This window comes from Cyclopterus lumpus, chromosome 6 (genome assembly GCF_009769545.1).
Source record: "Cyclopterus lumpus isolate fCycLum1 chromosome 6, fCycLum1.pri, whole genome shotgun sequence".
Lineage (NCBI taxonomy): Eukaryota > Metazoa > Chordata > Actinopteri > Perciformes > Cyclopteridae > Cyclopterus > Cyclopterus lumpus.
Window position 1 is genome coordinate 26354015 of NC_046971.1, and position 144179 is coordinate 26498193.

Below are 144179 nucleotides of genomic sequence, written 5' to 3' on the forward strand. Positions count from 1 at the left end.
AGATATTTTGCTTTTACAAAGCTTTTCTTGATTATAATAATATAAACAACCATGTTAATCAGTAAACAGTGCAATAACAGTAAGAATAGAGGGAGAACCATTTCATATAATCATTTTATACAAAAAACAAGATTTGATAAACAGTCAAGTTAATGCATTGCGTTACCTATACTGTCAATGTTATGCATTTTGTATGATCCCCAAAAGGGCAGTATAAAATAAAGAACTGTTTCAGGATATCTAGCAAAAGAAAAACATATGCCATTATGAATATGATTTTTCTTCATTGGAGGACTTCAGAAATGTTTATGACCAGCAGGGGGTGCTGTCTGGTTAACATACGCCCTGAGTCCCTGGAGGAGACGCTTTCATATGCAGATCTGCTTTTTCTTTTCTAAATTATTCAATTAAGGTTTGACCAATATGACATACATTTACTCTCAATGTAAGAAAAGTAAACGTGACAGACTTTTTCACAATTGAGAAGCTTAAACAAGAGAATGTTAAAAACTAAAAACGTAAAGGACTTGAGCCAGTTATTGATCATCAGAAGCTGCAGACACACACTTATTATGTCAAAGACAGTCCTGAAGATATCAGCAAACATGAACATCTCTCTCTAAATGTGTGATGTCATCAAGTGTAACCGATCTGCTCCATCGACACGTGAGACGACACTGAGCGTCCAGGGAAGTGTTCTGACTATATGGACTTTTGACAATAGAATAAAGATCATTTGGGTATAAAAAGACAAGAAAGAAAGAAATGTACACTTTTATTGATCCCTGTGGGGAAATTCTTCTCTCTATTGTACGCATCCTTAGTTATTAAGGAGCAGTGGGCTGCAGTGAAGCGCCCGGGAAACAACTGGGGGTTCAGTGCCTTGCTCAAGGGCACAGAAAATAAACATTCCGTGGTTTCACAAAGTCAGTCTCACGTTCACTATTTCACGTTCACGCAATTTTTCCATCGCCATCTTGGATTACGGTCGTCCCCTAATTGTGCAACCAATGAACGGAAGTGACCATATTTGGGCATACAGTGATATCGAGACACCGTATACGGCTCTGGTAGTGGCAACCGATCTGTCAATCACAGTAAGACCGCCCTAAAGCATACTCCTCTTTATGGTCTACTGTAAAATGCAGGTTATAAGGCAATAAGGGTGCGGTTAATTTTGGGAATTATTTCAGCCATCACTCAAAAATAAACATGTCGAATACAAAACGTAACGCGCACAACGCAGCTTTTAAACTGAAGGCTATCGACGTGGCCGTTGAAAAGGGAAACCGAGCCGCGGTACTCGAACGTGGGATCACCTAGACGACGAACCAGAGCACTGGGTCAAAGGACATGGAGGATCTCAGAGGTGGACCATCGTGGTGTCGACGGTTCTTAAAACGAAAAGCACGACTCTCTGCCAACAGCTACATGCAGACTTTGATAAAAACACTGTCCAACTTCAGAGACTTCACAAAAGCATGTTATTGCCCGCAGGATGTGATTACTATGGCTGAGGTTCCACTGACCTTCGCTCTTCCTCTCACTGTGAATAAGAAGGGTGAGTCGTCAGTAGCTGTGAACACTACTTCACCTGTAAGCTGCTCAGCAGCAGCTGCTTTGTTCCGTTCATTACTGGTGGTCGTTTGGAGTTTGTCAGGTACAGCTAAATTATAACCCGCGGCGGCTTGTTCAAGATGTAATACTACTTGCGGCGTATAAAAGGGTTATAGCTTTATAGCCCGCATTTTACGGTATTTGACTCTAAATGACCATCATTTACTAGATGAACATCACGCTGTATTGAAGAAGACTTGAAACTAGAGATTGAGACCAAAAACTAATGTTTACAATGTTTACTGAGGGAATACATCAAGAGAAGTAGAGTCATTTATATAGACTTCTATACAACCAGAGGAGTCGCCCCCTGGTGGTCAGGAGAGAGAATGCAGCTTTAACACATGAAGCATAGACTTCTATACAACCAGAGGAGTCGCCCCCTGGTGGTCAGGAGAGAGAATGCAGCTTTAACACATGAAGCATAGACTTCTATACAACCAGAGGAGTCGCCCCCTGGTGGTCAGGAGAGAGAATGCAGCTTTAACACATGAAGCATAGACTTCTATACAACCAGAGGAGTCACCCCCTCCCAGGAGAGAGAATGCTGGAAAAGGAAGAAAATGAGCGCGTCCATCCGGGCGTCGAAATAAAGTTGGTAAAAACCTGCGACGACTGCAGAGTCATATGTCCTTTGCCTCGATAGACAAAAAGACAGATCTTAGTCGATGTTAGCAGGGTTTCTTTGTCCAGTACTAAAGTATGAACATGTGCATGCAGGAAATGTGTGAGATGTTGATATAAGCAGCGAGCATAAAAGGGATGCGTATTAGATAAATGATGGGATAATGAGTCTGTTAAGCTGGAACAAATCAAGGACACCTTGAATGAGACAAGGTCACTGATACACACACAGCATCCTCATTTCAGTGTGTGTGTGTGTGTGTGTGTGTGCATATGAGTCATCTAATGAATGCTGTTGGTTGTCATACAGGACTAAATGACTTGTCGTGATCAGTCCAGAGCAAAAAAAACGATGGAAAAAAAAGATAGAGGGGGTTAAAAAAGGAATACCACTAAATGAATCATTACATCTGCACAGTCCCACGTGAGATCTACATTTTTGCAACAGTATGTAGTCAACAAACAAGTATGGGATATTTGTTGAGTAAATAAGTTTGAGTTCAACTCTTTCGAAATCAAAGTTGCCCATTTTGTTTTTGAAGGAAGAACACAGACGGAGTATTAATAGACAGTAAAGATCATAAAGAAGCGGAGAGAGATGCACAAAGAGGGACGGCCATTATTCCCAAATAACCCATAATTGCTGTGTCACGATGTAATGTGTGTTTAGGTGGCTGCGGCTCCATTTGAAGATTACCTGAATGACGAGTGATTAAGTGTAATTTTCACATATTATTAACAGGGGGGGGGGACAGAGTGGTGCTCGTTGAGTGGCGAGGCCAATTAGCTGCATGATCAAATAGTCTACAAAAACCAAGTAAACTGACAGCATGGTGTTGACTTTAGTTTTTGATTGTCCCGACCACGAGCTAAAAGGGACAGGATCCAAACCCCACACTGGTTTCCTCCCAACAATATTATACAACAATGTGAGGTTGTTTTTCATTTTTAATTAAAACAAAAATAATGAATACAATTGATTCATTTCACACCTTTCATAAACACAAATGCACCTCAAGGGGCTGCGCATTTAGAGTAATGACAAAAGAAAAAGAACATTTAAAGCATTTTTCTAAGGAGGGGAGTAAAAACAATACTGAACTAATAGTAAGGAAATGTTTTTGTATTTTTCGGAAATGTAAGTGCTCAAAAATGAACAGAGAAAAACATCCAACGTGAGGGCGATTAAAACCTGTTGGGCATCGCGTTCTTTCAATTTGAGGTATGCATTGTTATTTCTGTGAATTTGAGTTCAGTTGGTGTGTGAATGTTCAGCAGCAACTTTTCTTCATGAACTAGTTACAAGCAGGATACATTTACACTAACTGGTTCTCCGTAGTTCTGCGTCTTGGTTCTGCGTCTTGGTTCTCCTCTATACACGGTTTGTAGCACAGAAGTCTCTACATCTTCCACCGGAAACTAAAAACACATCTTTTACGACTATACCTTGAATAAAAACAGATCAGAATTTCAGTTGCTCTTGAATGGCACTTACTTATGGTATTACTTATGGCATTACTTATGGTATTACTTATGGTATTACTCATGGTATTACTTATGGTATTACTTATGGTATTACTTATGGTATTACTTATGGTATTACTTATGGTATTACTAGGTATTACTTATGGTATTACTTATGGTATTACTTATGGTATTACTTGTGGTATTACTTGTGGTATTACTTATGGTATTACCTATGGTATTACTTATGGTATTACTTATGGCATTACTTATGGCATTACTTATGGTATTACCTATGGTATTACTTATGGCATTACTTATAGTATTACTTATGGTATTACTTATGGCATTACTTATAGTATTACTTATGGTATTACTTATGGTATTACTTGTGGTATTACTTATGGCATTACTTATAGTATTACTTATGGTATTACTTATGGTATTACTTGTGGTATTACTTGTGGTATTACTTATGGTATTACTTATAGTATTACTTGTGGTATTACTTGTGGTATTACTTATAGTATTACTTGTGGTATTACTTGTGGTATTACTTATGGTATTACTTATGGCATTACTTGTGGTATTACTTGTGGTATTACTTATGGTATTACTTATGGCATTACTTATGGTATTACTTATGGTATTACCTATGGTATTACTTATGGTATTACTTATAGTATTACTTGTGGTATTACTTGTGGTATTACTTATGGTATTACTTATGGCATTACTTATGGTATTACTTGTGGTATTACTTATGGTATTACTTATGGCATTACTTATGGTATTACTTATGGTATTACCTATGGTATTACTTATGGTATTACTTATAGTATTACTTGTGGTATTACTTGTGGTATTACTTATGGTATTACTTATGGCATTACTTATGGTATTACTTATGGTATTACTAGGTATTACTTATGGTATTACTTATGGTATTACTTATAGTATTACTTGTGGTATTACTTGTGGTATTACTTATGGTATTACTTATGGCATTACTTATGGTATTACTTATGGTATTACTAGGTATTACTTATGGTATTACTTATGGTATTACTTATAGTATTACTTATGGTATTACTTATGGTATTACTAATGGTACTACCTGTGGTATTACCTGTGGTATTACTTGTGGTATTACTTATGGTATTACTTATGGCATTACTTATGGTATTACTTGTGGTATTACTTATGGTATTACTTATGGTATTACTTATGGTATTATTTATGGTATTACTTATGGCATTACTTATGGCATTACTTATAGTATTACTTATGGTATTACTTATGGCATTACTTATGGCATTACTTATGGTATTACTTATGGTATTACTTATGGTATTACTTATGGTATTACCTGTGGTATTACTTATGGTATTACTTATGGTATTACTTATGGTATTACCTGTGGTATTACCTGTGGTATTACTTGTGGTATTACTTGTGGTATTACTTGTGGTATTACTTGTGGTATTACTTGTGGTATTACTTGTGGTATTACTTATGGTATTACCTATGGTATTACTTGTGGTATTACTTATGGTATTACCTATGGTATTACTTGTGGTATTACTTGTGGTATTACTTATGGTATTACTTATGGTATTACCTATGGTATTACTTGTGGTATTACTTGTGGTATTGCCTGTGGTATTACTTGTGGTATTACTTGTGGTATTACTTGTGGTATTACTTGTGGTATTACTTATGTTATTACTTGTGGTATTACTTGTGGTATTACTTATGGTATTACTTATAGTATTACTTGTGGTATTACTTGTGGTATTACTTGTGGTATTACTTGTGGTATTACTTGTGGTATTACTTGTGGTATTACTGGTGGTATTACTTGTGGTATTACTTGTGGTATTACTTGTGGTATTACTTATAGTATTACTTGTGGTATTACTTGTGGTATTACTTGTGGTATTACTTGTGGTACTACTTATGGTATTACTTGTGGTATTGCCTGTGGTATTACTTGTGGTATTACTTGTGGTATTACTTATGGTATTACCTATGGTATTACTTGTGGTATTACTTATGGTATTACCTATGGTATTACTTGTGGTATTACTTATGGTATTACTTGTGGTATTACTAGTGGTATTACTTATGGTATTACTTGTGGTATTACTTGTGGTATTACTTGTGGTATTACTTGTGGTATTACTTATGGTATTACCTATGGTATTACTTGTGGTATTACTTGTGGTATTACTTATGGTATTACTTGTGGTATTACTTGTGGTATTACTTGTGGTATTACTTGTGGTATTACTTGTGGTATTACTTATGGTATTACTTGTGGTATTACTTGTGGTATTACTTATGGTATTACTTGTGGTATTACTTGTGGTATTACTTATGGTATTACTTGTGGTATTACTTGTGGTATTACTTGTGGTATTACTTATGGTATTACTTGTGGTATTACTTGTGGTATTACTTATGGTATTACTTGTGGTATTACTTGTGGTATTACTTGTGGTATTACTTGTGGTATTACTTATGGTATTACTTGTGGTATTACTTGTGGTATTACTTGTGGTATTACTTGTGGTATTACTTATGGTATTACCTATGGTATTACTTGTGGTATTACTTATGGTATTACCTATGGTATTACTTGTGGTATTACTTGTGGTATTACTTGTGGTATTACTTGTGGTATTACTTATGGTATTACTTGTGGTATTACTTGTGGTATTACTTATGGTATTACTTGTGGTATTACTTGTGGTATTACTTATGGTATTACTTGTGGTATTACTTGTGGTATTACTTATGGTATTACTTGTGGTATTACTTGTGGTATTACTTATGGTATTACTTTGGTATTACTTGTGGTATTACTTGTGGTATTACTTGTGGTATTACTTGTGGTATTACTTATGGTATTACTTGTGGTATTACTTGTGGTATTACTTGTGGTATTACTTATGGTATTACTTGTGGTATTACTTATGGTATTACTTGTGGTATTACTTATGGTATTACTTGTGGTATTGCTTGTGGTATTACTTATGGTATTACTTGTGGTATTACTTGTGGTATTACTTGTGGTATTACTTATGGTATTACTTGTGGTATTACTTGTGGTATTACTTATGGTATTACTTGTGGTATTACTTGTGGTATTACTTATGGTATTACTTGTGGTATTACTTGTGGTATTACTTGTGGTATTACTTATGGTATTACTTGTGGTATTACTTGTGGTATTACTTGTGGTATTACTTGTGGTATTATCAGGACAAAGGCGAATATCGTTACACGCGTAACTGGGAACGAGCTGTCTGGCTTGCTATCATGGGGGAGAAGTGAAAACAGAGCCTGGTTTAAAAACACAGGAAACATCATGGAAGAAAGAACGGCCCCCACTATTGGGAATGTAATTCAAATATGATATGGCCTGATGTTACAGTGGCGATATCGACATTCCAGTATAAATCAAAACCTACAGCGTAGATTCATCCAGACCTTTCATAAGCAAATTATTTCTCTTTCTGTAGACACAAAATATATCTTTATGACTTCATTACTGTACCAGGACACCTTTTTGCTCTTGTTCCACATTCAATGCAGTGAAAGGAAGATAAGTTTGGTTTTGAGTTGAAGATGAATGAAGAACTTATAATCACTCCGTCCTGATCTCGCCTCACGCCGAGGACGAAACCGCGTGCTGGCGGATGCTCGTCACCCAACAGAAATAGAATTCTAATCCAAAATTTCTGCCGTTTCCTTTTTCTGCTTTTGTGTGCGACTGTGAGAGTCTGAAGACCTCTGATGGATTCCATGTGTGTGTGTGTGTGTGTGTTGGTGCGGATCCCAAGATGATCCCAGCCTCTCTAAATGCTAATGATGTGTGCAGGTGAGCGATCGAGAGAGCCCTGCTTCGGACCAGCAGGGGAGCACATGGAATATAATCAACCTCTACTCAGGCTCCCTCATTCACTGCAAAGAAAAGAGTCACAGTGACGGAGCAAGGGGTTGTTTGTTAGCTGTATTACCCGAGGTGCCTTGTGTGTCATCTATTTCACCAATGATATCATTTATAGACACGCTCAGCTCAGAGAAGCCCGAGAGACAAATACATGCATTGGATTTACCTTATGTATACAATTAATATCTCTGAATCTTATTTGTGTTAATGTTCATACTACCGTTCATATTTTGTTGCTGTGTACTTTCCAGATATTTGGACAATTTGTATTTTGATGCTGGGGCAACATTGTTGCTGAAACATTTATGCCAAAAAGTAACGGCGTGAACATTACTGATCTGACCCCCCCTGCCCATATTTGAAATCCACACAGTTGATTTCTCGCGTCATTAATTAAATAGCATATGAAAATTGTTCGGCCCAGTTAACCTACCTTTGGACTAAGGGAATACAAACTCTCTTCCTGGGCCAGTCTAGTCCATTGTGTGTGATTAGCATTATAACTGGGCTAACAGTAGCGTTTAGCGATGACCTGGAAAGGCATAGCCAATCATACGTAGAGTGGGTGCGAGTCATAGGCTAGCTGAGCGTGTCAGTTCAGTCTCTTTCACAAAGAGACAACCGTAATGGGTGACGCTATCTGTAACGGTAGGACCTCAGTCCACCTGGCAGACCGAGCAACGCGCCTTGCTTTGGAGTTTAGCTAACCGCTAACTGAAGGTCCGTCTCCCTGAGTTGCTGCCGCTCTTCTCCCAGCAGAGTAGTCTCCTGGTGGGCTTGGAGGACGAAACTAAAATACGAGCTATTTTCACGTTTCAGCCACTTTGGATTGAACCCAATATACAAGCTATGAAACGTTGCACGGACCCTGTGTTCTGATGGTAATGTTAGTTCACTTTTTGAATGTAGTGTTTAAACTAAACTGATGCACCTTTAAACTGCTATAAAACATTTAGAATCCGTGTACGGAGATGTTTCTCATTCTAGCGTACCTCTCGGTCAGTGCTGTAGTGTCATTTTCTTTTGGATAACTTGAGAACTCTGAATGCAGGATGAGAGCCCATTTCCAGAATGACATGCCCTGTGGTGGATGCCTTTGTGTCCTGCTGAGGCTGTACTATTGTGGCCGACTCTCCAGCTACCTTTTTCCTGTATCCGTCAATGATGCTGAAATAGCTCACTGGTCGCATCCTTTTCTTATTCTGCTCAGCAAGACCTCTGTTCCTTCTTAAAGAACAGAGGTCTGTTGTGCTCCGCTGCTGCTGGGCCTCCTTTGATGCTGAGGACAGCACAGACAGAAAGGAAAGCAGATGAAACTGAGGCCCTGATGCCTAAAAACTACTAAATATTATTAGTTAAAATATATATATTTTCTATTGAGGTTTGGAGATTCGGAGGCCCAAACAAGCTTTTGGCTGGGGGTCCAGGATGTTAGGGGGATTTACATGCGCATCAGTACATTTTTAAAAACTGCAGCAAACTTCCTCTCACCCTCGACAAAGGCAGCAGTACGCTTATCGTGCTAGCGGTTCCCGTTCCCGCTGATAGCGCCATCCCGACCCCCGGCGTTGCCTCGGAAGCGTAGTGCCCACCCTCCAATTCACCCCCAGGCCAACACTGTAATCTCAGTAAGCACTGTTGCCGTTGTTTGTACTGTTTGCACCTTGAGCTGCAAGCTGCCGGCTCAGCCGGCGCCATGTGGACGCTTCTTCTGAATAACCAATTGTGTGAGTTTTTGGAAGTGTGACACACATGCAAAGGACATAAACTACTCTAATTGTGAGCAATTACTTAGTTATGGCTGCATGCTCAAGAACCTCTCTCATGGTTGAAATGACTGACTTTTTAAAAACACGTTTTACTTCCTGTTTTGTACGTCCATTGACTGCCTACTGCACAGTTATTTGTACTCTATTGTGTATATATATTTTATATATATATATTATTTTTTATTTTGTATATATCTGTCATCCCTGTTCTTATATTGTATTTTATTTTGTGTGTTTAGTTTATTTAGTCTATTCCATTTGGTGTCTATAAAGTGTTGGGCACTACTATGACAACAAATTTCCCCTTGGTGATTAATAAAGTATATATATATATATATATATATATATATATATATATATATATATATATATCCATCTATCTACTGACTCCTCACTAAATACTCTTCATCCTACTTTGTGTCAAGGTTGTATGTCCTGTCTTAGACAACAACCTTGAGCCGATTGTTTGGGGGTTTTAATGAAGGGTTTTGCGATGCCTTACAGTCCATTGGTGTGTACATGGAGGGGGGTTAGCCAGTTGTTGGTTGTATTCATTTAGTCACACAATACAGCAGACACACCTGCCGGTGATCTGCACTCTGAGTGCACCTTTTTTTATTTATGTAGATGTGTTTTTTATTTTGAGGGTTTATTTTTTTTATTATATATATTACGAATGTGGGAGAGTTCTTTTATGTACCTATAGGTCCTCTGAATACTTGTTACTAGAAAGCTTTAACAGATGTTACCAGGACCTGGAGGTCATGATCCTTTGGAGGAAACTCTTCCTCATGTGGAAGATTGATTTCTCACACACTAAGTAACAACCAAACCTTATTTGAAGACATGGATCCATACAGGTCAATAGTTTACAGTGCACAAGATCTATTCATAACTGTCACTCTAACCAAATTCAGACCTCCACGGTGGGCTGCACTGACCGCAGGAGAAGGAGATTGAGGCAAAGCAGAGCAGGATGATCTAGTTCAGAGCGCGGACGCAACACTCCGACCGATTGTAACTCAATCCACGCAGCTCCGCAATGATGTGGCATCCAGGCCAACAGACATGCATGTGTGCTAGTGTCTGCTTGTATTTTCTCTTTTACATCAGCAAAGAGCCTTTGGGCCCCTCAGTGGTGTGTAGCACCCGGCCAATGACCTGCCGGAGCACAGGTTTGTAGCCCGTGCTACGGCAGGAGGGGATAACTTTGAATGCTGTGTGCTAACAAACAGCAACCAAACAATGCCACATGGCACACTTTCAAAGCAAGACTACGGACCATACGAGGACGTTTCCTAATGCAGCTACGATATAAACTCCGTAGCCTCTTAACAGGCAGCTCCTTCAAACTGTGAATCATGCCGCCGCCGGCTCAACATTATATCAATCATGCAGACAGAGCCAAGAGGTTCCCTTAAGTGTTTGACTTAACATTAGAGCTGGCACGACACATGGCGTGAGTGATGTTAGGTTTGGTCGAATGGTCGGTGCCAGACGTGAGGGCAAAACAAAACTAACGAGCCTTCCTTCGACCACAAAATAAATATTTTTGACCAGCAAAACCAAGGAGCTGATTGGGGATTTTAGGAAATAAGGAGGCAAAGACACACACATCTGTCTACATCAATGGACCGAGGTGAAGCAACAGTTTCATGGGCATCAGCATCACCAAGAACCTGACCTGGTCCCCACACATCTCCATCCTGGTGAAGAAAGTTAAGAAACGGCTTTATTTCTAAAGCAAAATTAACTTTTACAAAGGAACAATAGAAATCCTCCAAACTGGAAACATTACACATTGGCATGGTTTATGCAAGGTCCAGGACCGGAGGGCTCCTCAGCAGGTGATTAAAACCAACAAGAACATCATTGGTACCCATCTATAGAGCGTCAGGGATACCGGTGAGGTGAGGTGCTGGGCAGAGCCCAGAGCTCGGCTTGTTCACCCTGCTGCCGTCCCACCAGACTACAGAGCAGTCTCTTTCCTCTTCCTCTGCATTCCACCCGAAATAAGGGCCTCCCCTCAGGTTAGCGAGGGCCATTGGTCTAGATAGAAATGGCCCTAAATTTGAGATTAAGACATTTCAATTACTGATTTTCAATTTAAAGAAAGCCCTAATTATGTGTTGAAATACATGGTGAAGCAATGGTTGCGTAATTTAGGCTTCCCAACCAAATTCAGCTCGAATTGAGCCAAATTGAAAAGAAGAAATACATGATCTGGTATAACAACTTCTGATTTCTCTTGGGACAAGTCGTCAATGGGGTCAGTTTGGTGACTCCATGGAGTGGTACAGCAGCAGCTTGCTGACTGTAATGGAGTTGGAGAGTAGCTTCTTGGCACACACTCAGCACTTCAACGGAGCATCAGTCAACGGCCACAGTGTACCTTGGCATTGTGTCTGAACAGGTGCGTCCCAGAGCACTCGCCGTCTCAAAATGCTTCCAGGAACATGATGGAGTATTCAGTTTACTTCAATGACCTGCACAGTCTCAACCAAAATGCTCTGATGAGGAGTTTACCTTGTACATACAATAATACAAAAATACAGTAAACAGCAAACGCAATTTGCTCCTTTACCCCCAGACTCCCTTAGGTAACCATCACGCCCTTTTGTGAGTTGTTGAGTTAGGAGAAACGTTATAAACTTGAACAGAAGAAATAGATAATAATAATCTTTTTTTTTAATAATAATATAATTTTTGTTAAAATATTTGTTATAATATAATAAGAATATAATAATATTTGTAAAATATTTTTTTGATGATTGAACATATTATAACAATAACCAATTACCTCTTCCTGCGGCAGTTCCATTTGTTGCCGTCTTGATTACGAATGGGGATGTTGTCTTCCTGTGCCAGAGCCACAGTAATAGCAACAGAAAAATTGCAGTAACATGCAGGAATTAGATAAATGCAGGACTGGTTGTTCTAAGTCAATTTACAAATCAGAAATCGGCATACTCCTTTGATCAATGTGAACAATATTTCCTGCCCTGGGCAACCTTGGCTGGCAGAGCTGTTTTGTCAACTGCTGATGACATCAACGGAGAAGTTACTCACCGCCGACTGGTTAGGCCAAATGAACAAACACATTTCATCCTATTGGACCTTGACCTGTCTGCCATAACCAGTCACCATCAAAGCAGAAGAAGAATACATGTAAAGTGTACCAGCATTGATTCAACTTTATAAAGCTACACAAAGCAATATTTCAGATCAACAATGGATGAAATCACCAAGGGGCGTGTTACATGCATACAGTGTCTTTGTCTAAATAAACTTCTATGTAATTTTACTTTGTTTTGGGGTTTACTATAACAGAGTTTCTTGGTTCAGCTCAGGAAAAGATCGGGGTTGGGCTAGAATACATATGTTTGTTACGTGCAGTACGATGTACTCACCTAACGCTACGTACATGACTTACGTAGCAGAGCTAAGTTAAATAAGTCAACATTGACTTGGTTTCACACGGGATATGAACAGTGGTTTCCTTGGATGAAAGTGTGTTTGTATGTTTGTTTACTTGTACCTAACTAACCCCACAATCGTAATATGTAACAAAAGCGAGGTGAAATAAGTCAAAGTGGACACGAACCACAGTTTCCTGTTTGTTTAACACAACTATCCACTCCGACCTCCTCAAGTAGACTTTCTCGCTCTGACCATCTAATAATGACGCGGATGGGTTTCCATTGGAGTTGGTGAAGCCCGGTACGTCTCAGGCCAACACCAAAGGGGGCCTCGGCGAGTCGGCATCAGACGGCGAGGGGCCACTGACCGAGCGTCAGGGAGAACGGGTTGTTTTCTCATGACCTGCTGGAGACTATAATCAGCTAAAAGAGAGTGAATGTTGGACTGTCATTTGCCAGGTGGACATAAATGCAAATGTCGCTGGAAGTGGAAGTGTCTTGCCTTCCACATGCTGTGCATGACAACCACACGATGGTAAGGACCCGGGGAAGGGTAGACAAATGGGAAAACAGTAGTCTGTAGACCTGGTCTCCGGGACACACTACTTGGTCCCCGACATCATTGTTTCCTCTGATGCTCTTCCTTTTGTTAGCCCGCTCCACTCTCTTTCACCTACTGTGGCCTCTCCTCTTTGTTCTCATTTCATTCTCCTTTTTTTAATTTTACAGGTAACATTCCCCCCCTATTTTCACAATGTATCATGTCTCACTGTGTCTGTTCTCCTCCATCATCATCATCATCATCATCATCATCATCATCATCATCATCATCATCAGGTGCCCTGACTCCGTAGTAATGCCCACTATCATGTCTGATGCCAGTGACCATCATTAACAGTAAATCCTCATGCGGGTTAGGGCCCCTCCACAGGTCAGTGTGTGATGTTGTCATGGAGGGAAGGTGGAGAGTAGGAAGAGAGAGAGCATGAAATGGTTTTCCACCTCTCTTCTGTTCTTTGCACCTGGCTGTTAAAATATCACCACATGTATTTGGACAACTGCAGGGAAGATGTAAAATACGTCTAATATATTCTTCCCCTCACAAACCTTTTGGATGAATTTCATTATTTCGTTTTTCTTGCTTTGGGCTTCTGAATGGAGTCTAATGACCTTCAACTATAACTCTGATTATATTAAAACAAAAATAATATTACTGTAAGGCTCTCAGATCCACCCACCCTGCATAATATCCCTGTGTACAAGGACCAGCCTGGATACATAGAGCAGCAGCATTTGGCACAGTGACCGCAACACATATTACACATGTTACATTCATACAGTGACTTTTCAAAAATAATCTTCCAACAAAGTGTTAGGTTTACCTGGTGAGGTTAATTAAGGTCACACAAGTACTTGGTTGAGTTTGGCAAAAGATTGTTGTTTGTGTAAAGTATGTTACATAAGAAAAGTTAGCTTGTACTTATCGCAACTTCTTTTCAAAATAAACTTCCGTGGTTACAAGAAATGTACAGTTTGTGTTGTATGCAAACTGTCTCTTTTCAAAATAAACAATAGGGTTACTTAATTGTTGGGTTTACTTATGCAACAAAAGATCTTAATTTGTGTTAAAATAAAGAAGTAGGCATTGTGTATTTCAGGTTACTGGCATTAGTTAGATAGGCGACACAAGTTAGGGAATAAAACTAAGGTCAAATATGTCAATATGGACTATGTTTAACATGGGACACGAACAGCAGTCTTCTGGGTGAAAGTCTTGTGTTTGCTTGACCATATGCAGAATAAAATATGTTTACCAAAATGTTACAATTATCTGAAAACACACTGTGAAAGAGTTAAAGTTGTGAGACAAAACAAGGTCAACTCCCAGGCCCCATGTTCCAACAACTGTCCAGGAATCTGGGTTTGGGGTAAAATATGGAAGTGGAAGTACGCAAGTTATGTCAAATAGGTCAAAGTTAACTTCTGGTTCCTGTTTATCCTGTTGATTGTGCGTATTGACCCTTTGCTAGGTTCCAATGACGCATCATGTGATTTTGCCTCATTTCAAGAGCGTGTGAAGATGTGCCAGAGGACCAAAATAGCCAAATGTTATTATAATTGATTATTAGTGTAATTAGCTCCCAGCTTTGTGTCCAGGCAATCTTGAACATGTGCCACACTGTAATCTTGATGATGTTCTTCAGTCCCGGTACAAGGAAGAGACAGCTGTACTTCTGCACACTGCAAATATGAAGGCTGTATTTAATTGAGCCAAATTAAAATCCCAACTGAAATCTTGTCACAAGTACGGAGAATCGAATCAAATAGCAGTTACAGGGGCTGTGAACCCGAAGCAACAAGGGTTATTTGGGGTTCACAAAAGCTCTTTTATTGCGTATCGCACACAAACACGGTACTTCCGCACTCTTGTCGCGCTGCCTTCCTCTTCCCCGTCACTACTGCTCCTTTTGAGGGAAAAACAGACACCCCCCCACACACACACACACACTCATTAACCTCAGCTCGGCTGATTAACCCTCACCCCAGCTGAGGTTGATTAGACCTGTCACGACACCGTTCCCTGAACCACACCCCGCTCCACCCACTCTGCAGCCGAGCCTAACCACCCCCCACTGCCACAAACACAATTATTCTTGATAGTTTCATTTTTATAATAATGCATTTTACGTACATTGAGGTGACCAGATGTTGGGATCTCTGGGGGAAATCTCTGGATGTGTTAACCCTTTAGAGGCAGCGTTAGTATTAGTATTACTTAATTGGTGATTTTGACCAGAAGCATTATTCTCATATTGCACTGCACTGCAGCATAGCGTAATATTAAAGCTTTATGTAATCTGGGTTATTGGATGCTTGTCTTTTGTGATTTTTGCTGCATGTGGCGGGTTTCAAACGGATGGGGGTTCACAAAAAGGACACTGTTCGCACACCACGTCTCGTTACAGGGTACCCTCAAATCAATAATGTGGCTAGAGTGCAAACCAATGCTGCATCTCCCTTGCACTCAAATTCAATTGTCACATCCACTGACTGTATATAAGAAGTAGAGTCAGCTGGGGCGAAGTACCGTTTGCAGCTGGCGCGTGCTATAGCTATAGCTAACTATAGCTATAGCTATAGCTAACTATACTTAACTAGCTTGGTGCATCTGTAATTTACATAAAGTGTGAAAATCTAGATGCCCCTTCTTTGGCTAGCAAAAACAAAACGGCCAACTCCTGAGAGTGTCTTTTAGTACAATCAACGCTGAACAATTGTGTGGTAGCAACGCCGTGGTAGCGACCTGTCAATCACCTTGTAGCCCCGCCCTAAAGCATCCCCTGTATTATGGTCTGTTTGACTCTAAATGACCATAATGTACTAAATGAACATCACGCTGTATTGAAGAAGACTTGAAACTAGAGATTGAGACCAAAAACTAATGTTTACAATGTTTACTGAGGGAATACATCAAGAGAAGTAGAGTCATTTTGCTGCTGTATTACTGGTCATCTAATTGTTTGTATGATTTGGATGCCTGCTCTGTATTGCTCTCTTACCAGGTAGTACGTTCCAGTTAGGTGAGAGTGAGACAGTAAAATCCTTCTTTCACCTGAGTAAGAGAAGAAAAAGGAGTCGGAAACTTTCTTTTCTTGTGTTCCTCTTCCTTATTCTATTGAAAGGTGTTATTCATAATCTTCACAGCTTCACCAATGCTTGCAGACATGTTCACATCCCTTTATTTTTAGGTGGACTTTATAAACTGGCAAACTGAGTTTACGTACAATGGTGTTTAATCTATATTTCCTTGTCATAAAAACATATAATCCTTATTTATTCCAAAGACTATACATTACACTGTGGAGCAAGCCTTGTTGGCCTGTTCAATTCATACTCTTCATACTGTCCTCAAAAACTCCTACGATGGAACAAAAAATGTAGCGTCCATGAGACGCTAACAATCCCATGAAAACACCAATGGTATTTATAGATGAAAGATTAGAGGTGAACATGAACGTTATGAGACATGACTCAAACACACACAAACAAACTGATGACGATTGATGAACTGTTCACTGAGTACAATAAGGTGCACTTAGCTTGGTCTCTGTCTGGAGTGGCCTCCCTCCACGGACCATCAAACCCAACATACTGATCCTTTTACTGGGCTCACGTGGGCTCTTTTGATACCTTGATGACCACATGGATCGCCTCAATGTTGAATTCGGGATTGCATCCACGCGGGTCCTGACATGGCAACAGCTGAGTTGGCGTCTGCAATAGTTGTTTGCTTCTAATTTAATGATCTGAATTTAACAGCGACTGCCTTGATATTCTTTCTTAAATTGGCTTCAACCTGCCTGAGACATCACACTTTATAAAGCACATAACTTGGCTATACGATATGTCCCAGCCACAGTACAGGCTTTACTATTATTTCCCACCATAATCGCAAAAGCTGTAATGTTCTGCTGCAAAAAAAACTGGCAAACTGTAAAAAGAAAAGAAAAAGAAAAAAAAGAATGTATTTCCAAAATTTGATATAAAATGCTCAATAAATTCTGCTCCATTGACAATGAGAACGACAGCAAGAAATGAAGTCAAACATGAATAAAAAGTCATACAATCTGCACGATTATTGACATGACACGTGTTATTGACCACCTGCTCCGGGAGAGGACCGTTACAATGGCACATGTCAGATAAGGACAGAAGAATGACGTTTGGGTTTTTTCTAGCCCCATCTTTAAAAAAACAAATCCAATTCCATGTCTCCGAGGGCGAAATATAAGAAAACAAATCATGATATTATTGAATTTCATTATGAGCTGTGTTCGTGACCTGCCCATCGGGAGGGGGTGGGGCTGCTGACGCGTCGGGGCCGGGGCTGGAGTGGCATAAAAAGGTGGACGGAGTCCCCCTCAGTTTCATCCGAGCCTCCGACTGTCAACGCTTCTTCTGCCGCAGGCTTCAGTGTACCGGACGGGGAAGTCACATCAAAGGTAAGCGGCTCCTTTGGCTTCTTTTTGATCTCCCGAAAAGTTGCCGTCTCGAAAGGAGAAAGTTGCTCAGAAAGACGTTGCTGAATGCTTTCCTGTTGATGTTGTCATACATTCATATGGATGTTGATATACATTCATATGGATGTTGATATACATTCATATGGATGTTGATATACATTCATATGGATCTTGTCATACATTCATATGGATCTTGACATACATTCATATGGATCTTGTCATACATTCATATGGATCTTGACATACATTCATATGGGTCTTGTCATACATTCATATGGATCTTGACATACATTCATATGGGTCTTGTCATACATTCATATGGATCTTGATATACATTCATATGGATGTTGATATACATTCATATGGATGTTGATATACATTCATATGGATCTTGACATACATTCATATGGATCTTGACATACATTCATATGGGTCTTGTCATACATTCATATGGATCTTGATATACATTCATATGGATGTTGATATACATTCATATGGATCTTGACATACATTCATATGGGTCTTGACATACATTCATATGGATCTTGACATACATTCATATGGATCTTGACATACATTCATATGGATCTTGACATACATTCATATGGATCTTGACATACATTCATATGGGTCTTGATATACATTCATATGGATCTTGATATACATTCATATGGATCTTGATATACATTCATATGGGTCTTGATATACATTCATATGGGTCTTGATATACATTCATATGGGTCTTGATATACATTCATATGGATCTTGATATACATTCATATGGATCTTGATATACATTCATATGGGTCTTGACATACATTCATATGGATCTTGATATACATTCATATGGGTCTTGATATACATTCATATGGATCTTGATATACATTCATATGGGTCTTGATATACATTCATATGGGTCTTGACATACATTCATATGGATCTTGATATACATTCATATGGGTCTTGATATACATTCATATGGGTCTTGATATACATTCATATGGATCTTGATATACATTCATATGGATCTTGATATACATTCATATGGGTCTTGATATACATTCATATGGGTCTTGACATACATTCATATGGATCTTGATATACATTCATATGGGTCTTGATATACATTCATATGGGTCTTGTTTCTTTCTCAGATGCAGAGGTGCTTTGGGATTTTCTGCGTGTCGCTCATTTTCTGTGCAACTCTCTCTGAGACCATCGGGTTGGTCATTGCGGTAAGTGAGCTGTTCAGAGCCAACCTCTAGACGGCTTGGGTGGTGTGTGTGTGTGTGTGTGTGTGTGTGTGTGTGTGTGTGTGTGTGTCAAATTATTTGGAGATACACAAATATAATACAAAATATCAACATGAGTAGACGCAATAGAATAACAATGTAAAACACCTAAATTAATAATATAAAAGTTTGACAATTTAAATTAAGAAATTTGACAAGGGAGACAGAGAGAAATACCGTGAGCTATATACGTAGGTCTACATATCACAATACAGTTGGATGTCTGAAATAGATTTGAGTGTTTAATAAACTTTAATATCTGTGCTCAATATATATATAGAGAGGTAAAGCCACTTTCCACGGGGCTCAGTTTGTCACAGAATTGGGCCCAGAAATTAATGTATAATAACGATAACGATATATATCACGTTTTCTAGTGGTTCAATAAATGAATTGTCTATTTAACATAAATCCATAGTTTTGTTTATAGTCCTGTGGCAATTACATTCTTGATAAATGAAAAATGTTTGAAGGCAAAATTAACCGAAATATATATATTTACAGCTATACACTTTGTTTGTATGCACACAAATACAGAGTAATCACATCAAACATTAAATACAAGTTTGATAGAATTGAGGAGTTTCAGTGTGTGCTCGTTACTATCAATTTGGACGAGCACATTGCGTAATCGGAGCTTTGTGGAGTTTCTTTTGGCTGACTGGTGCCGAGATGTCAGAAGTAGACAAAAGAATACACCGCAGCCTAAGACGATGAAAGCAGCTCCAATGTAAACCTGTTTGTTAGTGGGTGGAGTTAATATAGCAGTTTGAATTGATATGATAATACACACAATGTGGGAAAGAGGTACAAGCGTTAATGTATTCACCAGTTCATCATCAAATGTGTGCATGAATATGAACACATTTCATATTTTAAGAAGCACCTGATGATCTGATCATTGTGTTTCTGTGGACGCTGCAGGCGAAGGAGAAACGGGGCTGGACACTGAACAGTGCTGGCTACCTGCTAGGTCCCCGTAAGTACCGACTGCACACACACACACACACACACACACACACACACACACACAGCCTGCTGTCACACTGCATCAGTAACAGGCTGTTCCCTCTGTTTCTGTCCCGTGTGAAACCAAATCAACATTGACTTATTTAACCGTGGTCACGCCAGTTACGCAAAATAACGTCATTATTTTAACCCAAAGCACAATGTTTTTCTGAATCCCAACAAAGTGCTTTTGTTGCCTTAACCATTTAATTATATTACTGTACTTTTGCTGCATAACTTCCACACGTTATTGACCCAGTTACATAACAAGCAGAATTATTTCAGGTAGCATATTTATTTTTAAGAAAGTACTTTTGTTGCCTAAAACCATTGAATTATTTTACTGTACTTCTCTTATTTTAAACCCCAATTGTGATCTAATCCTGACCAAGTGCTTTTGTTGTGTAAGTAAACCTAAATTCAGAGACTGTTCATGTAACGAGCGGAATCTGTGCATTTCCTGTGAACAGGGAAGTTTATTTTGAAAGGTCGTAATGCATGTATTGAGCGGAAACTTGTCATATTTTGAAGCGTGGGGCCACTGACCACTACTTGCTCAGTACTTGATGAGTTGGGAGTGAGAACGTGTTGTTTGAACAGTGTTTTGTACTAAACTAAACTTACAGAAATGTGAACATTTTAACTACGTGTTCTTGCTTCAAACAAACAACTAACCCCATCCCACTCACTTCCATGCCTATGCTGCTGTTAGACTGTGATCTTTGTATCTCTGCATCATTTCACCTCTGCTTGCTTATACGCCATTTGTATTGTCGAGTCTTTTTCAAACACAAAATCAATCACAACTTAAAAGTTTAAAAACAACATGATTAAACAACTTAGGTATAAACTAACGCTTTAAGCTTCAGAGGTGCTGGGAGGTCGGACAAAGCTGTTTCCACTCTTTATGCTAAGCTAACCCACCGCTGGCTGTAGCTTCATATTTAATGGACGGATGTGAGGGTGGTATCAGCCTTCTTATCTAGCTCTAACTCTCAGCAGGAATGTTTTCTCAATATGGCACACCTTGTTTTTGATATAGGCTAATGTATTAGCTTCAAACAAAAGTGGAGGGGTGGAGAAGAGTTATTGTTCCAGACCGTGACTAAAATGCTTTATTGTTAAAAGAGTAATGTGTAAGATCTGTCGGTAATTGTATTAAAAAAGTGAACAAACATGATCAACAGAACACTAAGTGGTGACGGTGGTGATGTCGTGTCCGAGCCGTCTACTCATTGTGGTGCAGAGATATCTACGGAAATTAGTATGCTAACCAGCTAGCCCCGTCACGTCGGGTTTTGCAATGCTTCTCCTGCCTGGAGAGGCCATAGCGAGTCACTGTGGCGTCCCTGTCTGTCCTCACTGTCCAAACATGAGAAGAAGAAGAAGGAGAGACGCTACCGGTTCCTTGTACGTATTGGTGCTCTGCTTATCGGATTGAATTCAGAAACGAGGAAGCACTCATTTTTCCGACGGGTATACATTTAGAACTTACGAACCCCGTAGTAGTGGTGAAATGCTGCCCCCTACGTGTTGAGAGTGCGTCGCCAGAACTTACACATTGCACCTTTTTAAATTACGACCTTGAATAAACGGTGAACATAGTGATCTCCTTAAAATGCTTTCTGCAGAGCCCTGAGCTCACCGGTGCTGTTTGAAAATGTCGCCCATGCAGCACGGCTCGCGACACTAAAAAGGGCCGAGCCCATCTTCTGTGAATCAATGCTGTTCTGTGTCTTTGTCCCTGTCCATTGACTCCACCGTGTCAGCTGATTTAAATATAGTATAATTCAAAGATGGCCTCATTACTGTGAACGCTGGCTATATCCACATGTTTGTTGTGGGCTCCAAATAACTCCACCCCAGGAAATCTGGAAATTGTTGTCCCTGTGTGTGTGTGTGTGTGTGTGTGTGTGTGTGTGTGTGTGTGTGTGTGTGAAGCCCAGGTAAAGGTTGCTCCTGCCTCATCCTGTGTTTCAGGTCGTATTGATCACCTAATTCAGATAAAGGATTCTCCCAGTGTCCGAAGCAGAGACGAGCTGGTCACTCAATGTAAGATAGAAAACGTACGGCCGCTGCAGGGCCTTGGCGTCGTGCCGGGAATTGCTCCGTCCGAACATGCCGCCTCCTTATCGTTTGCCACTGTCACTCATCCGGGGAGGGTCGTCTGTCTCCCAACGCATCCAAACATTGCATTTCTCTCTGTGCTCGAAGCGAAGGAATTCAAGTTGAGTTTGTGTCGCGATGTCGACAGGAAGAGCTTCTTGTGAGCATTGTTCTAAAACGGTCCAGACTCCAGTACCAGCCAAGACGAGTATGAATGCCTTTATGAGTTGTCGTGGTTAGTTACTAAATACAAACAGACTTCTGTTAGCTGAGGCCACTGTATCCATGCTGCCAATGGATTTCATTTTCATGAAGCTGCCAGTGCAGGCCACATTGTGGCCATTTCCAACAGATTGTGGACATGCCGTAGTCCTTTTTCCCAAGTCGCAAAAGAACTACAGAATTCTGGCGACTGTGAGCGGTTTGGGGCCATTGGGTTGCTTTTAATGTTATGCACTGTAAGATATGACATCAACACAGATACATCCGATCTTGCTGTGTTTTGAAAACGTCTCGGAAAAAGTACCAGAAATTGACCTGCAAGTTATTTCAAAGAACTCCTATTTAAAAGTAACAGTTCATTTTTACTGTTTTTACCAAGTGTAAGATTAGATTAGCAATATTAGTCTCACCTTTGTGTGTCCAGCACAAGGATAATGTCTGTAGGATAGCGTAGCTTAGCACAAGACGTGAGCCACAGTCCCAAACAAGAAAATGTCATTACGCCTCTAGACTGTGACAAAGTTAGTGCAGACCAGACCCACCATTTTCTTTTTTACCTTTCAAAATAAAAGCCCCAGACATAAACACTGAGTAACTGTTTACCGGAGGGAACTTAAAATCATTCGGAGCATTTTTTGCTAAAAAGTAAACTCAATAAAATAGCTGACAGTAGCTTAGGCTGTTCAGACAGACTGACCGATGCTGCTCTGGGTCAACAGGATCCGGTTCCAAATTTGCATTGCTGCTGTTATGAATAGTTTTAATGTGAATTATTCGCTTGTGAGTGTTTCACATTTTCATGTTGATTATTCGCCGCGACCTCAGTGTGTAAAGGCCTCGACAACGCCTTTAAATTACCATACTTGAAATAAGAGAAGTTTGAATTTTTAAGGTAAATACATTACATAATAAAACACACAGCATTTAACATTGCAGGACATATAGTAGTAAATGTAACGATCGAAACACCAAGGGCCCACAGAGACAAGAGGAGCACACACAACCATTAAAGTACATTATTTCCCCTCCTTCTGGTCACTCCAATGGCATGTATTTTAATTGGACAAGCAGCTCGAGCACTACTTAAGCGAACGAGTAAGCTCAGTTGAGTCAAACAGCTCCAGCCACTTACGTCCCTCCTCTTCAAGCACACCATGGCCGCTCTTAACGGATCCCAGTGTGTGAACTTAATATGTGATAAGGACCCATACTTGAAAATAGATAAAGGTAGATCATTTTGTGTAGTTTAGTCATCATCGGCGTAATCAAGGTTCTATATGAGGCCCAGTTTTTACATCTTGTGTATTATTATCAAACAGAACTCTTTTTCATCACCCACATAGTAAGAAGAGTCTTTAAGGATTCTAATCAGACCTTGAGAACTGCATTCACAACAAAACCTCCAGTTCTCCCATTCATTTTACTGAACAAACCCAGGCACGAGAGAACAAAAAGGCGCTTATCGCCGCGCAGTCGCTTGGCGTCAACAGACCAATGTGCAACAAATCCATCACACGACGCTGCGCTAACCGCTTTTGGTGTGAAGGAAGGCTAAGGCTACATCCACACTGCTACGTTACTTTTTTCGTTTGAAACGAAAGCGGTCTCCGTTTTGTTGCCATTATGGAAACACTCCCGGCCCATACTACCACGCCTGAAAGCGCACATCACATGACCAGGGCTGAGAACGCCACTGGACATGGCAGTTGTGGATGAAGCGCTCGTATAATTGCTTCCCTCCACATACGAGCATAGACAGCAACACCTGTAATCTATTGTCCATGATGAATTGACCACTGATTTGAGGCTGATGCCGTTTGTCACGTGTTTGGCCGCGACGAGTCAGGGGAGGACACAACGTGACTGAGACCCAATCAAGAAGCTAACGTGGGTGTCTGCGCCACCGTCTCCAAAGGTCTCCGTTTCTGCCCGTCCAGACTAAAAAACACAACCCAGCAGTGTTCAAACTAAAATGGCTTCCCAAATGTTTCTGTCCTAAGGGATTCCAAAATGAATGTATGTAGCGTGAATGTAGCAAACGTTAGGCTTTTTTTAAAAGGAAAGCGTCACCTTCGTGACCTTTTTTATACCGTCCCTTTCAGGACCGTCTACAAGCAGGATACACACAAGCCTATCTCTGTTCTGAGCACTCGAGCCCTTCCAGTACCACCATATCTTTAGGACCCAACTCAACAGCACCCTACTGGCACTGCTAATCTGAGACCTGAACCCCACCTGAGACCCGCAGCTATAATTTAGCATCTATTCCTGACTCGCCAGGCTAAAGTAACGCATCGACTACACACTGTCTTCCTACGGGCATTGTGTATCTAACTGCAACACATTACACACAGACATTTTTAGAAATAACCTCAATGCAACAAAGCTGACTGTCTAGGTAGCAGACCTCTAAACACACAGAGATGAGCGTGAGCAAGCGTTCTAAACTTATGCTCCACTCTTTTACAAATGTGGTGTTTGTAAAATGTGTAAGTTATTGATGATTGATGAGGACTTTTATCTCACTATGATCTGTGGGCCCATAGGAATACACTGAGAGCGACCGATGCACCCATCACCATGGCTACGCAAACCACTTTGCCTATTATATTATTTCTCATTTCATCATCATCATCATAATTATTCTTATGCATTTCCTTGTGTGTTAACACGGCTGTCCATCCGATTTTAGACGCGTGCTTCGTTTGGTTCCTTCTGTTCATCAAAATCTTTTTTTCTTTTTCTTATACCGCAATTCCATGAGCCAAGCCCTGCAGGTGGTCCGTAGAAGTTTGGAAATTGAACCAAACAATTACAAAACCAAATACCATACTGAAATAACCAACTGTACAACAATGTCCTTTAGATCTTCTTTCAAGAGCAGCTGGAAATGAAACATTAAACAAATAATTTCAATATAAAACTGCTTTAACTGAATAGCTGCAATACTTAAATCAAGTTGAACTGCAGTTTACCTCATTTGAGCTAAGTGCATCTGTTTTGTGATCACTCCTCATTGTCCAGATGGAATAGATGGACACAGGACTCTGGGAGACAAGTCGGGTCTGGCTGGCAAGAGGGACATGGGCCAGGAGGAGGACTTCAGAACAGGTCTGTCTGTCTCTCACGCACAGCATGGTCTTCCTTTATCGACTGATAGAGATCAACTCTGTGGTTTTGTCCTGCAACCCCTTACTGACACTCTCGCAACCTTCGCTTTGATGGCCTTCACTTTTCATTCTATTTAAAGGAATACCTCACCACGTTACCTTTTATTCTTCAAGAAAACCTTTGTTTTTCTTGCATGCTTTCACGGTGAGGGAAGAGCACTGAAGCTAACACAGTAGCACCAAGGCTAACGCAATAGCACAAAGGCTAACCCAGGTCACCAAGGCTAACACAGTAGCACCAAAGCTAACACAGGGCACTAAGGCTAACACAGTAGCAGAAAGGCTCACACAGGGCACTAAGGCTAACATAGTAACACCAAAGCTAACACAGTAGCACAAAGGCTAACACAGTAGCACAAAGGCTAACACAGTAGCATAAAGGCTAACACAGTAGCACAATGGCTAACAAAGTAGCACAATGGCTAACACAGTAGCACAAAGGCTAACACAGTAGCACAAAGGCTAACACAGTAGGACAAAGGCTAATACATTAGCATGAAAGCGAACACAGTAGCACCAAAGCTAACACAGGGCACTAAGGCTAACACAGTAACACCAAAGCTAACACAGTAGCACAAAGGCTAACACAGTAGCACAAAGGCTAACATAGTAGGACAAAGGCTAATACAGTAGCATGAAAGCGAACACAGTAGCACACAAGCTAACCCAGTGCACTAAGGCTAAATCCGTTTTTTCTATAATTCACATCTATCATGTTAAAACAAAATGAAAGGATAGTTCAATATTCCTCCCTGTATCAAGATATCTTCGTATCTGATTGTCAGTGTGCTCCCGGCTTCAGATGGCGTGACAGTGGGCTGCACTTTGCTGCTTTACCTCCACAGGTTCCCTGAGACTAGCAGATGGAGATATCATCCACACTATCATTGACTTTCTGTCGTACCTGAAGCTGAAAGGTATGTCTGTCATTTCTATTTGACGTAACCTCAAAGTGAGGATTGATGTCAGAAGAAGAGTGTGCTGCATAAAAATACAGCATGTTGATAGAAAATCAAACTCAAAATAAAGACAACAAGCAGAGCTGGATGTTGTGGGACTAATGAGTAAAAACATTTTACTTTTCATTATGTAGGGGCCTTCATGGTTACAAGGTTCATTTATTGTCATTTTATCGCAGGGTTGATATGAAATGTAGTCACGAAACTTATTTTTGGTCCAGAAGCGTCGACATTCAACGTGTCACCATGCCGACTTCTTTTTTTTCTTCTTCTGCCGACTGGATTGACTTCTTTTTAAAGTTGACTCTGGTTAAGATGAGAATCCCTAAATGAGGGATGTACGTGAGCCCATACACATGAAGCAGACCTAAACCAAGCGATATACTGATACCAACACAATGTTCACAATACTGAAGTGCTGGATGGAACAACATGCTGACACGTACAGTGATGTTCCCCATCCATGTTTGTGTGCTTCCAGAGATGGGAGCCTTGGACAGCCTGCCTTCCTCTGTGACATCAGACGAACTGGCCAATCGCTGACGTGTCCTCTTCACTTCATCTCCATCTAAGTCGATGTTTTGTTGTCTGAAGCCCCACCGCCCTAAATGTCCCCTTACTGTAGCTCCATTCACACTCTGATGCCGGATGTATTCTGATTATTTTACTCTTTGAGACCGATTGCTCCCCTCCCCTCATACAAAATCTGCTCTTGTGTAAATTGTTTGGGGTACCTCTGTTTAAGAACCATTACTGTGTTACCATCTTAATATACTATCATCTGATTTAGTGGAATTGGGTGAAATAAATAAACAAATGGCACTGGAGTTTGCAACTTGAATTTCTTTCATTTCCGTCATAGATATATATATTTGTTTTTTAAATCAAAGATTTTAAAAAAGTAAAGAAAAAGTAATACATGCCTACACTTTGATGGTTTGTTAAGAGCTCTTAACTTAACTTATCTTTGCAATGTGCTTGACGTTACATTCTCTCCACACGTTGGGTTCACCATCAGGTTCCTGAGGGATATTATCTGGTTACCACCAAGAACGAGATATCTTTGCAAAATCAGGGGCAAGTCATTGATAATAGATCCTTGTGGCTCACCTCGAAGAGCCTTCAACCTTCTTCACATGTAACCAGTTGAAGACCGATTTCAGACTGAAAGTCAGACGAAGCCCCCAGACCCCGACCCGACCTCCAGACCCCAGACGGCCCTCAGTCAACATCAACAAGCTGAAGCAGCTGTATGAGCACTTCTGTCGTACTCGTGTCTCATTAAATCCGTCATATGCATAAAGTACTAACTTTCATGATTATCCATGTGCAGGCATGTAAATATTGGCTTTTTAACGATGACTTCTGAACAAATGTATCGCAGACTTTACAACACGCTGGCTTTTATTTCTCCAATATGAGACTAAAGCTGTTAAAAGCAGAGGTGTTTTATTTGAACAGCTGTTGTAAGCTTCTCTCAGCCAACCCTAATTAAAAGCACAGACATGTTTGGAGCGTTGAGGTTGTAGCAACGAAAGGAGTCAGCTGAGGTGGTTCGGGCATCTAGTCAGGATGCATCCTGGACGCCTCCCATTAGAGGTTTTCCGGGCACGTCCAACTGGTAGGAGGCCCCGGGGAAGACCGAGGACACGCTGGAGGGATTATATCTCCCGGCTGGCCTTGGAACGCCTCGGGATCCCCCAGAATGAGCTGGAAAGTGTTGCTGGTGAGAGGGAAGCCTGGGTCGGCCTGCTGAACCTGCTGCCACCGCGACCCGACCCGGATAAGAGCTGATAATGGATGGATGGGTTGTAGCAACATTATTTATTGGATTATTTTTGATTTAAATCACATGAGCTGATCGATTTAAATAAGTTATTTTGTTATCAGTAATTACTTCATTAGATTCTAGAAATGAGTACAATGGAGACATCTGATTGGCTGGCTGTACATCTGAAACGTTCCAGCTCTTTCGATGCCAGAAGGTTTGTTGGTCTCATGCGGAGCAGCAGGTCAGCGGTTCGATCCCCGGCCGGTTCAGACGGTGACGGCAGGTAAAATACAGAACAATGGTGATTAATCTAGTACAGTAAAAGCAAATATGTATTGTGATCGTATTACATTAAATATGTGTACTTACACAAAAATGATCAGACTGAAAGAAAAAAAATGCAGAAACTTTCACATGAGCTGATGAATCCATTAAACCTTTAAAATGTGTCGTCATGCAGCAGCACGAGTCATCACGTTGTGTTGTATTGACTAGTGTTTCACTTCAATGACATGTTTACATGTCGGAGGTTGAAATTAATTATTAATAATCAGAAATAATAACGACTCCAAACAAAAAGCAGTTTGTAGAAACTTTTATTTTGAAAAAAAAAAAAAGCTGTAAAAATGGTAATAATATAAAAAAATGTAAATATAATATAACATTCGCTATACAATATAGTACAAGGTGAAATGTAGGAATGCAGTAATAATAATTAATAAAAGTAGAGCAACAAGAGAACATATTTATATACATAATAATATGTCAGTCTTCATGACATGAGGACTGTATCATTATGGAAGTGATGTGTCCTCTTTTTCTGCACAGATCATTTATATACGTTCACAAGTTAGCACAAATCTTACAGAAACACTTCCGGTAAAGTCCTTCAAAATCAACCTTTAAAAAAACTAAAATCCCCTTCCTGGACTGTCAATGTAGTTTCTGAAATTGCATCAGTGGCTGCATCCCAAGCCTCTTAATTGCAGCCTTGCGTCTTAGTCCCTCCCACCAGGGATGCATGGAGACTCAAGGAAACCTTGCGAGGAGAGGAAACAAGGAAATATGTTTTAAGAGAAATGAGACGTTGTTTCCTCGGAAGCGTCACGTGAAGGATGTTGGTTTCTGATGACTGACAGCTGATCACATCTGGATCCGCTGTCAGTCGGCCTTAACAGCTGGAGAGACTTATGACGGATCTTGAGTCTGAACACATGATCAGTGGAACTGATTTCTGGTCCCGACAGTTTTTAGCGAACATTCTCATAAAAATCCACTTACAATATTGATTGAAATGATAGTTGTTTTCAGTTTAATGGTGTACAACTATTACATATAATAATAAAGAAAATGTTATCATCCCTGTCAGAGTGGAGATGTTTTCGCTCTCCAGCTCTCTCTGACTTTGATCTGTCTTCACACTCTGGTATGAAACTCCAGCTATCAGTCGGATCAGCTGCAGCGTCCAATCAAATCACTGATGAACAACGAGGGGGCGGGTCGAGCGTTAAAAACACTTCCTGGAAACCTGCGCTCGTGCCTCCTTGATCATGGCTCCTCCGAGATCCCTCCTCCCTCCTCGCTCCTCCCTCCTCCTCCTCCCTCCCTGCTCCTCCCTCCTCCTCCTCCCTCCCTGCTCCTCGTTCCCCCTCCCCCTCCTCCTCCCTCCTCTCTCCTCGCTCCTCCTCCCTCCTCGCTCCTTGTTCCTCCTCTCTCCTCGTTCCCCCTCCTCGCTCCTCGTTCCTCGTTCCTCCTCCCTCCTCTCTCCTCGCTCCTCCCTCCTCAGAGCAGAACAACTTCCGGTTCAAGCGAGGATCGATAAGATGCTCCATTGTAAATATTGACCATCACTTCAACAGAATATAGTTATGACAATGAATAACCGTATATAACACTTATGCACCCTTTTGTAAGGTAATGAATAGCACATTGGGCATTATAATACAGTAGGCTACTACAGAGACACATGATACAGCAAAGAATATTATATTGGTCACAGTAAACATTTCCTGATGAGCTAAATGTTTATATAATCCAGCTCAGTCTACCAAAATAAAATGGTTCTTTCACTAGTTGCTGCAAGAGGAAACAGACGTTTAAGGGTCAGTTTAGAAAGCAGCAGGACAAATAACGGACGTCTCTCTAGTAAACACCGGAGGTTGTCTCGTCCATATTCCATTAAGGAGAGACGGTGAACAAGACCTTTTCGGAACACGGTTTGCCGAAACAACAACAACAACAACAACAACACCACATGGTTTGGCTCCTCTTCACTGCTCAACCGGAAGATTTTAAACACATGATTTTGCTACAAGTCACAAAACACGAAGGTTTGAGTTCTTCTTAAGGCTCTTCTTTTACAGTCAGAGTGGGCCATGCCAATCTTCTCTGTATCGTTCCAATTTTAGTGTGTGTGTTAGATGAACTAACACAACAGCACAAAGATCCTGGGGGGTATTTAAAGGGGTCTTATACAGAAAATGTCCTGTACATGGTAGGAGAAAAGGCTGGAAGGGAGGGCAAAAACTAGCTATAACTAGCTTCATCTGGACAAAAAACAACAGTTAACAGAGGTCTGAGTGCTGAGCTGTGAGCCCTGTATGTATTGTGACCCACCAGTACCCGGTCTGACCCACTTCAGGTCCCGCCTGCCTCGCCGAGGAACTCACCATCGTGCACAGATCCTTTACGTCAGACGGCTAGGATCCGTGCGCTGAGGAGCGAGAGAACAAAAGATCTCCTCGCGGCTCCTTCCCCTGCATCATTCCTCCCAGAGGCACTCTGACCCCTCCACAGAAAGCCCCGGCTGGGCTCCAGGAGCTGCAGCCCCCCAGTGACATACAGATAGACAGTGAGGGAGACGCTCCAAAACATATATAATGCAGTATCGCAAACTCACCAGCAGGTGTCAGCCGTTGACCAATCTATGGAGAGAGCTGCGCTGTAGTCACTGGAGTCTGGCCAAGAACATGTGGGAAAACATAGTTTATGAGTCACGACAACTGGATTTAATTTATACAATTGTCTTTATCCTCGAGGCGAAGTGTTGCATTGTTGAACAATAATCCAGCCACAAAACACGCCCCCATTACCGGGGAGTCGTCCAACCATAGTGTGGTCGTAGCCGCGGACGGACAGCGTTGTTACACGTTGTTACTATACTGAAATAAAGTGTCTATTGTGTTATTCATTACACTGCCGTAGACACGGGCCTCGTGTGGCTCCAGCGTGCCACACGAGGCCACATCGACCATGACTTTACCGGAGCGTGTTGAGGCCGTTGCATTGTGGGTCGTGAGCGCCATGTTTCAGCAGGGTTGTTTACGTGCTTTATTTGTGCATTTTCAACCAGCAGCAATACTGCGACAGCAAACACGAAACAACACACGAAAGAGCTGCTCCCACGGTGCTCTCGGCGCCGGTAACTCACGAGGCACTTCGGACACTAGCCATGAAATGATAACACACATCATGTTGAACTTTTCTTTTTAAAAAGCATTTCCCATCCCTATTTCCTGTCTCCACTGCAGCTTCCTACCTGGGCCATGACACCACACAGCGCGTCCCTCGGCACTCTGCACTCTTACAGGCGCTGTCTCGGCTCTGCCATCCAGTCCTGCCTCCTGCCTCCTGCCTCCTGCCTCCTGCCTCCTGCCTCCTGCCTCCTGCCTCCTGCCTCCTGCCTCCTGCCTCCTGCCTCCTGCCTCCTGCCTCCTGCCTCCTGCCTCCTGCCTCCTGCCTCCTGCCTCCTGCCTCCTGCCTCCTGCCTCCTGCCTCCTGCCTCACCTTGGATGTTGACCTGTGGCCACCGGTGCGAAGAAGCTTCTCGAGGGGGGGACTCCTCGCGTGTCTTCAGGCCGAAGATGAGGCGGCTCGAGCGGGACTGTTGGGTGAGTTACCTCGTTCGTTCCTGCAGACGCCTCAGCAGTTCAGGAAGTTGTTGAACACAGCCCCCAATTAAGAGTTTAAGCACTTTGAGACGCATGAGGTGATATTCGTTATATTTTTCCCAAAGGTTTCTGCCACAGATGCGTAAAAAAAAGAAAGAAAGACTAACGCATATTCACCAAAACAAAGTTAAAATTAAAAAAAATGCACATTAACTATTGTTTGTAATTAAGTCGCAATATGTATTTATTTATAGTAATTTGCCAAGTTCATTATTTGAGGAGACGTGTAAAGGATCTGGCGGACACTCATTTCACACACGGCGGCAATTCTATCAGACAAATGCGTTAAAAGTAAAGTACAGACAAGAAATACAAAAGATAAAAGAACAACAACTGGCATAGACTTACCTGATATACTGTAGCTGGGAAAGCACGGGTAGCCTATACACGTACCTGTCGTACGTAAATGTAGATTATTCGCTGGTTAAATAACAACAAACTGACTACATGTCATCAACTTTTCACACACACTGCTGACTTCATAATGATTATTATTATTATTATTATATTATAATCACCCTTATCAAAAACAACAACTATAACAATAATATAGTTTGGTGACTCGTAACGGAATTCACACGTATACTTGTCGATGTACGACCTCCATAGCTTGTGTATTGGCTTCACTCGCATCGTCTTTTCTTTTTCCCCCTGTTTTTTTTAAGTAAGTTCTGTAATATCGGACCGTCTGATAGTCCTTGAAGGCACCAGTTTGTTCGTAACAACCGTTGCTGGGCTCCACCTATTCCTCCATAAAGGGATGCGCGTAGAAGTAAGCAGGTCCAGCGAAGCGTTAGCTAGCTACATGTTTTAGTTGTGCGTCCCGTTATTGTACATGCGCACTGAATAGCGCGCGGCATAGCTAAACACACTAATAATAGACACTGCCCGTCAGTTAACCAGTAGCGGTACGTGGGTAACGTTCTCCTTCACGTTAGCTAGCGTCATTAACGCAATTAAACTAACGCTAGCTAGATAGCGACATGCGAACTAGTTAACTAGCTAGCTAGCTAATGTAGCGGCGCTCCAAAAGTTGACACGAAGACCAATATCACAATATTTGGAAAACAAATAACTCCCTAAGTATTGCAGGTCTAATTATAGACAGCGTTAGTTAAGTTAGCAGGCGAGAGCAGTCTGACAGGGATGTGGAGGAATCTGAAAGTACAGTATGACGTAACGTTATAGGTTTCATTTTTTATAGAGCAACGTTGGTATTTGTATTATTTGATAATATTTAATTGGTATTATTTAATAACGTTTAATTATTTTCCGAACCAAGAAAGTCAATACAAGACTAACATCTTTGTATTTCACTCGTGCAGTTAAACAGGCCGACGCGATGAATCGCGCCGTGGCAGGGCCGGACAGAGCACACAACAACCGGGGTTATATGCTCACTGATGACCACTCTTCTCTAGACTGCGGCTCTGAGAAGGACGGCCATGTCCTTGCTGTTGCTGCAGGGACCCGTCCTGTGTGGGCGGCGTCCACTTCAGACGTCAATGTGCCCGGGATACTTCCTTATGCTCACCAGCATACTATTCAGCCCGCAACGGTGGACCCTCTCACCTTAAGGTCAACTTTACTCAACAGTTGTTGAATGCATAACCCAAATGACACGCAGGCCATGTTGTACTCATCTTCTGACCTCACCATAAGTTTGTAAAAACAAACAAACAAAAACCTTGAAGAGTACTGTATTGTATGTACTGTTTCACAGGCTCTGACAGTGTGAACACAAATATAAACAGTGGATGTTATTTTTAGTTTTTACGTGGACTAAGTTTAAGGACTTGATTGCAGGTTCCAATGTTCCTGTCAGTCCACTCAGTGTCAGCTGACTTACTCAGACTACCTCCTGGAGTCCCAATCAAGTCAGTACAACCTCCTCACTGGGTAAGTCCACATTTACTCTACATTACCTTAACTGAATATCTCACCAAATGGCAGGTCCTAGCCAGCACATCGTCTATCTTAACCTTTGCACCCTCTGGTGGCGGTATGAAGCATGACACAGGCACGGAAATGACGGGGTTGAAACGCACAACTTTTTACTGGGATTCTTTCATAGTCCCTTTTTTAATTTGAATACCTTCTAGAAAATAGAATGATACCAGTGTTGAAGGGGCAGCCACAATGCCAGATGTTATGACATAGAGGTGCCTGAGGATGTAGAGTGACTTGAGGCAGTCTTGGTCTCCTCAGCCTTGTGCCCGGTCCACCTGAAAGCAGCCAACACGGCTCCGTTTCTGCTCCTTGGTTCCCTAATGAACCCATTCTCTGCAGCATGATGCCGGTGAGTATTAAAACGTCTTCATGGATTAAAACAGAATTTGTACATGGGTCATTTGTTTTTTATTGTGTGTGTGTTATAGGGAGACTTGCATGACCCTTTTGCCAGCATCTGTTTACCACCAGTGGACCACCAGCAGTTTCATGAGGGACTGACTGAATTGACATCCCACATCACGCAGCCTGTGAGTTCTACCATCAGCATGGATTTTCATTTATATCTATTGAACGTGAAAAATAGTTGATTTTATGAACACACACACACACTTAAAAATCTATAAACGGTAGATCTATTATCAAAAATAGCTGCCGGCCCATTTTCCCGGTTAACTTGTCAACTAATTGACGGTTGCCCTTCTCGCCTCCCCTCCCTCACCTGTGTAGGTGGTGTGTGATGGGGATGGAGAGGCTATCCTGGTTAACCCCTGTGAGCAGGAACCTGTGTTCCTCACCCTGACATCTGCTCAAGGGAACGGTGAGGACAAGTTTAGGCAGGTGACGTGTTGATGTCCATTTAGTTGTGTGCTAGGGATACGCATCAACGAGCAGGTAACAAAAGCAACCTTTACGGAGCGCATGCCTAACATGAACTAAATCAGCCACAACGCACTCCACCTGGTGGCCAAAATGAACTCTGAATAAACATAAACTTATTCAATTATTCAATTATTTGTCACCTATTTACATTAGACAGCAACAGAGTCAAAGCCGACAAGCAACAACAAAACATTCAGCTTTTTATTAGGCCAAAGATACTGAACCATAGTTCTGGTATGCTCACATTCCAAGCTTATTAAGTAGTGATGTGTTTTTTGTTGTTGTACCCACACCCACCTGATCAAGATCAATAAGATGATCAGAAAGGCTGGCTCAGTGATTGGCCTTACCCCAGACTCACTAGAGGTCAATGTAGAAAAGAGAACAAGGGCCAAGTTAAAACGATTGTTTCTTTTGAAGACCACCCATCACACTCAGTGTTCTACTGAACCACTCAGGTCCTTCGTTCCAGCAGCAGTTTGATTTTTCAATGAACACCTTTAAACATGTTTTTTTAGTTTGAGCATCTTTCTGATGTCAATCATGTCTCATATGGCATTTTCTGATGTTATTTATTCTTTGTAATGTGTTTCTTGTATGTTGTTGTCTGTGTCTTTGGTGGCAAATGAGTTTATTAAAGTTTTCTAATCTAATTTATGAGAACTAATCTGCTCTGGCCAACCCGCTAAAAACACGTGTTAATCAACCACCCAAACCAACTTCGTGAATTAAAGTAGCACAATAGGAGAGCTAGCTATACTGAGAGCTAGTCAACGAGCTAACCGACCAAGAGCCCAGAGGAGGTATGCCCTGATATTCATGTGTTATGACAAAATAGCTGTAACCCATGATTGGTCACCCAAATTGCATCCCTTCTTGAAGTTTGTTAGTTGAATTGGGGTTCCATAGTAATCCTCTTTTCCTTTGTCTTTAACAGATGGGAATGTGTTGGGGACTCTCAGCCAGGTAGGAAAACAAAGTGTGCTCTATTTTCATAGTCGGATGTCATCTGTCTCTGAGGAACATTCGTAGTCTTCATTTCTTTGACGCCATCTCTATATTTACCATCACCGAGTGATAGATTGCTATTCATGTATTCAATCATTCGTTCGTACATAGCTTCCCCAGTACCACCAGACAACATGTCCCATGTATGAGTCCAGAGACATGCAGCCTCAAGCCCCTCCAGCACGGTAAGAACTGTAAGCAGGTCGCAAACATAAAGTCAACTTTGAAAGAAATCACACAAACACAAGTATAGGATTCAACGGATTACTGTACATTTTTTATCAATACATTATAATTAGTTTCCATCGTCTCATCTGTTATTTCATTTATTTTCCTGATGTCTTATGCTGCGTTCACACCAAAAGCTTTACTCGCGTCAGTTTACTCGCCCGAGTTGTGTTCATTTACAACCATTCACGAAAAGGGGGCGTGGCTTATCTCCGTGGCTTGTCTCTGTAAAAACGGTTATCATTTCCGCCATCCACCACGGAATAAATAAGTTCTGCTTTAAACTTGTTGTTGACATCCCATAAACGTCGGAACATCTAACGCCCTGGTGTTTGGGTTCATAACATCACCCCTAGGCTCACACAGCTCGGGGAGTTTCACTGACTACATCTGGATAACTTCCGCTTCCAGCGCTGCTAGAGCAGCAGCAGCCAGGGGGCGGAGCATCTCGACGCTGATTGGCAGCGTCGGGTGATGTTCAGTAGTATCAACATGTCAGAAGCAGAGCCCTTTTCAAAGTTAGTAAACATATTTTTGTGGGTGGGGGTTAGCAAGTTTGGTTATCTTTTTTTTTTTTTTTTTTCAATACCACCTGAAGAAGTTTCTCACAACATGTACATTCTCTCACTCTCAGGTCCACAAGTGTTAGGAAGTTAACATTTACTAAAGGGAACATAGCTGATTGTTACACCGCTGGCAGACTACTTAGCCGAGAGAAAAGCAGACGGGAGCACCAGACATGATGGCTAGCTAGCTTGTTAGCTAGCTTATCCATCTCCAGTTAGCTAGCATGCTAGTCTCTTGGAGCTCCCGCCCGCTTTCCTCCCGCTGAGGCTGGTGTCTTAGCAGCGAGGAGTGAGGCAGAAGGACCGTTGGACCCAGTGGACGATAGCTACAAGCCCGCTGTTGGGCTCATTTCCTGTTGTCAGTGGAACATTTGCATGGTGAAATACGGAAGGTAGCTAGCTAACTAGCCGTTGTCACAGTGTAAGAAAGCACACATCGCCAGTGCCAGATTAATGCCAACTTAGTTTGGATTGTTTTCTGTGACCACAGTTGTGTGGAAGCATGGTGGGATAAGTAGGCAGCCGTCTACTGGTTGGTGCTACACTGGTTGCAGAGGATAAGCCCAACAGTGGGCCATCTCTTTCTCTAAAAGTTCATCCTGTTGGCAACCTTTCCCTCCTTCTCTCTAATAGTTAACGAGGCTGTGACTGCTGAGGAGGTTAGCAGAAGGCTAAACTATTAGCAACATTTTCTCTGCTTCTCTCAAAACGCCTAGACGATGTTGTAGCTCGCTAGAGCCTCGACTAACAGTTCATCATCTCAGATGGATGCGATATTGATTCTGGCCCCTAACAACAGTATAATATTTTCGATGTGCAACTTTAGCCCGTTGATCTGAGGGGATTTCTCTTTGCCCCCGGTCTTTCCTTGTTTTGCCTCTTAACTATCACTGTGAGGTAATCATGACGTTGACTTTAAAAGGGTCGAATACACTGAGCTTTCATTATTGTATAGTCTCTTCTTTCGTCCCTGTAGAACTGCTGGAACTTTGTGTGATGCAAAGTCCAGGAAACCCTGCCACTGCACCAGATCCCAGTGCCTCAAACTGTGAGTAGGTGACCGCATTATAGTGGGATGCATTGTCTTTTGAGATGTCATGCTAATTTTCTGTGATGTCTGCACTTCATTTGTATTTACCACTGTAAAAGATGGTCATAGCACAGCTACACAACCAGAAACTATCAGCTCAGGATTTGCAACCCGTAGCCACTAAACAGTCAAACGTATTTAACCTTGTTGTTAACTGACCACACCAAGATTTTGCGGCTCTAAAATAGAACAAAAGTGCTAATAATTGTGTAATTTGTTTGATGCATATTTAACATCTCTGGAAAACAGGTGCAAATATTTGTGGAGGCTATAGTCAGATCTTATTCATGCAAATCAGGTGTATCATGACTGATTTCCGTGACTAGCCACTCGGCTAGGTGCGGGAGAAGATCCCGTTCCTTACTCGCTTTTACAAAGAGATTCCTGGCCGTTGGTGTCTTTGGGTGAGGTTCCCGTTTAATTATAGTTCACAACTGACAATGCAACTGGATATCTTCTAGTTTCCTGGTGTCCCTCTGGTGTGTCTTGTTTTGGGATCTCCCCGTCACCCATGCATCATTACACCTGTCAGGTGCACCTGTGCCCCATATATAAGCCAGCCTAGCCAGGTCGGCTAACGTTAGCTTCACCAACCAACACTCCGACGTCAAGTTTGGATTATTTAACATCCGTTCCCTCTCAGGCAAGGGACAGCTACTACAAGACCTCCTCCTCGACCACAAGTTGGACTTTCTCTGCCTGACTGAGACGTGGCAAACCCCTGACGACTTCTCTCATCTGAACGAGTCTGTTCCACCTGGGTTTGTTTACACCGCACACCCCCGTCTCACCGGAAGAGGAGGAGGTCTCGCGATACTTCACCGCGAGACTTGGAAGGTCTCGTCATTATCTTTGCCAGTATCCCAGACATTCGAATCTGTGGCTCTACAGCTGAATGGTCCTACTCCAACCGTTTTACTCAACATCTACCGCCCACCCAAACCAAACAAGGACTTCATCAATGAATTCACCACACTTCTCACACACATCTGCTCACTGTCTCCCAACATCATTCTGTTGGGCGATCTGAATATTCACATGGACAACACTAATCATCCCCTCACTAAGGACTTCACTTTTTGCTTGGACAGTTTTGGTCTCCTTCAACATATTCACTTCCCCACCCACTCTAAAGGTCACATTTTGGACTTGGTCATTTGCTCTGGTGTCACTCCCCTCAACTGCTCTGCTGTCGATCTCCCTATCTCAGACCACATGCTCATTTTATTTAATTTAAGTTTAACATTATCCAAATACAAACAGTTACGTGTCATATCCTTCCGCAACATCACAAACATTAATCTGGCTGACCTCACAACAGGCATTGACAGTTTCCCCATCATCACCCCCCCACACGCCCTGGATCATCTGGTTAATCTTTACAATGATAGTCTCTGTACTCTGCTGAACTCACTTGCTCCCCTCAAAACCCGGACTGTCTCATTCCCCCACTCTGCCCCCTGGTTCTCCCCTCAGCTCCGCCAGTTGAAAGCCAAGGGTCGTCAGTTGGAGAGGCTTTTCACCAAAACCGGACTCACGATCCATAAACAGATGCACCATGCCCACATCCTCCTCTACAAAGATGCCCTCTCCTCAGCCAAATCACAATTCTTTACTGACAAAATCACTGCTGGTGCTGGGAACACCAGGACCCTTTTCTCTGTGGTCAACAATTCATTCCGCCCCCCAGATTCCCTTCCCCCTCACTTCTACTCCACGGAAAACTGTAACTCCTTAATGTCATTTTTTAACACTAAAATAACTACCATCCATCAGCAACTGACCCCTCATACGTCCAGCTGTCCTTCTACTTTTGTTCCCCCCCCCGTCTCTGTACCTCTCTCCTGCTTCCAACTCCCCTCTGCCATCGTTTTATCAAACCTCATCCAGACTTCCAAGCCATCCACCTGCCAACTCGACCCCCTCCCATCCTCCCTGGTTATAGCCTCCCTCCCCTCTCCGCTACCCCTGATAACGGCCATCATCCATTCCTCTGTTCTGTCCCATCACCTCTCAAATCCGCTGCTGTTACTCCAATACTCAAGAAACCTGGTTTAGACCCCAACATTTTCAATAACCTCCGTCCCATTTCCAACCTACCATTTCTCTCTAAAATCTTAGAAAAAACAGTGTCATCTCAGATTCAGGCTCACCTCTCAAACAACAATCTCTATGAACAGTTTCAGTCCGGTTTTCGCCCCCGTCACAGCACAGAAACCGCCCTCATCAAGATCTCAAATGACCTCCTCATGGCAGCTGACTCTGGACTACTATCAATCCTCATCCTCCTCGATCTGAGCGCCGCCTTCGACACCATCTCCCACACCATCCTCCTCGACCGTCTAGCCTCCATTGGAATTTCAGATACACCCCTTTCATGGTTTCACTCATATCTCTCTGGCCGTACTCAGTTCATTCAGTTAAAATCATTCACATCACATCCCTCCCTCCTCTCCTCCGGTGTTCCCCAGGGATCTGTCCTTGGTCCTATCCTGTTTATTTTCTACCTCCTCCCACTTGGACTCATTTTCCGCAAACATAATATTCAATTCCACTGTTACGCGGACGACACCCAGCTCTATGTTTCCTCCAAACCCTCTTCCACTTCCCCGCCCCCCTCCCTCTGTGCCTGTTTACAGGAAATAAAAAACTGGTTCACCTCAAACTTCCTCAAATTGAACAGCAATAAAACCGAGGTTGTCCTCATCGGCTCCAAGTCCACTCTCACCAAGCATCCCAGTTTCGCCCTCACAATAGACAACTCCTCGGTCTCCCCCTCCCCTCAGGCTAAGAGTCTGGGTGTCGTCCTCGACAGCACACCGTCATTCCACACTCACATCAACACCACCATCCGGTCTGCCTACTTCCACCTCCGAAATATCAACCGCCTCCGCCCTTCACTCACACCCAACAGCGCCGCAATCCTGGTCCACTCTCTTGTCACCTCCCGCTTGGATTATTGTAATTCCCTCCTCTTTGGTCTCCCCCACAAACTCCTCCATAAACTCCAACTGGTCCAGAACGCTGCTGCCCGCATCATCACCAAGACCCCTTCCATCTCTCACATCACCCCTGTTCTACGACAACTCCACTGGCTCCCCATCAAACACGGCATTGACTTTAAGATCCTCCTCCATGCATTCAAGGCCATCCACAACCTCGCCCCTCCATATCTGTCTCACCTCCTCCAAATCAACATCCCCACCCGGTCTCTCAGGTCTGCCTCCTCCATCAACCTGACTGTCCCCCCAGCTCGTCTGTCCACCATGGGGTCAAGAGCCTTCAGCCCTCTGGAACTCCCTCCCCCCTGACATCAGAAACATTGACTCTATCATTTTATTCAAAACCCACCTTTTCAGGCAGGCCTATGCCTGACGTGTTCCCTCTGGGTTGCTCTGCTGCAGACTGTTCTGCTTTTAACTGCGCTGCTTTTTAAATTGTGTCCGATTTTTAAATATGTTGTACGGCGACCTTGAGTGCCTTGAAAGGCGCCTTATAAAACAAATGTATTATTATTATTATTATTATTATAAACTAATGCACACTGCCACCCGTGGTCAACCTGAGAGAGGCTCCACCCTCAAACATATAAAACACAGACATAGCTAATGACTCCTTCACATTGTTAGTCTTTGTCAACACTGTGTTAAATGTGGAATGAACCGTAACACATACGCTCTGATGTAGTTTAACGTGTGTTTATTGTTGTTGATCTCTTTCAGCTACTGCGAGTGTTTTGCCAACGGAGTGATGTGCAGCAACTGTGACTGCTCGCACTGCCACAACAATGCAGAGCATGAAGTGAAGCGGCACAAGGCAATTAAGGTTTGTTAAACACGTTTGCATCACAAGGTTAACAAATGGATTCGTATGTCAGTTTACTTAAATGCTTCAATACGATTCTTTGAAATGTCATAACCTATCTAAATAGAATAAATTAAGCCTCCTAATGAAAGCAAATATGAATGAAACCGCAAGTGGAAAACATAATATATAAGATGACCAGTCATAACATTAGAGATTAGGGCAGTTTTAGACCCCTTTATGACCCTTAATCCGATGCAAAGTTTGACATGTAGAGTGTGTCCTAGGCGTGGGAATGTCAGGTCACCTCAAGATTCGGATTCAGAGAGCTAGGATGCAATTATAAAACGATTATCCATTAATTACACATTAACATTTTTCTATGAGAACCAACAAGACAATAAATAAAATGGCGCCTGTAGCACCATCCTTGTAGTAGAAACATAGAATTCAGCATTTGACATAACAAGCTGCTCTTATTCTCAAATAAATAATAAAGACTTCTCTTCAAACAAACTCCTTGTTATAGGCAATCAGCATTCAGCTCTCATAAAATACCGCTTTCTAGAACATGTGGTTAAACTATACATACTGTGATAAAGTGGCGACCCATGATTCTGTAGCGTGTTATAGCATCCTCCCCTCCTTTCCTCACTAGACCCACCTCTTCAGCTTTGGTTTGGTTGTAGAGTCTCTGTCAGTAACAAACAGGAAATGAATGTTGTATCTCGGATCCAAACTGTGCAAAATAGAGCGAAAGCTCTGATTCTCAATGACTGAGTAGGAACGCAAGTTGCAATTTGCTTTGCCGTTTTCAATTTAGGGGAAATGCTTTCATACGGTAGCTTTTAAACCAGGAGGTGTCGGTCCGATTGTATTCATATTCAGCCGCCCTCACCAGAACTTTGATATCATTTAGCCTAGTTTATAAAGTAAACAAGACTCAGGTGTATTCTGTCTGTTGCGTTCTTGACTTTGTAAGGTGAACCAACGTTTCTCATTGTAGTGAATGACATTCTATTAAAGTCTTTTCATGTATTGTAGTGTCACAGTTAAGGCAGGCTTGTGTTAAGTTGCCTTTTCTGTATTGTTTTTCTTTTACACAAGTTTACATTTTAATTCGAAAATGTACTTTAAGGAGATTGGTGGGGCCGTGGGTTAAACATATTAGTTTCTATCCCTGCCTCTGTGTTGTTTTGTTATGTTAATATCTGTCAGTCTTTCCATATTTTGTCTTTTGGTCACCCAATATGTATCCGATATAAAGACAAGAGGAAACAGCCCATTAAATTCCTGACGGTGAGCGATATCAATGTGGGCTGGTACCGGACGAGGGCTTGCTAGCTGCCGGTGTTTGGCCGCAGTAAACAGCATCCATGGAGGCTAATTGGTGTTTCAGCCAGGACCGGTGTGTCCCTCGATCAGCGGATCTGATTCATTAGCGCAGTAACTGGAGACACTGGAGACACTCTCGCTCTCCGCTGGGCCTCGAACACACGCGTGGACTTTTTTTCCACTTGTAGAGACGCTGTGTCCTCTCATGCCACGGCTCGCACATATAAAGAAAGCTTGAGGGTTAGTGGGGGACGCCCTGCAGAGGAAGTTCATTTTACCCACTGCCCTCACTACGAAGACCTCATAAACCACACAACATGAACTCCATCCTACTTGCCCTTTCTATAACATTATATAACAGTGCAGATCAGATATCTGGTTGAGAGCTGTTATCTACATTTTCAAGTACAACAACATGACAAACTATGGGATTCAAAAAGTGAATTACTATAAAACAAGAGACCTCTTTGTCACTTCTTCCACAGATCATTGTGGGTTTCACTCAGGATTTAGTATTGGCTCTTACATATGTTTATTTTTCTTTATATTGCTGTTTATGTCTTCATAGTCAAAGGAGGGATCCAGCCTTTATTTTGGTGAACATCAGGTAGACTGGTCACTATGTCACAGAGCAATGGATTGGGTTCAGTTTAGAGTTGGGACCGTTAAGTGCCAATAAAACCACAATGTTTTCTCTGATTTGTTTCACCTGAAACGTCCACTGGACGTAGCTGAGTTGTGTCAATGCTTATTAGAAGCAGAACGTAAAGGAAATGTCCTGCTGGAAGCTAATGTCCAATACAGCAAACCTTCCGTAAAACCGTGGTTGTTCGTATGGTTGGAAAATCCATCCATCCATCCATTTTCAATACCGCTTATCCTCATTAGGGTCGCGGGGGCGCTGGAGCCTATCCCAGCTGACATAGGGCGAAGGCAGGGGACACCCTGGACAGGCCGCCAGTCCATCGAGGGCTGGTTGGAAAATGATATGAATATTCAAGGTGGAAACTACCCATTGGGAATGAACAGGAAGTTCTAACGTGAATGAAAAGGGAGCATCAGGGTTGTCTGATCAGCCGATATGTTCCATGTCAAATACAGACGTAAACTAACCTTTTACCATTTCATAAGTAATCAAAATCCATTCATTTGCCAAATAAATAAATATATTTGTCAAATTCATACAGTGTGAAATAGCGGAAAAGGCACTTAGACAATTAGAGGCGGGATGTGGGCCGTGTGCAAAGCATGAATTGAGTTAGCATGCTCCATCAAGCTCCATGGTAACACTATGGACATTTGAATGCCACGCTGTCTCTTCTCTTCCTATACATGGCATGTAGGGGTTTCAATGCGTTCATTTGTATTCAGCCGTTTTGGTACAGGACGCCCCGTTTCTGTATCCCACATTCTTTTCCTTCCAGCTGTTCATGTTGACGAGCCTCTTGACTTCTGCAGCCTGAGTTTTACCCCGAGAGTTTCTGACGGGCCTGCTGCTCGGCTCGGCTCAGCGAGCTCAATGACCACGATTTTAGTCGAACCGTATGCAGATACTGTCAGACTGAAGTTGAGTAGATGTGTGGATACACTTCAAACATTTAATTCATGACGGCATCGCCAGAATGTGTCGATGAGCGGACCGGAACCAGAACGGACTGGACAGAGTCCTTCAGGTCAAAGCCCAGTTCAGGAATTATCAGCATTACTTAATATTTACATTACAGATATCTGCCATTTATTTGTTATTGACAACATGCCACTATTATAGCAGTATATATCTGTTAAAGTAAGAATTACTCTTGAATGTTGATCATTTTCTAAATAAATGAACAAAAGAAAGGGTTTTTTTTTCATCGTTTTCCCCATTGTACCAAAAACATTGAATGTGTGTACCGTTACACCCCTACAAGACTGTTAAAAACAATTGTAGTGTCCTCAGTACTGGTATTGTCATCCTGCAGTTGTGTTTAGGTCGTAACCCCGATGCCTTCAAGTCCAAGTTTGCTGGTGGGAAGACTGGAGAGGTCAAAGGTTGGCACAGCAAAGGCTGCAACTGCAAACGCTCCGGCTGCCTTAAGAACTACTGCGAGTGCTATGAGGTGTGTGTACACACACACACACACACACACACACACACACACACACACACACACACCAAGTGATCTAATGTTCTAGAAACCATGAGGAAACTAAAGGGGCTGAGTGCTATGTGTGAATGTAGCTCAGGGCACAATCAGGCAGAATGCAACACACTGGCATTATTTGTGTGTGTGTGTGTGTGTGTGGGGGGGGGGGGGTAGATAAATAAAAGCCTGTAAGTCCAGGTTGAACCACGATGAGCTTGAGGCTGCATATTTTATTACAATGCTGCTGTTGATTTGAATGGCTGCATGCTTCTCACCTTCTAATGTCCCTCTTAGCTCAAACTTCATTGAAGCTTCTTACTAAGAACACAATCACTACATTTCCCTTGAGCTGAGGTCTGAATCGCTAACTTCACCGCGAGCAGAACATGTATGCACAATTTTTAATACAAATGGACTAACATGAAAACACATACAGGCATATCTGTACTATTATACCCTCCCTGTTCTCGGACCAGGTGCTCTGCATCAGGTAATCTGCTCTCTAGGGACACGAGCATACATGGTGGTTAGACGGGCCGTCACATTCATCATATCCATTTATTCTGTTTGATATCTCCTGGTAATGCGACGAGGTGTTTAGTTACTGCACATAAAGACACATTATTGTATTTACACATATGAGGTCAAAAGAGAATGTTATTTGCTAAATACATTTCTTTCTTTCAATCATTTTATTTTAAGTTTACATAAGTTACACATGACCTCAAACAAGACAATAATAATAATACGTAACAGCATAACGACAAACTATACGAACACTCAGACAAGGACAGAAGACACGGCATCCTCCATATTGAACCTACTATAAAAATGATATATTAATGAATATTGTGCACTTAGGTCCTCGGGGGTCCCTTAGATCCCAAAGTTGCAACCTCTCATTCTTACCACCATTTTATACAGGCCACCCGCCAAATGTCCCCCCCAAGAAAGATGATGCACAACATGACCGCTAGCTCCACAGGAAGTCAGACACATCGACAACCAATGCTAAAAAGAAAAGGGTACAGCAGAAATGCAGATCACGAAACTCAATATTATATCTGTCACAACAATGAAATCCTAATAAATATTGTGGACCATCCCTTCACCGGGTCACTTGGGTTCCAGGGTAAGCCTCTTCGTATGGCTTCAGCAGAGTCCTCGCCTATAAAATCCATAAAAGGGTTCCAAACGGAGAACGACCCGCTCGTGTCTCCTTGGAGAACACGTGTGAGTCGTTGCAGAAGGAAGAAGTTGTAGAACATTGTGAAGCCAACTAGCAACAGATGGTTTGGTGCTTTCTATGTATGATTGATAATCCAGCATAGTAGCATAGAAGACTAATAATGAGTGAGTTATACGTTGTGTCTGTGCGCAGGCCAACATCATGTGCACCTCCAGCTGTAAGTGTGTTGGCTGCAGAAACTACGACGACGGCTCCGATAGGGGCCCCAAAGAGAAGACCACCGAGGTCATCAGCAAGTGAGTCGGTGCAGATGAATGTCATAGCTGAGGCCGACACAGTGAACCACATCTAAGTGTCTGCCACCCTTAAGTTGTCGAGACGTAACCCGGAGGAGCCGTACGAGAACGCAGACCTCCTTCTAGGCCATTGTTCATAGGAGAAAATGAAGTGTGTGTGTGTGTGTGTGTGTGTGTGTGTGTGTGTGTGTGTGTGTGTGTGTGTGTGTGTGTGTGTGTGTGTGTGTGTGTGTGTGTGTGTGTGTGTGTGTGTGTGTGTGTGTGTGTGTGTGTGTGTGTGTGTGTGTGTGTGTGTGTGTGTGTGTGTGTGTGTGTGTGTGTGTGTGTGTGTGTGTGTGTGTGTGTGTGTGTGTGTGTGTGTGTGTGTGTGTGTGTGTGTGTGTGTGTGTGTTCATTCAGATGGCCTGTATCGGTGGTAACTCCCGCTGTGGTGGAGGCTGTGTGCGGCTGTCTGCTGGCCAAAGCAGAGGAGGCGGAGGCCCAGAGCGGCGCCCGGGCTGAGCACGCGGTCCTGGACGAGTTCGGCCACTGTCTCTCACAGATCGTCAAGGCCATGTTCAAGTACAACACGTACTGAAGCCAGGGGGGGTCTCAGGGGGGGTCTCGGGGCCAAGACTTCCAAACCTCACCTGGTTAGGATCCAAGACAAACAGCTGGACCAACGTGGATATTTAATATGAATACTTTTTATCCTGTACGGCTGTCATGACAACAGCAATACACAAAACGAGTTTAGTTTATTTATAGTAATAAATAATATTCTCTATATAATATTCTTTGAAAGCTTGTCTGGTTTCTCACACTCGGCTTCATTTTGGTGTGTGATTTTCCAATACTATTGTTTTTTTATATATATATATTTATGTATGTATATATATATATATATATATATATATATATATATATATATATTTGTTGTTGTTACACTTCTAAATATATTTATATATATGTATGTACATGTACATGTTCTGGTTGTGATTTAAAATGCAGTTTCACTGGTTTTTACTACAAACATTGTTACAAGTCGCTGCCTTTTTGTAGCACATTTATGTTCTTAAGAAATAACAAGATATGAATTCCCCAATCTTTAACTTTTCTCTAAATTATTTTATTTATTTATTCCTCTGGATTCATATTTGTTGTTGTTGTTGTTACACTTCTAAATTATATATGAATGGGAATAACTTCCAAAATAAACATGACTATAAAAGACATTTGGTGTGTCACTGGCTTGAAGGGAGGTTGAGAGTCTTAATTGGACTTGAGGTGGGAAGAATAAGTAGTAATCAATAAATGTGTGTGTGTTTTGGACACTTGCCTGAACTTATAACTGGAAAGATACATTATATATGATATATGTATCTGATATGAACACAGGACTGCAATCCTAAGGTCATATTCTGCTTCCAGAAAACAACTGACCACGAGAATATTATAATCGTATGGATGTTCTATATTTTATTCTTTCACTTATAATTTGTGTACTTTCCCCCTCCAACATGAAAGTCTAATGTTATTTTGTTTAAGTACTTCTCCACACTGGGAAGAAAAACACTAAATCCCTTTTTTCTCCGCTATTGGCCAAAAAGCTGTCAAATGTTGAGCTATTATGTCTAGAATATGGTGCACTCTGCGTATTAAAGGACCAGTGTGTCCAGTGTAAAGGACCAGAAATGGAATATAATAGTCACAACCATGTATTCATTAGTGTAAAATCACCTAGCAGCAAGAGCTTGGGTGTTTTTGGTAGTTTAAAATTGGCCGTCTACTAATTGGAAGATCGCTAGTTTGATCCCTGATCTTTGGACAAGATCCTGAGCCCCAGAATGCTCCTGAAGGCCACGCCATCGGTGTGGCCTTCATGGACATGAATATTAGATTACAGCCTGCTGGGTAGAACCGTGCATGGCAGCCTCTGCCGTCTGTATGAAAGTGTCTGTCAATGAGAAGTGGGCGGAGTCGCTGTGACGTCACCCATTGGTTTGTGGACTACAACTGATTTTGGCATTTTTGCCTTCGCTATCTTGTTTTTTTTAAACTAGAAGTGACACGAGAGTGGAGGTGATTTCACACAAGCTACTCGACTTCTGTTGAATCCTGGTGGGCTGTTGGTCACTGGAAACTACAACCAATCAATCAAACTACAACCAATCAAACTACAATCAATCAAACTACAACCAATCAAACTACAATCAATCAAACTACAACCAATCAAACTACAATCAATCAAACTACAACCAACAAACTACAATCAATCAAACTACAACCAACAAACTACAACCAATCAAACTACAACCAATCAATCAAACTACAATCAATCAAACTACAATCAATCAAACTACAAACAATTAAACAAACTACAATCAATCAAACTACAACCAATCAAACTACAACCAATCAATCAAACTACAATCAATCAAACTACAAACAATTAATCAAACTACAATCAATCAAACTACAATCAAGTCGATAACCCATTACCACTGAAAGGAGAAAGGTAGGACACAATCTTATACGTGTTTATTGTTAACATGGAAAGTGACGGCATGTTTATATTTACATATATTCCAAATCTTAAAATTCTACACTCCATATCACCACTAGCAGGTGGTTACTGTTCACTCTGATGACGCTACCACCTGGTGGTGGGGTTTTCCATAAACATTTTATATATATATATATATATATATATATATATATATATATATATATATATATATATATATATATATATATATATATATATATATATATATATATATTTAAAGACCATACCCCTTTAATTGGTGCCCAGCTCCAAATGTTTGCCAACTAACAGGTTATTCCAGCCATGTGAAGTCGTTCCAATATGTTTGTTTCCTTTCACATCTATATATAGTCCCGTTTATGAAGATGTGTGGAGTGGACGATGACGACGGTGGACTGTTTGTGAAGATAATCAGTGAGCTTATAGAACCGAGGTCCTGATACTGGGAAACCTCTAATGGAAATACAAACAGCAGCAATGAGGAATATTTCTGTGTTACTCATCAGGACAAACACAAACCCCAGCACCATACTATTAATGTTCCTCGCTGCAGATCACGGTCGTGACGTCAGCCTGTGTTGTTGTGCTGTTTTCTTTTAACCTGCAGTAAACAGGCCTCGCAGGGAGCCGGATCGAAGCTGCTGCTGCCGGGGATATAAGCAGCCGGCCGTCGGTGGACCACACACACACGCTCCGCTGCAGCAGACATGGTGAGTGGAGACAACTTGTTACATTCACTTGGTTGGGTTTCTTCTTGAAACACACATGTGTTGCTTTTTATTGTTAAAGTGTCTTTGATGGGATTGTATAACAATTTGAAATGTATTTGGTTTAATCTGTTAAATGTAGTTAGTAAAATTGCTTTGCTGTAGAAAATAATGAATTTCTTTCTTTCATTATTGATTCATATTCTAATAACTACTCACGACAGTCATTACAGATAAGATCATTTATTTGTACTACTCAGTATTTAATAGTCATACTAATACTTACTAATACATACTAATACTGACCCCTCCTTAGTCATTAAGGAGGGGTGGTCTGACTAGTGACCCCTCCTTAGTCATTAAGGAGCGGTGGTCTGACTAGTGACCCCTCCTTAGTCATTAAGGAGCGGTGGTCTGACTAGTGACCCCTCCTTAGTCATTAAGGAGCGGTGGTCTGACTAGTGACCCCTCCTTAGTCATTAAGGAGGGGTGGTCTGACTAGTGACCCCTCCTTAGTCATTAAGGAGCGGTGGTCTGACTAGTGACCCCTCCTTAGTCATTAAGGAGGGGTGGGCATGTTGCTGTGACTCTTCATATGTAGTTAACATTTAATAACAACTGACCAATTACTTCGACATTTTAAAATATATTTAATTCGGGGCAGACAGTAAAATAATAAACAGTTAAACAACAGAAAAGATCCAATAGAAAGGACCAGTTGATTTGAGCTTACCTCTTGACACGCGCCATGTTCAGGACGTGCATGTTGTCGACATCCACCTGTACTGTACCTTTTTCTCTACATGTCTGTTAATGCAGCGTATTCATTCAATTGCATGAATACACTTCCAATAACATGAAAGTCCCTTTGTAAACAAATAACTACACGTGTTGTTCACTGCTACAGTATAGGTGCTTGAAGGCTTTTCTTCTTAATTATGACAACAAAATTCAGTTCAATGCAAAAAAGGTTGAGGCTCGCTCCTCTCTTTCCACTTGTGTTTCTACAGTAAAGTCACGGGGATGGACCCTTAGGGAGGGTTCTCAGTCAAGTGTGATTGACTCACTGCTGTATTCGTGGACACCAAGCAGCCTGCTATCAGATTGCATCATAAAGGTTGTATTTCCGTGTGTAGTTTGGAGAGCTCAGAGTCTAACCCAGCTCTGTGTTGTTTGCATGTCCTTGTTCCAGAAGATAAAAGTCCCGGTTGTCTGGACATGTACTTTAGTCGTCTCCCTGTTGGTCGAGTCGTGTCATGCTCAGAAGGTAAAGCTCAGCAGCTGCTCTTGTGGTCCTTTGGGTTCCTGTGTCACACCGTGTTACCAAAGCAAGCTCTCGCCATCTCTCTCCCCTCAGCTGAACATCCACTGGGGTCCTCAGTCCATGATGTACTTGAAGGGCAAACGTGAGTTCCACCACCAGTCAGAGTCTCACTTCACACTTGACAAATCCACACTGAATGTTAACTCCACATATGCAAACAAATCTATGATTTACAATGTCAGAGAATATATAATACGTTTTTACTCTTGCTCTGTAATTATAATAATGATGTTTGATCTTTTATTAATACACTGTTGTGTATAACTGTTGATTCTACCCAGACGCACACTGTGCCCACAACGCAGATGCACAGAGGTTTTATGACAAGTACACAAATGTAAATATTTGGACAGTAATTACAGCATCCCCATCTGGCCAGTTGAGGCTATATTTCTTTCTTTCTTTCTTTCTTATTAATTTAGAATTACGCAACAATAACCGTTTGTCCTCTCTGGAACAGAGCAGTGTGAAGGAATTAGTGGCATCTAGTGGTGAGGGTGCAGATTGCATCCAACTGAACACCCCTCCCTTTCCAAGCTTCTCAGAGAACGCTGGTGCCTTCAGGTAACATGATAAAGTGTGTGGTTTTGTCCATTCTGGGCTTCTGTAGAAACATGGCAGACTCTCTAAAGAGGACCCGCTCCATTTGTAAATATGAACGGCTCATTCTGAGGTAACAGAGACAACGGTTCTCAGTTTCAGGTGATTATACACAAATTAAATCAATAACATTTTTATAAATGTGCAACATTTAACAATTTGTCGTTAAAACCAGAATGATCGATCAGTTGTACCATAGTTCTGTAATCACCAGTCCCATGGTAACCAATCTTTATAGTGTGGTAATTGAATGGGCCACCCAACCGAATTACTGGACATAAATCCTATCGCTCCAATATCGTCATGTCGGTGTGACCATGTTCTCTGCTGTTGATGCCTTCAGATGGCAGGAGGTCTGTGTCGGAGGAGGACAACAGTGTTCTGACCCGGGGTCTGCAGGGCTGGTACGCAGTGCTCAGAGGTACGTCACGACCCCTTCAGCTTCACTCACTGCAGTCTTCATCTGTGACACATGCAGGCACAAAGCCGCGGGGACTTCCTTTCTAATCTGCAGCTCCATTTGGGCTTTTTCCGCCTCCTGTATCTCGCTGTCTGACAGCGGAGTGAGATAAACCAGCTGGTGGACAAGAGCATTTAGCAGCTAGAGAGAGACCGATGTTTCACGACCACAACAACTCCAAATGAATTGGATAAACACTCCATGGTGTTCAAAGCTGTGGCGCCTCCTACTGGACAAAGATCTAACTGAGGTCTCGTGTGTCAAGATGTCTTCGTTCTTCACTCTCCTCAGTGGGATGTGTCTGGGTAAACTGACCTTGTACCAAACCGGCTCTGTTCACTCCAAACTCAATAGTTCTGAGGATCTTTTTAGTGGGAAAAGGAATTGTAGCAAGACACCATACAATGTGCCCTCAGAGAGATGCTCTGGCTTCTTCCCCACCAGACAGGGTACGTTTCTACTGATATGCACTGCTATACATTTCAAGTCCCAGGTTATGTGTCTACTGGGATGCTAACTATCCATTTGGTGAGGCCTGAGAGCACACTGGAGACTGACATCTCAGTTAAATATCTTTTTCTTAGAACTCCGTCAGGAAAGCGGTGACGGTGGCTCCAGGCAGCAGTGGCTCCTAAAGAGGTTAGCGTAGCCGCTGCAGTAGCATCAGTTCTCATTCGCTCTTCTCCCGACCGGCTCATCCGATTCTGAGATTGCCGCCAGTTCTCTAAACAGTTTCCAATGACCGCTTCTCAGATAGAAAACGGACCATTCTCATTTCCATGTGTCGCTTTGTCAGGCACCTCGGCGTCTGATACCAAAGCACACGGCTCCCTGAAGCTCAGTTTGTACTCAAATGGTTGGTAACACTGGAGAAAGATTGGAAAGGATGGATACAAACCGGAGAAACCTTTACAAATAGACACAAAACTACGACTAAGGAGTCATTGTGAGTCTCTTTGTCTACTTGCAGCTGTTTTGCATCTATTTATAGTTGTTTCAGTCTCTTTTTGTTTCGTTGTAGTCTTTTTGAGTCTCTTTCTGGTTAGTATTGTCTCTTTGAGTGACATTTTGTACGTGTGTGTGTGTGTGTGTGTGTGTGTAGGCATCCAAAAGCTGCAGTCACGGGACTTCAGGAAACCCAGTCACATCCTGAGCTCTGAAAAAGTCCTCATCCGCTACCTCCAGGAGAGATGAGACACGCCCACTGCCTACCACTTCACTGAGAACATGTCCACCACCACAGTGTGTCTCACAGAGTCCGGTTCACATCGAGTGTGACGGGCAGAGATGCCAGTGGTGCTACAACCCGGCCAGACCATCGGCAGGTTTTCACAAGCTCTGGTTTTGTTGTTGCAGTATATTAATATGTCCTCAGAGAACAGTCATGTTTGTATTTTTGTGTACATATTTCTGCTTGCTGTATGTAAAGCAACAGAAAACTGCTAAATGCTCTGAATAAATAATGGAAGATGGTCTGTACATCTTTTCTGTCTCGATCTTTCTGGCTGCAGTGTTTCCTCGTGACCACCAGAGGGAGGCACGTGATCGTAGGAACCGTGATGGTCACACACACAGAGGCTTTTTACTCTGATGACAGGCTTTTATTCCTGTATGGGACGACCTCATATCTTCTTTCTACTTCCCTACTTCTGGTCAGTGTACTAAACCATCAGATAAAGTACTCAACCAGATTGTATATATGTATGCATGTCAAATGAAAACTAGAGTTGGAAGTATACATCTGAAGATTATATTCTGCTTGTGAATCCTAATTCATACCGTCCTCTGTGTTTGTGGAGCCTGTGGTGATGATGAGTGGAGCCTCATTACAGCCTCCAGTTAAGCTGTCTGACTTAATTGAACAGGCTCTAATAACAGTAAACCCTAACATTGCACAAAAATATATATTTTCACATCTCTCGTGTCCATTGTGTGAAATGTTTGGTGGCACTACACCACGTGCCCTCGGAGCTGGGATGGATTCCATCTCTGTTTAAAAAAATAATAAGAAAAAAAGAAGGGACTTGAGCCCTCAGAACAAGTCAATATGTCAATAACCACAAAGTGGCCCACTCAGGGCCTCCCTTCCCTCTGGTGGAGCCCAGCAATACGGCCCGGGTCTCCAGGCGGAGGGGCGACGAGGAGCTCCGCTCCTGGCCAGGAGGAGGAGGAGGAGCCACGGCTGCCGGCCACTGGAACTTCCGACTGCAGGTGGAAGGCTGTCTGTCCACGGCGGTCTGGCTGCTAGAGTCTGAGCTGGTTTTCTGATGGTATGGTTTATACGGGTCATACAGAGGCGTCAGTATTTAACGGAGGAGGTTTCATAACCTCACAGTAACTTGACCGGAGCAAGAGAAGCTCCATCTGAACACTGACCTCCCTGTTCCTCTGTCCTCTCCACCACCTCCTCCACGCTGAGCTGCGGTTCCTCCAGCCATATAAACAGCCTCTATTAGCCTTCAGTTAAACAAACAGCAGCGGTGCTTGGTTTGGCCTCCTCGGCTCAGACCGATCACGTTTCTGGGACGGCCCAATGCTGCTCGTTCCATCACGCTGCTGCTGTAATCAGTTTAGACATTTCTTCCTTTTTTCCTTTTAGAAGGAAGGAACGCTGTGAGAGAGCCAGGTGACAACTTAACCCTACGTTCACCTCGAAGGAGGTCTGAGATGGACTGGAGGCCAGGAGGCAACCTCCACTTCTGCTGAGTGAGGCCAAGTGTCTTAAAACCTGCATTCTCTTTAGTGTCCATCAGGGGGCGACTCCTCTGGTTCTAAAGAAGTCTATGCTTCATGTGTTAAAGCTGCAGGGGTTCGTACTACAAGAGTTTTAGAGTTGTAAAATTAACAGCTGCATCCAGAATGTTTTTCCTCGGCATAACGAACGCACATCAAACCCACGGGACTGCACCGCCCCGGACCAACAACACTGTTCCACTGAAACGGGTTCTTTACTTTTAGTTATTGGCTTTTACTTGTAATTCATATTGGTTCACACAAACACTCTCCATCAGGGGCGTCGTTAGGCCTATTTTAGGGGGCTACAGAATGTGTCTGTCGGTAGTTACCTGTTTACATTCAGGTGTACCTGTAAGTCCAGGTAGTTACAGAATGTGTCTGTCTGTAGTTGTTAACGAGTGTTACCTGTTTACATTCAGGTTTACCTGTAAGTCCAGGTAGTTACAGAATATGTCTGTCTGTAGTTAACGAGTGTTACCTGTTTACATTCAGGTTTACCTGTAAGTCCAGGTAGTTACAGAATGTGTCTGTCTGTAGTTAACGAGTGTTACCTGCTTACATTCAGGTTTACCTGTAAGTCCAGGTAGTTACAGAATGTGTCTGTCTGTAGTTAACGAGTGTTACCTGTTTACATTCAGGTTTACCTGTAAGTCCAGGTAGTTACAGAATATGTCTGTCTGTAGTTAACGAGTGTTACCTGTTTACATTCAGGTTTACCTGTAAGTCCAGGTAGTTACAGAATGTGTCTGTCTGTAGTTAACGAGTGTTACCTGCTTACATTGAGGTTTACCTGTAAGTCCAGGTAGTTACAGAATGTGTCTGTCTGTAGTTAACGAGTGTTACCTGTTTACATTCAGGTTTACCTGTAAGTCCAGGTAGTTACAGAATGTGTCTGTCTGTAGTTGTTAACGAGTGTTACCTGCTTACATTCAGGTTTACCTGTAAGTCCAGGTAGTTACAGAATGTGTCTGTCTGTAGTTGTTAACGAGTGTTACCTGCTTACATTCAGGTTTACCTGTAAGTCCAGATAGTTACAGAATGTGTCTGTCTGTAGTTAACAAGTGTTACCTGCTTACATTCAGGTTTACCTGTAAGTCCAGGTAGTTACAGAATGTGTCTGTCTGTAGTTAACGAGTGTTACCTGGTTACATTCAGGTTTACCTGTAAGTCCAGGTAGTTACAGAATGTGTCTGTCTGTAGTTGTTAACGAGTGTTACCTGTTTACATTCAGGTTTACCTGTAAGTCCAGGTAGTTACAGAATGTGTCTGTCTGTAGTTGTTAACGAGTGTTACCTGTTTACATTCAGGTTTACCTGTAAGTCCAGGTAGTTACAGAATGTGTCTGTCTGTAGTTAACGAGTGTTACCTGTTTACATTGAGGTTTACCTGTAAGTCCAGGTAGTTACAGAATGTGTCTGTCTGTAGTTGTTAACGAGTGTTACCTGCTTACATTCAGGTTTACCTGTAAGTCCAGGTAGTTACAGAATGTGTCTGTCTGTTGTTGTTAACAAGTGTTACCTGCTTACATTCAGGTTTACCTGTAAGTCCAGATAGTTACAGAATGTGTCTGTCTGTAGTTAACAAGTGTTACCTGCTTACATTCAGGTTTACCTGTAAGTCCAGGTAGTTACAGAATGTGTCTGTCTGTAGTTAACGAGTGTTACCTGGTTACATTCAGGTTTACCTGTAAGTCCAGGTAGTTACAGAATGTGTCTGTCTGTAGTTAACAAGTGTTACCTGCTTACATTCAGGTTTACCTGTAAGTCCAGGTAGTTACAGAATGTGTCTCTCTATTCTTTGCATTAATATAGATTATTATCATATTTTTTTCTATTGAATGGTATATTTGACACTGAACTAGTTCATCTTTATCTCAGTGATAGTGTCCAAATGAGCATAAAATGTCACTATGACCCTGAAATTAGAGCAAAATCACACTCTTTCTGATTGAACCAATCTATGAACTGTCAGAAACAATGGATATCAGGGGCCCCAAGACATTCACACGTTCACCAGGGTGACACTCCCCTTGGGGCTTAGCCCCCCCTTTCTTGGAATCCTACAAACGGCCCTGCTCTCCATCCAGTTTTTTTTTTCCCTGTGAAAGATTATTTTTGGGGAGTTTTTCCTGTACAGATTGTAAAGCCCTCTGAGGAGAGTTTGTGATTTTGGGCTATGCAAAATAAACTGAATTGAATTGAAATAGACTATAAAGCAGGGTATGCTTCAGGGCGGGGCTACTGTGATTGACAGGTCTCTACTGCTACCAGAGGCGTATACAACGTCTCTACGTCACTCCACATTCCAAACATGATAACTTCTGTTCAAAACAAGATGGCGACGAACTCGAGGCTTCATAACATCAGTCCACAAATCAACAGGTGACGTCACCATGACTCCGCCCACTTCTTAGACGCGGTCTGCGCTGTAGACCCAAAGAGGCGAGGATGATGTCAATGAGCATGTTGTGTCTGCAACATGTGCTGCTGGAGCCACCGCACAGGAAGTTTTACCAGCTGTTTATATTTCTAGTTTTTGTAAAACAAAAAAAGATGGCAGGAAAGAAAAAGAAAAAGGAGAAGAAAGAAAGGAAAAAAATACAAATGACACATAAGGCCTTTTAATAATACAGGTACTTTATTTTTCGATAATCTGATCGTCAAATGACATTGTTCATGTCCATCATCATCATCCTTTCTCAGAAAGGCACTTCCTTGGTTTGATAAAAGCTTGGACTGGACCCATTTTGCATCCCCCCGTAAAGGCTTTCACAACTATCACGCCTCGTAGGTCAGCCTGGTGTCCTCAAAATGACGTTCCTATACAACAACAACAACAACAACAACAACAACATCAACAACAACACAGGACTTTCACCCAGAAGACCACAGTTCATGTGGAACCGAACATGTTCATGTCGATTTATTTGAACTTATCTCCGTAACTTAAATAACATAACCAATGTACTTATTTGAAGCAAAAGTTGGACGTTTCACTAGATAACCACGTCGTACTATTGTTGCATAAACATAACCAAGTCGTTTTATTGTTGCATAAACATAACCAAGTCGTTTTATTGCGTATTTGTTGTGTTCGTTTCAATTTACAACGTATGTGTACAGATTGTAAAGCCCTCTGAGGCAAATTTGTAATTTGTGATATTGGGCTATACAAAATAAACTGAATTGAATTGATAGTTTACGACTTATTTAAAACTGCGACCGGAGAATATATTTCTTCCTCAAATTGTAATTGAGAAAAGAGTTTGGTTTCATAGGAATCTTTTAGGAGACGTGATCACACGTTGTTGCATGAGCTCGGGGTCCTTTATGACCGTTATTTAAGAAGGGACAGTCGGATGTTCTGATGAGTCTCAGCTTGTCCAGTAAAGAGGTCCAGGTCCAGGACATGTGTAGCCTAGCTTAGCACGGAGACCTCGCTCTGATTTAGGGCCAACACCATGTCAATAGTAGCTTGGTAGCTACTTCCCAAGCCAGACTGACGTTGTATAAAGAGCGAGAAAGTAAGCGTAAGACGAGCAGGAGGGGAGGTCTGACACGTCAAACAAACACACGACTTTCACCCAGGAGAGCGCCGCTTGTTTCACGTGTGAAACCAAGTCAACGTTGACTTGTTTTAACGCAACAAACCGAAATCGGAGTAGCTTTGTTGCGTAAGTAAACCTACATTGGAAGTTTATTTTGAAGACACCATATGCACGGTTCATTTCCTGTGAACAGAGAAGTTCAATTGAGCCAATCAGAAATCAGGCTGAAAGGTTGTCATGATGCTGGTACAAACATCAACTATTGTGCAACTGGCAACACGTGACTGTGGTGCGTTCAGCAAACTGGGGTCGGCGCTAAGCTAGTTAGCTATGCTCCCATTTGTTGTGCTAAGCTAAACACGTCCTGATACTCACCAGACTGGGTAACTGCTTCATTGATGCTGGGGTGTACTCGGGAACAAATTAACCCTCCCCCTCCCCCCTCCCCAAGTGAGCTTGAGATCATTTTACTACACACAGCGTATTATGAAGAAGAAACCACAATATCAACTGGAATATGACAGGTAAAGAAGGCCTTTTCAGTTTATTTTGTCCATTCATGTTGCACATTACCAAACAAATTGGTTGGGTCCAGATTGCCCAGGTTATCCATTCATTATTAGATTTGCTTTCAGAAGCTCGGCTCCATCTTTACAAACCCGCTGCTCGTTGAAAGGGACACAAGGATAAATGATGCATACAATTATGGTTAAAGTTAGAAGCCATGGTACGCACACGTGAACCTCGGAACGACTGTGCAGACATGCTCACCAATAGCACTTCATGTCGGGTAATAAATACTCCAGAAGATCCATCGGAACATTGAAGCATGCATTCATTACAAATCGACTTGAACGCGGGAATACCGTTCGGCAAAAAGAGACATCCTTCATCTTATATTATTCTACTGGAACACACGCGCTCACACACACACACACACACACACACACACACACACACACACACACACACACACACACACACACACACACACACACACACACACACACACACACACACACACACCCTCTCGTATACAATTTAAAAGTACACGAATAAGAAAAATACTCTCCATATTTTACACATATTATAAAATGTTCTCATACATTAAAAATGTCTCCCAGGTACTGAAAAGCTTCATAATCTCACATTTACAGTTTACAGTAAATTATTATTAAATGAACAAAATAAAAAAGGTGTGTGTGTATGTAGTGGTTGACATCAAAACCTATCCGGGTCATCATCAGTGGAATTGGGACTTTCTTCAAAGGCTGTTTGCGAGCTGCATTTTAATAAGCCGTGTTCAGCAGTTCATATCTACTGATCCAAGTGGCTTCATGCTGCATTCACACGTAATCGGGCAAACGACACCTTCTGCATGGCACGGGAAAGGGTTGGGTTGGGGACGCTGCGTGGAAGAGGGCTCTACGTTCTACCTGCAGACACTTTGCCACACAGAGGAGTTCAGGTGTAATGACGTCAAAGGACATCTTCAACGTGTCCTTTGACGGTCCTCCAGAGGTCATCCTGAACGCCGCGCGATGACCTTTCATTTCTGACCGATCATCGTTTGCACATCTTCTGTTGCGCTTCATGAAGCCGATATTATTTTGTAAACAATAATCGTGACATTGATTGAGAGAGAGACAGAGAGAGAGAGAGGGAGAGAGAGAGAGAGACAGAGAGAGAGAGAGAGAGAGACAGAGAGAGAGACAGAGAGAGAGAGAGAGAGACAGAGAGAGAGAGAGAGAGAGAGAGAGACAGAGAGAGAGAGAGAGAGAGAGAGACAGAGAGAGAGAGAGAGATACAGAGAGAGAGAGACACACACACACACACACACACACACACACACACACCCTCAGACACACGCTCGCACACACACACACACACACCCTCAGACACACGCTTGCACACACACACACTTCCTCAGACACAGGCTCACACACACACACACACACACACCAGATAAGAGTGACAGGCTGATGGTGTGTGTTTGTTGCCTCTTTAAACTCGTACTTTTTGTGTGAAAATATTGAAACAGTCGCCACGTCACCCATTTCCTCCCCATTCTATTCTCACAGTAAATGTTGGTGAAATTATCAAATATGACATATATATATATATATATATATATGGTTCACTTATTTCCATATTTGCAATGCCAGAAGGTATATCTTATATCTTAGCCTGACAATAGCAGAGAACTGACCACCCCTTTTTGAAGTAATGTGTGTTATGCAACATTATTTATTTGTATTTATATACACACACACACACACACACAAAAAGAAAATCAAACCAACAAGATGAATCCTGATTATTGTTCGACAGCTGATTTAGAGAATAGAAAAATCTGATCTATTAATTTTGAACTGGTTTCAACCAGTTTCATGTCTTATATATTTTTATACATTGTGATTTCAAAAACATTTTGGGCAATATTCAAATGTTGCAACACGGCTGAAGTGGAATAGATAGATTAGAGGGTGTAGGGATTAATACATACACTCTCAGCCAATCACATGCTCTCGTAAATCTGAACACTTCTGATTGGCCAAAACCTGAATCATCCACCTGTGTGTGTCCCGATGCCTTCAGGCGTCGGCAGGGATCTGAACTTTCCGTACCGTAAACAGCAGCTGTGAAGAACCACTCATATTCCTTTCTAGATGAATGCAGACATATTTCATTTTGCAATTGAATTTAAATGCACAAAAAAGTATTCACTTTGTTGATTAAAATCCCCATAATGCACTGGGAGTAGAGCCCTTCGTACGGTTCTTTCAGTGTCTTGTTGTGGTGAACCAGTCGGCTATCCTCCGGTCAATGGGGAGGTTTCTGATTGATGATACCGTGTTGACATCAAACTGACTTATGGCTTTGTAATAATAATCTCTCCGCGGATCGGCTAATACGTTATGGCATTTAAATCATTTCCTTCGGTTGACTATAAATTATTGTTCTGTACATTACCTCAGTGTCAGTGTTGTAATGCCGGTAGCTTGTGGAACCTGTGATCCACGAGACTAGCTAGTGCTGACAAGCTCGCAGGAGCACAGCCATCTGTCGTTGTCCTGGTAACCGCACTGTGCGGATGCAACATCCCATAGTTTCGACTGTCAGTGTCGTCGTGGCTACAGTGTGATTATGTTGCCGTCCTCTCTCATGCTCTCTTGACTGCTACTAGACATGTGGGCGGGGTTTCCGTTGTGATTGGACAGCGCCGTCGAGCTGTCACTCAGGGACGCTCCGACGCTATTGGGCAACGAGACGCTCTGTGGGAGGGGCCGAGCCGCACCCGGGTTGTGCGACCTCCCGCCGGGCGAGTCTCTGTTGAGGTTAGTGTTGTTGCTGTTGGTTACCAGGTGGGAGTCGTAGGGCGCCAGGCAGTCGTTCTCCAGGATGAGGTCGCCGTCGTCGTCCTCGTCATCATCATCATCATCACTGTCGCCCTCGGCAATGCTGTTGCTGTGGTTGACAGGGCAAATAATGATTATGTTTGTTTTGTACAAAAGAATCCTACATCTGAATATTATAAATCCAATATTCTCCCTCTTTTAGCTCAGTCTTTGGTCCCCACCTTCTCCTGAGGGAAATATGTGTGTGTGTGTGTGTGTGTGTGTGTGTTCAGTGGGTTTAGCAGAGCTTTTAAACTGAAAGCAGCTGACCAGGTTGGTGAAAACAGGTCTGCAGACCTTCAGCCACCGTTTTATCATGTCTCAAAAATGTTCAAAAGAGTTGTTTTGCACAAAATGTCAAAAGAAATTAGCGCACTCAATACATACCAAATGAGTTAATATTTCTGTTCTGATCAACCATTTCATTAACAATATTAAAACGTCATTTAATCAGACAACTCTTGCAGCAAATGAACGCTGGAATAGAACAGTAGCAGTAGCTCGGTCTGTAGTTCACGGAGCGCATATTAATAATCATTAGCAGCTACGTTCATAAAGAACACAGTACAAACAGGTGAGCCACAGGGTTGCAATTACAGTTATGCTTTTAATTTGTTGAAATGACAAGACGACAAGCAGACCCTCCGACATGACCCCGTCTTACCTTGCAGTGATGGGGTTGCTCTGAGAGGCGGGGCTTGGCGAGTCATGTGACAGGGCGGAGTTGTTGGATCCGGCTGAGCCCACAGAACCAGAGTTGCCCATTGAGGTTTTGGTCCCGCGATGCACCACGTTGTTCCTCTGGTTAGCCGGCTTGACGGTCACAATGAGGTTGTGACTGTTTGCAACCATCATGTCTGTAACCTACAATGACAGTTAGGCATTGGACTTCACTATGATGTGAGGAAAAGCACAGCATTTTACAATAAGATATCAGCTTTTGGTAACCCTGCATACCAGCAACAAAAAGAACCCTCTTTAACCCGTGGCAGGTCTCCACAGAGACACCGACTTTACCTGATCCAACGATTTCCCTGCTACATCGATGCCGTTGACTTCGAGGATCTCGTCATTAACTCCCAGCAGCCCCGTGCTTTCTGCTAGCCCACCGCGTACCAGGCGAGATATGAACACCCCTGGGACCTACAGGATGAGAGGAAGAACATTGCATGTTACACCAAATCTACGACGCAGGCAGACAACATGTACAAATATTTGACTCGGTTATTATATCGTTTACCTTCTTTTTATGTACGAGTCTGGCATTGGTTTAATAAACAACTGCAGAAACCTTTGTTGTCCTCACATTAAAAATAATAACGATAACTGATAACATCACTGGAATGAGCCACGCTCACAATCCTCACTGTTAGTTTAGTTTAGTTTATTAATGGGATCCCGGTTGGGAGGAGCTAAGGTTCCACCTGTCCATCAGCAGTAACTAACATTCACACACGTTCACACACTGATGGGAGGGGCTAAGGTTCCACCTGTCCATCAGCAGTAACTAACATTCACACACTGATGGGAGGAGCTAAGGTTCCACCTGTCCATCAGCAGTAACTAACATTCACACACTGATGGGAGGAGCTAAGGTTCCACCTGTCCATCAGCAGCAACTAACATTCACACACTGATGGGAGGGGCTAAGGTTCCACCTGTCCATCAGCAGTAACTAACATTCACACACATTCATACACCGTTGGCATAGACATGGACTAGCAGGGCCGGGGATCGAACCACCGATCCTCTGATTGAAGGAAGACCCTGCTCTTTTTTAAATGACAGATTTACCTGTATGAGTTATATGAGGAGGTAATAGCAGGAACAACTGTCACTGTTAGTGTGATGACTTTTACTCCCATTAAAGCAATAATGGTAAAGTGCCCTCAAAAGTAAAATCCTCCCTATTAAAATGTCATGTAATATTTCCAGAGATGAATGAAATGAAAACAGCTGATCTCACCTTCTCCACTCCCTGTGACGTCACGCGCACGCTCACGCCGTCACGGATGTAGAAGCCCAGTGGCTTGTGGGTGCCGTGCTTGTGGAGCCGCACGCGCCGGTGCGTCTCGGGTAAGATGTCCACGTCGATGATGGAGGAGATCTGCCGGAAGTTCTGCGGCATGCCAATCATGAGCCCCGGTCTGCTCCTTGAGTGGGTGGAGCCTGTGACGGAGGTGCGCAGTCCGGTTAAGCCCAGCCCCTTTTTACGTCTCTGGAGGGAGTTGGTGGCAAAAACGACAGGTTCGCCCTCTAAAGGAAGACACACAGAAGGATGGAGGGAGCAGTTATTAATCTGAAGTGTGGCGCAACAGAAAGACACGTGAAGTTAGGTAAGTCTATGATGAGATAGAGCTACGATAATGTATCCATTTCTTCTGGAGCAATTAGCAGTAAAGTTGTAAAGTTAAATGTACAGTTTAGGTTTCGGTTTGTGCATAAACAAATACTGCAGCTCCTCAAGACCCAAGTCAACTTACCGTGTCTTGCTCCAAAACGTTATATATATATATATATATATATATATATATATATATATATATATATATATATATATATATATATATATATATACACACCTTTGTAATCATTAAAACCTAGGCTAAATAATATCTGTACAAAACTAAATATATTTTGTGCACATAGGCGGTTATAGCCAAATTTGTACTATTGAATTTCCAATGCATGTCATGTTTTTCGTGTACATATATCGAAGATTAAATAACAACGTATTTTATGATAAATATTATTCCTTCATTTGAAAAGCAGCACAGACATTGTGACTCAGTGGTTGAAACGTGCCGATATCACAGTAATACTCAAAGAAACACTGGCAGGCCAGCTTTGACACGCATGGTAAATGGACCTGTTAATCTCTTTTCAAATCCATCCATCCATCCATCCATCCATCCATCATCCATCCATTTTCAATACCGCTTATCCTCATTAGGGTCGCGGGGGCGCTGGAGCCTATCCCAGCTGACATAGGGCGAAGGCAGGGGACACCCTGGACAGGCCGCCAGTCCATCGAGGGCACATGTAGGGACATACAACCATTCACTCTCACATTCACACCTATGGGACATTTAGAGATCAATTAACCTGCAGCATGTCTTTGGACTGTGGGAGGAAGCCGGAGAGCCCGGAGAGAACCCATGCTGCCACGGGGAGAACATGCAAACTCCACACAGAAGGACCGCTCCGACCGGGAATCGAACCCACGGCCCTCTTGCTGTGAGGCGACAGTGCTAGCCACTACACCACCGTGCAGCTCTTTTCAATTCAATTCACTTTATTTGGTATAGCCCAATATCACAAATTACAAATTTGCCTCAGATGGCTTTACAATCTGTACACATACGACATCTTTTCTAGTCTTCCGACCACTCAAAGCGCTTTAAAACAACATGACATCATTGACTCATTCATACACTGATGGGAGGGGCTAAGGTTCCACCTGTCCATCAGCAGTAACTAACATTCAGACACATTCATACACTGATGGGAGGAGCTAAGGTTCCACCTGTCCATCAGCAGTAACTAACATTCACACACATGCATACACTGATGGGAGGAGCTAAGGTTCCACCTGTCCATCAGCAGTAACTAACATTCAGACACATTCATACACTGATGGGAGGAGCTAAGGTTCCACCTGTCCATCAGCAGTAACTAACATTCACACACATGCATACACTGATGGGAGGAGCTAAGGTTCCACCTGTCCATCAGCAGTAACTAACATTCAGACACATTCATACACTGATGGGAGGAGCTAAGGTTCCACCTGTCCATCAGCAGTAACTAACATTCACACACATGCATACACTGATGGGAGGAGCTAAGGTTCCACCTGTCCATCAGCAGTAACTAACATTCAGACACATTCATACACTGATGGGAGGAGCTAAGGTTCCACCTGTCCATCAGCAGTAACTAACATTCAGACACATTCATACACTGATGGGAGGAGCTAAGGTTCCACCTGTCCATCAGCAGTAACTAACATTCACACACATGCATACACTGATGGGAGGAGCTAAGGTTCCACCTGTCCATCAGCAGTAACTAACATTCAGACACATTCATACACTGATGGGAGGGGCTAAGGTTCCACCTGTTCATCAGCAGTAACTAACATTCAGACACATTCATACACTGATGGGAGGAGCTAAGGTTCCACCTGTCCATCAGCAGTAACTAACATTCAGACACATTCATACACTGATGGGAGGAGCTAAGGTTCCACCTGTCCATCAGCAGTAACTAACATTCAGACACATTCATACACTGATGGGAGGGGCTAAGGTTCCACCTGTCCATCAGCAGTAAATGACATTCACACACTGATGGGAGGAGCTAAGGTTCCACCTGTCCATCAGCAGTAACTAACATTCACACCCTGATGGGAGGAGCTAAGGTTCCACCTGTCCATCAGCAGTAACTAACATTCACACCCTGATGGGAGGAGCTAAGGTTCCACCTGTCCATCAGCAGTAACTAACATTCACACACTGATGGGAGGAGCTAAGGTTCCACCTGTCCATCAGCAGTAATATTACATTCACACACTGATGGGAGGGGCTAAGGTTCCACCTGTCCATCAGCAGTAAATGACATTCACACACTGATGGGAGGAGCTAAGGTTCCACCTGTCCATCAGCAGTAATATTACATTCACACACTGATGAGAGGGGCTAAGGTTCCACCTGTCCATCAGCAGTAAATGACATTCACACACTGATGGGAGGGGCTAAGGTTCCACCTGTCCATCAGCAGTAAATGACATTCACACACTGATGGGAGGAGCTAAGGTTCCACCTGTCCATCAGCAGTAAATGACATTCACACACTGATAGGAGGGGCTAAGGTTCCACCTGTCCATCAGCAGTAAATGACATTCACACACTGATGGGAGGGGCTAAGGTTCCACCTGTCCATCAGCAGTAAATGACATTCACACACTGATGGGAGGGGCTAAGGTTCCACCTGTCCATCAGCAGTAAATGACATTCACACACTGATGGGAGGGGCTAAGGTTCCACCTGTCCATCAACAGTAACTAACATTCACACACTGATGGGAGGAGCTAAGGTTCCACCTGTCCATCAGCAGTAACTAACATTCATACACTGATGGGAGGAGCTAAGGTTCCACCTGTCCATCAACAGTAACTAACATTCACACACTGATGGGAGGAGCTAAGGTTCCACCTGTCCATCAGCAGTAACTAACATTCACACACTGATGGGAGGAGCTAAGGTTCCACCTGTCCATCAGCAGTAACTAACATTCACCGTAGACACAGCTTGGGGAGCAATTTTGGCATTAAGTATCTTGCTCAAGGACACATTAACACGGGCTAGCAGAGCTGGGAATCGAACCGCTCTGATTGAAGGACCCTGCTCACCTCTGAGGTGGAGGAGTACAGAAGGGATCCACATACTTCGGAGCAGAGCGTTATCTATAATCAAATTAAGTGGAACAGTACATTTGAGCGGTTTTCCTCACGTTTGTTTGGAGGACCATTAATACAATTCGGTGCAAAAATATTATCCTCAGAGTCAAATTTCATATCTGTTTGGGAGGGGGGGTATTTCTACATTCATCATTTTCTAATTTCACACTTTTTTCTCATGCACACATCCCTTCCCTCTTTCTTTCTGTTAATTTTTCCATACGCAGCCTCCTCGACGACGCGCTGTCACCAAGCACTTATCAGATGACCAGTAGGATCTGATGTTTAATAATAATATTCCTCTACTACTCCTGAAAAAACACATCCCGCTCAAATGTCCCCAGTGAAGCTACAATCAGCACTACAACAACTACTAACACGTATATGAACTACAACTTTAAACTAATAATACCAAGTCACATCTTACTCTTGTATGTTGGTTATTGATGCTCGTTAAACCATGAACTCATGTTCTCCCACCACTATTAGAACATGATTGTTGTATTGTGTGGTTCCTTCAGCTCAGACTGCAGCCCTCACCAACCTGCCTGACTGATCCAAGATTAATACCAAAGACCTTTGGTTCAGAAGCAGATTAAACCCCAACAGATTCCATCTCAATCTCTAATCCCATCCTTGTTGTTCTGCAGCAGATGACCTTTGGTCTCCTCCGATGACACACTGGGGTTTTTACTGGCAGGGAACCGTGTGAGCGACGGCCTCGGGAGCATCTGGAAGTACCTCTGTGTGCTGTATTGACAGGGATGATCGGGTCCGATTGAATTGAACTTTATTCCATTCCAGATGTGACTCGGACAACCAATCAACCAACCGTTGGCTGTACATTGTGTACATCTGTTTCACTTGATACACGTAAGGTTGTTGGAGTCACAGAACAAACCAGGCGGCGAGCTTTCCTAATCCAGAGGGTTTCTTTTTGGGCCCGGCACAGCGCTGTGAAACGGTTTCTTTCACAGAATTTGTATAATTTGCGTAACTTAACGTTTACAAACTCCAGTAGGTTTTTTTATGGGAATGTTACCAATTAAACGTCACTACTGGAAGAACAAAGCAGACAGAAACCAGATTACCAATACGCTCATTACAACCACAGGAGACTTGATTTAGACTTGGGACTTGGACTCAAGCTCAAATACTTGATACTTGACTTGCATAAAATGACTTGTGAGCATCTGCCGCATTCTTTCTCAATACAGGACCTATTCCAAAAATAGGGCCCTGGTTCTCCTTGGCTCGGGATAAACCTGAAGACTGGCAGAAACCTACAAAGAGTGGACAAACCACACGAAAAGATACTTTCTTTTCTCGTCAGAAAGCAGCATGCACTGATTCCTTTTCTATCCATTATTTCAATAATTAGTTTTTATTGTACTAATAAACTGTCAAAACCCAGCCCCTGTTTTAGAACATCTCACTGGGCATCAAAGGCAGCACAGACCGACATGTGTCTCTTGTTTTGCCGTGTTGCTATGAATCCAGAGCCAAACAAACCAACCTGTCAGTCATTAGCCTCCGCATAACTATTTGAATAATATCTGCCTGTGCCAGCTGAGGGTAAACCCCCTGCTGTGATGTCATTGATCGGGGTGTGACCAAAAGCGGAGCAGGCTTAGTTGGAGCACGTGAAGAGCACGGAAGGAGCTGTTTGCTGCCTGTTTAAATGGAACGGGTCCCTCCAGACAGGCTGTTTCTGACCTGTTGGCATTAGGAAACAACCTGGAGACAATAAAACTAAACTAAACCACCAGAGATGAAAAAGTTTAACAAAATGTTTAACAAAGAATGTTCATCCAAAAATAAAGAATTGGCCACAATGAGCCAACGATGTAAGAATCCCAGAGCAGCTTGGAGTCAGAATCTATTTTTCAATTCAGTTTATTTTGTATAGCCCAATATCACAAATCACAAACTCTCCTCAGAGGGCTTTACAATCTGTACACATACGACATCCCTGACCTTTGACCTCACATCGAATCAAGAAAAACTCCCCAAAAATAACCTTTGACAGGGAAAAAAGGGAAGAAACCTTCAGGAGAGGAAGCAGAGTTAGTAAGGTGCAATGGAGAGATGTAAATTCATCCATAAGGAGAGAGAGAAGAGGAGATAGGTGCTCAGTGTATCCTAAAACATCCCCCAGCAGCCTATAAGCCTATAGCAGCATATCAAGGGGCTGGACCAGGGCAAACCTGATTCAGCCCTAACTATAAGCACTATTAAAGAGGAAAGTCTTAAGTGTATTCTTAAATGAGGTGACTGTGTCTGCCTCCCAGACTGAAAGTGGAAGCTGGTTCCATAAAAGAGGAGCTTGATCTAAATGTTTTGCTCTTTGACCCCCGCCTCAAAGAGTTTCTGCTGGGTCTTCATGAACGCCTCACTAACCAACAGCCTGTTGTGTGCGACATGCATGACGCCTGAACAGAGGGCTCTTAACTTCACAATGTCAGCTATGTGGCAAGCAGGACTACATTAGCATGGCAGGGAATGTAGTCCTTCTCTCTCTCCTTATGGATGAATTCACATCTCTCCATTGCACCTTATTAACTCTGCTTCCTCCCCGGAGTCGTTGTGACTTCACGTCTCATAGGGTCCATTGGACCTGGAGGTGTCTGATGTTTGGTGAACCGGCCTCCCATTGGCCCTGCTGATGCCCCCCCCCCTCCTCTCTACCTCCTTCTGTTTCATGGATTGGAGTTCCATTCATACATTGTCATATTCATGTAATGTGTTTATGTAACTCTAACTCTGTTCATCTGGTCACATGACATCTATTCATCTGTCCATCCGGGGAGAGGGATCCTCCTCTGTTGCTCTCCTGAAGGTTTCTTCCCTTTTTTCCCTGTCAAAGGTTATTTTTGGGGAGTTTTTCCTGATCCGATGTGAGGTCAAAGGTCAGGGATGTCGTATGTGTACAGATTGTAAAGCCCTCTGAGGGGAGTTTGTAATTTGTGATATTGGGCTATACAAAATAAACTGAATTGAATTGAAAGGAACATGACTAACATGTCATTACATCCTCTACCGAGTAATGAGCGCGTTTAGTTGATATCACAACTTATTTGCGATTGCAATTATGCTGATTTAAGGTCCATTTGAATGCTTTTGTGTGCTGAGCTTTATTGTTTTTATTCATTCTCCTTTGGTTCTTCATGCACTTTGTATTCTATCTGAGAGCTACTTTGTAAACCCTCTTTTGATGCCAGTACTACAAACTCATTACTGTTCTGACGTTTGATAAACTATATCCCCATAATAGCTTACAGGCGCAGATCAGTGTTAGTCCCCTCTTACACGGGGAGGTAAGAAACCAAACTATACGAGTTGTTTCCTCGTCCCTAAATCCAATAAACAGACTCTCCTATAGCTTCAGGCCTCCAGTTAGCACAACTAATCAACAACTAACTAGTCTGAGCTTCATCAGACTTATTTTGCACATGGTTGCCCTGTTAATGGACCCAGTGGAAGAGGTGAAATGGGGCCTGGACTCGCGATCGTGTATGTGCGCACAAAGATTGAGATTCACGATGCAGAACCATGCGTACAGTAAATGTCTTTGTGCGTCCCCGGGGTTCAGTCTGTGATGTCAGTGGAGTCACACAGATTAACTAACGGTAGATAATGAGAGCGCTTAGGCAAAGGCAACTGTAAACTATTCGTGCTTCAGGTACAAACACTGGTTATAAAAACCGTCGTCACTCAGACCAGGCAGCAACGCTCCAATGAAACTACCTTTACTTTACTTGTGACAAGGCATGAAAACACATGTCACACACACACTTCATACCGGGGCTTTTAGTTGGACAAGAAGAGCAAACAAAGTGAAGGCTGGAGACAAATACCTGACCTGCTGCATTCCTCTCAAAGCATTTGACACACACACACACACACACACACACACACACAAACACACACACACTTCATTAGGAGAAATGGTATCGAGCAACAGGGAGTGACGGTAACGCTAGAGCCAACGCACCCGGCTCGCGCACATCACATGAAATGTGTGTGTGTTTTCTGACAAGGCAGACAGAAGCGCAGCAGAGAAGGACCAGACTGAAGCCCCGGAGGCACAGACGCTGCTAAGCCCCCTCTCTCTCTCTCTCTCACACACACACATACACACACACTACTAGAGCGATATTCTAGGCCTCCTCATTTCAACCCGGACCCTCAGTACGGAGAGACCCCCACAGTCGGATTCACGTGATAACCCCGTGTAAACCGACAGCCTCGTTCTGATGTCTATGTTCCTAGATTTCTGATCTAATCTTGACGGCGTCATCGTAAACAAAAGGCGAACGGCAGTCCAAACCCAAAATATTCTGTAAAGTGTCCCGGTACAGCAGCGTTTCACCACGTGAATGTGGGTTCATCTCCGTGTGCCCCGTTGGGATGTGGCACTGCCATGTGCATCGGGTGACCCGGTCCTCAAGTGGGCAGCTCTGAGGCCGCTTTGAAGACCAGGTCTGGACAAATAGTCTCCATCATTAGTCACCCCCAACAGAACTTGAGCTGGATTCATGTGATGTGACTGATAAGAGAATTAGTTTTGTATTAATGTTCAAAATGAAAGCTTTTAAATTGACAAAATAACGGGGGGCTTTTATTGTGACGGATTTACAAGAAAATGTGTAGATCCATAAACGTACAGAAATCTACTAATATATAGGACATTACTCCAGACGCTCTTGTAACCCTGCAGCGCTGCATCTGCCTGTGTTTACTCGGCCGCGTGTGCATTCGCATATTGAGCGTCAAAATGAAAACACAATATGACATTATGTAACGATACGATATTTACTGACATGGTAAACGACTCCATTCAGCTGCCTATTTAACACCATCATCACATTCACATAAACTGATGTGCTTTGAGAACTTTATTACCGGGCTCTGTAGCAAGGAGTTGGACGTAAACACAGACGTGCATTGGGAATGTCAAAGACATGACATGTTTATTACTCTGCAATGGACCAATCACGAGTCTTCACCTTTTACCCGGTCTTCACCTTTTCAAGCAGCGATTGGTTGGATCTCTAGGGGGAGGGTTAAAGTTGTCTGTTAGGTTTAGGGGGATAGCTAACGAATGCTAATAAAGAAGGACTCTCATAAAGATACAAATATTAGGAGGTGTGTGTATGTGTTATGTGTGTGCCACGTTCGGCTGTATATTTACCCACTGTGGACCCAAAAAGCTTGATAACAGATACGCATAATGTCAATAAAGATCTGCATTTCCCGAGCTCGGGGAATATTAAAGTAAACATAGTGAAATACTTATATGTTATACGTTTTGGAGCTGAGTTTATTGATATGAAGGCCGCTCATCCTCGGCAGACGCTGAGAACAATAAATGAAACCACTGCTGCCTGGATGAAACACCGGGTGCTGGTTGATTCATCGACAGACTGTCTGACCTGTATCTGAAAGGATCTCATATGATCTGCAGCTGTCATGAGCCTGTGTGTGTGTGTGTGTGTGTGTGTGTGTGTGTGTCAGATCAGGCTCCTCCGTAGTGCCCACCATCTGGAGCCCAGTAGGCTGCCATATGGCTGAATCCAGCGCAGGTCTACAATGGGAGAGAGAGAGGCCTTGGCACGAGACGGAGGACACACTTCATGCTGTGAGGGGCGTGGGCTTAACCCGTACCTCATAAACAACAACAACAACAACAACAACAACTGGGAAATATAATGACAGGCTTCGTATTGCTGGGTCTGCTGGAGGGAAGGGAAGCACGGTGGTGAACCAGAACCAGGACTGAGCGGACCAGATAGTCAGACCCTGCAGCAGTAAACATGCATAGTTTTCTAAAGGGACCACAAAAAACAACATAAAAATTATATTTCCTCAATTATTGTCTTATTTTTTAATTCAAATTGGGTCTCGAGAATCGGGGAATTTTACCGGAATTACTTCCAAAACCCCAAAATGTACCAAAACCAACCATAACATCCCCTGAATCCACCCCCCGCTCCTCTTAGTAACTGTTGTAGGACGAGGAGTGTGGTAATTTGACCCTTCACGAACTTCCCTTTGGGCTTTGCAGTGAGGAAATCAAAAGTTTGGAGAGCTTCCTGTCGCTTGTCTGTCTGTCTTTTGACTCGGATGAGGAGTCATCGGTGAGTGTTACATAAATAAAAAAAAGAAGCTTGTTTTCCTCATTACTTATTGGCTGATCAATACAATGGTTTTGGGGATTGTAAATGCAAACGAGTCATAATTCAGCATTTCTGAAATATTTTACTTATTATATTTGAGGTAGTAAAATGTAAAAATGCCTTTTTTTTGTATATATATGTTATATTACGGGCGGTGTGCTTTTGCGGCGTTATCAGCGGTGACTGAACATATGTGTGCAGAGCGGCGCCGATGAGCTAGCCAGTTGGATGAGGGATGGGTATCGTTTGGAGTTCATCGATGCCGTACTGATTATCGGTTTGGTCCTTATCGATACTCCTATCCGTTCATTTTTGTAAAAAATTTTGAGAAAAAAAAAGACAATTGAGAAAATTCTCAACATTGTTTTATTATACTTGTATGTATACAAATAGTGCAATTAGCCAAACAATTAGCTGAGTGATTGTCTTTATTGATGCTCCAAGTATCCATAGCGATACTTAATAGAATGATTGGGGGGGACGGAGACGGAGACGGATAACCACTTCATCTACAGATTCTCCTCCACTCCCTGCTTCTCTGGTATAAATATTTGATTGGCCTCCTCCCTCCTCTCATGTCGTACACTAGATATTTTCAGAAGTTCACAGCCAGGCGGGGGGGGGGAGTCATTAGGGGTGGGGGGTGCTGCCACTCAAGATAGAGATGCATTATAGAAATGCATTCTTCTATACGTTTATAGGTCCAGCCCCTTGATATGCTGCTATAGGCTTATAGGCTGCTGGGGGATGTTTTAGGATACACTGAGCACCTATCTCCTCTTCTCTCTCTCCTTATGGATGAATTTACATCTCTCCATTACACCTTATTAACTCTGCTTCCTCCCTGGAGTCTTTGTGACTTCACGTCTCAGAGGGTCCATTGGACCTGGAGGTATCTGAAGCTGGTCCTGGGTCCCTGCCCCTGTTTCCTGCATCCAGCCTCTGGCCTACACCTGACCTCCTTCCCAATGGCCCTGCCTCCTTCTCTGTGCCTCCTGCCTTAAAGGCCGACCTCATTGGTCCGGCCTCTTTCGTGATGCCATGGCCCTGCTGATGCCCCCCTACCCCCCCTCCTCTCTTCCTCCTTCTTTTTTCATGGATTGTGGAGGTCTGGATCGTGGTCCATGCCTACTACTAATTATTCATAACTGTCGTACACTGTGATACTATTACAGGTTGTGACTGTTACCATAATTGCCACTGTAGCACTCTTGCAGAACTGTCACCATGGCTACCATAGTAATAGTAATACAGGATGAGACCGTTACCCGGGCGACCCCTGCAGCACTGTTGCAGATGGATTCACACACTGTGTATTAGACATCACCCTCCTCCATGTAATCCTTTCAGACCTTTTTACATTACACACACACACACACACACACACACACACACACACACACACACACACACACACACACACACACACACACACACACACACACACACACACACACACACACACACACACACACACACACACACACACACACACACACACACACACACACACACACACACACACACACACACACACACACACACACACACACACACACACACACACACACACACACGGCTGTGAGTGGAGCTGATATGATTGATGAATTCTTTTAGAGTAAGATAATCCCACTCAGTGGCTAATGGGTTGCAACAGCAGATGGGCTGCTATCACTTTCTCTCCCTCTCTCACAGGCGCACACGTGCACACAAACACAAAGAGAACCGCCGTGAAGGTGGCAGGGAATGAAGCAAAGTAACATGAGTTGGAGGACCGAGCGAGGGGAAGGGGCGCGGGCAGAGAGGGAGGGAACCCGCTGAATGTGCAGCATCCCGATATGTTCCAAAGCGGTCGGAGAGAACCTCCTGATAATGCAACAGGGAAAAAGTATTTAAGTCGACAGCGATATAATCTGGGAAAAACAACAAATTAAATAAATAAATACAAAGTATCATTGTCACTATTGTTATGCTATACTCTGCATGTAGCCCAGATTGTTCCCCCTGGGTCAGTCTACTCACGTGGCTGTGACGCTCTAAACGGGATCACACTTCTAGGATGAAAGATGAAGTGATCGGCTGAGTGAGATTTCACGTCCTCATCCTAGCGCAAGCTAGCTGGGAAAGCCCAACGGAGATTGAATTACGCCACTATTCCTAATGCAACTTGCGCAAGCTTAAGATTTGTACGGTTTGGGATTTCTGCAACAGTTCTCCAATGCTTTGGCCGAGGAGCTCGCAGCATGCAAACAGGATGTGAACACCAAAGTGCACGTCTCCGCCTCTCCCTCACTCTCTCGCACACCGCCGACTTAATCTGATTAAACCAGCAGCTGTCTGGGACTCTGTGGCAACAATGGCGGCCCGCTGAGCAGCCGATTAGCATTGTGACATCATGAATTATGCAGGACGGGTAATACGCGACGGAAGAACCGAGCAGGAGCAGAAGATGGGTGGGGAGGTTTATGTGTTTCATCCCAGCCAACATAAACATCCGTCACGTGCCACAGAATTATGAATTCTTTATTAAAATCAAACAAACAGTATTTCCGAGGGGTAAATGGTCAGGCAGGCTAACATCATTATTTTCTGAGAAAGTTGCAAACTACTTTCTCTGAATGTGGAGAAGGTTATGTTTTTATTATTATTAATGCAATACTCACTGGCCAGGAGAAGTAATGTTGAAATCAATCCAGGACAAATGTGTTCTTAGAGTATATCGTTAACTTTTGATAATCTCTATTGCGGCATATTATTTTCCTCATTATAGTCTTTTCCACACCGTCAGTGATCAACATTCACGAGAACAAACCCAAAATGTCCCAATCACAAGTCATATTGCCAAAGAAAATGTATCTACCCAACCAATCGCTTGGTTGATGCAGGGGAAAAATAAAAATGCATGTTATCTCTAGATTAACAAAAGCTATTTTCAGCACATTACTTTTTTGTAACCTCATTATCATCTACTTAAATGACAACAGACTCAAAGCTGACCACCCGCCTACTTTCATAGGATTTCGGGTAAAACTCAACGAGTCGACGACGCTGCACCGGTTTGTTTTTAAAACACATTTCAGGCTATCCAAAAAACAGCTCAATTTTAGGAAAAGGTCGTAATTTGAGTTAAAATAACTACGGAAGTTACGTGAAAAAATGTATAAATGTTGACTTCTCGGTTTACAGCGGGCACGAACAGCGGCCTGCTGGCAAAAGACTGTTTTTTGTTTGCATACACTAAAAACAACAAATATGTGCTACCCTTTCATATTTGAAATTATTTACAATTGTCAAAACAATACAGGCTGTATACTGCGGATACATCTTTCAAAATAAAAGTCTATAGAAGAAATTCTGCTAATTGATTTGTAGATTAAGATCTTTGGAAAAGTCTGGGCCAGAAGGGAATATCCCTCCAGTAAGCACAGCCCACTATGAAGTGCGGTTAGAAAAGGAAACCTAAGTTGGTCAATCTTCTGTTCATAATTAATGTTCTGAGCTCAAGGTCCACTCGCTTTATCCGGATTTCAACCACCACGCTCAGTTCTTAAGCTGTGTTCTAAGACAACAAGTTCTCGAATAATGAAATGAATGGAAACCGCTCTTTCCAAAGAAAAGAAAGATTTTTCAAAGCCGAACAGAATAGTGATTTATCCCTTCGCCGATGTTCTCCAACACAAACTCTGAAGTGATGTCTGACAGTGTCTCTGTTCCACCTCTCTTTACCGTCTAATGAAGTAGAAATGGAAAGAAAAGAAGAAGAAAAAAAATAGGAAAAAAAGCAACTCACAGGGCCGTCCCAGAGCTGCATGAAAAGCTGCATGAAAGCAGAAAATCATCAGGTGGCGTTATGTTGAAAGAATAAATCCTGTTTGATGTGGAGAACAAGGAACCTTCCCCTCCAGCCACACACACACACACACACACACACACACACACACACACACACACACACACACACACACACACACACACACACACACACACACACACACACACACACACACACACACACACACACACACACACACACACACACACACACACACACACACACACACACACGGAGCGCCGACAGGTAGAGCAGCCGGTTGTTTGGGAGAGCGAGGGTTCGATGGTCTTACCCTTCTTGGTGATGATGATGCGGAGCAGCGGGTTGGCCGCCGACAGGGCCTTGTGATAGTTGTCGTTGTTGTTGATGGGGAGCAGGTCCCCGTGGACGTCGGCGTATCCCAGCATCACATCGGCGCCGGGGATGCGGTGGATGGTCTGGAGGAGGCGGTAGAACTCCTGGAAGCCGCCGGGGCCGTTCCTCTTCAGGGCGAAGCGGCGGTACTCCGCCTCGAACTGGAGGAGACAACGAAAGTTGGCGTGAAAACGGTGCTTCCTTCCCCCTCAGCTGCTCCTCAGTTTAGGATGGACTTGTATAATGGACATTTACAGTTTATGATTTCATTTGAACACCACGAGGCCTTGTGCAAGAAGCACCCGTACGAATAAATACGTAAAAAGGCAATAAAGTAGTGCATGAATATGAGACTTTACAGATGATTCCGATCCCTCCACATCATTGTGGAGGCTGCTTTGTGGCTTTTTGCCAGTTACACTCGTTGTCTTTTCAGTTTGTGTTTTGTTACTGCAGCAGCACCCCCCACAAAAACCCCCGAGGGACCCGGTCGAAAGCCTTCTCCAGGTCTACAAAGCACATGTAAACTGGTTGGGCAAACTCCCAGGACCCCTCCAGTAATCTTGCGAGGGTAAAGAGCTGGTCCACTGTTCCACGACCGGGACGGAATCCGCACTGTTCGTCTTGAATCTGAGGTTCGACAAGCGGTCGGAGCCTCCTCTCCAGCACCCTGGCATAAGCTTTCCCCGGGAGGCTGAGCAGTGCGATACCACGATAGTTCGAGCACACTCTCCGGTGCCCCTTCTTGAAGATGGGAACCACCACCCCGGTCTACCAGTCCATGGGCACTGTTCCCGACCCCCATGCGACATTGAGAAGGCGTGTCACCCTCACTACTACGCTTGCCAGGTCTCTCTAGCCGAGTCCCCCGCCATCTGATCCAACTCACCACCAGGTGGTGATCAGTTGACAGCTCTGCTCCTCTCTTCACCCGAGTGTCCAAGACATACGGCCGCAGATCAGATGATACGATTACAAAGTCGATCATTGATCTCCGGCCTAAGGTGTTCTGGTACCAGGTACACTTATGAGCCACCTTATGTTCGAACATGGTGTTCGTTATGGACAAACTGTAGCCAGCACAGAAGTCCAACAACAAAACACCATTCGGGTTCAGATCGGTCAAGCCGTTCCTCCCAATCACGCCCCGCCAGGTTTCTCTGTCATTGCCCACGTGAGCGTTGAAGTCTCCCAGGAGAACTATGGAGGGGCGGCGGCGCCCTTTCCAGGACCCCTTCCACCGACTCCAAGAAGGCTGGATACTGCTGTTGGGTGCATAAGCACAAACAACCCGTAGGCGCAGGGAGGCGACCCTCTCGTTTTCCTGGGAAAACTCCAACACAGCGGCGCTCAGCCGGGGGCTCGCGAGTAGAAGCTCTACGTTGTGTACCTGCGCTGAAGTCGTCAGGAGGAGAGCGAGTTAACGTTAGCCGCCAGTCAGCTTCTTGGCTAAATGACAGAGCTAACAGCTAACGTACGAAGGTTGCGTTTAGTTACATCATGATGCGTTCAAGAGTCGATTCAGTTAGAAATGAGTAGAGGCTGAAGGTAAATTATAACGTTACCATAATATGTTCAAGTATAATCTTGTAAAACAGAAGCAAAACATCAGGGATTAATAACAAATTAGCAACAAACTGAATAAAAGAGTGCACATTGGGATCTATAGATCTGTCGGATAGTCTGTCATGTCTCTCGGCCATGTCACAGCTAGTCTTTATAACTCTATATTGGGACACTGACCGTTTCAGCTGTCAAAAATATTGTGTAACCCGGCATTGGTCTGACTGTCAAGTCGGGCCGGTCCCTCAGCTCAAGGAAAAATAAAGGCATCTTTCATCGACAGCTGCTAGCAGGACATATGCTGGGTTTGTCCATTCCAGGTGTTAATACACCTATTGTTCTCTGGAGCTGGCAGGACAGGCAGTCTGTGTTTTACAGGTCACCGTGTGCACTCTCAAAGTGTTTCATAATTTCACACGGCTTTGTTTATACTCGGGGTTTGTAACTTACGTCACAATTGTTAAAGGCAGAGGTGTAATTGTATAGCACACAGGAAACATTTTGTCTTGGGTGGGGAGCTAATTACAACATTGGAAAATACTCCGGTCTAGTTAAGTGGATTATTATAGGGAAAGGCGGCTTCATGTTATTATGTAAATGGTTTGACAGGAACGTTGTCTCACTCACTGTGTTGGTGTGCAGAGCTGCGCACGTGTCAATGGAGCCATTAATTAATGCTACAATGGAACAGACCGCCTGTCTGATTCAGATGATGATGAAAAAATTATTATGAATTTATAGTGTTTTCGGCTGCTGACCAATTCCTCAATTCCCTCCAAATTATTAGACAATTACACAGCAGAACTAAGACCGTTTGCAGGAAGACGGCAGGCTCTGCCTCCACTCAGATAATTAAACTCAGACTTGACCTCAGGGTGAGACTTAACTTGACATAACATACTCCTGTTAATTTGTGTTTCAAAAGCTTTTATTTTAAAGCAGCAAAATCAGAAAATGTATCATCATTATATTTATCCTGTTATTTGTAAATTAAATGTATGTACAACGAGAGCGTACGTGTAACCGGAGTAATGTGCACACATGGCCAATAAAGCTGATTCTGATTATAAATAAATATGAAGGTATATATATGAACCATGTGTTGGGCTATTTTACTCACAAAAATTAGTATTTTACACCCCCCCCTGCAACACACTGTTCCCGGTCAAGAAGCTGGGGCGGTCAAGTGACGCAAGTGTTTGACAGACACAAAAAGGGAGAGACTGAGACAGAGAGGGAGATGACGGTCAGCAGTTCAGACATACACATTTGAAACAGACCACAGCAGACAGTGTGTGTAGGTCTGACTGTGTGTGTCGGTGTCTCATATCAGCAACGGAGGTAAGCTGATGAAGTAATCCCCTTCAAATTCTGAAAACTTGGCCCTTTGGATGCTGATCCTGCAAGTGTTGAAAGGTTTGTTTTCATAATTTCATTGGATTCTATTCGCCCCCTGTCGTCCGAATGATTCCTGAAAACTGACATGTTGACTGAGAATAGTACAGCAGCTTTACAAAGCACTGATGTTCGGTATTCTATTCTTAAAAACAGCTAATCAGCACTCTTTTTGTTGAGCCAACCAGATCTCCCATGACCTCCGATTAGCCAATCATGTCGTCTGTCAAACTTGCTACCAACATGGTTGCCGTCAGCTGTGATTTCAGGGCAAACTGTCACACTCTGTCTCTCGCCCCCTCATCGTATCCTGGGCCCTCGGTTGAGCTCATCACAAATCCACTCCTCATTGGGGTCCAGATCTTCAGCATGCTCTTCACCAGTGCCTCAATGTAGGGGGGGGGGGGGGGGATTCATCAACACCTTAAAATACTAATCTATTCACCAAAGACAACACGCGGTTCTCGTCCTGTTGCGCATGGAATGACAAAGGGAATCCCGCCCTTCATTACTCTTGGCTGAAACTAAACTGTTATTCCTTTTTTGAGGGGAGTTCTTGCAGAGGTCAGGAGTCTCTCTCCCCCCCCCACTTCCTTTTTCAGTATGTTGAAGACATGAATCCACTCTTTCCTACAAGTTGTGCAGAATGTGTGTTGACAGCCGTGTTCTTGTTTAAGATACGGAAGCTAGCTACACATCATCTAGTTTTATTCTAGCTGCAAAACCTGCTGACCATTCGTTTTCCTCATTACAGTGGGAACGTCATTAAAATGGTGTTAAAGTAGGCCTGTGAAGAATGCTTCATTCCACAGCCGTGCATTATTAATGTAATAAGTGTAATGATGTTTTTTTGTATTATTGCTGTAGCTGCTCTCAGTACTTCATGTATTGCTGGCATGTGCGTCTTTATGAGGGGGGCAATATTGTCAAAAGACATGTGGGTCTCCCAATGAGCAGCCATGAAAACACAAAGTGAGAATCCATTCAAATGAAGGAGCTCGAGACTGTTTATTAACTTAACTCTTAAAAAGCTCTATCTGACCTGTCACGCGCGACCCACACCGTGTTTTGAATGGTACGCGTGCACCTTATGTATGCAAAGTTGCAGCCTGTTATTATTATTTTTTTTTCAATTAGTGGAAGATTCGTCTAAAAAAATAAAAAGTAAACGCTCAAATAAAGTATGCTTTAAACTACAGACTAGTATCCTTTGTAAACTGCGTACGTGAGGAGTCAGGACACCGTTAAGAAGAAGCTAACGTGAGTACCCAATGGGACAAGTAGCGCTAACGGGGACAGGCGGGGTGCCACTGAGAGAGGCTGCGAGAGGACCGGAGCGCGGAGGCTGAATGCAGAGTCGGTGTTGGGGGACGGACGACGGAACAAATGCGGCATTGACACGGAGCGGCGGCTCGGGTAGCCTGCTGCTAGTGTAGCCCACGGTAGACGCGCTCGGGCCGCACACCGCCCTTTCATTCATCCAGGATATAATTAGCGGCGTCGAACGGTCACACGTCCGCGCGGGTGTCCGTGTGTCCGGGGGGCGAGCGCTGGGAGAAGACGTCACGTCGCCCCATCTTATCCGACCGACAGCCGAAGGTTAATGTCGTCCTGTTGTCGGTGTGCACCGGGCGGAGAGCGGGATGCAGCACCGGAACCCGGTCCTCTCGCTGCCCCCTTACATTAACAGACGAACACAACCCGTTCGCCCGACACTCACTTTGCTCTTGACCTCCACCACGTTGTCGGTGAGTTTTAACGGCGTCCGGTGCTGCCTTGACATTCTGCTCCCCCGGTTGGCTGCTTGGCTGAGGCACTGCGGATAAAAAACATCCACCGGAATTATGGTTGTTGTTCCCTCCCCTGTCCTCGGGTAAACGGACAGAAAAAAAAAAAAGGAAATCAAAACGTCAAGCAGGCGAGCAGAGCCGAAGCTGTGTTAACGTGTCCGTGTTCCGAGCGGACTTGTTTGAAGGAAAAAGGAAGAAGAAACGGCCAGGTCTCGCTCCTGTTGTGTGTCTCGTGCGGTCCTGTGTTACGACACGGACAGAGAGAGAGAGGGAACAACTAAACAGCGCTCGCGACAGGTGGAGTCCGGTAAATCCAGTATGGGATGTGAGCGCGAGGCTCCAGTGTAACCCGTCCTCCTCTAACCTGGCGACGCTGGAGGACACAGCGGAGCAGCGAGGGGGCGGGGCATGACTCTGGAGGACACAGCGAGGGGGCGGGGCATGACGCTGGAGGACACAGCGAGGGGGCGGGGCATGACTCTGGAGGACACAGCGAGGGGGCGGGGCATGACGCTGGAGGACACAGCGAGGGGGCGGGGCAGGACGCTGGAGGACGCAGCGAGGGGGCGGGGCATGACTCTGGAGGACACAGCGAGGGGGCGGGGCATGACGCCAGAGGACATAGCGGAGCAGCGAGGGGGTGGGGCATGACGCTGGAGGACACAGCGAGGGGGCGGGGCATGACGCTGGAGGACACAGCGAGGGGGCGGGGCATGACGCTGGAGGACACAGCGAGGGGGCGGGGCAGGACGCTGGAGGATGCAGCGAGGGGGCGGGGCATGACTCTGGAGGACACAGCGAGGGGGCGGGGCATGACGCCAGAGGACATAGCGGAGCAGCGAGGGGGTGGGGCATGACGCTGGAGGACACAGCGAGAGGGCGGGCATGACGCTGGAGGACACAGCGAGGGGGCGGGGCAGGACGCTGGAGGATGCAGCGAGGGGGCGGGGCATGACTCTGGAGGACACAGCGAGGGGGCGGGGCAGGACGCTGGAGGATGCAGCGAGGGGGCGGGGCATGACTCTGGAGGACACAGCGAGGGGGCGGGGCATGACGCCAGAGGACATAGCGGAGCAGCGAGGGGGTGGGGCATGACGCTGGAGGACACAGCGAGGGGGCGGGGCATGACGCTGGAGGACACAGCGAGAGGGCGGGGCATGACGCTGGAGGACACGGCGGAGCAGCGAGGGAGCGGGGCATGACGCCAGAGGACATAGCGGAGCAGCGAGGGGGCGGGGCATGATGCCGGAGGACACAGCGGAGCAGCGAGGGGGCGGGGCATGACTCTGGAGGACACAGCGAGGGGGCGGGGCATGACGCTGGAGGACACAGCGAGGGGGCGGGGCATGACTCTGGAGGACACAGCGAGGGGGCGGGGCATGACGCTTTAAGACACAGCGGAGCAGCGAGGGGGCGGTGCATGACGCTGGAGGACACAGCGAGGGGGCGGGGCATGACGCTGGAGGACACAGCGAGAGGGCGGGGCATGACGCTGGAGGACACAGCGGAGCAGCGAGGGGGCGGTGCATGACGCTGGAGGACACAGTGAGGGGGCGGAGCATGACGCTGGAGGACACAGCGAGGGGGCGGGGCATGACGCCGGAGGACACAGCGGAGCAGCGAGATGGCGGGGCATGACGCTAGAGTCATGACACCCCGGCGCTGCTGTCGCTGGAGCAACAACACGCTGGTAATTGGTGACGTTGCCACTCTGACCCGGCGTGCTGCTGTTGAAATGAGCTCCTGGCTAACCTTTGACAACAATACCCACATATAAACGCACAAAAGAAAAGTGTGTTTTTGTGCGTGTGTGTGGGTGTGTGCGTGGGTGTTTCCCTTTGGCTACGCTGCACCTCCACGGCTTTTTGTTACCCCTCATTGTCATGCTTAATCCTGTTAAGTTCACACACAGTTCAGTCATGGAGAGGATGGGGTAACCGCGGTCTGCCATCAAACGCGCCTCATGCATCTTTTTGCACCATCGCCCTTCAGTAATTGATTATGGTGGCCGCTTGTGAAGCAAATTAATTTTAATTTCTAAATGATGTCCAACAGTCAGATCTACTCCGACATGTGGGTCTGTATTCTTGTATCTTTCAGCCCAAATGGGCTTACAAAGCAGGCTATCAATTCACATGTAGGCTACAGAAGGTGTCAGAAGAAATATACAAATTATAGGAAAGCATCTCTAGTACATTCTGTAGACATACTTGCTATGCATCAAATAAACTGATTTCACAGTCATATTGTATGTGTTTGATTCAGCTATATTGCCTAATAAACGACCTGCAATGCCATCGCTCTGGGCAACGGGTCCTCACCATCAATGTTCACTAAAAGTGCTTAAAATAAATTCTTATTATATGAAGATACAACATTATGGAAAGAAAAGAAACTCGCCATTCGACCTCTACAGCTCATCCAGAATGCAGCAGCTCGACTGGTCTTCAACCTAAATTTACCCACAATCCTCCGCTCCTCTGCGACCTTCACTGGTTACCGGTGGCTGCAGCATCCGCTTCAAAACATTGGTACTTGGGTACCGTGCTGCGAACAGATCGGGTCCAGTCTACATCCAGGACATGGTCTAACCTCACACCCAGGACATGGTCTAACCTCACATGGTCTAACCTCACACCCAGGACATGGTCTAACCTCACATCCAGGACATGGTCTAACCTCACACCCAAAACATGGTCTAACCTCACACCCAGGACATGGTCTAACCTCACACCCAGGACATGGTCTAACCTCACATGGTCTAACCTCACACCAAGGACATGGTCTAACCTTACACCCAGGACATGGTCTAACCTCACATCCAGGACATGGTCTAACCTCACATGGTCTAACCTCACACCCAGGACATGGTCTAACCTCACACCCAGGACATGGTCTAACCTCACACCAAGGACATGGTCTAACCTCACATGGTCTAACCTCACACCCAGGACATGGTCTAACCTCACACCCAGGACATGGTCTAACCTCACATCCAGGACATGGTCAAACCTCACACCCAGGACATGGTCTAACCTTACACCCAGGACATGGTCTAACCTCACATCCAGGACATGGTCTAACCTCACACCCAGGACATGGTCTAACCTCACACCCAGGACATGGTCTAACCTCACACCCAGTACATGGTCTAACCTCACATCCAGGACATGGTCAAACCGTACACCCTGGACATGGTCTAACCTCACACCCAGGACATGGTCTAACCTCACACCCAGGACATGGTCTAACCTCACACTCCAGCTCGTTCACTTCGCTCAGCTTCGGCCAATCGGCTTGTAGCTCCTTCACTTCGAGCTAAACACTCAACAAAGTCACGACTGTTTGCTGTGCTGGCTCCTCATTGGTGGAACGAGCTCCCCATTGACATCAGGACAGCAGAAAGTCTCTACAGACTAAAAACACATCTTAGTGACTATACCTTGAATAGGGAAGGTAGAGCCGTAGTAGCACTTTAGTAGCACTTAAATGTCCCTTACTGATAGCACTTTGTAGTTTAACACTTTAGTAGCACTTAAATGTCCCTTACTGATAGCACTTTGTAGTTTAACACTTTAGTAGCACTTAAATGTCTCTTACTGATAGCACTCTGTAGTTTAACATTATTGAAGAAATTGTACTTTCTCGATTCTTGTTGTTCTGAGTTTATACTCATGGTTAAATTCACTTATTAAGTCGCTTTGGATTACATTACATTACATTACATTACATTACATGTCATTTAGCTGACGCTTTTATCCAAAGCGACTTACAATCATGTTACATTCATACACTGTAGAACAGCTACAGGGAGCAATGCAGGGTTAAGTGTCTTGCAGACGGGCATGCTAACCACTGACCCACAGTTGCCCGATAAAAGCGTCAGCTAAATGACATTATATTACATTACATTACATGTCATTTAGCTGACGCTTTTATCCAAAGCGACTTACAATAAGTGCATAAAACCGTGAGTCCAAACTCAGAACAACAAGAATCAAGCAAGTACAATTTCTTCAATAAAGTTAAACTACAAAGTACTATCCGTAAGTGCCATTTAAGTGCTACTGAAGTGCTATCGGTAAGGGACATTTAAGTGCTACTACGGCATTTAAGTGCTACCTATTCAAGGTATAGTCGAAAAAGATGTGTTTTTAGTTTGCGCCGGAAGATGTAGAGACTTTCTGCTGTCCTGATGTCAATGGGGAGCTCATTCCACCAATGAGGAGCCAGCACAGCAAACAGTCGTGATTTAGCTCGAAGTGATGGAGCTACAAGCCGATTGGCAGAAGCCGAGCGAAGTGAACGGGCTGGGGTGTGAGGTTAGACCATGTCCTGAATGTAGACTGGACCCGATCTGTTCGCAGCACAGTACGCAAGTACCAATGTTTTGAAGCGGATGCGGGCGGCCACCGGTAACCAGTGAAGGTCGCGGAGGAGCGGAGTATTGTGGGTAAATTTCGGTCGGTTGAAGACCAGTCGAGCAGCTGCATTCTGGATGAGCTGTAGAGGTCGAATGGCATTAGCAGGTAGACCTGCCAGGAGGGAGTTGCAATAGTCCAGTCGTGAGATGACCAGAGCCTGGACCAGAACCTGTGCCGCCTTCTGAGTGAGAAGGGGTCGTATTCTCCTGATGTTGTACAGCATGTACCTACAGGAGCGTGTTATTGCGGCAATGTTGGCAGTCAGGGAGAGTTGACTGTCGAGCGTCACTCCGAGGTTCCTGCCAGTCGGAGTCGGAACCAGCACTGAGTTGTTGAAGTTAATAGTAAGGTCGTGGGTGGGAGAGACTTTTCCTGGAAGGAGGAGAAGTTCAGTCTTGTCCGGGTTAATTTTCAGGTGGTGTGCCAAGGACTGAGCCCTGAGGGACCCCAGTAGTCAGAGGCCAAGGCTCAGACACAGATCCTCTCCAGGTTACCCGGTAAGAGCGGTCGGTGAGATAGGATGAGAAGAGTGAGAGCGCGGTGCCTGAGATACCAGGTCCTGGAGGGAGGACATGAGGATCTGGTGGTTCACTGTGTCAAAGGCAGCGGAAAGGTCTAGAAGGATGAGGACAGAGGAGAGAGAGGCTGCTCTAGCAGTGTGAAGCTGCTCAGAGACAGCAAGGAGGGCAGTCTCTGTTGAGTGGCCTTGAATCCAGACTGGTGGGGGTCTAGAAGGTTGTTACAGTGAAGAAAGGAGGAGACTTGGTTAAAGATAGCTCGCTCTAGAGTTTTGGAGAGGAAGGGAAGGAGAGAGACAGGTCTGTAGTTATTGACTTCAGATGGGTCAGAGTGGGTTTCTTCAGGAGAGGGTTGACTCTTGCCTCCTTCAGAGAGTTAGGGAAACAGCCGGTTGAGAGGGAGGTGTTAATGTAATGATGACATGTAATGTAATGTAAAGTTTGTCTTTATATTTCGCCGTTAAAATTAGTTGTGTTGGAGTACAAAGAGTGTAGCTCTTTGGTGGCGTATTTAGCTGAATTTAACAATGTGGAATTGATGCAAAATGTAAGAACAAGCGAGACACCCAGTACAAAACAGACCGACTCAAAAGTTAAAGACAAATGTTGTCTGTCGGAGTTTTCTCCATAATGTTGTCAAACTCTTCTAATAACAATCTGAGCCTGTCAGTACCAAAAACACCTTTTGGTGGACATACATTGATTACCCCGAACTGGTAAGCGGCTGCAGCTTTCTCTTTCAATATTGGGCAGATTTTAAAAATGGTTGTCTCCATCCTCCCTTAGAGACATACACATGGACTACTAGTCCAGGTTGGAGAATACCAAAGGTACCTTTTCAAGTCTCGATTGGTCTATTTCTTGAGAATTTAGCGCCCAATGTCAGGTTCTTTTGGTCAAATGTATTGACCAAATCCCAAGGATGCAAAACGGAACACATTGACTTCACTTCCTGCTCCGCTCCACCAGCCTTTAGTAACACTATTCCAAGTGGTCAAACAAAGCCTTTGTCTTGTGATGGCGTGCAGGATGTTGATACTCGGCCCCTTTCACGTTCCTTTGGCTCATGTTATGTCATAATGCTCCCTCAGATCTCGACGACAGAGATTGCAAAACTGTCAGTTGGGACACTACCCAAATATGAAATGACAAACAATGCTCCATTGTTCTCTTTAGAATCTGATAGTCTGCAGACGTGGGGGAAATATGTATCGCAGCTGATCGCACCGAGCCAATTAACATTCAATCGCTTCCCGTTTCTCAGTTTATCTTCAGTTTCAGTCGCACATCTTTTGGTTCAGCTTTTCCTCCTCCAGGCTTACACCCTGCGCTAGCCCGTTCTAATCATTTTCAGTACCAGCCCGTACCGTTGTGTGTGTGTGTGTGTGTGTCTATCACGGCACCTCCATGCTTATGTTACACGTAAGAGGCTGTAATTACCAATAAGCCTTGAGAGAGAGAGAGAGAGAGAGAGAGAGAGAGAGAGAGAGAGAGCAAAACATTATCCTAAACTCTCAGGTCTCTTATTGAACTCTTTCACTCTTCTTCCCCTCCATCTCCTTTTTTATTTTCTCTACCTCCACTTCTCGTATGTCTGCCATCGCCTCCTCCCCCCCCCCCCCCCCCCTCCTCCTCCTCCCCCTCAGTGATGGTGGAATGTAGGAATGTGAGGAGAGTTGGAAAAAGGGAGGACTTGGATCGACAGAATGATCTCATACAAGCCAGACAAAAAACTTTGATGTTTACATACACATTGTGTGTGTGTGTGTGTGTGTGTGTGTGTGTGTCGTGTGTGCAAATGAGAAATGACTGACGAGTCGGGCTCAGTATTGAGTCACTGCGATGCCTCAAGAGTCCTCTGACAGTTGGAACGCCACACGTGTGTTTAGATGATTACAATTTTGACAATTGATTAATATGAGACTCTCGAATGACATTGAGATGGTGGTGATGGTTTTGAGACAGAGCCGTCATTTCACATCAGATTATGAGATGCAGAATCCAAAGAGGTCAAGCTACGCTCACATTTGATCATAGGGGTCGCCAATAGAGGAAGGAGCTTGGCTGTAATCCGCCAGTCAACACAGTAGAGGTTGAAAACTGGAAACAAAATCTACGAGAAAAGAATAGAGAGAGATCTTCGTGAATTTGTTTCAATTATGCAAGGTAAAAAAAGGGTTAGGGTTTGCCCTACAAGCTTTTCTAATGCTACGACAATATGCCCATTCCAATATGTGAATGAACCCGACTGAAGACATTCATATGTTGACATTTAATCCTGGGGTCGACAATAGATTTGAGTAATTGTTGAAATCTTGAACGTCATTACCATGTGAATGTCTGATGTGAACATGTACTGTCTGGGCCTTTTAAAGAAAGAAAAAAAAAGCATATTTTTCACATATTTTTTCACATATTTTACGCAAATATTGCAAAACATGAAACACCAAAAAAGTACTCATACACTGTGTGATGAGACAAAAAGGACCTACATGTGACTCTACTAACCTGCTGCAACCACGCCCAGGAAACCAGCTCGCTCGGGTTTAAAGAAGCCTGACTCACACCTCCAGCGCCCCTCCCCCTGCGCCCCTGCCTCTTGGAGATGCATGAGAGCGAGACAAAGATAGAGAGAAGCGCGTACGTGAGCAGGAATGTCAGCTATGCAAACCAGTCAGATTCACCGAGCCAACCTGTTGCTGCTTTTAATTCCAACGCTCCTCTGGTATCTCATAAAGTATCTGGCCAATGCACGTTTGTACCTCCCCTTGGAGCCGAGTTTAATGTCATTCCCGCGCCACGCTCCTCGAAGCAGATATTTAAACTCCCCGCTATACAAACCACTGTTCCACCGCGAAGGCGATATCTGGCATACTCCAACGAGGCGAGACCTTGTGAAGACTTTATTTAGTCCTGTGAGTCACGCGTGTCTTGGCTGCAAGGTGCAGTTGAATCACGTCCGGCGTTATGCGCGGTATGTCATGGGGCCTCCAGTCAGGGTAGGTTGTGCTTTGTGTGTCCGGGTGTGACAGGTGGAAGGACAGGTTTCTTTCTCTTTATCTGTGTCAGGTGGCTTCATTAATTTCTGCTGGCCTCCTGTGTAACAAAACAGGGTGGATCTGTCACTCACTCACATTCTGATATACAATAGGATGTGAAACAGGCCTCTTGTCTGCTTGTTATGTGCATAGCAGTGTGTCTGCCTGCACCTGATGATTGGATGATTGCATCATTGGTTGTTAGAGGAACAGTGACAGACTAAAATATACATTTACAAACAGTCTTTTCTAATATCGAGAGCCAGCAAGGCCTGGTGCAGACCTGTGTGTGTCATCAAAATCAAATAAAGTCACTACTCCAATAGGGTAGTCCATCAATAAAGATACAGTTATCTAACTCTACGAGAGACAGACCACAAATACATTCAATTTAAAGTTCAACATTCAAACTTTTCTTAGCAAAAATAACTTGTCATATTTGCTTAAACTGTCACGATATATTGATAGAAGTAAACAAGACAGATAATCTGTGAAACCAAAATCAGGTTCCTCTGCCTCTTTTTAGTGCTTCTAATGACATTAGCGAGAGTCCATCGTGCCTTAAGGAGAATTGACCAATCAGAGACGAGGAGTTGTCAGCTATCAGCTATCACTGCTTGTTACTTGCATTGCTTATTTCTCACCTCAAATGTTTTCAGAAACATATGTTAGTGTACAGTTTAGCTAAAAAACAAGAGAGTTTGTGACCCGGCAGCCATGTTGAAAACAATTAGCCAAAACCAAGCACCGCCTACCGACCGGAGCAAACGTCCTCATTTTACAGCTGAACAGTAACTAAAATATCTTTTTGAAAACATTTGAGGCAATAAATTAGACAACGCAGTTATAGAAAGTTCATATATGATCAGCGCTGCCTAGTTTAACAGTTTGATCAGAGTTTTGTGAACTTTGCAAGCAGTGATTGACAGCTGCCTTAGAGGGTGCTCAGCTGTGATTGGTTGTTTTTCTTTATGCCCTGTGGAATCATTCAAATGCCCATAGGAGCACTAAAAAGATTCACAGATCATATATTACTCAAGATATCGTGACAGTTTGAGCAAATATAACCAAAAGTTATTTTATTCAATTTACCGACTGCAGCTAAAAGTGAAAAAAAGTTTATATAAAATGAATGTTAAAACTAGAAAACATCTTGCAATGGCCAATGAGATGGGAACGGGGATGCAATGGCCCCTTCCCCCTAATAACGGACCACACCCATCTTCTAATGTGTCATCTTGATCTGAACTACACACCCGTTAGGATTTAATTCATCTTACATTAATAAAACATTGACTCCTCCCCTTCACCTAAAAACTAATGAGTTACTAATTTACTCGAGATCTAACACTGGACAAACTGTTTCAAAACAAGCTGACTGACCTGTTTCAATATGTACGACAACTCTTATTTAAGCACAAATGCACAAATCGCATTTGCTGTAATGTCACAATAAGTATGCAGCTTTGTTTTTGCTCCAGATCTCATGCGTCCAATACATTCAACAGAACAAAAAAATATATATATGTGTTTGAGTATGAAAAACAACTAATATCCAAACAACTAATATCCAAACTAATATCCCAAAAACAGAATATGTTAGCTAGAGTACACGCATACTTCTCATCCAGGTTTCAAGGTTTCTTATGGCCAGCAGGAGGCAACTCCTCTGGTTGTATAGAAGTCTATGCTTCATGTGTTAAAGCTGCATTCTCTCTCCCGACCACCAGGGGGCGACTCCTCTGGTTGTATAGAAGTCTATGCTTCATGTGTTAAAGCTGAATTATCTCTACTGACCACCAGGGGGCGACTCCTCTGGTTGTATAGAAGTCTATGCTTCATGTGTTAAAGCTGAATTATCTCTACTGACCACCAGGGGGCGACTCCTCTGGTTGTATAGAAGTCTATGCTTCATGTGTTAAAGCTGCATTCTCTCTCCTGACCACCAGGGGGCGACTCCTCTGGTTGTATAGAAGTCTATGCTTCATGTGTTAAAGCTGCATTCTCTCTCCTGACCACCAGGGGGCGACTCCTCTGGTTGTATAGAAGTCTATGCTTCATGTGTTAAAGCTGCATTCTCTCTCCTGACCACCAGGGGGCGACTCCTCTGGTTGTATAGAAGTCCATGCTTCATGTGTTAAAGCTGCATTCTCTCTCCTGACCACCAGGGGGCGACTCCTCTGGTTGTATAGAAGTCTATATAAATGACTCTACTTCTCTTGATGTATTCCCTCAGTAAACATTGTAAACATTAGTTTTTGGTCTCAATCTCTAGTTTCAAGTCTTCTTCAATACAGCGTGATTTTCATTTAGTAAATTATCGTAATTTAGAAAAACACCCATCCAACAACTACAGAATATGTTAGCTGGAGTACACGCATACTTCTCGTCCAGGTTTCTGAGCCCGCCACCTACCTGCGCAGGTGACTCGACAGTTAAAGATGTTTATTCATTATTTTCGTGCACTTTATACTGATTTACCTGCATGGGGCAAGTTATGTGTTGAAAGTGCAGATAAAGTGGGAGGAACAACATGGTGTGTGTTCCCCATGGGCATCTTGAAGTCAACGTGTTTTAAATACAGTATCAAATGTGATGAGTTCCTGAGAAATAATGGACAGAACTTCTTCTTTACCTGACATTTGTATTTGCCTCAAATAATGGAGATCAATTGTTATCCTCTAAACTTAACAACAAAGGTTTCAAACACAATTCCTCCTTTTACTTGTTGTTGTTGTTTATTGTGTATTAAGGAGGAACTCTAAAGTGACTGACAGGTTCATTTGAGTGCAGAACATTTTTACACCTGAGCAGCCGTTCAGGTGATTCAGATGTATTCCATTTCTTTGAGAACAGGGAGTCAGGAATGTGGACGAGCTGGTCTCCCACGGCTCTTAGACCGCCTCCCAGTACCAACAAGGTGACACAAGCTATTGGTTCCAAAGTCCATGACAAGTATTCCCAAAGAAATATCAGCATAAATAAATAGATCGATTCTTATTGGAAGTTTGGCAGGACGTCTTCAGGCAGTGGGTTCTGAGCGTGTAGCTACACAAACAAAAGTTACAAGAACTCGACAAGTACATTTATCTCTGCTGATAAAATATAAAGAATCAATAAACTCTAGATTGAGCATGTTCTGCCCGGTGACTCGACATGACTTTTCCTCTGGAGAAATACCCCACGCACATCTGGCTTTTGTCTTTAGCCATGTAAATATATAATAACGCTAACACCTGCGTATACATGCTGATCCTCGTGGAAACAGGTTTTTAGTCTGGGCATCAACGTTGTAACGTTCCACCACCAAGTCAAAGGGATTCCATGTTTAGTGTCTGTGTCTTCAGGAGGCCGCTCGACGTCTTCACAGGCTCCGGCTTTTACAATAGATTCTGCGCACTTTCTTTATGAATGTAGACGAGATTGTGTTTTCCTTGTAATCTATTACAAAACTGACAAACCTAAACAAATAAAAAATAAAAGGAAAATGTAATCAGCCAATTGTTTCAGATTTCAGTGAGGGGGAAATACAATGTAGTAAGTTACATACAAATAATAACTGATGCACTGATTGTACAGTGAACGTAACTACAGGTTGTGGTTGGTGGGTTTTGACCACTAAAGTTGGGACAAAGGTTTGACACAGTGGCCAAAGAGCATCATCTGCACACTCCAGATGTGGAACATGGGACACAATTGTCTTTGAAATGACTGGAGAGCTGCTGCTTCAGCCCGACTGACTGAACCATGGACCAACAGCACCACCGTGATGTCACAGTGGCTTATTACAGCAATACAGTACAGACACAGTTCAACAACAAGGCAATTCAAAGGGCTTCATACAAAACCATTAAAAGCATCAAAAGAAAAGAAAACAGACGAACATTTATTAAAAACAGTCAAAAAGCAAGAAATAGAATAAAAGTTGCAGTTAAAGAAATAAAATGCAGCGGTGAAATTGATTGATATCCTTGAATCTGGTACTAAGACCACACCTTTTCATATATATCACAACATCCCTTTATAATACATTATACAATGAATATAGACACACACGCACACACGCACACACACACACACACACACACACACACACACACACACACACACACACACACACCAAGCCAATGCAGTAGTGTCTTAAAACCTGCATGTTCTCTACTGACCAGCAGGGGAGGCTCAGATTATCAGATTGTATAGAAGTCTATGAGAAAATGACTTCTCTCTTGATTTATTTATTATTGAGTTTATGGTCTCAATCTCTAGTTTCAAGTCTTCTTCAATACAGCGTGATGTTCATTTAGTAAATGATGGTCAAACAGACCATGAAGCAGGGATAACTAAAACATTTTTTATTCAGCATTTGGTTGCACCACCTCTCGTGATTGGTGGAAGAAAGGAGCTGCTCTGTGATGAAGTGTCTCTGTTTTTAATGGCCGTACACCTCTTTCTAGAGCTGATGGCTGGTTTGGGAGAGGCGAAGGAGGAAATTAATTATTGTGATTCTTTTATTACTGTTTATTACTTAACTTGTGAACAAGGTTTCCCCAGGATCAGTTTTGTACCTTCAAAAGGTGTGGTCTTAGTAGTCAGATGAGGTATTTATCATAAACAGTCATCATTACTCCATAGGTGTCCTACTGGCTGTGTCTGTACTGTATTGCTGTAATAAGCCACTGTGACATCACGGTGGTGCTGTTGGTCCATGGTTCAGTCAGTCGGGCTGAAGCAGCAGCTCTCCAGTCATTTCAAAGACAATTGTGTCCCATGTTCCACATCTGGAGTGTGCAGATGATGCTCTTTGGCCACTGTGTCAAACCTTTGTCCCAACTTTAGTGGTCAAAACCCACCAACCACAACCTGTAGTTACGTTCACTGTACAATCAGTGCATCAGTTATTATTTGTATGTAACTTACTACATTGTATTTCCCCCTCACTGAAATCTGAAACAATTGGCTGATTACATTTTCCTTTTATTTTTTATTTGTTTAGGTTTGTCAGTTTTGTAATAGATTACAAGGAAAACACAATCTCGTCTACATTCATAAAGAAAGTGCGCAGAATCTATTGTAAAAGCCGGAGCCTGTGAAGACGTCGAGCGGCCTCCTGAAGACACAGACACTAAACATGGAATCCCTTTGACTTGGTGGTGGAACGTTACAACGTTGATGCCCAGACTAAAAACCTGTTTCCACGAGGATCAGCATGTATACGCAGGTGTTAGCGTTATTATATATTTACATGGCTAAAGACAAAAGCCAGATGTGCGTGGGGTATTTCTCCAGAGGAAAAGTCATGTCGAGTCACCGGGCAGAACATGCTCAATCTAGAGTTTATTGATTCTTTATATTTTATCAGCAGAGATAAATGTACTTGTCGAGTTCTTGTAACTTTTGTTTGTGTAGCTACACGCTCAGAACCCACTGCCTGAAGACGTCCTGCCAAACTTCCAATAAGAATCGATCTATTTATTTATGCTGATATTTCTTTGGGAATACTTGTCATGGACTTTGGAACCAATAGCTTGTGTCACCTTGTTGGTACTGGGAGGCGGTCTAAGAGCCGTGGGAGACCAGCTCGTCCACATTCCTGACTCCCTGTTCTCAAAGAAATGGAATACATCTGAATCACCTGAACGGCTGCTCAGGTGTAAAAATGTTCTGCACTCAAATGAACCTGTCAGTCACTTTAGAGTTCCTCCTTAATACACAATAAACAACAACAACAAGTAAAAGGAGGAATTGTGTTTGAAACCTTTGTTGTTAAGTTTAGAGGATAACAATTGATCTCCATTATTTGAGGCAAATACAAATGTCAGGTAAAGAAGAAGTTCTGTCCATTATTTCTCAGGAACTCATCACATTTGATACTGTATTTAAAACACGTTGACTTCAAGATGCCCATGGGGAACACACACCATGTTGTTCCTCCCACTTTATCTGCACTTTCAACACATAACTTGCCCCATGCAGGTAAATCAGTATAAAGTGCACGAAAATAATGAATAAACATCTTTAACTGTCGAGTCACCTGCGCAGGTAGGTGGCGGGCTCAGAAACCTGGACGAGAAGTATGCGTGTACTCCAGCTAACATATTCTGTAGTTGTTGGATGGGTGTTTTTCTAAATTACGATAATTTACTAAATGAAAATCACGCTGTATTGAAGAAGACTTGAAACTAGAGATTGAGACCAAAAACTAATGTTTACAATGTTTACTGAGGGAATACATCAAGAGAAGTAGAGTCATTTATATAGACTTCTATACAACCAGAGGAGTCGCCCCCTGGTGGTCAGGAGAGAGAATGCAGCTTTAACACATGAAGCATGGACTTCTATACAACCAGAGGAGTCGCCCCCTGGTGGTCAGGAGAGAGAATGCAGCTTTAACACATGAAGCATGGACTTCTATACAACCAGAGGAGTCGCCCCCTGGTGGTCAGGAGAGAGAATGCAGCTTTAACACATGAAGCATAGACTTCTATACAACCAGAGGAGTCGCCCCCTGGTGGTCAGGAGAGAGAATGCAGCTTTAACACATGAAGCATAGACTTCTATACAACCAGAGGAGTCGCCCCCTGGTGGTCAGTAGAGATAATTCAGCTTTAACACATGAAGCATAGACTTCTATACAACCAGAGGAGTCGCCCCCTGGTGGTCGGGAGAGAGAATGCAGCTTTAACACATGAAGCATAGACTTCTATACAACCAGAGGAGTTGCCTCCTGCTGGCCATAAGAAACCTTGAAACCTGGATGAGAAGTATGCGTGTACTCTAGCTAACATATTCTGTTTTTGGGATATTAGTTTGGATATTAGTTGTTTGGATATTAGTTGTTTTTCATACTCAAACACATATATATATTTTTTTGTTCTGTTGAATGTATTGGACGCATGAGATCTGGAGCAAAAACAAAGCTGCATACTTATTGTGACATTACAGCAAATGCGATTTGTGCATTTGTGCTTAAATAAGAGTTGTCGTACATATTGAAACAGGTCAGTCAGCTTGTTTTGAAACAGTTTGTCCAGTGTTAGATCTCGAGTAAATTAGTAACTCATTAGTTTTTAGGTGAAGGGGAGGAGTCAATGTTTTATTAATGTAAGATGAATTAAATCCTAACGGGTGTGTAGTTCAGATCAAGATGACACATTAGAAGATGGGTGTGGTCCGTTATTAGGGGGAAGGGGCCATTGCATCCCCGTTCCCATCTCATTGGCCATTGCAAGATGTTTTCTAGTTTTAACATTCATTTTATATAAACTTTTTTTTTCACTTTTAGCTGCAGTCGGTAAATTGAATAAAATAACTTTTGGTTATATTTGCTCAAACTGTCACGATATCTTGAGTAATATATGATCTGTGAATCTTTTTAGTGCTCCTATAGGCATTTGAATGATTCCACAGGGCATAAAGAAAAACAACCAATCACAGCTGAGCACCCTCTAAGGCAGCTGTCAATCACTGCTTGCAAAGTTCACAAAACTCTGATCAAACTGTTAAACTAGGCAGCGCTGATCATATATGAACTTTCTATAACTGCGTTGTCTAATTTATTGCCTCAAATGTTTTAAGACATGAAGCATAGACTTCTATACAACCAGAGGAGTCACCCCCTGGTGGTCAGTAGAGAGAATGCAGCTTTAAGACATGAAGCATAGACTTCTATACAACCAGAGGAGTCGCCCCCTGCTGGCCAGTAGAGAGAATGCAGCTTTAAGACATGAAGCATAGACTTCTATACAACCAGAGGAGTCACCCCCTGCTGGCCAGTAGAGAGAATGCAGCTTTAACACATGAAGCATAGACTTCTATACAACCAGAGGAGTTGCCCCCTGGTGGTCAGGAGAGAATGCAGCTTTAACACATGAAGCATAGACTTCTATACAACCAAAGGAGTCGGCCCCTGGTGGTCAGTAGAGAGAATGCAGCTTTAAGACATGAAGCATATACTTCTATACAACCAGAGGAGTCACCCCCTGGTGGTCAGTAGAGAGAATGCAGCTTTAACACATGAAGCATAGACTTCTATACAACCAGAGGAGTCGCCCCCTGGTGGTCAGTAGAGAGAATGCAGCTTTAACACATGAAGCATAGACTTCTATACAACCAGAGGAGTCACCCCCTGCTGGCCAGTAGAGAGAATGCAGCTTTAACACATGAAGCATAGACTTCTATACAACCAAAGGAGTCGCCCCCTGGTGGTCAGGGGAGAGAATGCAGCTTTAACACATGAAGCATAGACTTCTATACAACCAGAGGAGTCGCCCCCTGGTGGTCAGGAGAGAGAATCCAGCTTTAACACATGAAGCATAGACTTCTATACAACCAGAGGAGTCGCCCCCTGCTGGCCTTTAGAAATAATACAAATTCACAGCACTTCCACATTGGCTTCACTTTACTGGGAATAAGAATCAAGCAGACAATCAAGTTTGGAACCTTTAAATAATGCCTGTTTTCAAAGAAAACATTTCCTGTTTTCTTTGATAATGTATTCGTCACACACAGATTTGATACAATGACTGCTTTGTAATATGTCTGTTGATGTTGGTGTTAATACAATAGCCTAATTGTATTGCTAGTACATGTATATAGTAACATTTACAGTTAAACTGATCCATCTTTCCAAAGTTAGATCACCACTTCCTGGAAATATTCTTTTGGAGGCTCAACATGTTTTCAGTCCTGTACAGAATAGATGTGCTGGTTCTGAAGAAAGGATTCCTCTCCCCTCCTTACCCTCCACAGACCGCAAAGTGAAAAAGCACAGCACCCATGTGGACCAAATTATCTTGTCATATTGATTCAACGGCCTTTTACTTTGGTGAATGCTAAAAGCTCCGGAATAGAATCCAGGCTGCATCTGTCACGGCGACGCATGTCCTTGTTTTCTCTTTCCAACATGCCCTGTGTGAACAATACTCAACATCCACGAGGACCGGTTTCTATTTTTATTCTGACCGAGATCAGATATGTAAAAAGAATTATGAAATATTGCATGAGGACATACAGTATCATTGTTTCGCTTGCTTCGGCACTATTATTGCGTTGTTGATCAAGGAACACTTTGGTGTTTGATTAAAACAATTCTAAAATACAGACAAAATCTGCAACCATCATGCGATTCTGAAAATCTATTTTGATAATCTATTTTTTATTTCAATAATCTTTTTTGCGACAAAGATGCCAATTATTCTCTTATTCCAGTTTATAAGATAATTAATTACTGTGAAGGGCATTTGCAATGCTCTATCGACCAACCCAACTGCAGGTTCAATTGTATTATTATTATTAATATTTGTAAGGTTTCTCTTCTTCCACATTTGAGGCCCCTTCTGGTTGGCTGACAGCCGCTCTTGAGGAGGAGTGTTTGACATGCAGGAGAAGTCCGCAGTGCGACCTCCAGATCAGTGAACCCATGTGGGCAGCGGCTGCTCAGAGCCTCGGTCTAAAGATACATCTGCATCAGTGGAAGGAGAGACCTCCCCCCACAACTCGCCCCATGGCCATGAGCCGTTTAAAGCGCCCCACATTAATTTTATTAATTATTATATTTTGCAGCCTTGAGCGGTTGCCCCCCTCTCTGTGCTCGGCTGGATCGGGCCACGTTGAGGTCCGAGCGCTCCAGATTTGACTTGATGTTCACCAACCGTTCAGCAAATTGCTCAGCGAGCGATTATGGACGCTGCAGAGTTCCTCGAAGGAGGAAACAGGACAGGTGAATGTGGGGAAAAATGGACCTAATCAATATCACCATGAGACTTACGCAGTTGAATACTTACATGAAGGCGATTCTTAAAGAAGGGACTGGAAGTATCAAAAAAGCTCAAACTGGTAGAATAGATACCCGCACACTTATATATCGCAAAACCTGTTGGTGTGATATCTGTCAACCAATAGATGAAGATGAATTATTGATCATCTTTGTATTACTGTTATGGTATGGTGTGTACATGGACCCAAATGCAGCAACAGGACAGCAGAGTTCCTTCTTAGACCAGTAGTTTATTGCAAAGAAGGAGAACAGGAGCAAACAACATGGAGTTTTACAGAACTTAGTTCAGGAACAATGACCACGTCCCGAACGCAGCTGGAACGCGATTCGCTTACGCTTTTTCCCTGTACCGCGACTTCATCTGCTCGGCCCTCCCCGATCACAGGCCTGAGCTCGACAATTACTTGACCTTAATTCTCAACCTAGCCTTGCGGTTCGGTAACAACGGGTTTTACACCTACCACGTCCTGTTCGCTTTCGAGGCCGCCGGCTGGGTGCAGCAGTTCAACCAGGGCACGTACTGGGGAACTCTCGACCCAGAACTGTACTGCAGAGTCTTCGCTTCCCGCCCTTCCCTTAACTGCGAGCTCTGCGATGCTCCATCCCATCCAGCCTCCACATGCTTCCTCTCAACACCTCGGCCGCACCCTCCCGCTCCCCATAACCAAAGCCCCATCTTCCACCGCAGCCGGCCTCCCGCAGCCCCCCGTCCCACCACCCCTAAACCAGCCACCCGCCAGCCGACCACCTCCCGCCCTCCCCCCAAGGACGCATAACGGAAAGGAAGACCAATCCTCTACCAGAGCGGAAGGATGGTATGCAATAACTTCAATGACTTCCTCCACACCTGCTCCTTCTGCGGAGGGGCCCACACAAAATCAACCTGTCCCCACAACCCGATAAATCACAGCCTTTGTAACTACCTCAGTACACCTATTAACACCCTCACGCTAGCTTCCAACCTGGAGAGCCACCCAGACCTCCAGTATACGGGGTACCTCTTACAGGGTCTCACACACGGTTCCCACCCTGGCATGCAGATAGCACCAGAGTCTTCCTTTAGATGCAAAAACACGCAATCAGCCACCGCCGAGCCTGACACTGTTGACAAGCTCCTAGCCCAGGAAATTAAAAACTCATACATGATCGGCCCTTGTAGACCTGGAGAAGGCTTTCGACCGGGTCCCTCAAGGGTTTTTGTGGGGGGTGCTGCGGGAGTATGGGGTGCCGGACCTGTTGGCATGGGCCATCCGGTCTCTGTACGCCTGCAGTAGGAGCTGTGTTCGTATCCTCGGTAGTAAGTCAGACACGTTCCCGGTGGGTGTTGGCCTCTGCCAGGGCTGCCCTTTATCCCCGGTGCTGTTCGTGACCTTCATGGACAGGATATCTAGGCGCAGCCAGGGGGCGGAGAGGATCCTGTTCGGGAGTCTCGGGATCACCTCTCTGCTGTTCGCGGATGATGTGGTCCTGTTTGCCTCCTCGGACCATGACCTCCAGCATTCACTGGGGTGTTTTGCAGCCGAGTGCGAAGCGGCAGGGATGAGAGTTAGCACCTCCAAATCTGAGGCCATGGTGCTCTGCCGGAAACCGGCGGATTGCTCCCTCCAGGTGGGGGCAAACTGCCTACCCCAAGCGAAGGAGTTCAAGTATCTCGGGGTCTTATTCACGAGTGAGGGTAAGGTGGAGCAGGAGATCGCCAGGCTGATCGGTGCGGCTGCAGCAGTAAAACAGGCGCTGTACCGGTCCGTCTTGGTGAAGAGGGAGCTGAGCCGGAAGGCAAAGCTCTCCATTTACTGGTCAGTCTACGTTCCAACCCTCACCTATGGTCACGAACTCTGGGTCGTGACCGAAAGAACGAGATCTCGGATACAAGCGGCCGAAATGAGCTTCCTCCGTAGGGTGGCCGGGCTCAGCCTTAGAGATAGGGTAAGGAGCTCGGACATCAGGGGGGAGCTTGGAGTCGAGTCGCTGCTCCTTCGTGTCGAAAGGAGTCAGCTGAGGTGGTTCGGGCATCTAGTCAGGATGCCTCCTGGACGCCTCCCATTAGAGGTTTTCCGGGCACGTCCAACTGGTAGGAGGCCCCGGGGAAGACCAAGGACACGCTGGAGGGATTATATCTCCCGGCTGGCCTTGGAACGCCTCGGGATCCCCCAGAATGAGCTGGAAAGTGTTGCGGGTGAGAGGGAAGCCTGGGTCGGCCTGCTGAACCTGCTGCCACCGCAACCCGACTCCGGATAAGCGGCTGATAATGGATGGATGGATGGACATGATCGGCCCACTCACCAGCCCACCTTTCCCCATAATCAGAATAAGTCTAATCGGCATAGCTACCAGGAAGTATTCAGGGAAAAAGAGGCTAATCATAGACCTCTGAGCCCCCCGCGGCTCTTCTACCCCAAGCATCAACAGCCACATCCCTCATCCGTCTCGCAGGCCAAGGAGCCTGGCTGTCCAAGGCAGACATCACCAATGCTTTCAAAGTAATACCCATCCACCCTAACTACTGGCATCTCTTCGGCGTCTCCTCGAAAGGCACATACTACTTTGCCATACACCTGACCTCTGGGTGCAAGAGCAGCCCAAAAATCTTTGACTGCCTATCCGAGGCACTCTGCTGGATCCTAGTTAACGTCCATAAACTCCCGTATGTCATCCACCTCTTGGACGACTTCCTCACAGTTACACCACCTTCCCCCCCCCCCAGGAACTCGGCGTCCCCCTTTCCGCAGAAAAAAACGCAGGTCCCAGCACGTCCCTGGAATTCCTCGGCATCACCCTAGACTCCGTCTTATTCCAAGCGTCCCTACCCTCCGAAAAAATCAACCGCATTTCACTTCTCATCTCCAATTTCCTCCTGACCCCCAAATGCACAAAGCGCCAACTCCTTTCACTGTTAGGCCACCTTAACTACGCCATTCGCATCATTCCCCAAGGTCGATCCTTTTTGTCGTACCTCCTTTCAGACGCCGCTTCCGCCGAAAATCTCGACGCACAAGTCACACTTGACAAAGCATGCCAATCAGAGCTTAGATTATGGCACCAGTTCCTCTCCTCTTGGAATGGCATATCCTTCTTTTACGATGACCACATCACCAAGCCGTAAGACATCAAGGTCTTCACAGACGCAGCGCCCTCTATAGGCTTCGGTGGCCTCTACGGCAACAAGTGGTTCTCAGCCGAATGGCCGCTGGAATTCGCATCCCTCACTCCCTCCTCCGCGATCTCCGAGATGTACCCCATTGTCATTGCAGCCATTCTTTGGGGTCATGAATGGTCCAAAAAGACCATCGCTATCTACTCGGACAACAGCACAGTAGTCAATATTCAGTTTCAATTCAATTCAGTTTATTTTGTATAGCCCAATATCACAAATTACAAATTTGCCTCAGAGGGCTTTACAATCTGTACACATACGACATCCCTGTCCCAGGACCTCACATCGAATCAGGAAAAACTCCCCAAAAATAACCTTTGACAGGGAAAAAAGGGAAGAAACCTTCAGGAGAGCAACAGAGGAGGATCCCTCTCCCCGGATGGACAGAAGCAATAGATGTCATGTGTACAGAATGAACAGCATTTACAAAGTTACATAAACACATTACATGAATATGACAGTGTATGAATGGAACTCCAATCCATGAAACAGAAGGAGGTAGAGAGGAGGGGGCGGGGCATCAGCAGGGCCAACGCGGGAGGCCGGCTCACCAGGCATCAGACACCTCCAGGTCCAATAGACCCTATGAGACGTGAAGTCACAACGACTCCGGGGAGGAAGCAGAGTTAATAAGGTGCAATGGAGAGATGTAAATTCATCCATAAGGAGAGAGAGAAGATGAGATAGGTGCTCAGTGTATCCTAAAACATCCCCCAGCAGCCTATAAGCCTATAGCAGCATATCAAGGGGCTCGACCAGGGCAAACCTGATTCAGCCCTAACTATAAGCACTATCAGACAGGAAAGTCTTAAGTCTATTCTTGAATGAGGTGACTGTGTCTGCCTCCCGGACTGAAAGTGGAAGCTGGTTCCATAAAAGAGGAGCTTGATAACTGAAGGCTCTTGCTCCCATCCTACTTTTTAGGACTCTAGGAACCACAAGTAGCCCCGCATTTAGTGAGCGCAGCTCTCTAGTGGGGCAATATGGTACTACAAGCTCCTTAAGATATGATGGTGCATCACCAATCAAGGCTTTGTAGGTGAGGAGAAGAATTTTAAATGTGATTCTTGATTTTACAGGGAGCCAGTGCAGAGCAGCTAATACAGGAGTAATGTGATCTCTTTACACGAGTACACAAGCTGCAGCATTCTGGATCAACTGGAGGGATTTAAGAGACTTATTAGAGCAGCCTGATAATAAGGAGTTGCAGTAATCTAGTCTGGAAGTAACAAACGCGTGAACCAGCTTTTCTGCATCTTTTTGAGACAAGATGTGCCTGATTTTTGAAATGTTACGTAGATGATAAAATGCAATCCTTGAGATTTGCTTAACGTGGGAGTTAAAGGACAAGTCTCGGTCAAAGATAACTAGAGATTCTTTACAGTGGTGTTGGATGCCAGGGCAATGCCATCTACAGAAACCACATCACCAGATAATTGATCTCTGAGGTGTTCAGGGCCCAGTAAAATAACTTCAGTTTTGTCTGAGTTTAACATCAGGAAGTTGCAGGTCATCCATGTTTTTATGTCTTTAAGACATTCTTGAATTTTAGCGAGCTGGTTGGTCTCCTCTGGTTTGATCGATAGATATAATTGAGTATCGTCTGCATAGCAATGAAAGTTTATGCAGTGTTTCCTGATAATATTGCCCAAAGGAAGCATATATAAGGTAAATAAAATTGGTCCAAGCACAGAACCTTGTGGAACTCCGTGATTAATGTTGGTGGTCATTGAGGCTTCATCGTTTACAAATACAAATTGAGATCGATCTGATAAATAGGATTTAAACCAACTTAGTGCGGTACCTGAAATGCCAATCGACTGATCCAGTCTCTGTAATAGGATGTCATGATCAATGGTGTCGAACGCAGCACTAAGGTCTAATAATACCAGTACGGAGATGAGTCCTTTATCAGCACTAAGGTCTAATAATACCAGTACAGAGATGAGTCCTTTATCTGATGCAATTAGGAGGTCATTTGTAATTTTCACCAGTGCTGTCTCTGTGCTGTGGTGTTTTCTAAATCCTGACTGAAACCCCTCAAATAAACTATTCTGATGTAGAAAGTCACACAACTGATTTGCGACTACTTTCTCAAGGATCTTAGAGAGGAAGGGAAGGTTAGAGATTGGTCTGTAGTTAGCCAACACCTCTGGATTAAGAGTGGGCTTTTCAGGAGAGGTTTAATTACAGCTACTTTGAAGGAATGTGGTACATGGCCTGTTAGCAAAGACACATTAACAATATCCAGCAGAGAGGTGCCAATTAAAGGCAACACGTCTTTAAGCAGCCTCGTTGGGATGGGGTCTAAGAGACAGGTAGACGGTTTAGAAGTAGAAACCATTGAGGACAATTGGTCTAGGTTAATGGGAGAAAAGCTATCCAAATATACACCAGGGCATACAGCCGTTTCCAAGGCCACTCCTCTTGATGACAGATTGGCAGTAGTTAAGGGCAAGAGAGCATCAATCTTGCCTCTAATAGTTCAAATCTTTTCATTGAAGAAGTTCATGAAGTCATTACTACTGAGGTCTATTGGGATACACAGCTCCACAGAGCTGTGACTCTCTGTCAGCCTGGCTACAGTGCTAAAGAGAACCCTGGGGTTGTTCTTATTTTTCTCTATTACTGATGAGTAATAGGCTGCTCTGGCATTACGAAGAGCCTTTTTATATGTTTTAAGACTATCTCGCCAAACTAAGCGTGATTCTTCCAGATTGGTGGAACGCCATATACTTTCGAGCTTTCGTGAAGTTTGCTTTAGGTCGCGGGTCTGAGGGTTATACCAGGGAGCAAACCTCCTTTGCCTCACTGTCTTTTTCTTCAGTGGGGCTATCGAGTCTAGTGTCATTCTCAGTGAGCCTGTAGCACTATCGACAATATGATCAATCTGGGACGGACTAAAGTTAGCACAGGAGTCCTCCATCACATTGAGACGTGGTATTGAATCAAATGCAGAAGGAATCGCTTCTATAAATTTAGCTACAGCACTGTCAGTTAGACATCTGGTGTAGAAACTTTTGACTAACGGTGTATACTCCGGGAGTATAAACTCAAAAGTTATGAGGTAATGGTCTGACAGAAGAGGGTTCTGTGGGAAGACCTCCAAATGATCAATGTCAATGCCATATGTAAGAACAAGGTCGAGGGTGCGGCCAAAGCAGTGAGTGGGTTTCTGTACTCTCTGACAGAAGCCAATCGAGTCCAACAATGAGATAAATGCAGTACTAAGGCAATCATTGTCAATATCCACATGAATATTAAAATATCCTACAATAATAACCTTATCAGTTTTAAGGACTAAACTTGATAAACACTCTGAAAATTCAGATATAAATTCTGAATATGGACCTGGTGGCCGGTACAGTATAACAAATAGAATTGGCTGTAATGTTTTCCAGGTTGGATGTGAAAGACTAAGAACAAGGCTTTCAAATGAGTTGTAGTTTAGTTTAGGTTTAGGATTCATTAATAGGCTTGAGTCAAAGATGGCTGCTACTCCACCTCCTCGGCCGGTGCCTCGAGGAATGTGAGTATTAATATGACTTGGAGGAGTTGATTCATTTAGGTTGACATATTCTTCATGCCTCAGCCAGGTTTCAGTAAGACACAATAAATCAATGTGATTGTCTGATATTAAATCATTTACTAATACAGCTTTAGATGACAGAGATCTAATATTTAGGAGTCCACATTTAATTCTCTTCTTTTGTTGCACTGTGGCAGTAGTGATGTATGAGGTTATTTTGTATAACTCCTCTTCTGGTTACTTTTGATTTAATTAATTTAAGTGGCCGTGGGACAGACACAGTCTCTATAGAGTTAAGGTTAAGGGTGGGTAACTGCTCAAATGGAAGTGCAGAGAAGGGTGGAAGACTACAACTCTGCTTCTGCTTCCTGATCTGAACTCTGGGTCATGGATTAAGTCTCTTAATTAACTTGGCCATGTTCGCAGAAATGAGACGCGCTCCATCCCAAGTGGGATGAATGCCGTCTCGACTCATCAGATCAGGCTTTCCCCAGAAAGTCTGCCAGTTATCTACGTAGCCCACATTGTTTGCTGGGCACCACCTGGACAACCAGCGGTTGAATGACATGCGGTTATACATGTCATCATTGATCAGATTGGGGAGAGGCCAGAGAAAACTACGGTGTCCGACATTGTCTTGGCATAAGTACACACCGATTCCACATTAATTTTAGTGACCTCCGACCGCCGCAGTCGGGAGTCATTACCGCCGGCGTGTATTATAATCTTACTGTAACTACGCTCATCTTTAGCCAGCAGTTTTAAACAAGATTCAATGTCGCCCGCTCTGGCCCCCGGGATGCATATGACTTTGGTCCCTGGCTTCCCTATCTTCACGTTTATGACTATGGAGCTACCTATAACCAGAGTGGGTTTCTCAGCGGGTGCGTCGCTGAGTGGGGAAAACTGGTTCGAAACGTGAAGAGGTTGGCGGTGCTCAGTGGGCTTCTGTTTAGACTTAAAACCCCTTCGAACAGTCACCCAGCCATCCGGCTGCTCGGGGGACAGCTAACAGAGGCTAAAGCTAAAGGCCCCGCACCGGCTATGGGGGGTGGCGAGCTAACTAGCGTAACTGTCTGAGCTTCGATGGTGCGGAGCCGTGCATCTAACCCACTTAGAACTGCCTCCAACCAGCAAATGAACTACACTTGTTGCATGTACCGTTATCATTAAGAGAGGCAGAGGAATAGCTATACATGAGACACTCTGAGCAAGAAGGAGCGGGAGGGGGAGAAGAAAACATCGCGAGCTGCTAAGCTGGCAACCGGAAGTGATGCAATACGCTTACCGGAAGAGAGGGAGCGATGCGTTCAGGAACCTCAATATCATCAACAAGGGACGGTCGCGATACCTAGACATAATGCAGTTCATGCGTAGACTAACCCTGGTCTCAGCTCGGCATCAGTTCATCATCGGAGCCGCCCACATCCCAGGTCACAAAGACTTCATCGCTGATTCACTTTCTCGTTTTCTTTGCAGACATTCTGACGATTAGCACCAGCCTCAGAACTCCGGCCGACTCCGGCCCCACCGTTTTCTGCCACAATCTTCATCTGACCCCACAACTGGATCACCTGGTCTCCCAAGACGCCATCATCACCAGCATTGCACCACAAACACTTTCTTCGTACCTCACAGGATGGAACAGCTTTAAAGCCTTCCACGCCTTCGCCAACTTGCCATTCCCATCACTCAACGTCCTCCCACTCACTAAATCACGTACGCCCATTCCCACAAAATCAGGTCCTCTACCATAAGAGTCTACTTAAGCGGAATTAACTTCCTCACAAAACTGTCCTCAGGGGCTCCGTGTCCCGCCACGACCCATTCGCACATAGCCATGCTCCTTAAAGGCCTTCGTAAAACCGAACCGCTTTCCGCGCCTAAACGCCTGCCCCTCACTCCAGACCTCCTCGCTCGCTGCATCCACACACTCCGTTCAGGCTACCTGTCTCCCTTCACGGACAAAACACTAGAGTCCATGTTCTTGCTGGCTTTTTTCGGCTTCTTGCGCTGATCAGAGTTCACCGCCCCAAACTCCGACCACCGCCCGTCACTACACGCCACCACTTCCGACATCTCCATCCATCCTCCCGACACAATCGTATACCACCTAAAACACAGCAAGACCAACCAGCACGGTTCACCTCAGCGCATTTATCTCTTCCGCTTAGACTCATTCTTGAGCCCGTATGAGCCCATTCGCGACTACATAAGCTCGAGATCGTCTAGCCGAACCCCGCCCAAGACCCTGTTCATCACGGAGACGGGAAAAGGGCCCCCTCTTCTTCCCTTACTTCTTACCCTTCAACCTCCCTACATCCCTTCATCCCTACATCCCCCCTGCAATAAATCATTCTAACCCATATTGCTACTAGCGTGATCATTGTTAGTGAATAGGTCTGGGTGTAGACAGGGACAGACAGAGAACATATGCAATTGTCAATTGGAGGCACGTTCCCGTGTTCCGAGAAGCGGCTGATGGTAGCGGCAGTAAACGGACAGTTAAACGGAAGTCCGCAAATGCGCTCTGCTTCGGTCCGGAAGGTGGCCGTTAAACGAACACATAGTCCTCTCCTGATCCGAGCCGGAAGGTGGCTGTTTAACAAACACGTATCCTCGGCAGGCAGGATCGAAGGTCCTCTTCACGCAGGTGAAACCCGAGGCTCGACACTGGAGGCGAGGATGACCGGAGTATTTATCAGGAGATAATTACGGGAGACAGGAATCAGCTGTGCTCACAGAGAGAGGCGTGGCTGTGGGTCGAATTCACAAAAAACAAACAGCGTTAGGCAAACAATCCTCACAATTACTATATATAATATGCAGCTTTACAGCATGGATGATGACACATTGTCTTAATGTTAACACTTTTTGGGTCAACGGAAGATTACTCAATTGTATTAGATTTGAGGTGTCATTCTGTTCAAATAAACCTCTTACAATCTGTACAGCATTTACAGGTTTAGATTATTAGGGATTAGCATTTTAGCAGTAGTAGTAGCATAGAACAACCTTAATACTAATTAATTAATATTGTAATGGCAATTGTGCGGCATTGATTTGTTGGTCCAGTCAGAGAGAGACTGAGAGACTCTTTATGCCGCACTTGGTTTATACACTTATTCTAAGCCCAACCGTAATGTTTTTCTGAAACCTAACCAAGCAATTTTGTTGCATAAACCCTAATTTAACTGATCAAGGCATGTAGAATGTCCTTAAAATGTTCCGCCTTCCCATGAGGTCATGATAGTATTTGTGTTCACAGTATCACCGTTTTTTTGTGCTAACACCTTGTGTGTCTGGCTGAGTTTCAATATGTAAGTCCTATACATATAAATGCATTCTGAGGACCTATATGAACTAGTTTTTATGCTGCTGCTGCCACCAAGTAGTATCGATCACAGCCGCTTTAGGTTCTAAATGTTCTGCAGGGTTCCCCGGTGTGGCCCCGTGAAGGATTTACTCCCCGTAGATTTGTCTGCCGGTGTCCTCTACTTTGTCTTCTCGGTAAGTCAGTGACATGTGTAAGTGTGGGGAAAGAGCAAAACAGTACAACAAAGACAGAGAGACAAAGGGTTTAAAGGACAGATCATCTAGGGGTGGATGTGTAATCCCTCCAGCGTGCTCAGTGTTCCCTTCATTGATTATGTGTATCTGGTAATGCACAAGGCTCCGGGATACCACACATCCACGCTGGTCGCCCAGCTGCCATGCGGGGTCTAGCCTATCTGAGCCTGCCCCTCATGGTCCACTGCCTGGCTGACATCCCGCCATACCCTTCATCTTCACACTGGGTGGCAAAGCCCACCAGTGGCTCACAGGGTCAGTGGGGAACTTGTGCAACCAAAAGGCACCGAGAGGGCGACAACTAAAAAGCTTGGTTTATTGTGTTCCATTTTCTTAGTATTTTATGTACCTCAGGACGGGATCTAAAATAACAAGTGCCACAGTGGCCAGAGAGGGCCCTGTTTTTGTCAGCATATGTCCTGCGATGAGTGGACGTTAACAGCTCCTGTTCTCAGAGAGTAGCCTCGTATTCATTAAAGACAGACTGGATGGTAAAATTACTGAAATAATGCAACGGTTTGTTACTCCTCATTTGTTGTGCGTATCAATTTCTGCTTGTTACATGCATGCAGCCTTTTCAAAATAAACTCAGTTTAGGCCAGGCATTCTTAACCTTTTTGACCTTGGGGCCCAACCTTTCAAGTACAAAGTGGCCCGGGGCCCATTCCAATAGTAACACTGTATTGGTTTAACTAATTGATGTCCCTCTTTGTTTGATTTGTATTCAATAACTAAATCAAATCCACTTACAGTTGAACAAGCAAAAACATGACGCAATGTGATCATCACAAAGACATTTGTTCATCATGTGTATGTAAACCTGCACAACAACAACAACAACAACAACAACAACAAGACGCCCAACAGGAGAACAATTCATGGAACAAATCAAGCTAATACAAGAACAAATGTGAAGGCTCAAGTCAGGCTTATTAACACAAGAAAAAAAGAGGAATTGAAATTGAAATTGGTAATAAAATGGATAAATTCAAAATAATACGTTTCAAATGAAATAAACCGTATATAAAATTAAATAATGTGCAAATTAAAATACAGCCTTATAATAAGTTTTCAGAACCGGAAGTTGCTCTTCATATCAGCTGGAGTACACACACACTACACACACACATATATATATATATATATCTGTGACAGCTGGAGTACACACACACTACACACACACATATATATATATGTGACAGCTGGAGTACACACACACTACACACACACACATATATATATATATCTGTGACAGCTGGAGTACACACACACTACACACACACATATATATATATGTGACAGCTGGAGTACACACACACTACACACACACACATATATATATATATCTGTGACAGCTGGAGTACACACACACTACACACACACACACATATATATATATATATATATATATATATATATATCTGTGACAGCTGGAGTACACACACACTACACACACACACACACATATATATATATCTGTGACAGCTGGAGTACACACACACTACACACACACACACACATATATATATATCTGTGACAGCTGGAGTACACACACACTACACACTACACACACACATATATATATATCTGTGACAGCTGGAGTACACACACACTACACACACACACATATATATATATCTGTGACAGCTGGAGTACACACACACACACACATATATATATCTGTGACAGCTGGAGTACACACACACTACACACAAACACATATATATATATATATATCTGTGACAGCTGGAGTACACACACACTACACACACACACATATATCTGTGACAGCTGGAGTACACACACACTACACACACACATATATATATATGTGACAGCTGGAGTACACACACACTACACACAAACACATATATATATATATATCTGTGACAGCTGGAGTACACACACACTACACACACACACACACATATATATATATATATCTGTGACAGCTGGAGTACACACACACTACACACACACACATATATATATATCTGTGACAGCTGGAGTACACACACACTACACACACACATATATATATATCTGTGACAGCTGGAGTACACACACACTACACACACACACACATATATATATATATATATATATATATATATATATATATATATATATCTGTGACAGCTGGAGTACACACACACTACACACACACACATATATATATATCTGTGACAGCTGGAGTACACACACACTACACACACACACATATATATATATCTGTGACAGCTGGAGTACACACACACTACACACACACACACATATATATATATATCTGTGACAGCTGGAGTACACACACACTACCCACACACACATATATATATCTGTGACAGCTGGAGTACACACACACTACCCACACACACATATATATATATCTGTGACAGCTGGAGTACACACACACTACACACACACATATATATATATGTGACAGCTGGAGTACACACACACTACACACAAACACATATATATATATATATATATATATCTGTGACAGCTGGAGTACACACACACTACACACACACACACACACATATATATATATATATATATATATATATATCTGTGACAGCTGGAGTACACACACACTACACACACACACACATATATATATATATCTGTGACAGCTGGAGTACACACACACTACCCACACACACATATATATATCTGTGACAGCTGGAGTACACACACACTACCCACACACACATATATATATATATCTGTGACAGCTGGAGTACACACACACTACCCACACACACATATATATATATATCTGTGACAGCTGGAGTACACACACACTACCCACACACACATATATATATATGTGACAGCTGGAGTACACGCACACATATATATATACCTGTGACAGCAATGTTGATATTTTTGTCACGTCACTTGCGTACAACAATCTTTTCCCCAACCTAACCGAGTAGCTCTGTTGCCTAAACCAGTGATTCTTAACCATGGTTAAGATTGTTGTACGCAAGTGACGTGACAAAAATATTGACATCTTACACGGGGAACGAACAGCGGCCTCCTGGCCGAAAGATTGCTGGTTGTTGGTTGCCTAAGACAGAATTGATTGCTACATAGGAAAGCGTAATAAATTCACTTGAATACATCCATTTTTGCTAATAAAAAAACCAAAACAACATTTAGTAAATATAGGCACAACCCAACCCGTTCCGCTTAACGTGATTGGTTGACATGAAAAGCTCAGACAATTCTTGTTTTGAAAAAAGAGTAGGCTGCTTTTTTCTGCTTATTACCTGCGTTCTGTTTAAAAGTATTAAAAGTAACAGGTCCAAAATATGTATTGACGAGGGAATTAATTGCCCTAAAAAACTCCCCCCAGTGTGGTAAATACCTTTATCCCACGCTGACAGGTGTAACCTAGTTGAACGATACTTTAGGATTAACTAAGTATTCATGGTTCATGTTTGTGTATGCTACTTAAGAGAGGGATCCAATCCACTCTTGGCAGTCTTGGACAAGCATTCATATTAGCCGTGGTTGAAGCCCCAAAAAGTATATTCTTAGATTGAAAATCATCGCAGGTAAATAATAATAATAATAACTATATAGCACCTTTAAAAACAGGGTTTACAAAGTGCTCTACATAGAAGCAAGGTAAAAACATAACATCAATACAAGTAAACATTTCAGAAAATACACGAGGCAGAGACAATGCCATTGTAAGAGTTCAGAGAATCTCGAGCTACCTGGTGCTTGGAAGAAGCTCTGAAGCCAGAGATATATAATAATCATTATTTAATCATAATGTAAGATTCGTGTTCAAAGCTCCGGGTCCCGTGGCCGCAGGAAATTCAGGATTCCAGTTAAAGTTTAACAATATTTAATGGCAAAGATAATACTCATGTAGCGTTCACGATCGTGGGGCCAGAAAGGAGGAACTCTCCACAGACGGACTGGAGCTCCCAGGGAGCACCAGACCGGGGCTGTCTCGAGTCTCCAGACCAGTAGAACCAAGTCTCCAGACCAGTAGAACCATGTCTCCAGACCAGTAGAACCATGTCTCCAGACCAGTAGAACCATGTCTCCCCAGAACAAATGCTCGGCTATTAGTATGGTCATGCAAATGAATTCACACCTAAAGGTTAGTTCCATTGGTCAGTTCAAAGGATGCCGCAGTTCTGTTCGCTAAGCCAATTTAGTAAACAGGCGAGGTCAAAGCTCACTCTTCCAGTCAAGGACAGGAAGTTCCCCTTCACAATAAAACCCTATTATCCTGCCTTCCGAATAAAAGCAACACATTAGGTTTCAATCGGCATCCATTTTAACTATTGTCTAAACAATAAAACATTCATTCATTCCCATGCATCATACAGTTAATCATTACATTTGTCATTAAAACAGAATAATAAAACAGTGATCCTCTCTTATGTTTCATAATACATTCCTCCAGAATATTCCTCATAATATCCCAAATTAATTATCATATCTTTCTTTATGTATTAATTTAAAACATAAACTTCTCTTATCTACATGTGCAAATATATATAAAATCCACTACAACCTAACAGTCCCTCCTTTTATACTATTCCATAGTATAAACAACTTGTATTGGATTTTATTTCACCGCACTGTAAACATCACTGTAATACAATCTTTATTATCAATACCTGTGGAAGAAAAAACAATATCACTCCCTCCTTTTGACCCTGCTCTGCAAAGTAACTAAAGTCTAGGAGTGTTGTGATCAGATATGTGTCTATCTGTGCATATGTCTATGTGCATCTTCTTTCTCTGCACTCTCATCTTCTTGATGGTCTCCTTTCTCTGCATGCTCATCTCCTCCATGGTCTCCTCCTCTGCATTCCTCCATTCCTCGATTTCCTCGAGTAAAAGGAAAACAGCAAGTTCAAACACTATATTTATTTTATTATCATCATACTTCTGTGATTTGTTATAATTTGAATCAATGTGTTAAAGGTGCACGATACTCCTCTGTGGGCAGCTCATCTGTTGGTGAGGTCCATCACAGCAGACAGCCAGGTACACGATGAAGGTCGACGATGGAGAGACGAGTGTAGCTGTGGGAGAGAATTAAAACACACAGAGCGGCTTTCTGCGCTGGCTCTAACTAAAGTTGGATATCTGAAATATATTTGGAAATAATTTCATATTTCCCGAACCAATTCTCCAACATGTCTGAGAAGTAGTCATTCTATTTCTATGTTTTCTTTTAATCTTCTCAAAAATTATCTCTTAAAGAACTGAATTATCAAGGATCAGATTAGCAATCTCAAACAAAATTATCAAGGATCAGATTTGCAATCTCAAACTAAATTATCAAGGATCAGATTAGCAATCTCGAACTCCGTGTGAGGAACAGCTTCTCACCCGTGGGAGGAATCAACTATTAAATGCGCTTCTGTTGTCCAACGGAGTCTTAATTACTCGTCCAATCCCATCTATTTTAAATTATTTATCTCTTAATTTATTTATCTCTGCGGATTATATTAAATGTAATTGATCAACTCTATGTTCTTTTAACTATTTCAAATCCTGCTAGGATCTGATTGCGAGCTGGTATTCGTCTGGCTCTCCTCTCTTGCTCGAACACCTACTGAAAGAGAAAATGAAATCTCTCATTTCTTCTCAAACATATTTGCAGTTAGGTATTTTGTGCCATGACATATTTCAGCTATCTTTGACTTAATCGTCCGATTAGCTCTCTCGACTATACCCTGTGATTGTGGGTGATAGACTGCTCCGTGTGCGTGTGTAATTCCTAGGTGTCTTTCCACCTCTTGTAAGTGTTTGTTTGCAAATTGTGTGCCGTGGTCAGACCCTATTCTCCTTGGAACTTCATATCTCGGGATGAGTTCCTTCTTCGGCCATTTTAAGACTGTCTTTGAGTCTTCTTTCTTCCAGGGGATCGCTTCCACCCATCGGGTGTATCTGTCGATCATCACGAGTAGGTATCTGAAACCTCTCTTCCTGTTTTCTGCACCCATATCGGTGTAGTCGATGCATATTTCTTTGAATGGAGCATCTGGCACTGGGAACTCTCCTTGGGGACATCTGTATGGTCTTTTCATACTAAAATCATTGCAGGTGGGACATTCATGGTGATGAGTTTCACCATCTCAGTCATATGGGGATGCCACCAGAGGATGGAAACTTCCTCCTCTGTTTTTTTGGGATTCACGTGAGAGGGACCATGTGCCTGTCTGATGAGTCCTTGACACATCCTTGCAGGTGCCACTATGCCCATCATGTGATCTCCAGAGTCCTTTCTTTTGGACGGCTCCATTGTGTGTCCACTGATTCTGCTCTGCTCTGCTTCTTTCTGCATGAGCTTGATGTCTTCTATTCCGAGTTTTGGTAGTTCCGGTCCGGCTATGTCTGTCCTTTGTTTCACATAGCCTGCTGCCTTCTTTGCTGCGAGGTCAGCGGCTTCGTTGCCTTTTGCCACTTTTGTCTTTGTGGTCTGGTGTCCTTTACACTTCATCACTGCTACGTGTCGTGGTAGCAGGATGGCTCTCAGTAATTGCTTCAATTGACTTTTGCTTTTGTCAATGCCACTACTTCTGCTAGCTGTGCAGATGCTTGCTGTGCGATGATTTCCGCAGAAATGGTTGAATGTCTTTTCTCTTGTTGCTGCACGACTGAGTATGCGGCAATATTTCCATCTTCACATTAAGTCCATCGGCCATGTCGTTTGGCTCGTATGAGACTGATATGTAGCTGTTGTAAGACTTTTGAAATCTTATCTTGTCATCGAGAATGCACTTGAGGTCAACTAGGCAAGAACTCCATGTTCTGTGTTGACCTTGAGCTCGAGACACATCACAACATGAGCAGTTTTCTCAATTGCTCTTTTCGGGACTGCCAAGTGTCTTGTGCAACCTGTTTTTACCTTTTTCCGATGTGGTCTAACTTCGAGCTGTCGTACATCAGGTCTCTTTCCTCCCTCCTTTTTCTGAAACAAAACAGCGGACACTATCCCGCTTGATTCAGAAACATCAAGGTGGAAGGGCCTGTTGTGGTCAGGTGTAGACAGCTTTGAGGCTTAGCCAACTTCTTGTTTGGTCTTTGCGAATGCCTCTTCTGCATCATTTGTCCATGTGAGCAGAGCTTCCATGTTTCGGCTTCCTGCTTCAGTTATGTCTCTGAATGGCTGTGTGAGAGACGTGAAGTCAGGAACGTAGTGTCGACTGTAGCCTGTTAGGCCCAGGAATGACAGCATCTCTTGTACCGTCTTTGGTTTAGCTGCACTCAAAATGGCCGACCTCTGTCCCGCAGACAGAGCGCACGAGTCTCCTGAGATCAGTTGTCCCAGGAATGACACTGCATTTTTGCAATCTGAGTCTTTGAGCGCTTCACCTCATAACCTGCTTTGGTTAACAGCGTTAGAAGGTCTTTCGTCACTCCAAGACAAATTGCTGCAGTTGGTGCAGCTAACAGCAGATCATCCACGTACTGTACAAGTACTGTGTCTTCCGGTAATATGAAGTCTTTGAGGTCTTGCTTCAGGGCTGCATTGAACAAACCCGGGCTACCTCTGTAGCCTTGTGGCATTACGGGTTTGGCACTTGAATGTTCTGTGCAATTGTGGCTTTGTTGATGGTTCTTAGGTCATGAACCATTCTCCAGCCTCTGTTACCGGATTTATGGACTGGTAATATCTGTGTATTCCAGTTGGACTCTGCGTCGATGAGTATGGCTGCTTCATATTGTCCTTGAATTGTCTCTCGAATGCCATCTCTTTGTTCTTGTTGCAGCGGATATTGATAGCGCCAGACCATCTTGATCTGGTTTCAAAGTCATTACCACGTTATGTTGAGTGGTGTGGCCAACATCATAGTCTCCTCTTGACCATATTTGTGGTGGCACTTCCAACATTTCATCAGTGGAGGGATGATTTGAGTGTTCCTTTCCATGATTTCTGTCAAGTTGTTGTTGGAGTTGTCCCTTGGAATACGAGTGTTGCTGTATCCTCCAATAGTCACCATTGGGGGTGTGGGACAGATATGGGGATTTGGTTGGAATCCACCTTTCTTTTGAGACCTTCTCCATCATTGGGCCAAGGTTTCTTGCTTCATGACCTGCTCTGATCAGTAGTGTGATGTGAGGGGCAGAGTCAGGTCGCAGTGCATACCAGTCTCGTTGGTCTGCAGACAGTAAACATTCAGCTGCAACTCCTTCTTTTCCTACAATTATGGCTTCTGTTCTGATGACTTCAGCTTCACCCTCCTTTTCTTCTTAGGCGGCGGCGTAGTTGTAGGTGCAACGGTAGGGATCTTCTGGCATGACATATGGATGTTGTGTCATAATCCATGGCATCTATGGCACAGGTGATGATAGGTTCTCGCCCATTTGGAACCATTATTCACTGCGCCGGGCCCTCTGGGCCTCTTCATAGAAAATCCACATAATCTTCATCCTGCACTATTCTTGCAGGCATCTGGTTCTGGTTTGGAATGTGTCGTCCAAATCCTCCTCTTTGTGGGCTTCTTCTGCCTCTAGCTGCATCAGGGCGACTGTAACATTCCTCAGCCCTGTGCCCAAGTCTGTCACAGATCTGACAAGGTTCTCGCCACCTGTCTCTTCTGGATACTCTGGACTTGTCTCTGTCTTTCTCCTCTTCTTTATATTGGTCCAGGGCTTTGCCCACTGCTTCCTGGATCTGGACGACGAGGTTGCTAACAGCAGCCATCTGCTTTCGCGCTTGTGGGCCGTGCTTAGCAGCCTCTGTGTCCTCTTTTGCTATCTGTAGCTTCAGGAGTCTCATTGACAGCTTATCTTTGGTTGCCTTTTCTTCTTCATCATCCTCGTGGTGCTGAGTGATGTGGTGTGTGATGTGTTTCTTCCACACTTCAAAGGTGGCATCTTTATGCCCATCGTATGTTGCCCACGACTCAACTTGTCCGGGAGACCTGCTATTACAGCAGCCTTCCACATGTTCAGGTATGTCAGGTTCCTGTCATGTCTGGTGCCTGTAGCTGATTCCCAGGCGTCAGCTGCTTTCTTCAGGTACACCATGGCTTCTTCATCTGACTTTAGCTTGATGCTGGCTAGGTTGGCCATGTCGGGAGTATCTCTGGGATTATATGGCTCGTATTGAGGTGTGCCATTGCTCAATGTCATGATAGGTGCCTGAATCTGGCATTTTCCTCTTCTTCTTCACAGCACACTGGGCTTGTTGCTGCCACTGACATCTGACTGTGTCGTGGTGGAGGCTTGTAGCTTATGCCTTCCTTTGCTCTCCTCGGGAGGTGTTGTCGTGATCCCTGGAGGCTGTCTCCTCCTCTGCTGTCTCATCTGCACCAGTTGCAAGGCACAGTTAATTGACCGGAAAGGTCAAGCAGGGCTCCTCTTCTTGTGAGATGGGGGTGGAGGGGGTTGGGGCCTTGATTTGGCTCCTCTTCTCGCTGAGGTGTCGCAGTTAGCCATGCGATTAGAATGGAGGCTCTGAGCTGGAGGTGGGGGCTCTGAGCTGGAGGTGGGGTGCCACCAGGACGCAGTCCATATGCGTCCATCGCCTGTTGGCCGGTTAGGGATGGCGTTAATGAGCGAGGGAGTGGTATCTGGGTGGGACCTATCTCCTATTTGTATCTATTGGGACGCTCTGAATTGGGGAGGTCATGACTTGGCGCCTCTCCTGGGCTTCCTCCCCTGCCTTTCTTAATGGTAATGTGATGGACTGACGTTGTCTTTACCCTGTTCTGACAGCTCTGCTTGTGACAGTTCACCTTCCTCTGCCTTTCTTTCCCTCTCTTTCTTCCACCATAATTCTCTTCTCATTAGGTCCCTGTCTTCCTCCTCTCTTTGCTGACTTTGTCTAGCATCCCTTTCTCTGCCCTTTTCTCGGCCAGCTAATGCCCTCTGCAGCTGTGCGACCTTGTTCATCAGGTCTGCGACTGTTCTGCTTTCTGTGGAGTCAAACTCTACACTGCCTCCTAATAGTCTCTCTACTGGGGCCATGGTGTGTGGAGCTTCTCTTTTAAGTGGGCTGTGGGCGTACGGGGGAGGGTATTAACATATTATGGGATAGATGGAAGGGGTGGGAACTGGGGCTGATGGCAGAAGTACAGGGGCTGTCTCCATCGACAGCTCTTTATTCCTGTTTGTTTCTTCTTTGGGGTCTTTCGGGGTGTTGCTTCTTCCTGGCACCTCCGGGCAGTGTTGTCTTCATTCACCGCTATGCCATGTCGTGGCAGTTTTGCCTACACAATGGCTTCATTGGTTCTGGTGACGTCTGCTGATCGGGACGTGAACCAATTTTCCTTTCTGTTTGTCTTTCAGCTTGAGCACTCTCATCAGAGTAACTTCTGGTCTTCTGTGGGCCTCTCCAGGGTTGTTACGTCAAGTAAACCCTCGGTATGACATTGCTGAACATATTTCCTCAGCTTCTTATTCAGTCTTTGGCTTGAACTATCAGGTTCATAGCAGCATAGAGGATGTCTTCAATCCAAGCGACCGGAGTCTTGATTGAAGTTGGCTCGACATTTTCCGAGAATGGGTACTGACTGGCTTATATAAGGAAATGTAAATGTAGAAGGAAAAATACAATTTCAGATTAAAATTTATCCAAAAAATTAAAAATTAATTTTTTTGAATAAATTAAAAAATAAAATATTTTCACACTATGTGTCTAACGTGCAGGTGTGATGCGATTGGGAAAAGACTTCAAGTTAGGAAGGGAAAAAAGTTATACACTGCAATTGGACAATAATAGGTTAGACAAAAATGGGAAAAATGTGTTACTTTATGCAAATGGAACAACGATTACGTACAGTCCACACAGCCAAGCACAAAGCAAATGATACAGCCTTCAGCTGTCAAAAATTGGAAAAACTTGTTATTTTATGCTAATGAATCACTAGGGGCCCAATCGGTATAAGTGGGACTCTGTCCAACACTTTATACAGGCTTCTCCTGTGTACTTTTAATAAGCAAATTATTTAACAGGGGCCCATTGGTATAAACGGAACTCTGTTCTACGCTTATACAGGCTTCTCCTGCGTTTCAACCAAATCAATGGGAAAAAACTTTATTTTAAGCAAATTTTTAACAATTACTTTTAACCGCCAAGCATAAACAAGCAAATGATATGATCACAAAAACTGCCAATTATGAGAAAAGCAAACGATAAAACAATTACTTTTAATCAAAGAATCGTCAATAATGAAAAACAAATGGCATGAGAACCAAAACCGGCAATTATGAGAAAAGCAAACGATAAAACAATTACTTTTAATCAAAACCGGTAATAATGAGAAATCAAACAATAAGTCTTAATCAAAATCCGACAATCATGAGTAAAGCAAACGATAAATCAATTACTTTTATTCAAAAAACTGGCAATAATGAGAAAATCAATTGCTGTAATAAACTGGCAATACTTAAATCAAAAAGAATAATGCATCAGTGGTTTGCCACTGTCCTCTTTCACTATTCAACGTTTGCAACACCATGGTGCCAATAAGGTTAATCCCTAGGGCACTCCATGGGGGTTGGGGGGGGTTCAACCACTAGGTGTCAAACCTGATGGTGAATGGCTCTCGACTGGCAAAGACGTGTATTCTAAACACTTGTGACCCACATGTGGTCTTGCAGGGGGAAAAAAAAATGGTTATTTTATAACCCTTTGTCTGTGTCCTCTGATCTCCTTTTTCCTCTCTTCTCTCAAAAAGGTTTAACTACTTATTCATCAGGGGCTCAAAATGGTATAAGTGGGATTCTATTCTACCCTTATCCTGTCTTCCCTATGCTTGTCTCTTCGAATTATGGAATATATATATTTACAGTATTTACAACAATAGCACGCTGTACTGCATAGAAAACTGTCCCAAACGGTCCCAAGGTAGGTGGGGCTCTTGCTCTCTTCACTCTACAGACCTGTTTGTAACAACTGGTTTATCACGGTAACTTATTTATCTTATTTCTTACAATAGCCCATATCAATTCTTGCGCCAGTCTTCGCTGGGGGACTTGAACCCTCCACGCTGCTAATCAGTCGTGTCGCGGAACGATTTATCTATTGTGGACTACTGGACGTTAAATTCAATGTGCGTCCCTAAAGAGCCTAAGGGGGAAATGTTTGTAGCGGACAATAGATTATGGCGAATAGCTTCTACGTAACGCTCACTAACTCCTCACTGTGGGGAGTTTAAATTAATAAACTCCGGCAGGCCGCTCTCACGGACTTCAACTCTTTAGGAACAATGCGGCACTATCTTCGCGTAACCAGTCTCGTTCAATATGCTCGTGCGACTTACAACAGATATACACACATTTAACAGTACCACACAACACAAAACAAACATAAAAACACTAAATGAGGATCATCTTCACCACGGACCTAGCTTAGTCCTTATTCTATGTCGTGTTTTCACGCTAAATGTTTTAGCCTGGTCCAACAAGCTCCGCACCAATCCACACGCTAAAGTGTCTATATTAAGCTATGCAGGATTCGATGAAACAGGTTCCAAGCTTACCGATAATGAGTTGGCCATGGTGTGGAATGGCGTGGATCTAGCGGGCCCAGTTCCTCAGCCACGAGGCCACAGCAGATCACGTCGGGGTCACCAAATTGTAAGATTCGTGTTCAAAGCTCCGGGTCCCGTGGCCGCAGGAAATTCAGGATTCGAGTTAAAGTTTAACAATATTTAATGGCAAAGATAATACTCATGTAGCGTTCACGATCGTGGGGCCAGAAAGGAGGAACTCTCCACAGACGGACTGGAGCTCCCAGGGAGCACCAGACCGGGGCTGTCTCGAGTCTCCAGACCAGTAGAACCAAGTCTCCAGACCAGTAGAACCATGTCTCCAGACCAGTAGAACCATGTCTCCAGACCAGTAGAACCATGTCTCCCCAGAACAAATGCTCGGCTATTAGTATGGTCATGCAAATGAATTCACACCTAAAGGTTAGTTCCATTGGTCAGTTCAAAGGATGCCGCCATTCTGTTCGCTACGCCAATTAGTAAACAGGCGAGGTCAAAGCTCACTCTTCCGGTCAAGGACAGGAAGTTCCCCTTCACAATAAAACCCTATTATCCTGCCTTCCGAATAAAAGCAACACATTAGGTTTCAATCGGCATCCATTTTAACTATTGTCTAAACAATAAAACATTCATTCATTCCCATGCATCATACAGTTAATCATTACATTTGTCATTAAAACAGAATAATAAAACAGTGATCCTCTCTTATGTTTCATAATACATTCCTCCAGAATATTCCTCATAATATCCCAAATTAATTATCATATCTTTCTTTATGTATTAATTTAAAACGTAAACTTCTCTTATCTACATGTGCAAATATATATAAAATTCACTACAACCTAACAATAACAAACAAGAGTCATCAGTATACATACATGGTCCAAGCCCGGACGCGCTCACATGGCTTCGCTTCCACAGTCTCCTGACGTAGCCAACAGGTTCTGTCTGGCGTCACCACGTAAGAGACCAAATTCACGTCTTACAATTAGTTTTATTGGCAGTCCATTCACTGAGCTAAGCTCCCATTGGTTAGTGGAGGTATTCATGCAAATACCTTTCAGAGACACAGCATGCTGCTGACCAGAGAATAAGACATGAGGTTCACACCTGAAGGTTAGTTCCATTGGTTAGTGGAGGTATTCATGCAAATACCTTTCAGAGACACAGCATGCTGCTGACCAGAGAATAAGACATGAGGTTCACACCTGAAGGTTAGTTCCATTGGTTAGTGGAGGTATTCATGTAAATACCTTTCAGAGACACAGCATGCTGCTGACCAGAGAATAAGACATGAGGTTCACACCTGAAGGTTAGTTCCATTGGTTAGTGGAGGTATTCATGTAAATACCTTTCAGAGACATGCTGCTGACCAGAGAATAAGACATGAGGTTCACACCTGAAGGTTAGTTCCATTGGTTAGTGGAGGTATTCATGTAAATACCTTTCAGAGACACAGCATGCTGCTGACCAGAGAATAAGACATGAGGTTCACACCTGAAGGTTAGTTCCATTGGTTAGTGGAGGTATTCATGTAAATACCTTTCAGAGACATGCTGCTGACCAGAGAATAAGACATGAGGTTCACACCTGAGGGTTAGTTCCATTGGTTAGTGGAGGTATTCATGTAAATACCTTTCAGAGACATGCTGCTGACCAGCCAATAAGACATGAGGTTCACACCTGAAGGTTAGTTCCATTGGTTAGTGGAGGTATTCATGTAAATACCTTTCAGAGACATGCTGCTGACCAGAGAATAAGACATGAGGTTCACACCTGAGGGTTAGTCCCATTGGTTAGTGGAGGTATTCATGTAAATACCTTTCAGAGACATGCTGCTGACCAGCCAATAAGACATGAGGTTCACACCTGAAGGTTAGTTCCATTGGTTAGTGGAGGTATTCATGTAAATACCTTTCAGAGACATGCTGCTGACCAGAGAATAAGACATGAGGTTCACACCTGAAGGTTAGTCCCATTGGCCATTTCAAAGAAAGCCTCCAATCGATAAGCTAGCGGGGTCAAAGCTCACACTTCCGGTCAAGGACAGGAAGTTCCTCTTCAGAATAAAACCCTATTATCCTGCCTTCACAATAAAAGCAACATCTCAGGTTTCAATCGGCATCCATTTTAACTATTGTCTAAACAATAAAACATCCATTCATTCCCATGCATCATACAATTAATCATTACATTTGTCATTAACAAACAGAATAATAAAACAGTGATCCTCTCTTATGCTTCATAATACATTCCTCAGAATATTCCTCAAATTAATGATCATATCTTTCTTTATGTATTAATTAAAAACATAACCTCTCTTATCTACATGTGCAAGTGTATATAAAATCCACTACAACTCAACACCATATAGGCAATGAACACAATAGAGAAATAGAAAATTACAAATACAAAATAAAGCAGAACAGAATGAGATGCATTTAATAATCCAATAAAACAGTTTAACTCAATTAATCTTCAAGACACAGAGGATTATTTATCTGCGGTCTCATGGAAACCTGAGCCCATCTGGAATGCCTTTATCCATTTCTATACATGTATTCCTGTTTCTGCATTTCTACCCAGAAAGGAGAAATCTCTTTGAAACACACCACAGTTGGGACGTCGGGAGTAACCATGCCATTGCGCTGTTGTGAGACTTTTTTTTCGCAGTCAAAGTCAACATGAAATTCAGACAAAGAAACACGCTTACCCTCCCCCTATCCCTAGACCGTGGATGCACGATTGAGTCAAGTTTTTTTAATTCTGTTTGGTTGCTTTTGTTTTGCTGAGCAGACATGGAGAAATCCCATTTCAAATTAAAATTGAATGACCCCCTCAAGCTTTGCAACACCCGGGCACACACACACACACACACACACACACACACACACACACACACACACACACACACACACACACACACACACACACAGACAGTTTGGATAGCACTTCAGCTGTAGCAAAGCCCCAGGGGCTACAGTGAGTGATACATGGGGCGCAGGGGCTCGAGTGTGTGTGTGTATGTGTGTGTGTGTGTACTGCTACTGATGTGAAACTCAAAGCAGATTTGGGATATGAAGTATGGAGAAACAAATAAACCTGCCGGGCACAGCACATGGAGAGACCATGCTGACGTGGCTGAAAAGTAGAAGCGCGGGTCAGGCTGGGCTGTGGGGCGTATACAGCACACGGGTTGCGGCTATAAGACGCTCATGGATAGCTGAAGGTGATGAATATTTAATTCTGGTCGTTTGACTGAGATTAGATTTGAGGCCCGGGTTGCCAACTTTCTCATTAGATTTGATGAAATGAATTTTGTCCAGCTGACTTAATGGAGTTTAAAGAGTCCGGATCCTCTCTGTTCAATGTAATTCTGATCCACGGTGTTTTGTTCCCGTCCAAATCGCTGTTTAATATAACTCAATTACTAATACAGCAATTAACAGTTATGGATGCACACAATTGAAATGTTTGTTCATTTTGGTTGTCACTGTATTTTCACTCACGCTTCATAATGTCCATAATAACCAGTTATATTTTGTATTTTCAAACTTAAGAAATCCATTTCGTGACCTTTTCTTTTCCCCAAAAATAACAACATGTGATATATTAACTCTTTCACATGTTACCGAATGCACTTCCAAGCCTTAACCAGCTGTACATATAAACCTAAATTCAGTCTAGAGGTGGTGAAACTCAATGTGCAATATCATTCTGGTTCACTGGACCCTTGTGTATACTGGCTCCTTACTTATTTGGGCTGAAAACTTGAGTAATCCACCAAATTAATAAGTCCACGAGGACTAAATAAGTGTCCCTCAGTGATAAAGTAGATCATCAGCAATAGCTGGAATACAAGTAACAGCCCCTGACAGAACATGGAGGAAAAGACTTAAGATTGGAGATTGACCTATGTTGTGGAAATTAATCGTATTAATTTGTGAGAAATCACATCAGGTTGAGAGTACAGCAAGTCAGAAATAAGATACATTGGTTTGCAACATCTACATGCACACAATGTTCAGAGTTAAGCTATACAAGTTACGTATAAAAAGTGCAACATGATAAATTGTCTTAACAACCTGCATTGTTCATAATTCCTACAAGCGCATTGACCTCTTAAACTTCTCCTAGACACCATCAGTTACTTTCAGTTAGTGGTATCAACCGGGTTAACCAACCATGTCATGCTAAACTATTGGGAAAGGGGCTAAGTATAACCAAAATGTAGGCAACATTGTGGCAAGTGAAAAACTGCCATGGCCCCATTTACAGTAGTCCCTTGACTTAAAGGTATGTACATGTAGATGGGTTTCATGGGTACCCACAAGCCTCCGCTTTACCGACATGTTCACTTTATGCTAACCTCATGCAGTTTGGGGCAAATATAATGCAGTTTTTTGGATGCAGTATAAATGTTTTTTTTGCCTCTTCCTAAAATGGTGTGTTTGAATACTTCTGCATACTGGGGTCCCTCAAGAATCTTGGAATTGCATTGGATTGGACTTTGGAGTGGCAGGAAAGCTGAGACTCTTGTGGATCCAATGAGCCCAATTCTATTCATGTGTGGACATTAGTCCCCATAGTGGACATCCACAAAGTAGAGAAGAGAGGATGCATGGCTTTCCTTGCTAAATAAGACAATAAGTGGGTTTTGGAGCAGTCCAAAATATACAACAGTGTGTGTTCATGGTACACCCAGTGCAACAGTGTGTATAATCAATGTGATGAAGCTATGTGGTACAGAGGGAGAAGATTTGTCAGACAAGGGGTTGACAGTCGATACAGTTGCTGCTTAAATATTCATGCGGATAATTTATGAACTAAGGTTAAAAGGTATTTCATCAGTAAACCTACTCGTCTTAATATGTGTGTGTGGGAGACAAAGAGGGAGTCATGGAGACAAAGAGAGAGAGAGACTAAGAGGGACCTTAACCCTGATCAATAATGAAGTTCAAAGGCAACATCTGCTGATAAAGACCCAGGATGTGTGTGTGTGTGTGTGTGTGTGTGTGTGTGTGCGTTCCTCTCCAGGTCCTGGTCAGTTGACGTTATAAAAGCATACACTTATCAAGAGCTGCAGCATCCGAAAAAACACTGTATTACACTTTTTACTCATATACAGATCACTTTTTGGATGATATTTTAAAGCCCTATCACACCATTTACCATGTTTCCCCCATTTACCATTTGTAGTATTCACATTTTGCTGTACACGTCACTGTATTGAAACGTGTGGAGTGGTGTATGAGTCTAAAAGGTGAACTGTGGCATCATATGCAAGCTAAGAGAGGACTCACATCATTCTGTACATTAACATTTTTGTAAGTGTCCAGTTGGATTTAGAATAATCGAATAATCTAACATGTTTAATATATTTAATCTATCAGCATATTCGGTTCAAAATATCTCAAAGTCTTTAACGTCTTAACATCACGTAAAAACAATCACACAAAGACAAATATCCATCCAGCCATTACGTTGTGCTGAGTACATTTTAAAATTGATTTAAACCTTGTTCTCTTATACAACTAGTTAGGGGAGTTAGTTTGGTGTTAAAGATCCAATAAAAGTCGGATGTTTGAGTTTTGAGTGAATTAAAAAGAAGAAATTAATTGCTGACCCTGTTATTACGTTATCTTCCTCTTTTATTTGTTCTTAGATTTTAAAATACCTTTATTAGCTCCTTCGATTTAATGCCGTGTGAAGCTTGAAACTAGTTCCATTTTCTTCTTCAGCCTGCAGGGGCAGTGCTGAGTAAGAATTTTACCACTGCAGTACCTCTTCTGAAATCCAAATGAAATGATCTTGAGGGTTTTAATAATAACAATAATAATAATGCATTTAATTTATATAGCGCTTTTCATAATACTCAAAGACACTTCACATAATTAAAACATCCTAAAAGCTAAAAATAAATGAATAAGAAATAAATATGTATATTTAAATATGGTTTTAGCATAATTCATAGTGTGTCCAACAATGGTCCTCCAAAAGGTCCCCTGTTGGCTCGCGCACACACACGCACATACACACACGCACACACACACACACACACGCATACACACGCATACACACACGCACGCACACACACACATACACGCGCACACATGCACGCACACACACATACACACGCACACATGCACGCACACACATACACGCGCACACATGCACGCACACACATACATACACGCGCACACATGCACGCACACACACACATACACGCGCACACACGCACGCACACACACACACACAGGGGCTTGTAATTGAAGCACATCCAAGTGGCAGCAGGAAGACATCATGCAGTCACAGGTCACCAGCCTCAGTATTATATGGCCTTCTCCAACACGACTAAAGGGACTCTGCTAACAACTGGGACTTCACTTATTGATACTGAAGAGCCATAACCAAGGTCACTGATCCTCCCTGATCCTGACTGGAACACGGCAACGGTTTTCTCTCTGCTGCTTTATCTCCATTTACATGCTGTCTGTATACTGGAGGCTCTTAAGGGTTTGAATGCAACAGAAATGTTGTGATTTGAAAGTGTTGTTGATCTCAATATTACAATATTTTCATTCATATGTATTTGTGAACAACATCACAGTCATTAGTTGTACAACTTCCTGTTTCTAAAGCAACCGATAACCGTCACTCATTTCAAGTGGCAGGAGATGTCGAGCCAAATCTTCGGGAATACATTTTGGTGCATCTGCAGAACAGCATCTAAAAAAGAACACACACACCAGTGTGTCAATGCAACAGTGACTGAGACCGCTGGGAACATTTACAGTTATCTGCACTTAGAAAGTAAGTAAGACAGAAAAAAGATTGTTTAATAAAGATGGTTGAGTCGATTTCAGCACCTTAGCGTTTGTAGTTGGAAAATGGATTTTCCCTGTGTGGCACTCTGGTCTTCTGACCACTCAAAGTGCTTTAACACTACTTGTCATCATTCACCCACACTGATGGGAGGGGCTCCCATGCAAGGTCCATCAGGACTCTTACTACCCAGTCACACCCAGTCACACCCAGTCACACCACTCCAGGAGCAATTTGGGTTTAAGTGTCTTGGCTCAGGGACACGTCGATATGGCCCAGCGGAGTCGGGGATCGAACCGCCGATCTGCTGGTTGAAGGAAGACCCTGCACTCACACTGAGCCACAGTCACCCCGTTATATGTTTGCCATTCCCAATCATAGAATTGATCCTAAAAGAGGTGAATGAAGAGGCATTTTATTTCTGTGGGAATGGGAGTGTCCGTGTTCTGCATGGTCCATGCAGTGTGGGACTCTGTGTGGTCTCTACACACTCCTGAGGCTTGGACTCATTGCATTTGTCATATAAGTGTTGTGAAGTGTTATAACTTAGAAAAAGTGTACATAAATGCACTAATGTGATATAACGGAAGTTTATTATTAAAGTATTGTGATTATCATAATTACATCATGGTTAATTGGCCATGACAACCACCAGTCGAGGAACATTTATGTAACGATTATCGTGCCTGTAATTTGGTGCCATCCACTGACAGTAAAGCTAAAAAAAGACATTCCTCCACATTAACCACTCTTGTAAATGTAACCCGTTAAAGTGTATGATAAGAAAGTTCAATAAACAACAATAAAAAGTAGTTATTGATGAAAGTAGTTGAAAAACCATCTTCTCCTTAATGTTCATGGCAGTATGAATCAGTCAAAGACATTGCGTGTCTCTTTCTTATTTATCTGTCACCCCAGTTGCGTATATTTTTTGCCCCCATGATTTGGTTTTCGTTCTATTTAAAAAAAAATAAAATAGTGACATTAGCAGCTGCACATGTACGGAACTTTTACAATACATAGCTTTAAAATGAGTTATTTCTGGACTCTGATCCAGAAATCTTCACATCAGTAGCACTTACATTCACCCAGTTTCATTCCTGTCTATATTGTTAAGATTGTTGGGCTTTGTTCATATAGCATTCATAGCCAACTAAGAGCTAACTAATCGTTATCAGATTTATAGATTCATTCAGGTTTTTGAAATGTACACAAATTTCACATCTAAACATACATTTTTATAAAATGTGTAATACAAAAAAGAGTTATGAATTAATTCAAGTTAACTTAAATTTCCTTTGCCCCCTAAAAAGGTTGCCTATAAGTGGATGGCCGATTCCTGTATGAAACAGAATGGGGCCTCAGCCAGCGCTCACGGTGAACCCGTGTGATGCCTTCAGTGTGGCCCGTCGGTTCTCAGCGGTGGAAACAGGATAGCTGAAACCTAGAACTCCCCGACAGATGTTGAAGGTCAAGGGCTGAGGGTTCCCATGTGGACGCAGCTCAGCGGCGCTCCTATTAGTTAGCCCGTGCTCTGGTCCTTATTCTAACGGTGTCAGTGTCTCTGCCGCCAGCAGCAGCCCCGGCAGATGCCCGGGGTCGCGGCTGCCGGGACCCGATTCTTGCTACGTGTGACCTGCACACTCCCCGAGGCTCTGGCAGACTCCACAGCCATCAGGCCACTGGTGCACTAGCTCAACAACACAGCAAAGATGTGGTGTTTTGCACATTTTGTTTTATAAATCTCACATAATAGCCACCACTGCTCTCTCTAAATAACTATTAACCATTTTATTCATGAATAATTTGGTTTCTCCCAAAGGGAATTAATCTACCCCAATGTTCTGACTCAATTAGAAATCTGGAAGTATTCAGTGTGCATCTCATACAGCTCATTCTGTAACCACTTTTCTGGGAAATACTAAGTTAGTTTTAGGCAACACAACTACATTGTTAGGTTTAGGAAAAGATTGTGGAATACTTAGTTAGGTTTAGGAAACAAACCTACTTAGTTAGGTTAAGAAGATGTTTTTTAAGTATTTCAGTATTCGCGTAATAATCTTTACAAATACTGAAATACGCAAATTCTGTGACAAATAGATTTGTTTCCAAGGGGTAACAACAGCAGTCTCCTGGGTGAAAAACTGTTTCTTTTGGTTGACCCAACCATCGCCCGTCCAGCCCAACCTGAGTGGGCTCTTGCATTATGATTCTGTGGATTCCATTAATTTTGTATGGATATCTTTGGATTACAGCGCATCATTTTTTTCATTGGTAGAACTACGAATGCTGTATTTGAACAGCCTGTCAGTGTTTGGTTTGTCCCTTCTGGGTTACTGTAGAAACGTGGCCGAACTCCATACAGAGGACCGCTCCCTATGTAGATATGAAGGGATCATTCTAATACAAATAGGAGATAATACACCATTAAAAGCATAGTTATGAATATTATATCTATTTATGCCAACAGATCCTCCTAAAACCTTCACACTGTTCCTTTTGATAGGATATTATGTGATCATTTCCACACACATTTCCAAAAGAAATGGACTAAATAGAAATATCAGAATATCAGATGTCAATATTACGATTACACTATTTTAATGTAAATGTCAGAATGTAATGTAACTTGCAAATGTGTGTGAGGGAAAATAACATTTCAAATGATTATACACTGCTCATTTCATTTTCTTAAGTGAATGTGGAATCTATGACCAATGTTTGTACAAAACCACAAAATATAACACAGTGACGCACACGATTTCATCAGCGGGAGCTACAAGCGTGCCGAAGTGTTAAACAGCGCTAACATCAAAAGGGGATATTCTGAATATTACTGGACTTGGACAGATCCTTGTTGGACCGCCGGTATTGATCCAGCCCTCAGCTCCCTGCATGTATACGACAGCCTGTAGGGCAGCGACTGCCATCTCAAGTGCACCTTTTACAGGGAAGGTTGTCCAGGTCATGCAGCAGCAGATGGTCCCATCTGCCTGTTTGTCCAGATGGAAACATTGGATCCCCTTTAGTTAATGGGAGCACTGTGTTCTGATAACAATGATAACTCGCCCCATTAGCATTATGCAAGTACGATAATACAGTACGTTCTGTGTTATTGTCGATTTTGTTTACGCATTTGGTTGACGCAGAAGCTTTACAGCTGTAAAAACTTTAAAGAATGATAGCGATGCATTGAATTACATTTATAACAATGTGTCTCTCTATGTGTCGAAGGGGGCGGCAAAGTGATTTGAATCCAAATAAAAGTGGAAATGGGTGCAACAATACTGTTTTTATTACACTTCTAATAATATAAGTGATCCTCAATAAACTATTATAATAATTCTGAACACTTTATACCAGGGTAGGGTGATGCATGTGCACTGCAGACTGCATAATCTTTGCACACTTCACAGATTGTGAAATGCAGCTGCTGCCAGACAAAGGAGAGCAGCCTAACAGGAGAGGGTCCTACTGCTACCCTGCCAAGAGTACAGGCACAGTGACATGGAAACAGGAAAAGGCTCCCTGATCTCCTCACAGTTGAACATTTTGAAATATTAGTGTGGCAGCAGGACAGAGGCAACTCAGGCAAATCCCCACAAAACTCGTTGCCCTCATCGGTTGGGTTGGTTAGGTTTTAGCAATAGGAGTCTGATTAATTTAGGTTTAGGGTAAGAATATCAGGGTAACCCGAAGTAGGGGGTCATACCTTTTCCATAGTAAAAAAAAATAATAATGGTGTCCTTGACCGTGGCCTGTCGCAGGGTCGCTGTCCTGGACCACTCCTGTATTCCATTTTTAAGAAAATTACTTTCCTTATAAGGCAAGTATATAAATGTACGCCGATGATTCTACATTGTAATATGCAGCAATTATATTACAGTTACTACTTCAGAGTTAAACTTGGTATTTGATTGCCTATAACTAAACATCTAAAAAACCTCACAGAGTTACTGGTTATCCATGCCTACACACTGGACAGTCTATACTTGGCCGGTGAACCCATCTCGAGCCAAGAAAAATGCCTTTCTTATGTTGCAGCACATATTCTGGGGCAAATAGGACGATCTTTAGGTATTGCTCACTTGTATGGTCTTCTGCATTATAAAGTGAACTGGGGGAAATTGTCCAGAACAGCAAGACTAGTCTTACATGGCCCAATAAGAACAAACAAGCAGGCGGCGTGCAGGGTCACCTCTCACGGTTACCAGTAGAGAGCACCACATTCTTTAGCATAGCATAGCTCTCAACCTGAGTTTTTACACAGTCAAATTACTAAATGTAGTGTCTTTCATAGTCATTGCACTAGAACAGCAGGTGATGGCAAAATGATGTTTGATGGATCAAAATAAATGATCGTTCCATCAATCATTGGAACAGCTGCCCTTTTTACAATCATCAATCCTATATAGCAAGTCCTCATTCACATACCGTTTAACTATGCATTACTTAAGCAGCTGATCGATAGTCCAGTGTTGGTCATGTATAATGGCTTGTTCTTGTTCCCTGGTGACGGCCCTTGAGCCTAATTCATAGACTCATTCTAAGACTAATTAATTCAAGATGAAATGTACACGGAATGAACATTGAGGAAATATGATAGACTGCTTTCTTAATATATGTATAGAGCCATACAGTCCACAGTATTGATTTATTCAGAAAGGTGCTGTAAAAATAAGCGTCAGGGTGAGACTGACTTGGCTTGACCCAAAACAATGACAAAAGTCTATCTCAGAAAACAGTAACCTACATACTTCCCAAAATGAACAAAAGAAAATACAGGGAACTTAGCTTCCTTATTGGCCCTTAAAATATATAAATAAATGGCAAACAGTTTCTGCTTATATTCACTGATGCTAAATTTCCTCTCCCAGTTGAAACCTCAGGATCCAGAGGATCCAACCACTCAACAATCTACTGTTCTGCTGCGACCCTCGAGTACACAACCATCTACAAATTTAACTGGAAAGAAATTTCCTTTGATTGTTGTGTTTACAACAAATCCGTTTTCAAATGAATTAATGCTCATAACATGTTGCAAGAATAACATTGAATTCAGGGAATCTGTAGGTTGAGATTGAGTGAATGACTCAACTTCCTCCATGTTTGAAATCTAGCAAAGTCATGAAGTCTTGAATTGATTAAGTTTGACAAAAGAGATTCTGTCAGATATTGTTGGTCATGTTTCATGCTTCCCTTGCGAGACAAGAAATGAACTAGTCATTATTTCATAAACAAGCTACTTGCTTTCCATCCAGAGGTTCTAATTCAGCACTATTAATCGTGCCATGGTACATGGCACACAGCTTCCTAGAAAATATCCTCACTAGCGCAGACGGACTGGAAGAGCAAGGTGGATCTTGGATTTTGGACCTTGTAAAAAAAGGGAGATGAGCAGTAAGTGCGCTCTGTTTTTATAGCGTGTGATTGTTACCTCATGATTTGGCGGGGGAGTGCAAAGATCTGTCTCAGTATGCATTGAGGCGGAGCCTCTGGGGGTCAACTAGTAGCATAGCCTGTTAAAGGACTTAGCGATGGCAGGATGTTGAACGGGCCCTGCTGCCTCCAAGGGGGACGGTCCGATGACGTAATTATGCATAATTCATTGCCATGTGCTTCTATGTGTTGTAATTTCAGAGCAATGGGTCTTTGGAACGATGGGTGTCAGACAAATGGACATTCGCTCCAGTGGGACATGCTTTGGACTGTTGGGGTTTCAGAATGAAGGGCTGTCGGAACATTGGCATTACACCACCCCTAAGGGCCTTAACCTCCTGTCCCCAGGGATGTGGGAGTTTCACTGACCTGAGGTGCACCTGAGGGAATCTGGGTCACTGCAAGTTGCATGTTACATCAACTTGTTCTCACTCCCAACTCATCAAATACCAACGCATGGGTCAATGCCCCTCGGTGCACCAAGGCACCTTTTGTCGAGTTGGGGGAGTTGGTTATGTTTTCAGCATCAGAACAAGTTGTGTTTATAGAAGCGCCCTCTCATCTTTCTAATAATTTTCTCAACTGCACCAGTTTCTTCAATTTGTCTTAGATACGTGGAATTGAATAAGAGGCCTGTGTGTGAGTGTTTGTGTGTGTGGGTGTGTGTGTTTTTGTGTGCTCCAAATAATATGTGCTGAGATTTCTGTGGTGAGCTGGGTAGGAGATGTCCTTGTAATGACTTTAATAAGGGACAAAGCCCTGTGGCCTATCCATTAAACATACACACACACACACACACACACACACACACACACACACACACACACACACACTGCAGATGTGATGTATGTGAAAGAGGGTGGCCTTTAGTGCTATAATTTATCTTAAATCTCTCTCTTCCTCTTATTTTGTCTCTCTATCTCCTCATTTATCCTGCCCTTTCAATATCACTCTGCTTTCCTTGTAAAACTCCCTTGCCCTTTCTATTTTGAGGTTTTCTGGGCTCTGTTTATTCTCTTGTGTTTTACTCTATTGACCGGAAGATACTGTATTTTGTTGACATAAAGTAGACAATTCGACCAGAAAGTGGCCAAATGCATCGTCTTCCCACATCGTGGGGGTGTATTTTGGGTCTTATAGCTTGTATTTCGGCCTGTGATAGAACATTACCAGGACACATAAACAGGGGGATGGTGAGGGACCAGGACATTGTCCTGGTCTCTTAACATTATGGTCTGTTGTCAGCCATTTGTGAGATGGATTCAGCACAGCCTTGTTGTGAAAATGTGTGAAAAGATCTGTTAATCCATCCATCTATTTTCATCAGCTTGTCCGTGGCTTGTCGCGAGGGGCAGCAGGCTAAACAGGGTATTCCAGACATCCCTCTTCCCGCTGATGAAAAGGCCAGATGAAATGAGTAATCTCTCTAGCGGGTTCTGGGTCGACCCCGGGGCATCTTTCCAGTCGGGCGTTGCCTGAAAAACCTCTGCGCCCAGGATTCATTCTGCCCAGATGTCCGAACCACATTACCTGTCCCATTTTTGCATAAAAGGAGTAGTGGCACTACTCCGAGCTTCCTTCCGGAAGTCTGAGCTCATCACCCAATGAAGAAAGCTCATTTCGATCGCTCGTATTTGTAATCTCATTCTTTTCGGTCAATACCAAAAGCTCCTAACCATTGGTGAAGAACGTAGATGGCCTGGTACAGGGAAAGCTGATAAAGGACTCATCTCTGTACTGGTCTTGTTAGACCTTAGTGCTGATAAAGGACTCATCTCTGTAGTGGTCTTGTTAGACCTTAGTGCTGATAAAGGACTCATCTCTGTACTGGTCTTGTTAGACCTTAGTGCTGATAAAGGACTCATCTCTGTACTGGTCTTGTTAGACCTTAGTGCTGATAAAGGACTCATCTCTGTACTGGTCTTGTTAGACCTTAGTGCTGATAAAGGACTCATCTCTGTACTGGTATTATTAGACCTTAGTGCTGATAAAGGACTCATCTCCGTACTTGTCTTGTTAGACCTTAGTGCTGATAAAGGACTCATCTCTGTCCTGGTCTTGTTAGACCTTAGTGCTGATAAAGGACTCATCTCTGTCCTGGTCTTGTTAGACCTTAGTGCTGATAAAGGACTCATCTCCGTACTGGTATTATTAGACCTTAGTGCTGCGTTCGACACCATTGATCATGACATCCGATTACAGAGACTGGATCCGTCGATTGGCATTTCAGGTACCGCACTAAGTTGGTTTAAATCCTATTTATCAGATCGATCTCAATTTGTATTTGTAAACGATGAAGCCTCAATGACCACCAACGTTAATCACGGAGTTCCACAAGGTTCTGTGCTTGGACCAATTTTATTTACCTTATATATGCTTCCTTTGGGCAATATTATCAGGAAACACTGCATAAACTTTCATTGCTATGCAGACGATACTCAATTATATCTATCGATCAAACCAGAGGAGACCAACCAGCTCGCTAAACTTCAAGCATGTCTTAAAGACATAAAAACATGGATGACCTGCAACTTCCTGATGTTAAACTCAGACAAAACTGAAGTTATTTTACTGGCCCTGAACACCTCAGAGATCAATTATCTGGTGATGTGGTTTCTGTAGATGGCATTGCCCTGGCATCCAACACCACTGTAAAGAATCTCTAGTTAACTTTGACCGAGACTTGTCCTTTAACTCCCACGTTAAGCAAATCTCAAGGATTGCATTTTTTCATCTACGTAACATTTCAAAAATCAGGCACATCTTGTGCCAAAAAGATGCAGAAAAGCTGGTTCACGCGTTTGTTACTTCCAGACTAGATTACTGCAACTCCTTATTATCAGGCTGCTCTAATAAGTCTCTTAAATCCCTCCAGTTGATCCAGAATGCTGCAGCTCGTGTACTTACAAAAACTAAGAAAAGAGATCACATGACTCCTGTATTAGCTGCTCTGCACTGGCTCCCTGTAAAATCAAGAATCACATTTAAAATTCTTCTCCTCACCTACAAAGCCTTGATTGGTGATGCACCATCATATCTTAAGGAGCTTGTAGTACCATATTGCCCCACTAGAGAGCTGATCACTAAATGTGGGGCTACTCGTGGTTCCTAGAGTCCTAAAAGGTAGGATGGGAGCAAGAGCCTTCAGTTATCAAGCTCCTCTTTTATGGAACCAGCTTCCACTTTCAGTCTTGGAGGCAGACACAGTCACCTCATTCAAGAATAGACTTCAGACTTTCCTCTTTAATAGTGCTTATAGTTAGGGCTGAATCAGGTTTGCCCTGGTCCAGCCCCTAGATATGCTGCTATAGGCTTATAGGCTGCTGGGGGATGTTTTAGGATACATTGAGCACCTATCTCCTCTTCTCTCTCTCCTTTATGTCTCTTCATTGCACATTACTAACTGTACTTCTTCCTCGGAGTCTTTGTGCCTTCTTGCCTCATAGGTTCCATTGGACCTGGCGGTGTCTGAAGCTGGTCATGACCCCTTGCCTCTGCTTCCTGCATCCTGCCCCTGGCCTGGACCTGGCCTCCTTCCCAATGGCCCTGGCTCCTTCTCTGTGCCTCCTGCTTCCAGGGCCTGGCTTCACTGTTCCGGTCTCCTTCGCAAGGCCTCCTGCCTCCGTGGCCCTGCCTCCTTACATGGCCCTGCTGATGCCCCCCCTCCTATCTTCCTCTTTCTGTTTCATGGATTGTGGAAATCTGGTTAATGGTTTCTTCCCTTTTTTCCCTGTGAAAGGTTTCTTTCAGATTTTTTCGGAAGTTTTTCCTGATCCGATGTGAGGTCAAAGGTCAGGGATGTCGTATGTGTACAGATTGCAAAGCCCTCTGAGGGGAGTTTGTAATTTGTGTAAGTGAATTGAATGCTGGATGTCAGGAATTGTCAACAGAAGATTTCAAGGGATGTATCAGAGATTCAAAAAAGATTCTGTCCAGCGCATGTGGTTCAGTTTAGGTGGCCTAAAGTTCCCTTTAGGGAAAACATGATAAAGTATACAAGTACATGTCCATGAAGTGCCATCTAGGGGGCTTTTTCAGTGGAGAAAACGTGATGAAATAGGAAAAAGGGCTTTTAGGTTTGCGGCTCCTGCGGCTTGGAATTTGCTGCAGACTGATGGGTCTACGGGAGCCGGTCTCTTTAGGTGGTTTTAAAAAGAGATTGAAAGAGTTGGATGAAGGTTCATCTGGTTGTAGATGTTTTTTTGACTGAGGTATGTGCACCTGTGTGAACTGGGATATCATGACATTTTTTAATTTTTTATTCTCTGTCACTGTTTTATGTTGTATGTCTGAAACTTTGTTTAATGTGCTACTGCTGTCTTGGCCAGGACACTTTTGTAAAGGAGATTAAATACATTTAAATAAATAAGTGAAGTGCCAGGTACCCTTTTAGCAAAGAAAACATGATGAAGTGCCATCTAGGATGCCCTTTTAGTGGAGAAAACGTGATGAAGTGCCATCTAGGATGCCCCTTTAGTGGAGAAAACATGATGAAGTGCTATCTAGGATGCCCTTTTAGTGGAGAAAACGTGATGAAGTGCCATCTAGGATGCCCTTTTAGTGGAGAAAACATGATGAAGTGCCATCTAGGATGCCCCTTTAGTGGAGAAAACATGATGAAGTGCTATCTAGGATGCCCTTTTAGCAAAGAAAACATGATGAAGTGCTATCTAGGATGCCCTTTTAGTGGAGAAAACGTGATGAAGTGCTATCTAGGATGCCCTTTTAGTGGAGAAAATGTGATGAAGTGCCATCTAGGATGCCCTTTTAGTGGAGAAAACGTGATGAAGTGCCATCTAGAATGCCCCTTTAGTGGAGAAAACATGACAAAGTGCTATCTAGGATGCCCTTTTAGTGGAGAAAACATGATGAAGTGCCATCTAGGATGCCCTTTTAGTGGAGAAAACGTGATGAAGTCCTATCTAGGATGCCCTTTTAGCAAAGAAAACGTGATGAAGTGCTATCTAGGATGCCCTTTTAGTGGAGAAAACGTGATGAAGTCCTATCTAGGATGCCCTTTTAGTGGAGAAAACGTGATGAAGTCCTATCTAGGATGCCCTTTTAGTGGAGAAAACATAATAAAGTGCCCTTGAGGGTACTTTCTTTACGATGCCAGCTGATGCCCTTAATATTTTTGTTCTCCTCCTGCTCAGACAGATTGAGTTGTATAGTGAATTTGTATGGTTTGTATTGCATTACTGGAACTACTTATTTTGTGCACTACTGGAAAACAAGTAAATCCTATTGAAACTCCATTCATATCTGACATATGCACAATCCATGCAAACAATAAAGTGACCTTCCTTTGAGTCTTAGTTTATATTAAATAAAACAAATAGATACAAATAAATTAGAGCTTTAAAAAGCAACAGCAATACATATTGTAATGTGACCTGTTATTGTTGTTTCAGGTCATTGTGTAAGAGTTGGGTTGCAACTGTCACATCTGCTGGTTCTGTGTGTTGAGATGTGATGACTCACAATCATCCTCCAGCTCAGGGCGGTTCAGCACCTTTTCAATCAAAAAGACTGATCACATCTGACTTATCGCTCCAAATTCTTAGCTCCCACGGAGCCATCTAACCGGACCACGGAGAGGTAAACACTGCTTATCTGAGCTGATCCGAACTGACAGTGAATCAATGAGGAGTGAGTGACGAGAAGATTCTACCTTGCCCAGTTTCTGCTGGATAATAAAGTGGAGCTCGATGACGGGGGCGGTGCTTCCTCATGGACCTGATTCCTAGAAAGAGAAAACAAGATTGGGGAGAGTGGACTAGTCAGAGTTTGCAGCACCACTGAGCTCAAGATGATTGGCCGTTAAAAGGAGGAAGGATGTTGTTAGCGTTGCTACTCAGGAGGAAGTGTGCAATTGCTTTGCTAGCAGGCACCACGGCCGGATGAGAAACAGCCATGTTGTTGATGGTCTCCTGACGTCATCACTTCTGGTTGACCTCCGGCTGGAAGAGGGATTAAAGATGAACACCAACACACAGGAGCAGTTTGCTTCAAGAAACAGTGCGACATTTTGAGAAAGATTCATGGAAGCCAAATACACATTAATATTTAGTTTTTACTTTTTGCATTCTGTTGAAAGTAGGAACCAATAAGGGATTCCTTATGAATATTTAAGTATAGCCAAGATATGAAGTACCACATGGGGTGAAGGAGGACTGAAGAAGTTCAGCTGAAAGACATTTGTTGGTAAACTCATCAGCGTACACACACACACACACACACACACACACACACGCACACACACAGACACACAGACACACACACACACACACACGCACACACACACACACAGACACACACACACCCACACAGACACACACAGACACACACACACACACACACAGACACATGCGCACACACACACACACGCGCACACACACACACGCGCACACACACACACGCGCACACACACACACACACACACACACACACAGACACACACACACACTCACACACACACTCACACACACACACACACACACAAACACACACACTCACACACACACTCACACACACACACACTCACACACACACACACACACACAGACACACACACACACACTCACACACACACAGACACACACACACACACTCACACACACAGACACACACACTCACACACACACACAGACACACACACACTCACACACACACACACACAGACACACACACACTCACACACACACTCACACACACACACACACACTCACACACACACACACACAGACACACACACACACACTCACACACACACACTCACACACACACACAAACACACACACTCACACACACACACACACACACACACACAGACACACACACACACACTCACACACACACAGACACACACACACACACACACACACAGACACACACACACACAGACACACACACACACAGACACACTCACACACACAGACACAACACACACTCACACACACACACACAGACACACACACACTCACACACACACAGACGCACACACACACGCACACACACAAAGACACACACACAGACACACACACACACACGCACACACACACACACAGACGCACACACACACGCACACACACACACACAGACACACACACACGCGCACACACACGCGCACACACACAATTCAATTCAATTCAGTTTATTTTGTATAGCCCAATATCACAAATTACAAACTCCCCTCAGAGGGCTTTACAATCTGTACACATACGACATCCCTGACCTTTGACCTCACATCGAATCAGGAAAAACTCCCCAAAAATAACCTTTGACAGGGAAAAAAGGGAAGAAACCTTCAGGAGAGCAACAGAGGAGGATCCCTCTCCCCGGATGGACAGATGAATAGATGTCATGTGACCAGATGAACAGAGTTAGAGAGTTACATAAACACATTACATGAATATGACAATGTATGAATGGAACTCCAATCCATGAAACAGAAGGAGGTAGAGAGGAGGGGGCGGGGCATCAGCAGGGCCAACGGGAGGCCGGTTCACCAGCATCAGACACCTCCAGGTCCAATGGACCCTATGAGACGTGAAGTCACAACGACTCCGGGGAGGAAGCAGAGTTAATAAGGTGCAATGGAGAGATGTGAATTCATCCATAAGGAGAGAGAGAAGATACACACACACACACACGCGCACACGCGCACACACACAGACACACACACAGACACACACACAGACACACGCGCACACACACACACACAGACACACACGCGCACACACACACACATGCGCACACACACACACACACACAGACACACACGCGCACACACACACACACGCGCACACACACACACACAGACACACACACACACACTCACACACACACACAGACACACACACACACACACAGACACACACACAGACACACGGACTCACTTGTTCTAATCCAATTATGGCGAACCTTTGCCCCCCTCACATGTTGACACACTGTTCAGTTGCTAGGCAACCTATCCATTTGATGTGACTGCAACAACAGAGCGGTGTCTGTGTGCCACACACCGAGCACTCTGGTCTTCTAACTACACGTGTGTCCAGGTTAAAAACAGTGATGGAGCCACTTCCACTAGCATCAGATCAGCTGACTGTTGCTGCTTTAAACGTCTGTTTTCAATGCATTGGGTTAAATGTAATGGGATCTCTTGGCAGAAATGTAAAATAATCAAATCAAGTATGTTTCCTCTGGTGTATAATCACCTGAAAATGAGATGGTTGTGTTTCGGTTACCTTAGAATGAGCTGTTTCTATCTCCACAGGGAGCCAGAGCAGAACAACCCAAACTACTGAAACAAGAGAAGTTTCAGTAGTTTCAATCACAACCCCAAATCCTACACCTGCACCTTTACAACTAACTTTTATAGAAAGATTAGCATTTTAGTTTTTCCATTGACAGTTACTTAAAATGGCTTGAAAATACAATAATAATACAAATCTCAGTCATAAATGAATACAATTCATTCATTGAAACAAGTGGCTTTTTAAAACATAGTTACAATACCATGTATGTATACCAGCAGCAGAAGCAGGAGAATGTTTATTTTATCAGTTTATTTTAGAATAAATGTGTTTATTCATATGCAAGTTGTTTTTCAGAATCAGGTTTATGGCCAGGTCCATATTCCCATTCAATGAATTTGCCTTGATACTTGCAAATATCAGTATTAGTAGTCTCAGTGGGGGTCCTGGGTCTTGATGATGAGTTG

General features: G+C 43.4%; 3 protein-coding genes and 1 pseudogene across 3 annotated transcripts; 2 read left to right on the forward strand and 2 right to left on the reverse strand.

The window, feature by feature from the left end:
• Nucleotides 1-17765: 17765 nt before the first annotated feature.
• galn (galanin/GMAP prepropeptide) lies at nt 17766-27406 on the forward strand. Its single transcript, XM_034535552.1, has 6 exons — nt 17766-17854; nt 19027-19107; nt 20089-20143; nt 25525-25611; nt 26516-26587; nt 27111-27406. The coding sequence occupies exons 2-6, from the start codon at nt 19027-19029 to the stop codon at nt 27170-27172; spliced, it is 357 nt and encodes a 118-aa protein (XP_034391443.1). The 5' UTR covers nt 17766-17854; the 3' UTR covers nt 27173-27406.
• Nucleotides 27407-30770: 3364 nt separating this feature from the next.
• On the reverse strand, nt 30771-30832 carry LOC117732910 (annotated as a pseudogene).
• A 17818-nt stretch (nt 30833-48650) lies between these two features.
• LOC117732327 (spexin prohormone 2-like) lies at nt 48651-53636 on the forward strand. The gene is made up of 5 exons (XM_034535219.1): nt 48651-48674; nt 51251-51325; nt 51416-51464; nt 52326-52403; nt 53545-53636. The coding sequence occupies exons 1-5, from the start codon at nt 48651-48653 to the stop codon at nt 53634-53636; spliced, it is 318 nt and encodes a 105-aa protein (XP_034391110.1).
• A 7318-nt stretch (nt 53637-60954) lies between these two features.
• On the reverse strand, nt 60955-83070 carry pard6a (par-6 family cell polarity regulator alpha). The gene is made up of 6 exons (XM_034536133.1): nt 82628-83070; nt 77888-78110; nt 64090-64379; nt 63141-63266; nt 62788-62987; nt 60955-62193 (listed from the first exon to the last, which is right to left on the reverse strand). The coding sequence occupies exons 1-6, from the start codon at nt 82688-82690 to the stop codon at nt 61860-61862; spliced, it is 1236 nt and encodes a 411-aa protein (XP_034392024.1). The 5' UTR covers nt 82691-83070; the 3' UTR covers nt 60955-61859.
• Between the last annotated feature and the right edge of the window lie 61109 nt (nt 83071-144179).

What these genes read in the sequence shown, in the direction of transcription:
- LOC117732327 (XM_034535219.1), top strand. Translation starts at nt 48,651, where the DNA reads ATGCTCCTGAAGGCCACGCCATCG. An exon ending in TCCTGAAGGCCACGCCATCG is followed by an intron (nt 48,675 to 51,250) that starts GTGTGGCCTTCA and finishes TCCTTGTTCCAG; the next exon opens with AAGATAAAAGTCCCGGTTGT. An exon ending in AGTCGTGTCATGCTCAGAAG is followed by an intron (nt 51,326 to 51,415) that starts GTAAAGCTCAGC and finishes CTCTCCCCTCAG; the next exon opens with CTGAACATCCACTGGGGTCC.
- pard6a (XM_034536133.1), bottom strand. Translation starts at nt 82,690, where the DNA reads ATGTCAAGGCAGCACCGGACGCCGTTAAAACTCACCGACAACGTGGTG. An exon ending in TGGTGGAGGTCAAGAGCAAA is followed by an intron (nt 78,111 to 82,627) that starts GTGAGTGTCGGG and finishes TGTCTCCTCCAG; the next exon opens with TTCGAGGCGGAGTACCGCCG. An exon ending in AGCAACCCCATCACTGCAAG is followed by an intron (nt 62,194 to 62,787) that starts GTAAGACGGGGT and finishes TGTCAACCACAG; the next exon opens with CAACAGCATTGCCGAGGGCG.
- galn (XM_034535552.1), top strand. Translation starts at nt 19,027, where the DNA reads ATGCAGAGGTGCTTTGGGATTTTCTGCGTGTCGCTCATTTTCTGTGCA. An exon ending in CCATCGGGTTGGTCATTGCG is followed by an intron (nt 19,108 to 20,088) that starts GTAAGTGAGCTG and finishes TGGACGCTGCAG; the next exon opens with GCGAAGGAGAAACGGGGCTG. An exon ending in TGGCTACCTGCTAGGTCCCC is followed by an intron (nt 20,144 to 25,524) that starts GTAAGTACCGAC and finishes CTCATTGTCCAG; the next exon opens with ATGGAATAGATGGACACAGG.